The sequence below is a fragment of the Aethalodelphis obliquidens genome, unplaced genomic scaffold, assembly GCF_003676395.1.
Source record: "Aethalodelphis obliquidens isolate GAN/ISIS:26980383/991018 unplaced genomic scaffold, ASM367639v1 scaffold43, whole genome shotgun sequence".
Lineage (NCBI taxonomy): Eukaryota > Metazoa > Chordata > Mammalia > Artiodactyla > Delphinidae > Aethalodelphis > Aethalodelphis obliquidens.
The window spans coordinates 6,039,979-6,168,461 of record NW_020837987.1 but is presented as its reverse complement, the minus strand read 5'-3'; the positions used below and the strand labels follow the sequence as shown (position 1 = coordinate 6,168,461).

Genomic DNA, 128,483 nt, shown 5'->3' with positions numbered 1-128,483 from the left:
CAAGACCCATATATATGCTGTCTACAAGAGACCCACTTCAGACCTAGGGACACATACAAACTGAAAGTGAGGGGACGGAAAAAGATATTCCATGCAAATGGAAATCAAAAGAAAGCTGGAGTAGCAATTCTCATATCAGACAAAATAGACTTTAAAATAAAGACTATTACAAGAGACAAAGAAGGACACTACATAATGATCAAGGGATCGATCCAAGAAGAAGATATAACAATTGTAAATATTTATGCACCCAACATAGGAGCACCTCAATACATAAGGCAAATACTAACAGCCATAAAAGGGGAAATTGACAGTAACACAATCATAGTAGGGGACTTTAACACCCCACTTTTACCAATGGACAGATCATCCAAAATGAAAATAAATAAGGAAACACAAGCTTTAACTGATACATTAAACAAGATGGACTTAATTGATATTTATAGGACATTCCATCCAAAAACAACAGAATACACATTCTTCTCAAGTGCTCATGGAACATACTACAGCATAGATCATACCTTGCGTCACAAATCAAACCTTGGTAAATTTAAGAAAACTGAAATCATATCAAGTACCTTTTCCGACCACAATGGTATGAGACTAGATATCAATTACAGGAAAAAATCTGTAAGAAATACAAATACATGGAGGCTAAACAACACACTACTTAATAACCAAGAGATCACTGAAGAAATCAAAGAGGAAATCGAAAAATACCTAGAAACAAATGACAATGAAAACACAACGACCCAAAACCTATGGGATGCAGCAAAAGCAGTTCTAAGAGGGAAGTTTACACCTATACAAGCCTATCTTAAGAAACAAGAAACATCTCAAATAAACAACCTAACCTTACACCTAAAGCAATTAGAGAAAGAAGAAAAAAAATCCAAAGTTAGCAGAAGGAAAGAAATCATAAAGATCAGATAAGGAGATGGAAGCAACCTAAGGGTCCATCATAGGATGAATGGATAAAGAAGATGTGGCACATATATACAATGGAATATTACTCAGCCATAAAAAGAAATGAAATTGAGTTATTTGTAGTGAGGTGGATGGACCTAGAGTCTGTCATACAGAGTGAAGTAAGTCAGAAAGAGAAAGACAAATACCCTATGCTAACACACATATATGGAATCTAAGAAAAAAAAATACCATGAAGAACCTAGGGGTAAAACAGGAATAAAGACACAGACCTACTAGAGAATGGACTTGAGGATATGGGGAGGGGGAAGGGTAAGCTGTGACAAAGTGAGAGAGTGGCATGGACATATATACACTATCAAACGTAAAATAGACAGCTAGTGGGAAGCAGCCACATAGCACAGAGAGATCAGCTCCGTGCTTTATGACCACCTAGAGAGGTAGGATAGGGAGGGTGGGAGGGAGGGAGACGCAAGAGGGAAGAGATATGGGAACATATGTATACGTATAACTGATTCAGTTTGTTATAAAGCAGAAACTAACACACCATTGTAAAGCAATTATACTCCAATAAAGATGTAAAAAAGAAAGAAGTAAATGAAAGAGTAATGAAGGAAATGATAGCAAAGATCAATAAAACTAAAAGCTGGTTCTTTGAGAAGATAAACAAAATTGACAAACAATTAGCCAGACATATCAAGAAAAAAAGGGAGAAGACTCAAATCAATAGAATTAGAAATGAAAAAGGAGAAATAACAACTGACACTGCAGAAATACAAAGGATCATGAGAGATTATTACAAGCAACTATATGCCAATAAAATTGACAACCTGGAAGAAATGGACAAATTCTTAGAAATGCACAACTTCCGAGACTGAACCAGGAAGAAATAGAAAATATGAACAGACCAATCACAAGTACTGAAATTGAAGCTGTGATGAAAAATCTTCCAACAAACAAAAGCCCAGGACCAGATGGCTTCACAGGTGAATTCTATCAAACATTTAGAGACGAGCTAACACCTATCCTCTCAAACTCTTCCAAAATATAGCAGAGGGAGGAACACTCCCAAACTCATTCTACGAGGCCACCATCACTCTGATACCAAAACCAGACAAACATGTCACAAAGAAAGAAAACTACAGGCCAATATCACTGATGAACATAGATGCAAAAATCCTCAACAAAATACTAGCAAACAGAATCCAACAGCACATTAAACAGACCATACACTATGATCAAATGGGGTTTATTCCAGGAATGTAAGGATTCTTCAATATACGCAAATCAATCAACGTGATACACCATATTAACAAGTTGAAGGAGAACAACCATATGATCATCTGAATATATGCAGAGAAAGCTTTCGACAAAATTCAACACCCATTTATGATAAAAACCCTGCAGAAAGTAGGCACAGAGGGAACTTTCCTCAACATAATAAAAGCCATATATGACAAACCCACAGCCAACAGCATCCTCAATGGTGAAAAACTGAAACCATTTCCACTAAGATCAGGAAAAAGACAAGGTTGCCCACTCTCACCACTATTATTCAACATAGTTTTAGCCACAGCAATCAGAGAAGAAAAAGAAATAAAAGTAATCCAAATTGGAAAAGAAGTAAAGCTGTCACTGTTTGCAGATGACATGATACTATACATAGAGAATCCTAAAGATGCTACCAGAAAACTACTAGAACTAATCAATGAATTTGGTAAAGTAGCAGGATACAAAATTAATGCACAGAAATCTCTTGTATTCCTATACACTAATCATGAAAAATCTGAAAGTGAAATTAAGAAAACACTCCCATTTACCATTGCAACAAAAAGAATAAAATACCTAGGAATAAACCTACCTAAGGAGACAAAAGACCTGTATGCAGAAAATTATAAGACACTGATGAAAGAAATAAAGATGATACAAATAGATGGAGAGATATACCATGTTCTTGGATTGGAAGAATCAACATTGTGAAAATGACTCTACTACCCAAAGCAATCTATAGATTCAATGCAATCCCTATCAAACTACCACTGGCATTTTTCACAGAACTAGAACAAAAAATTTTGCAATTTGTATGGAAACACAAAAGACCCCGAATAGCCAAAGCAATCTTGAGAACGAAAAAAGGAACTGGAAGAATCAGGCTCCCTGACTTCAGACTATACTACAAAGCTACAGTTATCAAGACAGTATGGTACTGGCACAAAAACAGAAAGATACATCAATGGAACAGGATAGAAAGCCCAGAGATAAACCCACGCACATATGGACACCTTATCTTTGATAAAGGTGGCAGGAATGTACAGTGGAGAAAGGACAGCCTCTTCAATAAGTGGTGCTGGGAAAACTGGACAGGTACATGTAAAAGTATGAGATTATATCACTCCCTAACACCATACACAAAAATAAGCTCAAAATGGATTAAAGACCTAAATGTAAGGCCAGAAACTATCAAACTCTTAGAGGAAAACATAGGCAGAACACTCTATGACATAAATCACAGCAAGATCCTTTCTGACCTACCTCCTAGAGTAATGGAAATAAAAACAAAAATAAACAAATGGGACCTAATGAAACTTCAAAGCTTTTGCACAGCAAAGGAAACCATAAACGAGACCAAAAGACAACCCTCAGAATGGGAGAAAATATTTGCAAATGAAGCAACCGACAAAGGATTAATCTCCAAAATTTACAAGCAGCTCATGCAGCTCAATAACAAAAAAACAAACAACCCAATCCAAAAATGGGCAGAAGACCTAAATAGACATTTCTCCAAAGAAGATATACAGACTGACAACAAACACCTGAAAGAATGCTCAACATCATTAATCATTAGAGAAATGCAAATCAAAACTACAATGAGATATCATCTCACACCAGTCAGAATGGCCATCATCAAAAAATCTAGAAACAATAAATGCTGGAGAGGGTGTGGAGAAAAGGGAACACTCTTGCACTGCTGGTGGGAATGTGAATTGGTTCAGCCACTATGGAGAACAGTATGGAGGTTCCTTAAAAAACTAAAAATAGAACTACCATATGACCCAGCAATCCCACTACTGGGCATATACCCTGAGAAAACCAAAATTCAAAAAGAGTCATGTACCAAAATGTTCACTGCAGCTCTATTTACAATAGCCCGGAGATGGAAACAACCTAAGTGCCCGTCATCGGATGAATGGATAAAGAAGATGTGGCACATATATACAATGGAATATTACTCAGCCATAAAAAGAAACGAAATTGAGCTATTTGTAATGAGGTGGATAGACCTAGAGTCTGTCATACAGAGTGAAGTAAGTCAGAAAGAAAAAGACAAATACCGTATGCTAACACATATATATGGAATTTAAGAAAAAAAGGATGTCATGAGGAACCTAGGGGTAAGGCAGGAATAGAGGTGCAGACCTCCTAGAGAGCGGACTTGAGGTTATGGGGAGGGGGAAGGGTGAGCTGTGACAGGGCGAGAGAGGGTCATGGACATGTACACACTAACAAACGTAGTAATGTAGATAGCTAGTGGGAAGCAGCCGCATGGCACAGGGATATTGGCTTGGTGCTTTGTGACAGCCTGGAGGGGTGGGATGGGGAGGGTGGGAGGGAGGGAGACGCAGGAGGGAGGACATATGGGAACATGTGTTTGTGTGTGACTGATTCACTTTGTTGTAAAGCAGAGGCTGGCACACCATTGTAAAGCAATTATACCCCAATAAAGATGTTTAAAAAAAAAAAGCATCAAATTATAAAGGAAGATAGCAAAGAAAGGAAAAAAGGGACACACAAAAAACGAAAACAATGAACAAAATGTCAATAAAAAGACCTTACCTATCAATAATTACTTTAAATGTAAATGAAATAAATTATTTAATCCAAAGATAGTAGAGTAGCTGAATCAATCAGTAGTGTAGTTGAAGGGATTGAAAAAGAGATCCAACTTTTTGCTACCAACAAGAGACTCACTTTAAGGATATCCAAAGGCTGAAAGTGAAAGGATGGAAAGAGATATCCTATGCAAATGGTAACCAAAAGAGAGCTGGGATGGCTATACTTATATCAGACAAAATAGACTTTCAGTTGGAATCTGTCACAGAGAATAAAAAAGGTCACTATTATGATGTGGCCAATTCATAAAGAAGATATAATAATTGTAAATATATATGCACCAAACATCTGGGCACTTAAATATATAAGGCAAATATTAACAGAACTGAACGGAGAAATAAACAGTAATACAGTATTAGTAGGGAACTTCAATACCCCATTATCAACAATGGATAGTTCATCCAGACAGAAAACACTACAGAACAAATGAATATAATGGACATACATAGAACATTCCATCCAACAGCAGCAGAATACATATTTTTTCTCAAGCACACACGGAACATTCTCCAGGATAGATCATATGTTATGGCACAAGTCTTAACACATTTAAGAAGACTGAAATCATATCAAGTATCCTTTTGACCACAATATTATGAAAATAAAAATCATTAACAGGAGGAAAATTGGAAAATTCACAAATACATGAAAATTAAACACACTCTTTAACAAGCAATGGATCAGAAATCAAAAGGGAAATCAAAAAGTATCTTGAGAAAAATGAAAATAGAAGCAAAACATACAAAAGCAGATGGGCTAAAGCAAATGCAGTTTCAAGAGGGAAGTTTATAGAGATAAAAGCCTATATTTTTTTTAAAAAAAGAAAGATCTTAAGTAAACTACCTAACTTAATGCCTTAAGAAACTAGAAAAAAGAAGAATGAAGGCCAAAATCTGCAGGTGGAAAAAAGATAACATTAGAGCAGATATAAATGACACAAAGACTAGAAAGACAATAGAAAAGATCAATAAAACTTTTCCTTTGAAAAGATGAAGTTGAAAAACTTTTAGCTAGTCTAATCAAGTAAAAAAAGAAAGATAGGGCTTCCCTGGTGGCGCAGTGGTTGAGTGTCTGCCTGCTGATGCAGGGGACACGGGTTCGTGCCCAGGTCCGGGAAGATCCCACATGCTGCGGAGCGGCTGGGCCTGTGAGCCTTGGCCACTGAGCCTGTGCTCCGCAACGGGAGAGGCCACAACAATGAGAGGCCCGCATACCGCAAAAAAAATAATAAAAAGATAGGACTCAAATAAATAATGTTATAAACAAGAGAGAAGAGTTCCAATATTGCAGAGCAGGCAATGAAGAATTTGGAGCAGAAAGGCAGTAAATAGTTGGTACAGTATTTATAAATCCCTCTAATACATTAAAATTAAATAAAAGTAGGCTAAAATGTGGACTGATTAGAACATCATGAATCATGGATTATGATTAATCCACTTTTGTCCAAAGAATTTTTAAAATTTAATTCCTGGAAGAATACAAAAGAAGTGACAGCTATAGTTACCCCTGTGTAGGGAAAGCAGATGGTTATAGGACTAGATATTAGGGAAGATTTTATTTTCACGTTATTTTGGGTAATTTTTGAACTTTTATAGTATCTGCTTTTATTTCCCATTTTTTTAAACTACAAAATTAATGTAACAACAGAACAGACACACACTTTCATGGTTGGGAATCTACCAATAGAAACATAAGAATGACAATCTAAGAATGTTTATTGCACGATCATTTCTGGTGAAAAAGAAGTAGAAACAATTTGAATGTCTACAGTAGGGAATGGCTCAAAATACTGGCATACATCCCATAGTAGAAATATTCTGAAACTTTAGAAAGAATGAGTCAGATTTACAGTATTGGCCTGGGAAAATGTCCATGATTATTTAAGTGTAAAGGGCAAAATGCCATGAAATATGTCACTATAGGGGGTAAATCCTTTCACAGACATGCAATAAAGCCTTCATATGTGCAGATATGTTCGAGCACGAAGAAAGAAGCAACACACATACATATTGGTTATTTCAGGGATTTGTGGGAGGGGAAGAAATTGTTTTCATTTTATTTCTGCCCCACTTCACTGGTTTCAGTGAAAACAAATAGTTTTATAAAATTTATTTCCAGTATTGATCATTACAATAATTCAGAAATAGCACTGATACCAGAGCAATTTTTTCCTTTTAATAACTTTTCCATTTTCCCACTTGAAAAAAAAAAGAGTTCAAAGATTACTAAAATAAATTAATACTAATGAAACCCAGTATTTTACCAACATTTTCCTTAAAGAAGAAAAAAGTATATCCCCCAAAATAATTTCATGATACTAGACTAGGATGGGGAGAGAGGAAAACTTACTGAAGTCTCAACAGTATGAAGCGTCTGATGTACATTAAATTGTAAGCCATGGTTAATGGCCTTTCCACATTCATATGGTTTCTTCCCAGAATGAATTTTCTGATGGTGTGAGAAGCTTGAATGATAGCTAAAGGTCTTTCCACATTCCTTACATTCAAACGGCTTCTCACCAGTATGAATTCTCTGATGTTGAATAAGGTGTGAATGAAGTCTAAAGGCCTTACCACATATACATTCATGAGGTTTCTCACCAGTGTGAATTCTCTGATGTCTTTTGAGGTGTGAGCACTGCCTAAAAGCCTTCCCACATTCCTTACACTCATAGGGTTTCTCACCAGTATGAATCCTCCGATGTACAGTAAGTTGTAAGCCATCACAAAAGGCCTTCCCACATTCACTACATTCATAAGGTTTTTTGCCGGAATGAATTTTCTGATGGTGAGAGAAGCTTGAGTGATAGCTAAAGGCCTTTCCACATTCTCTACATTCATAGGGTTTCTCACCAGTGTGAATTCTCTGGTGTATTGTAAGGTGTGATCGATGTCTGAAAGTCTTTCCACATTCTTTACATTCATAGGGTTTCTCACCAGTATGGAGTCGCAGATGTTCAGTAAGTTGAAAGCCACGAATAAAAGCCTTCCCACATTGCTTACATTCATAGGGTTTTTCACCAGTATGAAGTCTCTGATGTTGAGTAAGCTGTGATCGCTGCCTAAATGCCTTCCCACATTCCTTACATTCATAAGGTTTCTCACCAGTGTGAATTCTCTGATGTAGAATAAGTTCTGAGCCATAATTAAAGGTCTTCCCACATTCTTTACACTCATAGGGTTTCTCATGACTATGAAGTCTCTGACTTATGGTAGGGGATGATTGATGCCTGAAAGTCTTTCCACATTCTTTATATTCAAAGGGTTTCTCACCAGTATGGAGGTGCAGATGTTCAGTAAATTGAAAGCCACAAATAAAAGCCTTCCCACATTGCTTAYATTCATAGGGTTTTTCACCAGTATGAAGTCTCTGATGTTGAGTAAATTGTGATAGCTGCATAAAGGCCTTCCCACATTCCTTACATTCATTGGGTTTCTCACCAGTGTGAATTCTCTGATGTAGAATAAGTTCTGAGCCATAATAAAAGGCCTTGCCACATTCTTTACATTCATAGTGTTTTTCACCTTTATGAATTCTCAAATGTTGTTTAAGTTGTGAGCAATGAATAAAGGACTTCCAACATTCCTTACATTCATTGCACTTGTTACTATTTTGAATTCTCTGTTGTTTAGTAAGGTATGATGTATCAACAGTTTCTGCACATACCTTACATTCATAAAGTTTTTCTTTAGAATGAGTTTTGTGAGGACAAAAGAATAAATTGTAACTGAAGTTTTTTCTACATTCTTTACATTCAAAGATTTTCTGTCTATTATAAAATTCCTGAGTGAACAAAGTATGTTGGCTAAAAATGGGCATGTGTTCATGGTTGATAATAAACTGCCTGAAATAGCCCTTCTGTTTTCCCTGTTGTCTCTCAAACTGACTTTTGCATGCCCAAATATCTCTGAAAATTGATTTCTCAGGACTATGGCTTTTAAATGGTCCCATGATAGCCCATTGGGATGATTCTGTCTCATAAATGTTTCTTTTTGGAGATAACTTCTTGGCCTCACACTTGGACACCAAGTCTGAAAGATAAGAAACACATTTTAATTGCTAGTTTTGTGTTACAAGAGAATTGAAATACCTCTGGTAGAAAAGAGAGAGAATTGAAAATAAATACCATCATGCAATTGAATGAAAATAGAGTAAGGAGAATGCAAAGAAATGAAAGCTCATGAAAGAAAAGTGAGGGAGTTAATTAACAAGTCAAGTCAGTGGTTCTGAAATTTTGATCCACATCAGAATCGCCTTGGGAATTTGTTGCAATTATGGATGTTTACAAAACATTCTAGATCACCTGAATCAGAGTCTACGAGAGTCTACGAGAGTCTGTATATTTTAACACTCTCCACCAGGCCAAAGGATTATGTGATATCTGCTAGTTGTCCCCAAACATCTATTATTCCCCTTTTGTACACTGATTGAACCCTTGGTTTTTAGTTGAGAACAGGCTGCCCAATATAAACATTGCACTTCCCAGGACCCTTTGCAGCAGAATATGCCATGTAACTGGATTCTGCCAAAAGAAATGCAGAAGTATTATGTAGTAGCTTCTGAGAAGTTTTTTAATTTTTAAAAAATTTTATTTATTTATTTTTGACTGCCTTGGTCTTCGTTACTGCCATGGGCTTTTTCTAGTTGTGGTGAGCAGGGCCTACTCTTTGTTGCAGTGCACAGACTTCTCATTTCGGTGGCTTCTCTTGTTGCAGAGCACAGGCTCTAGGTGTGTGGGCTTCAGTAGTTGTGGAATGCGGGCTCAGCAGTTGTGGCTCACGGGCTCTAGAGCGCAGGCTCAGTAGCTGTGGCGCACGGGCTTAGCTGCTCTGCGGCATGTGGGATCTTCCCAGACCAGGGATCGAACCCGTGTACCCTGCATCGGCAGGTGGATTCTTAACCACTGCACCACCAGGGAAGTCCTGAGAACTTTAAGAGTAAGCTTGCCCACACCCTATATCTGTTATTCTTCTGATTCCTCAGCAAAGCCAGCTGCAATGTGCATTTGATGTCATGTCTGTCACAGATGATTTTGCAGAACAGAGTTGCCACTCCAGCCTGGACTTTAATGAAAGAGAAAATTAACCCTCTAAATAGTTTAAACTACAATTATTTGGGGGTCTCTGTCACATACAGCCAAATCTATATCCAAACTAATACAGCCTTCCATTGAACTGTTTGAGACCAACAGCTACATAAAGCATTCTATGCTAACGCAATTTATTTTTCCATTTTCCTAATGATGATCATTTGGGTTGTTTCCAGTTGTTGGCTATTATGGTTAGTACTGCTATCAACATCCATGCACATTTCTTTTGGTGGAAACAGGACTCCTTTCTTCTAGGTGTGAAATTACTGCATCAGATGATATGCATTTGTTCAGCTTCAGTTAACACTATGCAACAGTTTTCTAATTTACAATTCCATCACACTCTAAAAGAGTTCCTGTTCTTCATATCCTCAGCAACACTTGTAATTGTCAATCTTCTTTTAAGCATCCTGGCAGATGTGTTGTGATATTGGATTGTGGTTTAATTTGTAATTTTGCAGGCTGAATACTTTGCCATATGTTTATTGGCCAACTGGATATCTTCTTTAATAAATTGCCTATGCAGGTGTTTTGTCCATTTTTATTAATTTTTGGGGAAATAAAATACATACAAAATCCACCATTTTAACCATTTTGAAGCATACAATTCAGTAACTTATAGTACATTCCCACTGTTGTGCAACCATCCGATCCCTAATTCCAGAATATTTTCATCATGCCAGAAAGAAACCTCACACCCATGATCATGTTCTATTCTCCTCTCAGCCCTGCCCCCAGCAACAACCAATCTGCTTTATGTCTCTGAAATTGTCAAGAAATTTCATAAACACGAAATCATACAATATGTGACCTTTTGTGTCTGTTCTCACTCAGTATGTTTTCAAGGTTCAGTGATGCTGTAGCACATATCAGTACTTCATTTCTTTTTATGGCTGAGTTATATTTTATTGTACAGATAACCATATTTTGTTTATCCATTCTCCAGTTGAGGGACATCTGGGTAGTTTCTGGGTTGTATTTTTCTTTTTGATTTGTAGGAATTCTTAACTTATTCTGGATATAACCAACTATATAATGCGAGTATCTTTTCCCACTCTGGGGCTGGCCCTTTCTCTCTCCTAATACTATGTTTTGATAAAAAGAAATTCTTAATTTTAAGATAGTCTAATCCCAAGTTCATAAAAATATACTCATATAATCTTCCAGAAGCTTTTACTATTTTACCTTTCATATTTAGATCTATAATCCACCTAGTGGATTATAGAAATCACTATGAGGTAGAAATCAAGTGAGGTAGAAATCAAGACTCTTATTTTTCAATAGATATCAGCACCACTTACTGAAAAGACCATCCTTTCCCTGACTCTGTGTTATATCAAATGACTTTGTATGTTAGTCATTTTCTCTGTAATCCACTCCAATAAATATTTCAACTCCCATAGCTCTGTTGAAACATTTCTAGCTAAAGTAACTAACAAAATTACTTTACCAAAATCAGTGCTCAAATGCCAGTCAACACTCTATTTGACTCATTAGTAGCGTCTGACACAACTGATCAATCCCTTTGCTTCCTGTATACCATATTCTCCTGGTTATCCTCCTACCTCTCTACTTATATTCAGTTCCCCTTAATGAATTCTCCTCCACTTCCTGACCTCTAAATGTTGGAATGTCCCAGAACTCAGGCTCTGGCCAGCCCTCAATCTACACTCTTTCCCTTAATAGCAGTCTGGCTTAAATACCAATAATATAATGCTAAGTCTTAAATTTATACCTCTAAAAAAATTTTTTTAATTATGATAAAATACACATAACATAAAATTTACTATCTTACCCACTTTTAAGTGTTTAGTGCAGTAGTGTTAATTATGTGCATACTGTTGTGCAACGAATCTCCAGAACTTTTTCACCTTGCAGAACTGAAACTCTGTACCCATTAATAACTCCCCATTCTTCCCTCTTCCAGTTCCTGGCAACCACCATTCTACTTTCTGTTTCTATGGATTTGACTACTCTAGATACCTCATATCACTGGAGTCATACAGTATTTGTTGTTTTTCTGAATGTGACTGACTTATTTCACTTAGCATAATGTCCTCAAGGTTCATTCATGTTGCAGCCTGTGTCAGGATTACACACACACACACACACACACACACACACACACACACACACGACCACCACACCACATTTTGTTTCTTCATTTGTTTGTTGATGAAACCTAGATTGCTTCCACCTTTTGGCTACTGTATGTAATGTTGCTAAGAACATGTGTGTACAAGTATCTGTTTAAGTTGGTAATTCTAGTTATAATTTTTTGAGGAACCACCATACTCTTTTCCCACAGTGGCTGAACTATGTTACACTCCCACCAGCACAAGGGTTTCAGTTTCTCCACTGCCTCACCAATACTTGTTATACTTGTTTTTTGACTGTAACCATCCTAATGGGTGTGAGGTGATATTTCACTGTGGTTTGGATTTGCATTTCCCCAGTGGCTAGTGATGTTGAGCATAGTTTCATGTGTTTGCTGGTCATTTACATATCTTTTTTGAAGAAATATCTATTCAAATCCTTTTCTCATTTTTAAAATTGAGTTGCTTGTTTTTCTTGTTTTTGGTAGGAGTTCTTTATATATTCTGGATATTAACCCCTTATCAGATACGTGACTTACAAAATATTTTTTCCTATTCCATAGGTTGCATTTTCACTTTATTGTGTCCTTTGATGTCTATACTTCTAGCTTTTATCTTACCCCTAAGCTCCATATTTATCACCTAATTGCCTAGTTGAAATCTTCATGTAAATATATAATAAGTACCTCAACCATAACATGTCCAAAGAGAACTTGCAAATCCCTTTTTTAGATTCATTCATACTCCAGCTTAACCCATCTTAGTAAATGCAACCATCTTTTACCAATAGGTTAAGCCAAAAGCCTAGTTTTTTTCTTCTTACTCAACTTACAGTCTATTAGCAAGCATGGTCAACTTGTTCTTTAATATATATATAATGACATAATCATTTATCAGCACCACTTCTATTACAGTCTAAGCTACCATTGCTATACTACTGCAGTAACTCTCAAATTGGTCTCCTGCTCTCTTTCTTGTTCCACTAAACACATCATATCTTAGTGACAACACATAACTTTTGCTCTCAAATGCCTCTAATAGTTTCCCATCACATTTAGGAAAAAAATATAATGCTCTATAAGGTCCCCTCTTACCAAAACGTGTAGGATGCAACTAAAGCCACATTTAGAGGAAAATCTATGGTCTTAAATGCAAATAGAAAAAAGAAATTCTTAAAGTCAATCACCTAAACATCTATTTCAAGAAGTTAGAAGAAGAATAGCAAACTGAGACCTCAAAAAGTAGAATAAAGTAAAAAACAAAGATAGGCAGAATAAATAAAACAGAAACAAATATATAATAGGATTTCTGGCAAGACTGGCCAAGAAAAATAGACTACCTTACAGATTAAATGTTAATTACAAAGAAAAAAAATACAATGGAGTAACCTGGCAAACACCACCCAAACCAAGTGATCAAAGGTAACAACACTAATAATGGGACAGAATGACATTATGTGCCTCCGTAAATAATACACTGAGAAAGATAGGTCACCAATGCAATAATCCTACCAAAAATGTATAGCCTGAGTTTAATCTGGAAGAACCTACAAATATTCTCTAATTGAAGGACATTCTATAAAAGTGGCCAGTATTCTTCAAAAATACCAGCCATAAAATCCAAAGAAAGGCTGAGGAACTTTTCAGATTAAAGTAAAGAGAAATGTAATGTGAGATCCTGAGTCAAGTGAAAAGGACAATATTTGGAAAATTAGTGGAATATAATACAGACAATAAATGAGATAATAGATTTAGATAAATGTAAAATTTCCTGAATTTATGAAATGTAAGAGAATATCCTTGCTCTTAGGGAAGATAACTATTTAGGGTAAAGAGACTTAAATGAAATAATAAGGAAAATATGACAAAAATATTACCAGCTGGTGAATCTAGGTGAACAGCATATGGGAGTTTTTTTAGGTTATTTTGCACCTCTTCCATAAGTTTAAAATTAATCCAAAATAAATTTTTATTTCATAAAAGAGAGAAAAGGTACAAATAACCAATCTTAGGAATGAAAAGGGAAATATCATTACAAACAAATGCATCCTCTTATAGAGTTACATTCTACTGGGATAACATCTAATAAATGACTAGTAAATGAATTAGTAAGTCAGATGGGAAAAAAATGCTATAGAAAAATAAAGAGGAAAAGAGATACAAGGTTATAATGGAAGGTTTGATATATATGGCAACAATTTTCCTCCAAAAAGAATCGAGACTAAAGGTATCAGCTTTACCTTCTGAGGGGCTGGAAACTAAAGGTCAGCCACATGGGTAGCCAACAAGGAGCCCCAATACAAATTCTGGACAGTAAGTCTCAGGTGAGTTTCTCTATTTGGCAATATGCCCAAATGCATATTGTTACACATAGTTGATGGGAAAAGTTAGCACTGTCCATGACTCCACTGGGAGAGGACAATGGGTAGCTCCACACTTGGCACTCTCCTAGGCTCTGCCCTATGTACTTCTTCCTTTGGCTAATTTTAATCTGTATCCTTTTGCTGTAATAAACTGTAACTGTGAGGATGATAGCTTTCAGTGAGTTCTATGAGTCCTTTTAGTGAATTATCAAACACAAGGGTGGTCTCAGAAACCATTGAAATTGCAATTGATGTCAGAAGTGAGGGAAGACTCCTGTAGACAGCTCCCTCTAATTTTCACATGAGACCATAATAAAATCAAATTATAAAAGAAAGACAACAAGAAAATCTCCAAACACCTCCAAATAACACACTTCTAAATAATCTATGGGTGAAATTACAAGTCTCAAAGAAAAAAAATTTTTGAAGGATTATAAGGACATGTATATCCTTTATATACATGGATATATATATATATATAATTATATATAGATAATCCATCATAATGATACTAAGAACACCACATATAACTTTACACTCATAACTTTGACTTAGAAGAAATATACCAATTCCTTGAAAATCACAAACTACCAAAACTCAGCCAAGATGAAGTAGGTAATCTGAATAGTCCTATAACTATTATAGAAATGGAATTTATAATTTAAAATAGATCCTGAAAAAGAAATATCCAGGTCCAGATGGTTTCACTGGTAAATTTTACCAAACATTCACCCCAATTTCTTCCACGAAAGGATGAAAAGGGAACACTTCCCAACTTACTTTATGAGGCCATTATTATTCTTATACCAAAAGCAGGCAAAGGCAGCATGCACACGCACATGTGTGCACACACGCACACACACACACATAGACACACACACACACACACAAAGAGAAAACTACAGGCCAGTATCTCCCGTAAACTTAGATGAAAAAATCCTGAATTAAACTTTACCAATCAAATTCAGAAGTGAATAAAAGGAATAATATATCATGACTAAGTGGAATTTTTACAGGTGTGAAAGGCTGGTTCTGCATTCAAAAATCAATGTAGGGCTTCCCTGGTGGCGCAGTGGTTGAGAGTCCGCCTGCCGATGCAGGGGACACGGGTTCGTGCCCCGGTCCGGGAAGATCCCACATGCCGCGGAGCGGCTGGGCCCGTGAGCCATGGCCGCTGAGCCTGTGCGTCCGGAGCCTGTGCATCAATGTAATCCATCATACCAAAAACTAAGAAGAAAAATCACATGATCATATTAACATTCATTAAAAAAAAAACTCAGGGCATTAAAAAGAGAGGGGACCTTCCTCAACCTCATAAACATCATATACAAAAAATCTACTGCTAACATCATACTTAATGGCAAAAGACCTTACCCCTGAATGCTTTCCCTCTAAAATTAAGAAAAGAGGCAAGGATGTCCACTATTACCACTCTTATCCAACACAGAACATATTTCTAGCTAACAAAAAGGCAAGAAAAAGAAAGGGCATAGGTTGGAAAAGGAAAAAAAAAAAGACTCTGCAGATTATATGATTGTCTACAAGAATGAATCTACAAGGAAAAATTAGTACTAGTTAGTATTAGTACTAACTAGTACTAATAAGTGCATTGAGTAATGTCATAGAATACAAGATTAACATACAAAATTGGCCGAATTTCTGTACACTGACAATGACCAAATAGAAACCAAAATAAAAATGCAATACCACTTACAAATGCTCCAAGATTAAAATAAAGAAATACTTAGGTAAAAAATTAACAAAACATGTACAGAAAATATATGATGAAAATTATAAAATGCTAATAAAAGAAATCAAAGGAAAAAATCTTGGAGAAATGCTGTGTTCATGGATTGGAAGACTCAACAGAGTAAAGATGTTAATTCTCTAATTTCATCTATAGGTTTAACATAATTCCTATTTAAATCTCAGCAAGTTTTTTTGTACATAGATACAAGCTTATTCTAAAATTTATATGCAAAGAAAAAGGCCCCAAGGATAGCCAAAATTTTTTTTGAAAAATAGTATAGTGGGAAGAATCACTCTTTCCAATATTAAGGCTTACTATATAACTGCTGTAATCAAAAGTATGGTACTAGCAGAGGAGTAGTTACAAAGATCAATGGTACAGAACATAGATCTCAGAAATGGAGCCACACAAATGTGCTCAACTAATTTCTGATAACGGTGAAAAAGCAACTCAATGGAGGACGGATAACTTGTTGAAAAAAATGGTGATGGAGAACTAGACATCCATAGGTAAAAAGTTAAACCTTGACCTGAAGTCTCACATCTTCTACAAAAAGGTACTCAAAACGGATTACAGATTTAAATGGAAAATGTAAAACTATAAAAGTTCTAGACAAAAACATAGAAAACCTTTAGGACCTAGGACTAGGTGGTGTTCTTAGACTTAACACCAAAAAACAAAACCAAACAAAAAAACAACAACAAAACCCCCTAACAATTCATAAGATTTAAAAGATGAATAAAGGCTAGACTTCATCAAAATTAAACTTTTCTCTGCAAAAGACAATGTTAAAAGGATTAAAACACAAATTATAGACTTGGAGAAATTATTTCTTTAAGTCACATATCCAACAAAGGCCTATCTATTGGGTTGGCCAAAAAGTTCCTTAGGTTTTTAAGTAAAAATAAAAGACACAGTTTTCATTTTCATCAAGAACTTTATTGAACAACGTATTCACCGTTTTGTTCCACTACCTTCTGCCATTTTCAGGCAACTTCCTAATTCCATCTTCCCAAAACTTTTTATCTTTTTGAGCAAAGAACTGTTCCAAGTACCTTTTACAGTCTTCCAGGCATTGAAATTTTTTCCATTAAGGGAATTTTGTAAAGACTGAAATCAATGGAAATCCGAAGGTGCAATGTCTGGTGAATACGGTGGATGAATCAGAACTTCCCAGCCAAGCTGTAACAGTTTTTGTCTGGTCATCAAAGAAACGTGCAGGGCTTCCCTGATGGCGCAGTGGTTGAGAGTCCGCCTGCCGATGCAGGGGACACGGGTTCATGCCCCGGTCCGGGAAGATCCCACATGCCGCGGAGCGGCTGGGCCCGTGAGCCATGGCCGCTGAGCCTGCGCATCCAGAGCCTGTGCTCTGCAACGGGAGAGGCCACAACAGTGAGAGGCCCGCGTACCGCAAAAAAAAAAAAAGAAAAGAAACATGCAGTCTTGCGTTATCCTGATGAAAGATTATACGTTTTCTGTTGACTAATTCCAGACGGTTTTCATTGAGTGATGCTTTCAGTTGGTCTAATTGGGAGCAGCACTTGTTGGAATTAATCGTTTGGTTTTCCGGAAGGAGCTCATAATAGAGGACTCCCTTCCAATCCCACCATATACACAACATCACCTTTTTGGATAAAGACTGGCCTTTGGTGGTTCACTCTGCTTGCCTCATGATCTCTTCCATTCCACATTATTGTACAGTATATATTTTCCATTGCCCGACACAATTTGTTTTAAAAACAGAACGTTTTCATTACGTTTAAGTAGAGAATCGCATGCGGAAATACGGTCAAGAAGGTTTTTTTCGCTATGTGGAACCCAAATATCAAAATGATTAACATACCAAGCTGGTGCAAATGATTTTCAACGCTTGATTTGGATATTTTGAATATGTCGGCTATCTCCCATGTGGTGTAACATTGATTGTTCTCAATTAATGTCTCGATTTGATTGCTATCAATTTTAACTGATCTACCCGACTGTGGAGCATCATCCAGTGTGAAATCTCCAGCACGAAACTTCGCAAACCACTTTTGTCATGTTCGATCAGTCACAGCACCTTCTCTATACACTGCACAAACCTATTTTTGCATTTCAGCTGTGTTTTTACTTTTCTGGAAATAATAAGGCATAATATGCCGAAAATGTTGCTTCTTTTCTTCCATCTTCAGTATCAAAATAGCTACACAAAAATTCACCAATTTTGATTTTTTTAAAAAATGTACTCTGATATGACAGGTATCACAATACAATCTAACAAAACTGTTTTGAATGAAGTTAAAGACAACTAAGTGCACTAGAACCATCTTACAGAAAAAACCGAACTGTTTGGCCAACCCAAAAGAATACATAAAGAACTTTGAAAACTCAACAGCAAAAAAACCCAAACAATCAAATCATAAAATGGGCAAAAGACATGAACAGACATTCACTGAAGAGGATACACAGATGGCAAATAAACATGATTTTCTATTAAGGAAATTCAAATAAAAACTATAATGAAATATCATTACCCACCTATCAGAATGGTTAAAATGAAAAACTGATAACACCAAGTGCTAACTAGGATTCAGTGAAGTGCATCATTCATACACTGCTAGTGTTTGGCAGTTCCTTTCAAAACTAAAAATGAGCTTACCTTACACCCAGCAATTGCATACTTGAGCTTTATCCCAGACTTATTTTCAAGTACAAACTTCTACATGAATGTAAGGAACACACACACACACACACACATATATATATATACACACATATGTGTGTATATATATATATTCCTTACATTCATGTTATACATATATATATGTATGTATATATATATATAAGAAAAAAACCAATCTCAAAAGGATACATACTTCAGGATTCCATTTATGTAACTTCATGAAATAACATAGTTATATAGATGTAGAATAGATTAATGGTTACCAAGATTTAGGAATAAGGGAGAAAGGGATGGGTGTAGCTATAAAGAGATAATAGGAGGGAGTCTTGTGGTGATGGTACTATCTATTTCGATTGTTGGAATGGTGATACAAGGCTATATGTGATAAAACTACACAGAGCTATACATACGCACAGAAACACACATACAAATAAGTGTGTATATAAGTAGTGAAATCTGAGTAACTTCTATGGATTATACCAATGTCAATTTTTCAGTATGATATTGTACTATAGTTGTGTAAGATGTTAACACTGGGAGAGGCTGGAGGAAGGGTACATGGAACTTCCGTGTACATTTCTTTGCAACCTCCTGTGAATCTATAACTATTTCAAGGTAAAAGACTTTTAAAAAGAAATCACCACACCATACATGCAAAAGGAAAGGCCTGGCCAGGTATCAAAAATTAGTAAAAAGAATAACATCTTACATGAAAGCAAAACATTTAGGAAAGTATATATCATTTTTCCATGTTTCACCTCTGTATTAGTTTCTTAGAGTCAATGTAACAGTGTACCATAAACTAGGTAGCTTAAAACAACAGAAATATACTCTTTTCATAGCTCTGGAGTACTATGAGTTACAGACATCATCAAAGACCTCTAATTCAGCGGTCCCCAAACTTCTTGGCACCAGAGACTGATTTTGTGGAAGACAATTTTTCCCCGGGGGCGGTGGGGGATGGTTCAGGCAGTAATGCAAGCAATGGGGAGCGGCAGATGAAGCTTTGCTCACTCTCCCGCTGCTCACCTCCTGCTGTGCAGCCTGGTTCCTAACAGGCCGTGGACCAGTACCGGTCCATCAAAAGATGCAATCAACAGAGCTCAACCCCCGCAGCCCAGGGGTTGGGGATCCCTGCTCTAACTTGTGGAATGAACCTGCTCTTAGCCTTCAGGACCCTATACTTTCCTAGGGTCCTACTCCTTCCTTTCTAATCATCCCTCTACCATCTCCATCTCCTCAATGTAGTCATTTGCTTTAATTTTCACAATTTCTAATCAATTAATTTTTCCTAAATATTTTATTAGAAAATATATTCATATGTTCTCGATCCACTACTAGATTAAAAACGTCTTTATAACATTTAAAAAATGTATTCTCATCACCTAGCAAAGCAACTTGTATGAATTTTTTTTAAAAATTAATACTCTGGGCTTCCCTGGTGGCGCAGTGGTTGAGAGCCTGCCTGCCAATGCAGGGGACACAGGTTCGTGCCCCGGTCCGGGAAGATCCCACACGCCGCAGAGCGGCTGGGCCCGTGAGCCATGGCCGCTGAGCCTGTGCGTCCAGAGCCCGTGCTCCTCAACAGGAGGTAGTGAGAGGCCTGCGTACCGCAAAAAAAAAAAAAAAAATTAACCCTCTTTTGCCGGCATCTTTTTTTTTTTTTTTTTTGGTTTTGCGGTACGCGGGCCTCTCACTGTTGTGGCCTCTCCGGCTGCGGAGCACAGGCTCCGGACGTGCAGGCTCAGCGGCCATGGCTCAGGAGCCCAGCCGCTCCGCAGCATGTGGGATCTTCCCAGACTGGGGCACGAACCCGTGTCCCCTGCAGGTGGACTCTCAACCACTGCGCCACCAGGGAAGCCCTGATTGCATCTTTTGATGAACAGAAGTTTTTTAAGTTTGATGTACTCCTATTTGTCTATTTTTGCTGTGCCTTGGTATCATAGCCCAGAAATTACTGCCAAATCCAATGTCATGAAGTTTTTCCCCTATATTTTCTTCTAGGCATCTTATAGTTTTGGGTCTTAGATTTAGTTCTTTGATCCACTTTGAGTTAATTTTTGTATATGGCATAAGGAATTTTATTCCTTTGCATGTGGGTATCCAGTTTCCCCAACACCATTTGTTAAGAGTACAGTCCTTTCCCCCATAGAATGGTCTTGGCACTCTTATCTAAAATCATTTTGTCATATATCTGAGGGTTTATTTCTAGACTCTCTATTCTATTCCACTCATCTATATGTCTGTCTTTATGCCAGTACCACATTGTTTGATTACTGTAACACTGCAATAAGTTTTGAATTCAGATTTTCCCTAATTATTCAGTCTAATGCAACCTTACATTAACCTTATAACCTTAATATAACCAACATTCTTACCAGTTGGCCTACTCCTCACAACAACTTTCTGCTTCCTGATTATAGCTCACTCACCTGGGAACTGTTCTCCTATCACTTCCCTCATAACCATCCAGGGCTCCTTCCCTTGCTCCAATGAGGAGATCACAGCTGGCTTAGAAATAGAAAGTCCTGGTTATAAGAGAAGAAATGGAGATGAGGTGGAAATGAATGTATTCAAATACTGTGTTTCAGAATTTATTTTAAAAAACCTATAGGATAAGATGGTACTCGATAAGGTCTAGAGAAGAAAGAAAAGTGAAATTCTCATATACAGGTAAACTCAGGATCATAAGAAACAAAACAAACAAATAGATGGTAAAATGCTATTTAAGTTATATAAGCTTTCACTCCTTATTTTCCTTTGAGAAAAAAAGGAATTTCCTGAAATACTTATTCTCAGATACTTTTCCATGTTAAAGGTAAAGTTCTTAGAATGTAACTTCCAAATGCAAATTGTTTACATTTGTTGCAGTAAATAGAACAGTGTTCATTTGAGCTGTAAATGTCTCAGTCCATTACTACACTAATTGGGAAGGCTAAAGAGCTTTGCACCCAGGACCCATGTGCTTAGTTTTATCTACACTAGTGCATCTGCACATTTAGCACAGTGCGAGTGAAACAAAAGACAAAGCCTGGTTTCTTTGACTATGCTATGCTTTAATGGTACAGAATTTCAATTCTGCTCCTTAATTTTCAAGGAAGAAAGTCAATTATAAGAAAGGACCAGAGTAAGATGTGAGGATAGAGAAAATGAAGGTGCAACTCCACTGGGCTGTGCTCATTTCTACACAAAGAGAAAATCCATCTAGTTATTTGAAAGGTAGCCCTAAAATTCATAGTGGAGAAAGCAGAAATTCCAAGAAACAGATTCTGAATTATTAGAGGCAGATAACTTTACCCAGTGAAACCAAGTTGCTATAGTTCTCCAACATCACATCTTTGTACAAATTCCGCTGTGCAGGGTTCAGGCATTCCCATTCCTCCTGAGAGACATCTATAGCCACATCTTTGAACATCACCAACCCCTAAAATGACAAATCACAGTACTGTTTTTGAAATTATAAGAAACATTTTTCAAAAGGAAGAAGCACTGCTAAAAGAAGGCACTGCAGGAAAGGGATGGTACAGTGAGTATATAGGCTAAGGCTGGAAGCTTGTATGGGTCAAAAATAAATTTAGTGAGACTAAAGCAGAGTGCCCACATACTCTTAAACAATTCAATTTCTGCACACACATCCTCTAGCATAGGGTGGAAAACTTCTGTTAATCACTCATCTAGAAATTTAGAAAATAAATAGAGGTTCCCAACTAAGTTAAATAGTTGTAAATTTTTCCAAAATTTCTTATGAAAGTCTCCAACTTCAGAAAAAGGACCTGATGATTTTTCTTCCTCATTATGACTAAGCATTTTTACTTTTAATGCAAATTCTTTAGTAAACACCCAGTGCAGACTATATTTTCCAAAGATGGACAGAGCACATCTCCCTTTCATAACCTTGATATACCCACTCACTAGCAGGCCAGTAGCAGCGTTCAGCCCTGCAGCAAACCATGTCAGGAACTGGTCCCATCCACCAGCATGCCGACACCAGATATGGGACCCTCAGCCCCACAACCACCCACTCCAGGACCTGGCTCCACCCACCAGTGGACCCCACTGCCAGCAGTCTCGTGATCCAGCTCTGCCAACCAGTGCCCATCAGCCTCTGCATAAGACAGGGCCTGGCAGACAACTGGACCAGGAGCCAGCCACACCAACCAGACTGCCCACAGTAGTCAGCCCACCACAACAGAAGGACCCACGCAGTCCAAATATGGGGCACCCCTAGACTATATAGCTCTAGTGCGCAGAGGGGAGAGTGCTGCTGGGACACAGACGACGTCTCCTACAAAAGGCCACTTCTCCAAGGTTGGGAAAGGTAACCAATCTATCAGAAACACAGAAATAAAAACAGCCAACTGGGCAAAATGAGGTGACAGAGAAACATCTTCCAAATGAAGGAATAAGATAAAACCCCAGAAGAGGAACTAAGTGAAGTGGAGATAGGCAATCTACCCTATAGAGAGTTCAAGGTAACGATTGTAAAGATGTTCAAAGAATTCAGGAGAAGATTGGATAAACAGTGATAAGCAATAAGTTACATACAAGGGAACTCCCATAAGGCTATCAGCTGACTTTTCAGCAGAAACTCTGCAGTCCAGAAGGGAGTGGCATGATATATTTAAAGTGATGAAAGGAAAAATCTTAACCAAGAGTACCCTACCTGGCAAGGCTTTCATTCAGTTTGATGGAGAGATTAAAAGCTTTACAAACAAAAGCTAAAAGAGTTCGGCACCACCAAACCAGCTTTACAAGAAATGTTTCTCCAAGTGAAAAAGAAAAGGCCACAACTAGAAACATGAAAATTACAGAAGGAAAAATCTCATCTGTAAAGGCAAATATACAGTAAAGGTAGTAAATTAACCATGAAGCTAGTAGGAAGGTTAAAAGACAAAAGTAGGAAAATAATCTATATCTGCATTAAGTAGTTAAGGGATATATATGCAAAACAAAAAGATGTAAAATATGATAAAAACAGGAAAAGTTGGGGAGGGTGCAAAATATGCAGAGTTGTTAAAATGCATTTGAACTTGAGAGATGAGTAACCTAAAATAATGAGAGAAAGAGAGAGAGAGAGAGAGAGAGAGAGATGGAGGAAGAAAGAAAGACTGCTATGTACAGTGTGGGGAATATAGTAGATAACTCTGTAATATTCTTCTATGGTGACATACCATAACTAGACTTATCATGGTGATCATTTTGAAATGTATAAAAATATGAAGTCACTATGTTGTGTAACAGAAGCTAACAGTGATGTTAGGTCAGTTATACTTCAAAAACAAACAAATTCATAGAGAAAGAGATCAGATTTGCAGTTAACAGAGGCAGGGGGTGGGGAGGGGGATTGGATAAAGGTGGTTAAAAGATACAAACTTCCAGTTATAAGATAAATAAGTACTAGGGATGTAATGTACAACATGATAAATATAATTAGCACTGCTGAACGTTATTTATGAAAGTTGTTAAGAGAGTGAATCCTAAGAGTTCCCACAAGAAAAAGAATTTTTTTCTATTTCTTTATTTTTGTATCTACATGAGATGAAGGATTTTACTAACTATTGTGATAATCATTTCATGATGTATGTATGTCAAATCATTATGTTGTACACCTTAAACAGTGCTGTATGTAAATTATATCTCAATAAAACTGGAAGAAAAAATGCTGAAAGAAAGCTGTCAGGCTATAATTCTATTTCCAATTAAAATCCCTCAAAATGAAGGTGAAATAAAGCTTGGAGTTTTATTTTTGCTGCTGTTGGGTTTTGTTGTTGTTGTTGTTTTTGCAGTATGCGGGCCTTTCACTGTTGTGGCCTCTCCCGTTGAGGAGCACAGGCTCCGGACGCGCAGGCTCAGCAGCCATGGCTCACAGGCCTAGCTGCTCCGCAGTATGTGGGATCTTCCCGGATGGGGGCACGAACCCGTGTCCCTTGCATCGGCAGGCAGACGCTCAACCACTGCGCCACCAGGGAAGCCCGGTTTGTTTTTTTGAGAGTAACAAATGTTGCTACAAAAAATGTTAAAGGAAGTTTTTCAAGGTGGAAAAAATTTATACTAAGTAAAAACTTCTATCCACAGAGAAATGAAGAGTGCCAGAAATGATAAATTCGGAGGTAAATAAGAAAGATGTTGTTTTCATCTCATAATTTCTTTAAAAGATAATTGACCATTTAAAGAAAAAAAAAAAAACTGGGAATTCCCTGGTTGCCTAGTGGTTAGGATTCTGGGCTTTCACTGCCATGGCCCAGGTTCAATTCCTGGTCAGGGAACTGAGATCCTATAAGCTGAGTGGCACACCACACCCCCACAAAAAAAAGCAAGAAAGAAAAAAAGAAAAAAAGCATGTGTAGTTTAAAAGTATTTAGAAATAAAATATATGATAGCAGTAGTAAAAATGATGGGAAGGGGAAATGGAAATATCCAGTTTTAAGATTTTTGAGTTATGTATGAAGTTGTATAAAATTATTGGAAGATCTAGTAAGATTTTTTTGTTTTTAAAATCACATTGGAAATCTTAGAACAACCCCCAAAACAATAAACAAAACAAAACAAAACAAAAATGGTACAGCTAATAATCCTATAATGGAGATAAATGGAATACAAAAAAATACAGGATCAGTCCAAGAGAAGGCAGGAAAATAGGAAAAAAAAAAAAAGGAAGAAAGGATAGATGATAAGATGATAGATTAAAACATAATCATTACATTTAATTTACATGGTCTATCTAGAAGTCAGCAAAACTTTTCTGAATAGGGTCAGGTAGTAAATATTTTAGGCTCTGTGGATCACATATAGTCCCTATAACATATTCTTTTTTCTTTACTTATTTATAACCCTTCTGAAATGCAAAACCATTCTTAGGTTGAGGGCCAGAGGAAAACAGGTTGTGGGCTGGATTTAGCCAGCATGCCATAGCTTGCTAAACCCTGTGTAGACACTTGAAGGCAGCGACTGTCAGACTGGGTAAAAAAGTAGAACCAAAGTATATGCTGTTATATGAGATACACTTAAAATAGGTTAAAATAAAAGGATGGGGCTTCCCTGGTGGCACAGTGGTTGAGAGTCCGCCTGCCGATGCAGGGGACACGGGTTCGTGCCCCGGTCCGGGAGGACCCCACATGCCATGGAGCGGCTGGCCCCATGAGCCATAGGCGCTGGGGCTGCGCGTCCAGAGCCTGTGCTCTGCAACGGAAGAGGCCACAGCAGTGAGAGGCCCGCGTACCGCAAAAAATTAAAATTAAAATTAAAAAAAATAAAAGGATGGAAAAAAGATATGCCATGAAGAAAACGGTAAAAGAAAGCTGAATCAGTTATGTTAATAAAGAGAACAGAATTCAAGACAAAGAATATTACCAAAAGGAACATTTCATGATCAAGAGGTCAATTTGTCAAGAGGATATAGCAATCCTAAATATGTATGCACCTAATAACACAGCTTCAATACCATAAAGCAAAAACTGACAGAACTGTAACAGATCTACCATTGTATCTGGAACTTTCAACTGTCCTCTCTCAGTAATTGATAGACCAAGTGACAAAAAAAAATTAGTAAAGATATAGAAATGTTGATCACCACTACAAACATTTGACCTAACTGATAAACACTCTACCCAACAGTATAATGCCCTTTTTTTTTAATTGCACATTGAGCATTCACCAAATTGTCCACATTTTGGACCATAAGACAAATCTCAATAAATTTAAAAGGATAGAAATTACAGAGTATGTTCCTCGACCATCACAGAATTAAATTAAAAATGAACTATCAGAAAGATCTGGAAAAGCTCCCAAATATTTGGAAGTTAAAGAGCACTCTTCTAAATAACCCACGGGTGAAAGAAGAAAGGGAATTTTAAGCTAGAAAAATAAGAGAAAATTAAATTTAAAATATACAGAACAAAGGAAAGAATAAATAAGATCAGTAATCAGTGAAACAGCAAGGGCAAACTAGAGAGAAAAACCAGTAAAACTAAAAGCTGGTTCTTTGAAAAGACCAATAAAATTGACAGGCTGCTAGTATACTGATCAAGAAAAGAAGACATAAATTATCAATATCAGGAATTTAAAAGTGTGCATTACTGTAGATCTGACAGGCATTAAAATGATAATAAGGGAATATTATGAACAACTTTCTGCCAATAAATTTGACATCTAAGTTGAAATAAACTAATTCCCTGAAAGGCACAAATTACTAAACTAATTCAAGAAAAAAAAAAAAAACCAAAGCCCTTTATCTATTAAAGAAATTAAAGTCTCCCCATGAAGAAAACTCTAAACTCAGATGGTGTATTAGTTTTATACTGATGCTGCACATATCACCACAAATGCAGTAGCTTAAAACAACAAATTTATGATCTGTTGGTTAGAAGTCCAACAAGGGTTTTACTAGACTAAATCAAGGTGTTGGCTGGGCTGTGCACCTTTCTGGTAGCTCTAGGAAAGAGTCCATTTCCTCACCTTTTCTAGCTTCTAGAGGTTACTTACGTTCCTTGGCTCATGGCCCACTTCCTCCATCTTCAAAGCCAGTAATGTTGCATTTTTTTAACCGAAGTATGCATATTCCATACGCACATCCTCTTTGCGTTATCTTCAGATAACCCAAGATAATCTCCCCATCTCAAAAGCATTAATTTGGGGGACTTCCCTGGTGGCACAGTGGTTAAGAATCCACCTGCCGGATTCAATGCTGGACACAGGTTCAATCCCTGGTCCAGGAAGATCCCACATGCCGCAGAACAGCTAAGCCCGCGTGCCACAACTACTGAACCTGTGCTCTAGAGCCCGCAAGCCACAACTACTGAGCCCACATGCCACAACTACTGAAGCCTGTGTACCTAGAGCCCATGCTCTGCAACGAGAAGCCACCGCAGTGAGCAGCCCGTGCACCGCAACGAAGAGCAGCCACCGCTCACTTGCTGCAACTAGAGAAAGCCTGCATGCAGCAACGAAGACCCAACACAGCCAAAAATAAATAGATAAATAAATAAATTTATTTTTTAAAGCATTAATTTAATCATATTTGCAAAGTCTCTTTTGCCACGTAAGGTAACCTATTCACAGGTTCTAGGATTAGCACGTAGACAGTTTTTTTTTGAGGGGGGCTCATTATTCTGCCTACCACAGATGCTTTTTGCTGGTGAGCTCTATCAGACAATTAAGGAATAAATAATACTAATTCTATAAAAAAAACTCTTCCAGAAAATAGAGGAGGAGGATGCAAGTCCTGACTTATCTTATAAATAAAGAAGGAATAAAGACATTTTCACATAAAGAAAGCTGAGAGGATTTGTCACTAGAAGATACAAACTACAGGAAATGCTAAGGAAATGTCTTCAGGCCAAAAAGAAATGATATCAAACAGAAATTCAGATCTCAAGAAGAGAGAGCAATTGAAAATGGTGTATATGTGAATAAATAAAATGGATTTGCAAAGAATCAAATACAGTATTTTTTTCAAGAGTCTATTGAATTTCCTTTGTTTCTGTGGATTTTCCCCTTTTCATTTTGTATATTTGTGCTTTCTCCCTTTTCATTCATGATTCAAAGGTTAGTGATTTAACTTATTGATTTATCTTATTAGTTATAATTTTTTCCTGTTTTGTAACACATGTAATTTTTATCTTTGTAAATCCCTTCCAGATTTCTTTCTACTTATTTTTAACTTACAAATTTTCATTATTTTTTGTTAGAAGCATTTAAATCTATGACTTTTCCCTTAGAGTCCTGCTTTAACTAAATTCCATGGGTTCCAATATGTAGTGCTATCACTGACATGAGAAATTTTTCACTTTTTAGATTATATTTCTTCTTTGATTCAGCAGTTACTAAGACAGATTTTATAAACTTCTGGTAAGAATAACAATTTTTCTGATTCTGTAATTAAATTCTAGTTGTATTTCACTGTGTTCAGAGAATACTGTCTACCATTTGTATTTTTTGGGCTTTACTACAGCCTAATATTTTGTCATTTTCTTCTGAATGGTCCATGGATACCTAAAAAATGCATATTCACTACTATTAGCATTTCATGTATATCAATAAGATAGATTTGATGGAGTATGTGATTTAGTACTTCAATATCCTTAACTAAATTTTGTCCACTTGTCTTGACTTTGACTAAGATGGTTAACTAATATCCCCTACTGCTGGCAAGTATCTACTTCTTCTTCTATCTGCTTTTCTATTTGTTTTAGGAAAGTTGCTGCTGTAATATTTTATATGTAGGTAATTCATAAGTATTTTAGCTTCACTTTGAAATTTACACTTTAGAATTATGTAGTGTCCTTCTTTGCCATGTTTTTTAAAAAAATATATTTATTTATTTATTTTCAACTGTGTCAGGTCTTAGTTGCAGCATGTGGGATCTTTCCTTGCAGCGGATGGGCTCCAGAGTGCATGGGCTCTGTAGTTGTGGTGTGCAGGCTGCAGAGAGCATGGGCTCTGTAGTTGCAGCACACGAGCTCTCTAGTTGTGGCATGGGCTTAGTTGCCCCACAGCATGTGGGATCTTAGTTCCCCAACCAGGGATGGAACGCGCATCCCCTGCATTGGAAGACGGATTCTTAACCACTGGACCACCAGGGAAGTCCCTCTTTGCCATGTTTAATTGTGTGATGTGGCCTAAAGTTTAGTATGTTTTCCTTTAGTTTTCATTTGCCTGGTATAATTTGTCCATCCTTTTATTAAACTTTCTGAATCACTGAATCACTTAAGCATCTGATGCAGAGTTGAATTTTTCTTTGTGACTCAATCTGAAAGACTTTTTCTCTTAATAGGTATGTTAAAACTCATATCCAGGGACTTCCCTGGTGGTGCAGTGGTTAAGAATCCGCCTGCCAATGAAGGGGACATGGGTTTGAGCCCTGGTCTGGGAAGATCCCACATGCCATGGAGCAACTAAGCCCATGAGCCACAACTACTGAGCCTGCACTCTAGAGCCCATGAGCCACAACTGCTGAGCTCACGTGCCACAACTACTGAAGCCCACGTGCCTAGAGCCCATGTTCCACAACAAGAGAAGCCACTGCAGTGAGAAGCCCGTGCACTGCAATGGAGACTAGCGCCACTTGCTGCAACTAGAGAAAGCCTGAGTGCAGCAACAAAGACCCAACGCACCCAAAAATTAAAATTAAAACAAAACAAACAAACAAAGAGAACTCATATACAGTCACTGATTGATAAGACATATATTTGCTCTTTCATCTTAGTTTTACCATACAATTATTTTGTTCACTACATATACACAGTCATCCCTTGGTATCCACAGGGGATTAGTTCCAGGACCCCCGCAGATACCAAAAGCTGCAGATGCTCAAGTCCCATGTAAAATGGCATAGTATTTGCGTATAACCTACACACATCCTCCCACATGCTTTAACTCATCTCTAGATTACTTATAATACCTAATATAATGGAAATGCTATGTAAATAGTTGCTTGCATGAAGCAAATTCAAGTTTTGCTTTATGGAACTTTCTGGAATTTTTTTTCCTGAAGATTTTCAATCTACAGTTGGTTGAATCCATAGATGTGGGACCCACAGATATGGAGAGTTGACCATATATATATATATAATGTATATACATACATACATATGCACATATGTATGTGTGTCTTAAGTCTTGTACTATATAAGCTGATTATTTACTTTCTGTCTCTTTCATTACAAGTCAAGTTCCACAAGGAATGATTTGTATGTGTCTGATTTTTACCCCCCACTGATTTATTCCTAGTTCTCTAAAAGAATGCCTATCACATAGTAGATATTCAATAAATATTTGTTAAATCAGTTCATCAAACCAAAGTTCTGACAAGAAGAACATCAATATTTCCCTCAAAAGGATACTATTTCTGTTCTTTCCTTATTCTGGCAGAAGACTCAGCATATGGGAAATAAGTAATGATTTACTGAATGAGTATATAAACTGGTTAGAGAGATGAGCAAAAAAGGAAGATCCTATATTTTTGGCACAATCACTTACTCACTCACTGGCAAGTTACTGTGTGATATTCAGTTAGGTAACAATATCAGGATGCAGAATGCAAATATTCACATGACCTATAGGAAAAAAAGAGGACTACTTCAATGAGGAACAAGAAAACAACAACTTACATGGGCCATGGCTTTTTTTTTAGAATTCAATGTATTTATTAGTTGTCTTCTTAGTTCCACTTTAGAAGAAATTCACAGTCCAAAGAAAGTGTTGCTGAATGAGAGGGGTTTAAAAATAAACAAAAACAAACATGAGATGATCTTGCCTCTGAGCTCCCAATGTGCTAACTTAGAATGACATTTCCCCCACTTCACATCTCTTACTCCCAGACCCCATACACACATACATAAAAGATCAGAGAAAAGATGAACCAATCCCAACCTTACTCAAAGCAAGGAGGGAATCCAGCTATGGATTCAAGAAAGACTGGGCCCAGGCTCTTTAGCAGGAGTGATCTAGAGAGGCAAATCAGTGTCCCAACACTATGATAAAATCAAGCCAACTGGCCTGCTCAGACCTACCCTGACCAGATTCTCACTGAATTAAGAGGAAAAAGAAAAGGAAATGGACCTTATGAAAAGGTCAGGGAAAGAGAAAATGACTCAAAAGATGTAACAGATCTTTGGTTATATCTAACATTCTTGTGTAACAGGAACTTCAAAAATAGACACTAAAGCAACACTGAAAAGAAGAAATAGAACAAAGATGTCCGGAGCAAAATAAATACTTGAGTCTGAAGTACCGGTGAGAATTTAAAAAACCACATCCTGGAAAATCTTCTGAAATTCATCCCTAAATACAGGCAAAAAAGACCTAAATATCTTTTAATAAGGAAATACAAAACAATGTGTATTGTGTTCTAATCTTTGGGGAAAAAATACTCATGAACATAAGCATATATGTATGTACACAGAGGGTGAAAACATTTGCAATAAAATGTTCAGAGTGGTTGAAGAATTATAGATAACTTTTACTTTAAATGAAGTAATATAACAAAGGAATTTTGAAGGTTAATGTGAAAATTTCAGGTAAGATGCAGCACCTAATCATCTTAGACACTGTTTTTGGATGTGCAACAGTGCCATTCTTTCCTCCAATTAGAGGTGTTTCTAAGGGGGATGGCAGAAGTAGTGAGGTAGAGAAAAATTATGAGATACTAGGTTTTTCTGGAAGCTCAAATTTTGTGTGACCTTGAGTGTGGTGTGGAGTAGATGTTGTCTGTGACCATGAAGACTATGTTTCTCTGATTCTTGGTGATGTGTGTGAGCTCTTCAGATAACTGTGGAGGACACCGACTAAGTGGGCATACGGTTAGTTGTTTGTTGTTGTTTCCTTTCTTTTTCTTTTTTTTTTTTTTTACTATGTAAGTCACTTTGAGGTTGTATGATGATGATAAACACGGGGGGGATGGTGGGATTATGTGGCTTTGGCTTTATGACGTGTGTATGAATCTATAGGTGCCTACTGGAATGTCTTCCTAACTACCTGATTACGGTGAGCCTGGGTTTAAATGTTTGTGTAAACGTGCTTTTCTTTATATAAGTAAATGGGGCTTACACAAATAGTCACCCGCAATCATGATCATAAACACATACAAACTCCATTTACACACATGGCCAATGCACAAAATTACAACGGTCACAAAAGCACGAATCCAGTTGCTGTCACAACAAACAGCCAAATACCCTTAGTCATGAGACTAATTTCCGTCACGCACGCACAGACTAACCTACTCTCCCTAGGTCTGCTCCCGCACTAAGAGGCCTAACACTCCAGACACTCCTCTTGCCCGGTCCTGGGGCTACAGGATTCCTCACCTTCAGCATCCTCAGGAGGAGCTCTGGTCCAAGTTCTGATTGGACTTCCCGGCGAAGCCGCACGCCGAGCCCTGCCTACTTTACCCGTAAAGGGAAGCCCTCAACTGCCTCTGCGGCCGACCATTCAACCGACGTTCTGACCGGAAGTAGCTTTGGAAAGCCGTGTCCTCTGGGAAACTTAGTCCTAGAGGAAGGAGCCCGGGAGGCTAAAGAGGTAGGTCTTCCGCCCGACTTCCGGCCGCACCTGCGCTGTTTCACTCGGGCTTGGAGTGACGACACAACCACCCAGTTTGCGTGGCTCACACCTGGGTTTGGGGGTCTGAATTCGGAACCTCAGATTTCTCTGAGGACGGATTTCAAACCTGACACGGTGGCTGTCCCGACCCCCCAATGTGCACGTTCGCGGGCTTAAGAGAACTGTTGTCTGGTGCGGAGAGATCCAGCCTCTGGATGGTTCTCTCCGCGGTTGCGATGCGAGATGTATTCTGTGAGTCCGTTACGTATGCGGGGGTGCGTCTCATCGAGAGGCAGATGATTATGTGACACCGACTGTGAGGGTGTCATGCGTGAGGAAATCTGTATGTGAAAGTGGATGTGCTACATATTCGTGTAGGTTCAAGCAGTGAGCTCGGCCACGTGCAGTGATTGTGAGGTGGCATAATGTGATGTGACTTACCTGTGAGTGGTGCTTTGAGACCGTGTGATTGATTACGCATGCTTGCGGGTGGCGTGGCTGGCTATGCTGGCAGTGACCTCACAACGTTCTGTGGAAGGCTGTCTGTGCTGGGTCCACCTATGACTACCGGGAGGGTTTAGGTGTGGCGAGTGTCCGCGGGTTAATTTCACCAGCGAAGGGAGGAAGCTGGTCTGTTGGAACTAGGAGGGACCCAGTGGATGAATCACAGATCCCTGGGGCAGGCGAGCTGGTCCTGGGCCGTTCGTGGGTTGGGGGGGGGGGGCGTGTGTGAGGTGACATTGTGTGTCTAAGTGTGTGTGACAGGCTGGAATTAATCCAGAGGGGTGGAAACTAGTACGATTATCTGCGATAAGGGACACATCTATGGTAAAGCTTTTTAATCTTGCTGAGGCCAGAAGCTCCATCTCTTAAGTGTGAGGAGACATAGTATCTCTGAGAACATGTGGTTTGTGACTGTACCTTAGATGGTTTGCACTTGAGCCTATCACTGGGAGGGGTGTTGAGTGAAATATATAAAGTATGTGAAAGTGGTTTGTGACTGTACCCAAGTCTCTGCATATGGCAGTAAAAGGGCTGGTGATTATAACGTTGTGACTTTGATGTTTTGAGTATGATTGAGTGGGAGGTCATGCAAGAGATTTGGTAGAGGTGTTTTTGTGTGTGTTAGAATGCAATTTATGCAAGTTAAGATCTGGATGGAAGACAGTGTGTGGTTGTGATCTGAATTTAGAAACTGTGAGAGACTGCAATATTATGTGTGTGAGATTGAGCAGAGGTGATACCTACTCTGAACCTCACATATCTCTAAAAAGATAATAATGGCTAAGCTTCCTGAAGCATCAGAGTTACTTGAAAATTTAAATTTCCAATGGAAATTCTTTTAAATCTAAGAAGAGTTAAAACATGACTTTAAAAATATAAAATAATTTATTGTGATGAAGAATGCAAAATGACCATGAAAGGTTTTTTAGTTGGTTTGTTTTTTAATTTCTGTTATGTGGTTACTGGGAGTATGGTTGATATTCTTTGGTGGAAGTGAAATAGATGGGAAGTCTACTAAATTCTTAACTTGATCTGTATAAGTGGAAGAGTTCTAAGTCAAGAGAACAAAAGCTTAACTTGAATAATAAAAACAGAGAGTCATGGCCGTTCAATTCCCAGACTTGACCCAGTGTGCAAACTTAGAACCCCTTTAATGAGAGACGCTGCTCCATTGCCAAAAATGTATACTGTTAATTTTTCCCCTAAGCTTTCCCAAAAGAACCTACAGGCTTTACCAGGATAACTGTATGTTGAGGAAAAGGAAATAATCAGACCTTTCAGGGATTACTGGACGATGGCTCTGAATTGACACTAATTTCAGGAGACCCAAAACATCATTGTTGTCCACCAGTCAGAGTAGGCGCTTATGGAAATCAGGTGATCAATGAAGTTTTAGCTCAAGTCCATCTCACAGTGGACCCTGAACCCATCCTGTGGTTTTTCCCCCAAGTTCTGGAATGGATAATTGAGATAGACATACTCAGGAACTGTAAGAATCCCCTCACTGGCTTTCTGCCCTGTTGAGTGAGGGCTATTATGGTGGGAAAGGACAAATGGACGACACTAGAATTGCCTCTACCTAGAAAAATAGTAAACCAAAAGAAACACTGCACTGCAGAGATTAGTGCCACTATTAAGGGCTTGAAAGATGCAAGGGTGGTGATTCCCACCACATCCACATTAAACTTGCTTATTTGGCCTATGCAGAAGACAGATGGATACTGGAGAATGACAATGGATTATCATAAGCTAAACCAGGTAGTGAATCCAATTGTAGCCGCTGTACCAAATGCGGTTTCATTCCTTGAGGGAATTAGCACATTCCCTGGTACCTGGTATGCAACCATTGATCTGGCAAATTTTTTTCCTCTCCATCCCTGTCAATAAAGACAACCAGAAGCAGTTTGCTTTCAGCAGGCAAGGCCAGCATTACATCTTCAGTGTTCTACCTCAGGGCTATATCAACTCTCCAACCCTATGTCGTAATTTAGTTCATAGGGATCTCGATTACCTTTCCCTTCCACAAGATGTCACGCTGGTCCATTTCATTGACAGCAATATGCTGATTGGACCTAGTAGCAAGAAGTGGCAACTACTCCAGACTTACTGGTAAGACATTTATTTGTGTGTCAGAGGGTAGAAAATAAATCCAACAAAAACTCAGGGGCCTTCTACCTCAGTGAAATTCCTAGGGACCCAGTGGTGTGGGGCATGTCAGATACCCCTTCTAAGGTGAAGAAGGATAAGTTGTTCTTATCCTTATCTGGCCCCTCCCATAACCAAAAAAAGAGGCGCAAAGCCTAGGAAGCCTCTGGATTTTGGAGGCAACATATTCCTCATTTGGATGTGTTACTTCCATCCCTTTACTGAGTGACCTGAAAAGTTGCTAGTTTTGAGTAGGTCCCAGAACAAGAGAAGGCTCTGTGACTCTGCAACAGGTCCAGACTACTGTGCAAGTTGCTTTGCCATTTGGGCCATATACCCCAGCAGACCCAATGGTGCTTGAGGTATCAGTAGCAGATAGGGATGCTGTCTGGGGTCTTTGGCAGGACTCTATAGGTGAATCACAGCATAGGGCCTTAGGGTTTTGAATCAAAGCCCTGCCATCCTCTGCAATTAACTACTCTCCTTTGGCGAAACAGCTTTTGGCCTGTTACTGGGCCTTAGTAGCGACTGAACACTTAACCATGGGCCACCAAGTTAACACGCGATCTGAGCTGCCGATCATGAACTGGTTGTAATCTGACCCACCAAGGCATTAAGTTGGGTGTGCACAGCAGCAATCCATCATGAAATGAAAGTGGTATGTTGATCAGGCCAAGCACACCCTGACAGCACATGTAATCCTCCTACTGGGCAGAATTTCAAGCAGTGCACCTGGTTACTTATTTTTCTTGGAAGAAGAAATGGCCAGGTGTACAATTATATATGGATTCATGGGCTGTGGCCAATGATTTGGCTGGATGGTCAGGGACTTGGAAGGAACATGATTGGAAAATTGGTGACAAGGAAGTCTGGGAAAGAGGTATGGACCTCTCTGAATGGGTAAAAATGAAGATATTTGTGTCCCATGTGAATGCTCACCAGAGAGTAACCTCAGCAGAGGAGGATTTCAATGAAGTGGATAGAATGACCCATTTTGTGGATACCAGTTTCTTTCCTCAGTCATCCTTGTCATCACCCAATGGGCTCATGAACAAAGTGGCCATGGTGGCAGTGATGGAGGTTAGGCATGGGTACAGCAACCTGGTCTTCCATTCACCAAGGCTGACCTGGCTATAGCCACTGCCAAATGACCAATCAGCAGAAGAAACCAACACTGAGTCCCCAGTATGGCACCATTCCCTGGTGGCAGGTTGATTACACTAGACTGTTTCCATCGTGGAAGGGGCAGCATTTTGTTCTTACTGGAAGAGACACTCTGGATACAGACTTGCCTTTATTGCACATAATGCTTCTGCCAAAACTACCATCTGTGGACTTGCAGAATGCCTTATCCACTGTCATGGCATTCCACACAGCATTGCTTCTGGTCAAGAAACTCATGTCACAACAAATAAGTGCAGCAATGGTACCATTCCCATGGAATTCACTGGTCTTACCATGTTCCCCACCATCTTGAAGCAGCTGGCTTGAAAGAACAATGGAATGATGTTTTGAAGACTCAGTTACAATGCCAGCTTGGTGGCAGTATCTTGCAGGGCTGAGGCAAGGTTCTCCTGAAGGCTGTATTTGCTCTGGATCAGTGTCCGATATTTGGTGCTGTTTCTTCCATGGCCAGTATTCACAAGGCCAGGAATCAAGTAATGGGAGTGATACCACTCACTATTATCCCTAGTAACCCAATAGTAAAATTTTTGCTTTCTGTCCCCACAACTTCTGTTCTGCTGCCCAGAGGTCTTAGTTCCAAATGGAGGGATGCTTCCACCAGGAGACACAATGATTCCATTGAACTGGAAGTTAAAGACTGCTACCCAGCCATTTTGGGCTCCTTAACCCTCTGAATCAACAGGCAAATAAGGGAGTTACTGTGTTGACTGGGGTGGTTGATCTTGCCTACCAAGAGGAAGTTGGATTGCTACTCCACAAGGGAGGTAAGGAAAAATATGTCTCAAGTACAGGGGAACCTTTCCAGTATCTCTTAGTATTAACAGGCCCTGTAATTAAAGTGAATGGAAAACTACAACACTACTCAGGCAGGACGACTGATGGGCCACATTCTTCAAGAATGAATATTTGGGTCACTCCACCAAGTAAAGAACCATGACAGGCCGAGGTGCTTGCTGAGGGCAAAGGGAATATGGAATGGGTAGGGGAAGAAGGTAGTTATAAAAATGCCAACTATAACTGTGTGATCACTTTCAGAAATGAGGACTGTAGTTGTCATCAGCATTTCTTCCTTATTTTGTTGTATTTGTGTATGTGTGTATAGTAGATATCTTTGTTTTCTTCCCTTTTTTATCCCTTTATCATTGTAACATAAGATGTACTGACCTTTTATCATTGTATTTAAGTATTATTAACTTTACATCATAATATTTAAGTTATGAGATATCAAAGAGAAGAGTAAATATCAACCAAGGACTTTGCAACCTCTTCTGGGCAGAGGATTAATGTGTTTTTTGGTTATCTGCAAGATATTTCTATGATATTACGTGGAAGTATGACCTTGTTATTGTCTTTATTCGGAGATTAAGTATGGCTTAAGGAGATGCATATACGTGCCAGGTTGTCACAGGGTAGATTTATGATGGCTAATTTTATGTATCAGTTTGGCTGCGCACAATGCGGTCAAACATCATTCTGGATATTTCTGTGAAGATGTTTTTTAGATGAGATTAACATTAAATCAGTGAACTTTGAGTAGAGCAGATTACCCGCCATAATGTGGGTGGGCCTCCTCGAATTAGTTAAAGGTCTCAACAGAACAAAGACTGACCTCTCCCAAAGCAAGAAGGAACTCTGCCAGCAGAGAGATTTCAGATTTGAACTGCAGTTGTTCCCTGGGTGTTCAACCTGCTGGCCTGGCCTGCCGATTTTGGATTTAACAAGCCTCCACAATCTCATGAGCTGATTGCTTAAAATCTCTCTCTCTCACAACCTTATGAGCCAATTCCTTAAAATCTCTCTTAATCCCCCCCCCACACACACACATACACACACATCTTATTGGTTCGGTTTCTCTGGAGAACACTAACTAATACACTAGTCTAAGTATTTTACATATATTGTCTCATTTAATCCTCATGAGAACCCTGTGAAGGAGGTATCCTTATCATTCCCAGTAAACCGATTTTTCAAGTGAGGCACCAAGAGCTGAAATAACTTGTGAAATGTCAGAGTTCCTGAGAGATAGAAGCAGAATTTAAATTCCAAAGTCCTCAGCTTTTAACTGTTTAACTACTAGATTCTACCATTTTCCAACTCTATATCTTCTGCTCTGTATCCTGATTCCATGTCCTAATTATTGTGAATTCACAGGAATTCTGGGTATAAATGAATTTTTTCTAGTCAAGCTTATAGTTTTGAATCTCTTGATATTGGGTCCAAAAGGAAACTAATGGAGCAAGGTGATTTTCTCACAGGATATAGGGAATTATGGCTAATATTTCAGAAGTGAAATAAATCCCCCATCAAGAAAACAAAAAACAAAGCAGCAAGACCAAGCTGTGAGCCTCTTAGCTCTCCTTCTCTAGGCAGAACACCCACAGGCATGCTTAGAAACCACGTTTGTTGGAAGGAAACATAAATCATTCATATCTGACTGTGTTTAGAATACACTGAGCTGTAAATCTAACCTAAAGACTTACAACAGTGAGTTTTTTTCACCTATTTTTGAAGAAGTTCCCTTTAACAAAATCCCTTAAAGCATATATTCTAAAATCAATACATTGTTCTTATAAAGAAATTATACTTAAGTTTAAATTTCTGTAAGTTATCTCATTGTGAGGAAGTTCTGGAATTTATTAAACTAGTATATCCTTGCTGGACTCAGAAAGCTGAACCATGGGAGAGAAATTCCTTGTATATGCTACCTAGCTCTTGTGTCTGATCCAACCTCCCTTTTTTCCCAGGGTCATGTGGGACTAGGCTTTTTAGAGTTGGAGTGTTTTTGTCATTTGCAGGACTGTTGCTTCTGAAGATGTCCATCAAGTTCTCCCAGGTGGAAAGTAAGTGCCTGAACTCTGCTTGGAGGGATGTAACCACAAGGATGTGATGTTGGAGTCTGGTTTTGCCAGTTTAGAGTATTTCCCCTGATTGTTTATAATCTGCCTGCTGGAAGTATTTTCCTTCTGGAGGAAATCTCTGGAGAGCCTTTGAAGAACTGATCTGACATTTGTATAACTGGAAAGAAATAACTGCGTTTTGTTTTTACTGAGGCTTCATTTTCTTGACACCTAAGGTGATCTTATCTTCCTCTGGCCTTTCTCTTCCTCTTCCTTGATTGACATCACCACCACAGACCCAAGTCCCACACCTTTTTCTATATATAGCACTTTATATCGCTAAGCCAGATGTGATTTCCTCATTGGAGAAAAGGAGATAGCCCTGAATGGTAGAGAAAGCAGTGAGTAAACCAGCTCCAGAAAGAGAGATGCCATTGCAGGTAAAAGTTCAGCTGATATGAAGAATCAGAACTTTAAGCTGAATCTAATGTTGAATTCCTAATTCCCAGTACTTTAGAAAGTGACTGTATTTGAAGATGGGGCCTTTAAGGAGGTAATTAAGTTAAAATGAGGCTGATAGGATAGGCCCTAATCCAATCTAACTAGTGTCCTTATAAGAGGAGATTAGGACATATAGAGAGACATACCATGGATGGGTGTGTAGGAGAAAAGGCCATATGAGGACACAGTGAGAAGGTAGCCATGTGCAACCCAAGAAGATACCTCAGGAGAAACCAGAGCTGCCAACTTGTTGATCTTGGCCCTCCATCCTCCAGAACTGTGAGAAAATTAATTTCCGTTGTTTAAGCCACCCAGTCTGTTGTATTCTGTTTATGGCAGTCCTATTAAACTAATACAGGAGTATTAGCCCTTTATCTGTGATAAAGATATTTATTTGTAAGTTGTCTTTTGATTTTATGTGTTTTTAATTATAGTCAAATCTTTGAATATTTCAAAATTTTCAATATTTTCTTTTTTTTTTTTTTTGCGGTACATGGGCTTCTCACTGTTGTGGCCTCTCCCGTTGCGGAGCACAGGCTCCAGGCATGCAGGCTCAGTGGCCATGGCTCACGGGCCCAGCCGCTCCGCGGCATGTGGGATCTTCCTGGACTGGGGCACGAACCCGTGTCCCCTGCATCGGCAGGCGGACTCTCAACCACTGCACCACCAGGGAAGCCCCTCAATATTTTCTTTTACTGCATTTATTTTCTGAGTCATAATGAGAAAGTTCTTCCTTACCCGGAGGTTAAACTGGAATTCATCAATGCTTTCTTCTAGGACCTATATTGTTTCATATTTTTATGTTTACCTCCCTGATCTATTTAGAGTTTATTCTTGTGACAGGATGTGAGGTATGGATATAATTTTTTTTTCCAAATGGCAAACTGCTTGTCCCAGCTATGTATTTATATTTTAACTTTTTATTTTGAGATCATTGTAGATTTATATGTAGTTGTAAGAAATAATATAGAGAGATCCCACATAAACTTCACCCAGTTTCCCTCAATGTTAACTTCTTGTAAAAAAAAAAAAAAAATCATGACCAGGATATTTACATTGATATAATACACAGTACTTCTTCACATTTTGCCAGTTTTACATGCACTCATTTGTATCTGTGTTTCTGTGTATACTTGGTTCTATGCAATTTTATCACATATGTAGAGTCATGCTATTATAGACACTATATTGAGTAAAAGAGGCCAGACACAAAAGAACCTACTGTATGATTCCACTTATACAAAGTTCAAAAACCAGACAAAACAGGGCTTCCCTGGTGGCGCAGTGGTTGAGAGTCCGCCTGCCGATGCAGGGGACACGGGTTCGTGCCCCGGTCCAGGAGGATCCCACATGCCGCGGAGCAGCTGGGCCCGTGAGCCACGGCCGCTGAGCCAGCGCATCCGGAGCCTGTGCTCCGCAACGGGAGAGGCCACAACAGTGAGAGGCCCACATACCGCAAAAAAAAAAAACCCAGACAAAACGAATCTACTGTGATAGACATCAAAATAATGTTAACTTTGAGGTGTACTGATTGGGAAGAGACATGAAGGGAGCCTTCTGGGATGTTGAAAAGTTTCTTTATCTTTATCAAATGGTGGTTGTATGGGCTTATAAAATAAATCACCAGGCTAGGATTTTAAGGTCTGGGCTCTATATTGTGCAAAAGTCTTATTAAAAAGAAAGGAAAAGAAATCATTCCTGGGACTACCCTGGTGGTCCAGTGGTTAAGAATCCTCCTTCCAATGCAGGGTACACAGGTTCGATCCCTGGTTGGGGATCCCTGGTCAATCCCACATGCGGTGGGGCAACTAAGCCTGTGTGCCACAACTACTAAGCCCGCCTGCCACAACTAGAGACCCCGCACACTACTACTGAGCCCACATGCTCTGGAGCCCACGCACCACAACTAGAGCGCCTGCGCACCACAACTACAGAGCGCCACAACTAGAGAGAAGACTGCGCGCTGCAACGAAGAGCCCATGAACCACAACAAAAGATCCCGCGGGCCACAACTAAGACTTGAAACAACCAAAAATGTAACCATGTTTTAAATTAAAAAAGAAAGAAATCATTCATGATCAATAAATGGCAGATCTATGTTTTGAATCCACATTTCTTTAACTACAAAACCAGTTCTCTTTCAATTCTGACTTTTATCCAGAAGCCCAGATTTTATTACATTGAGTGAAACCTGAGCATGCATAATTTATTTAAACAATTTCCACTAGATTGGTAGATTTAAAAGACTGACGATGCCCTATATTAGTAGACTAGACACTCTCATACTGTGTTGTATATTGGTGAAAGTTTAAGCAGGGCAATTAATAAAGATGTATAAGCAGGTTTTAACTACGAAAGCCTCATTGTCAATATTTCTGAGACTGTCAAAAAGATATAATTACACATGTGCACAAAAAGGAGTGTGCAGTAAAACACTGTAAAATAATGAGGAAAAGCTGGAAAGAACTTAAATATCCTACAATAGGGAAACAGTTTAAAAAGTTATAGTATATCCAAACAGCATACTCAAAAAATTATGACACAGTTTGTCATTTGATGACATGAAAAGCTGTTCACTATATTAGGTTAGATGAAGAAGATAGATGACAAAACAGTATTACAGTATAATTCTGTTTTGAATTTCAAAATCCTATATGGCTATATCCATGTGTTAATTCACAGAGGAATAGGTGAGATGATTTGGAACAAATAAGCTGTTTCTAGATGAGCTTTACTTTAAGCTTTTCTGTATTCTTCAAATTTCTGAATTAAGAATCTAATTTTATAATCAGAAAAAAATAATAGAGCTAATCCCTCCCTCTTTGAGAACAAAAGAAATGATAGGAGATATGAATATAATACATGGAGTGTATTGTTGTAGTTGTTTGAATTCTGTCTTAAGAGGCCTGAACTTTCTTCATAGACATGAAGCCTTTCAAATTAGTGACTCAAATACTACCTTAAAGGTCCTAAATCTTGACTCCCAAGATTTTATACACAATGAATTCCTCTTACTGGTTGCCCCTCAACTAGGCTCAGATTTGCTGGCCGACCTCTCCACTAGCCTTAGAAACTAACAAGGAAACCACATTTGCCTTGGAAATAAATTAATTAATTAATAATAAAACCTGCACATAGGAGAAGAAATGGGATTTAGGCCTGATGTGGTTAATTCAGACCATTCCGTTTGTCATCAGGCAGAAAGGAAGTTGAAAAAGTAACCTGAAGTATTAGGAGGATGACACTTTTGAAACAACACAGCAGAGATGCCCATTTCCATCTCCAGGAATCATACCAATCCTTCAAATAGCTAAGCACCCTAGAGAGTCACATTCCCCAATGAGTCATACTGATGAAAGTTAAGATGACTCCAGAATGCAGATTCTGAATTGGAAAATGGAAAAGAGATATTGTAATCAGGGAGACCCTGTTTATTAGTTAAATAAATGTACATTGGTCCTATATCACACCTATATTGAACAAATTCTTCTGAGTGGGGTGAGTCATCTATACACACTCAGCAGAAGTCAATGCCACATTCTTGAGTCTACATACCCCTGAAATGACAGGAACCCATGTTCCCCTTAAGGTCCTGGAAGGGAATGTAAAGTTGGTGAAGATGTGGGAGTTGGACAGGAAGAAGAAGGAGTTGCTCGGGAAAGTTATTGGTTAAATAAATTATAAAATAACCATGTAATAGAACACTTAGATACACAAATGCAAAGTTGTAGAAAATTTAGGATATGGAATATTTTCAAGGTATAACATCAGTAGAGAAATCACTTAACAAAGCAGGTTGACCAATACAATTGTATCAGTATAGGGTGATAGAAAATGTCTAGAAGTTTAAACAGCAGTTTCAGTTATCTATTGCTATGTAACCACCCCCAAAAGTTTGTGGCTTAAAACAAAACCATTAATTAGCTCATCATTCCGGGGGTTGGCAATTCGGGCTTGGCTTGGCTGAGTGGTGCTTCTGCTGATCTCACTCATGTGACAGCAGCCAGCTGGTGGCTTGGTGGGGGCTGGATGGACCAAATGGTCTCAATGAAACATCTGGCAGTTGTTGTTAGCTTGGCCTCTGTCTCCAAGTGATCTTTTGTCTTCAAGCAAGCTAGTCTTAGCCTTTAGTACCTGGTGGTCTCAAGGCAGGAAGAGGGAAAGAGCAAAAGCTGCAAGACCTCCTAAGGCTTTATCTTGAAAGTCTCACTACCACCACATTTTATTAGTCAAAGTACATCACAAGGCCCTGCCTAATTGTAACCTAACCATTTCAGGAGAAGGAGAGCAAATACTTCCCTTTTCTGAAAAACTAAAACAAAGAGAATAACAACAACAAAATCCCTGACCTTGAGCTTGGTTTTCAGATATGCTCTGTAACGTTTTCCTTTCCCCAGGGCTTTTCTTTCAGAGAGCTGCACTGCAGGGGAAGAGTGAACAGAAGGGGAGTAAGGACTCATGAGACACCAGACCTTTCTTAGAGCATGAACTGGCTAAACTGGAAGAAATTCTTCAACACCACCCAAGCTCAGTCATCTACCACACACATACTCAGATGGAAGTAAAGGGGAGATGGGAGTACTACTAACCTTTCTTAGTATCAAAGGGAAAGGCCAGGGTCACTGATAACCAGAGCTGAAACTTTCTCTAAGTTCACAGCAAGTTTCCTGGGGAGACAGCTTTGGAAATGATGTGGTTCTGAAACATGGAACTTGACCTCAGCTCCCAAAAGAGATCCTCTGAGGAAGGAATCCTACTCCTAGGCTCTCTACAGGTCTTCCTAGGACTCTGCCTAAGGGACACTCCCAGCCCCAAAACTCATTCCAAAAACAGGTTTGTGCTTTCTTGCTTGTATATAACCTTTATCCCACCACTCAAATATCTGACTCCCCTTTTTGTGACTGTTTCTCTGCAGCTGGTGTCCTGGCTATAAAGTGGGAGAAAAGAGAAAGCAGTGATAAAAGGATACAGATACTACGAAACAATAGAACCTAAAATTGGCCCCTAGGCAGGCAACACTCACTCCACTGATATCCACTTTTGCGTTAAGCACTGGAGTCTGGGCACTGGAGGTGGAAGTGCTGACAAAAGCAGCTCAGGCCGTGCTTCAGTGCAACTCTGGTTAATACAGGCATCGTCGTCTTGACAGGCACAGATACACTCTCAGGGAGATCTTCAACAGATCGCCTCAGTCCCGACGTTAAACCGGAACTGCAGAAATGAAGCTCTACCCCGTGACACAACCAAACTCCCACCCGGTCACAAAATTAAAAGCCTCTGCCACCATACTAGGTAACAACAGCATCGTCTTCTGAAGGGCAGTCTCAAGCCCCACAGTGTCACCTACCTCAACATCACAGCCGATCACGGTCACCCAAAGGGTCCCGCATCTTGCACCAGACACGGCCTCATCACCGCACACACACCCCGCCTCGTTACTGCCACAAACGCTCACACACTCTTATACACGCCTACACAGGCCTGAGCTCCAGGCTCCACACGCCCTGTGTGCGCCAGAGGGTGGGGGCTTCCTCACCGTGAGTGCCTGCCGTGCCCAGACTCAGGTTACCACTCGGAGCGCGACGACTGAGAGGACCTCAGAAGGGAATCAGAGATGAACCAAATATCAAAGTTCTTTTCAAAAGCAGCCCAGGGGCTGTGGGAAATGTAGTTCAAGGCCGCAAAAACCCGGATGTCGAGAAGGCGCGCCTGAGACGCAGCGGCGAAGAAGGAGCCGCGGAGCCTCTTGGGAGGTGGAGCCCGCGCTGGAGTGCGCAAGCGCAGATGGCTGGCCAGTAGGCGAAGGTGAGCCTGGTGGGTCCTGCTGGCGCTGGGCAGGCTGGTGATTGTGGTACCCGGTGGGGATTGCCGAGCAGGGAGGTGGGAACCAGGACTGGGAAAAGCGAGGAAAGAAGACAGAACCTGGGCTGAGAGAAGGCCGGGGAGGAAAGCGAGGGGGGAAACAAGAACCTAGGCAGGGGAAGGAACTGGGAGCCAGGGCTGGGAACGCCGAGGCGGGTGTGAGCTCGGCCTGGCACACACAGGCGTTCTGTTTGTGTAGCTTTTTGTGCCTGGTCTTGTGTGTGTGTGTGTGTGTGTGTGTGGAACGTGTGTTACTCTGTGTAACGTTATGGAACCTATTGTTTATGAAAGTGAGAGGGTCTCTGCGTGTGTCTAATTTTTAAATTAGGTGCGAGTAGATTTGTGTTTGAGACTGTATGCGACTTTGGAGAGGCAACAGTAAGGGGTTTGTGAGTAAAATTTTGCAGCTTTGTGTAGAATTATGTAATGGGCTCTGAGAGATTATGCATGAATTGTGTCTATGGGATTGGGATTGTGTAGTGGATGATATAACTGTGAATATGTCAAATTTTGAAGTATTTGGGCACACAAGTAATTGCACAATTCACGGTGACTAGGAATGTGTCAGGCTCGTTGTGTGACTGAGATGGAGCATTTGAGATTGAGCATTTGAGAAAGTAGATGCAAGACTAGTTAAGTACTATGTATTGTTTATATTGTCTGAATAGTGTCCATTTTATATGCCTGTAGAATTTGACTCTGGCAATTAGACAAGTAGAAAAAAATAGAGATTTTAAAAACGGAGAGGAGGAGGTAAAATTAAAATAATTTTCAGATGGAACAATTGTATATTGTGAAACCCCATATTGACTAATAACCAGTATGTTGACATAAGTAGAACATCATTAGGAGAACACAAAAAACTTTCTCCCATAACTTCTACTCTCAGAATTTCTATTTGGGTGAATTCCTGGACAGTAAAGTTTCAATAATTTCTTCAGTCATTATGAAGATAAAAAATTTGTTGAACATTTAAACACAAGATCAGTCTCATTTAGCTGAATAAAGTATTCACTGTAGAAATCAATACTTCTAAATTTTTTTTAATTTTATTTTATTTATTTTTAAAAATAAATTTATTTATTTATTTTTGGCTGCATTGGGTCTTCGTCGCTGTGTGTGGGCTTTCTCTAGTTGCGGCGAGCGGGGGCTACTCTTCGTTGCGGTGCGCGGGCTTCTCATTGTGGTGGCTTCTCTGTGGCAGAGCACGGGCTCTAGGCACACGGGCATCAGTAGCTGTGGCACGCCGGCTCAGTCGTGGCACTAGAGCTTAGTAGCTCTGCGGCATGTGGGATCTTCCTGGACCAGGGCTCAAACCTATGTCCCCTGCATTGGCAGGTGGATTCTTAACCACTGTGCCACCACGGAAGTCCCACTAACTTGTTTTGTTTTGTTTTTTTTTTTACATCTTTATTGGAGTATAGTTGCTTTACAATGGTGTGTTAGTTTCTGCTTTATAACAAAGTGAATCAGTTATACATATACATATGTTCCTATATCTCTTCCCTCTTGCGTCTCCCTCCCTCCCACACTAACTTGTTTTAAAAGCAAAAACTCTCCCTCCTGTTGGAAGTCTGCTGCGCTAAAAAAAACATGATCAGTTTCTTCTCTAATTCCTCAACCTCTATTTTGTCCCCTCTTTACTCCCTCTAGATTGATAGTCTGCAGCTGGAATGGATTGGGAGCTGGAAAAGAAAAGTCAGGGACAAGAAGAGGCTAACATGACTGGTACCGTTATAATTTAGTGTAAGTCATATTTACCTTCTGAGAGACCCCACTACTGGGAACTTCCAAATACAGTTCCCTTTTCATGGGCATGGCCACTTCTCTAGATGCCTCCTCTTGGCATGCAGTGGCCCACCTACTCTGGTAGGTCTTGTTCTCTCCCATCAGTCCTCTTGGACAGGATCCAAACCAACCTAGGCATGCTTCATCCGTGGGTTCCATCTGGAGCTCAGGTGATAGCTAGCCACTTTAGTCACCACCACCCTGCTCCCCCCCACCACTGCCCAAATCCTGGAAACATGTACGTTTCCCCCCCAAATTCTCTCACCACTTTGATTTATAGTGGCATCAGTGTCTGAGGAGCCCCTTGTTTATTATAAGGGAGTGAGAAGCACCTACTTTTCTTACCCCTAGAAAACTATGTTCTAAAAATAATTTGCTCTCTTAAAGAGACATTCCCTTTTCTCAGCCTCTCGAAGTAGGAGGTAAATTAATGGTAGCAAAACGTTACAGTCAGCTACTTTACAAGACTTTATCTTAGAATGAGGGACAATTGAAAGATTGTTTTGCCTATCATCTTTGGGACATCTGAGTCTGAAGCAGAAAAATTTCTAAGTTACCGTCCTGTTCGAAACAATGACAACAGTTAGAAAACTCAGAGGTTTGCTAGAAAAGACATTAACAAATCAACAGGTTTCATATATGTGTCTGTGCGTATGTGTATATATGCATCAAAAAACTATGGAAAGTTGCCAGTGGCCATCAAAATACAAGATACAAAAGACAGCATGATGTATAAAAAAATTTTTGATGGGACTCAAAAATTAAAGACTTAAATAAAAGGACCAGGGACACATGATAAATTGTCAAAACTCCCTAACATTTCATGGAGTTTCATTAAAATTTCAGTAAAATTTTTAAACTTTCTGAAGTTCTTAGGAGAAAATGAACAAGACAAAAATTGTTAAAGAAAAATAATGAAGGGGGAAGTAAGCCTACCTGATACTAAAACATGTTTGTTTGTTTGCGGTACGCGGACCTCTCACTGTTTTGGCCTGTCCTGTTGCGGAGGACAGGCTCCAGACGTGTAGGCTCAGCGGCCATGGTTCACAGGCCCAGCCACTCCACGGCATGTGGGATCTTCCCAGACCAGGGCATGAACCCGTGTCCCCTGCATTGGCAGGTGGATTCTCAACCACTGCGCCACCAGGGAAGCCCCTAAAATATGTTTTAAAACTGTAATAACTGCAGAGTAATCCTGGCAATTAAATGAACAGATCAGTGGAACTAAATACAAAGTCCAGATACACTCAAATATATAAAGGAAATAAAGTGTATGATAAAGAAAAACTATAAAAAATATTTTAAGTAATTATAGAATTAATTTCCTTCCTTTAAAAAAGATCTAATATCAATCCAGAAAATAAAATTAAGTTAATAGAAAAGTGAAAAAATTGAGACCTTTCACAGACAAGAAACTAAAGATGGATGGCGGTGGTGGCTGCCGTGGGGAATTTGCTGCCTGGCATGGCCTGGCTTTTATTTAAAAAACAAACAGAAATTAAGGTGCTTTTTAAACATTGTGAATAGAAGCTTATCTTCTCTCATAATAAGAAAAATAAGAACTAGAATCACAGTGTATACCTTGGTAAGCATCAGGAAGTTTGTATCCGTGGTACTCATGAGGGTATGGGGTGACAAGAATTTTCACGTATTGCTGGTCATGATATAAATGGTAGAGCCTTAATGGAGAACAGCTTGGAAGTAGTTAATAATAATAGGCAGGTTAGGAGAGAAAAGATAGTTCTAGAGAGGTGGGGCCTTGCCCAAAATCTAACCCATTACCCCAGGAGCCTGTATCTCTGGCTTTGGGGATAAAATTTTTGTCTAGCTTATTCTCCCCCCATATTGGTGTGGAATATATAGAGTGAACAAGCACCAAAGCAAGGGAAATGGAGTCAATCTTGAGTCGTAAGTCATAAGAGAGCTTAAAAGCATGTGTAGTGGCATGTGGCTTCTTTTCATCTTGCTTTTGCCTTCTTAGGAACCGCCCCTTTTCTAAAGAGGAGCCCAAAGGAAGACTGGTCATCTCTTGCAGATCTCAAAACCATGGCTCAGGTGAGATGATGGTTCCTTTCTCCTTTCTGAAATAGTTTTTTGTTGTTGTTTTTAAGAATATTTGAGCATTTCCCTTTCTTGTACTAAAATCCTCCTGTTTATCTTCCCCTTCCTGAAAGCAGTCCCCACTTGTTCCCATATTGGTCAGATAAGCTTTTACCTTCCACGAGTGCTCCTTCTAATTTTAAGCAGTGTTCACACATTAAGTGGGTATAATCATTCAACATCTTTTCTCAGTGTTCTTCCAGAAGCAGTGCTAGAACAAAAATGCATTTCCTCAAATTAAATGAGAATATATTACTTCATGAACCTGTCTTGCAAAGATAAAAACAGGGGCTTCCCTGGTGGTGCAGTCGTTGGGGGTCCGCCTGCCGATGCAGGGGACGCGGGTTCGTGCCCTGGTGCGGGAGAATCCCACATGGCTCGGAATGGCTGGGACCGTGGGCCATGGCCACTGGGCCTGCGCGTCCGGAGCCTGTGCTCTGCAACGGGAGGGGTCGTGGCGGTGGGAGGCCCTCGTACCGCAAAAAACAAAAAAAAAGATAAAAACAGTCAAGATGGAGATGGAATTGATAGATTGCTATTAGTTAAGTGGCAAGAAGTCCTGTCTTGAGGCTTTGAGACTAGAGCTATGCTTTGGCAGATTATGCAAAAACCAAGAATCCTGTATTTCTCCTCTCGGATCCTTGAGTTCTGCTCATAGCTGCTAATAATTCCTAAAAATCTGTGGTATGTGTTATAGATTTATTCCTATTTTTCAGTTTCTTCTAATTTTATGTTCACATGCAAGGAAGTAAATGAATATACTTAGATCACCATACTGAACTAAAAGTGTAACTCATGAAATAGTCTGCTCTTGATTTCAAAGACATTATTCTGGTTCTTTCTTTCAGAAAATTCATCTTTATGCTTGGACCTCTTTTTTTTTTTTTAATTTTTATTGGAGTATAGTTGGTTTACAATGTTGTGTTAGTTTCAGGTGTACAGCAAAGTGAATCAGTTATACATATACATATATATGTCCACTCTTTTTTTTAGATTCTTTTCCCATATAGGCCATTACAGAGTACTGAGTAGAGTTCCCTGTTCTATACAGTAGGTTTTTTTTTTTTTTTTTTTTTTTTAGCGGTACGCGGGCCTCCCACTGTTGTGGCCTCTCCCGTTGCGGAGCACAGGCTCCGGACGCACAGGCTCAGCAACCATGGCTCACAGGCCCAGCCGCTCCGCGGCATGTGGGATCCTCCCGGACTGGGGCACGAACCCGTGTCCCCTGCATCGGCAGGCGGACTCTCAACCACTGCGCCACCAGGGAAGCCCCAGTAGGTTCTTATTAGTTATTTTATGTATAGTAGTGTGTATATGTCAGTCCTAATCTCCCAATTTATCCCTCCCTGCTTTATCCCCTGGTAACCATAAGTTTATTTTCTGTATCTGTGACTCTACTTCTGTTTTGTAAATAAGTTCATTTGTACCCTTTTTTTTAGGTTCCACATATAAGCGATATCATATGATACTTGTCTTTCTGTGTCTGACTTCTCTCAGTGTGACAATCTTTAGGTTCATCCATGTTGCTACAAATGGCATTATTTTGTTCTTTTTTATGGCTGAGTAATATTCCATTGTATATATTGGACCTCTTAAATACTGGTGTTCTCCAGATTCTGTATTGGTTCTTTTCACTGTATAGTCTCCTGTTCTTATTCACAATCTACCACTGTTATTCTAATGATGCTCAAATAATTTTAATGCTAAATCTCTGTTGTGGGTGTCAAAACTGTATCCAACCTCCAAATAGATACCACCTCCTGTGTCTTCCACAGATACTTCAGGCACATGCCCAAGGTTTACCTCATTATCTCCTACCATTTTAGTCTTTTATTTCTTCCCCTCAACCTGCTTATGGGCCCAGCCCCTACCCACCTGCTAACACAGCTAACTTGAGTTGTGTCTCTTTTCCATTGCACGACCATTTAGTGGTGAATCTTATTCCTTATATTTCAGTTCCCTTTATCTCCACTGATATCATCATGGGTGTCTCTCTCATACTGGTAACTTATCTTCCCGTTTAACACCTTTGCTCCTTTTCCCATCCTCCAAGTGTTCACCCCAGTGCTCCCTTATGGATGTTTGTGTTGCTTACACTTTTCTGTTTAACTCTGTGTGTGTGTGTGTGTGTGTGTGTGTGTTTTAAAATATACATGAAATAGGGCTTCCCTGGTGGCGCAGTGGTTGAGAATCCGCCTGCCAATGCAGGGGACACGGGTTCGTGCCCCAGTCCGGGAAGATCCCACATGCCACAGAGCAGCTGGGCCCGTGAGCCATGGCCACTGAGCCTGCGCGTCCGGAGCCTATGCTCCACAACAGGAGAGGCCACAGCAGTGAGAGGCCTGCATACTGAAAAAAAAAAAAAAATTGTGAGAGCTAAAATATACATGACATAAAATTTTATCATTTTAACCATCATTAAGTATATAATGCAGTTCCATTAAGTATATTCACTATGTTGTATAGCCATCACCAGTATCTATTTCCAGAACTTTTTCACATCCCAAACAGAAACTCTGTACCAATGACATTAAACAATTAACTCTTATCTTACAGTTTTCATAGAATTAGACCCGAAGCACATTTGAAGAATGTTTAAGACAATCTATTAGGGGAGAGGAAAATATTAAAATATGCATTAATAGTTTAATTCAAGAATAGTAATCAATAATGATAATATAGTTTTCTAATTCATGAATATGAGGCACATCTCCTTTTATTTAGATCTTTAAATTCTCTGAGTAATGTTTTTTTGTTATCAGTGTACCAATCTTGCAAATGTTTGTTATATTAATACCTAGGTTTTATGCTATTGTAAATACTATGCATTTTTATTTCAAATTCCCATTGTTCATTGCTAGTATATGAAAATGCAATTGATTTTTTTATATTAACCTGCATTCTCAACTTATTCTAGTAATTTTTTGGTAGATTCTTTGGGATTTTCTACATAGATAATCATGTCATATGTGAATAGTTACTGTTTTCCTTCTTGCTTTCCAATATGTATTCCTTTAATTTCTGTCTTGCTTTATTTACTACATTGTCTAGAACCTTCAGTGCAATGTTGAATATAAGCGGTGAGAACAAACATTTATGCTTTATTCCTGACTGAGGGGAAAAGCATTTAGTCTTTGACAAAGTGTAACATTAGTGACAATTTTTACTTAGATGCTCTTTATCAGATTTATCAGGTTGAAGAAGTTCTAGTTTGCAGATCATTCTTATCACAAATGGCTGTTGAATTTTGTCAAAAGATTTTTTGTGTCTGTTGGTTTTTCTGCATTATATGGTTTTTACCCTTTTTAAGTTAACATGGTGAGTTATATTGATTGATTTTGAAGCGCTAAACCAGCTTATCCCTAGGATAAACCCCACTTGGTCATGATAGATTCTTTTTTCATATATTGCTTGATGAATTTACAAGTTTTTCTTGCAATATCTTTGTCTAGTTTCGGTATCAAGGTAATGCTGTCTTACAGAATGAGTTGGGAAATATTATCTTATTTTCGGAAAGAATTTGTGTAGAGCTGCTATTATTTCTTCCTTCAATGTTTGTTAGAATTCACCAGTGAAGCCATCTGAGCCTGGAGATTTCTTTGTGGGAAGGTGTTTAACTAGCATTTCAATTTCCTTAATACAATTATGGCTATTCATGTTATCAATTTTTTTTCTCTTCAGTGAGCTTTTATAATTTGTGTCTTTCAAGGAATTGTCCATTTCATCCAAGTTATAAAATTTATTCTCACAAAGTTGTTCAAAAATCTACTCTTTTTATCCTCTTGATGTTTGTACAGTTTGTAGCAATGCCATTGATTCATTCCTGTTATTGGTAATTTGTGACTCACCTTTTTCCTTGGTCAGTTGGCTAGAGGTTTATCAATTTCTCTGATTTTTCAAAGTACCAACTTTTGGTTTCATTGATTTCCTCCATTATTTTTCTGTTTCCTGTTTCTTCATTTCTGCTCTTATATTTTTATTTCCTTTCCTTTTCATTACTTTGGGTTTAATTAACTCTTCTTATTTTGTATATGGGAGCTTATATCATTGATATGAGACTTATTTTTTCCAGTAGAACATTTAATGCTATAAATTTCCCTCTAACAAATTTAGACATGTTGTATTTTCATTTTCATTCAGTTGAAAATATTTTCTAATTTCTCTCACGATTTCCTTTTTGACCCATTGGTTGTTTAGAGGAAGTGTGTTTAATTTTCAAATATTTGGGGATTTTCCAGATAGCTTTCTGTCATTGATTTCTAGTTTAATTTTGTTACAATCAGGGAACATGCTGTATATGATTTCATTCTTCTTAAATTTATGGAGACTTTTTTTGTACCACCTGATGGATGTTCTGTGTGCACTTGTAGAGGATGTATATTCTAGTGTTATTGGATGGAGTATTCTCTAAATAATCAGGTCAAATTGGTTGATTAGTATGGTAAAGTCTTCTGTATCCTTATTGATCTTTCAGTCTATTTGTTATAGCAGTGACAGAGAAGAAAGTCAAAATCTTACATTATAATTGTGGATTTGTCTATTTTTCCTTTTCAGTTCTATCAGTTTTTACTTAATATATTTTGAGGTTCTGTTTTTAGGTGTATTCATATTTAGGATTGTTATATCTTCTCATGAATTGACCCCCTCTATCATTATAAAATACCTTACTTGAGACTTCCTTGACGGTCCGGTGGCTAAGACTCCACTCTTCCAGTGCAGGAGACATGGGTTTGATCCCTGATTGGGGAACTAAGATTCCCACGCCCTGCACAGTGCGGCCAAAAATAAATAAGTAAATATAAATAAAATAAAATGCCTTGCGTAATCCCTGATAATATTCTTTGTTCTGAAATCTATTTTGTTTGATACTATTGTAACCATTCTGGCGTTCTTATGATTAGTGTTTATTTTTATTTTTTTGTTGGCTGTGTTGGGTCTTTGTTGCTGCGTGTGGGCTTTCTCTAGTCGCGGCCAGCAGGGGCTACTCTTCATTGCAGTGTGCGGGCTTCTCATTGCAGTGGCTTTGCTTGTTGCAGAGCACAGGCTTTAAGTGTGCATGCTTCAGTAGTTGCAGAACATGGGCTCACTAGTTGCGGCACACAGGCTCTAGAGCTCAGGCTCAATAGTTGTGGCACACGGGCTTAGTTGCTCCATGACATGTGGGATCTTCCCAGACCAGGGATTGAACCTGTGTCCCCTGCATTGGCAGGCAGATGGATTCTAAACCACTGTGCCACCAGAGAAATCCCTATTTTTAATTTTAATTAATGTAAAATGAATTAATTTTAATTAATTTCCAAAAAATGTCTTAAATGTCTTTTAATCTAGAGCATCTCCCTCCTTTTCTTTCTTGTTTTTTTTTAGTTGCAGTGTAGTTGATTTTACAACATTACATACATTTCAGGTGTACAACGTGGTGATTCACAGTTTTAAAAGTTTAAACTCCATTTATAGTTATTACAAGTATTGGCTATATTCTGTGTGCTATACAATATATCCTTATAGCTTATTTATTTTATACCTAGTAGTTTGTACCTCTTAATCCCCTACCCCTAGCTTGTTCCTCCCTCCTTCCATCTCCCCACTGGTATCCACTAGTTCGTTTTCTATGTCTGTGAGTCTTGTTTCTGTTTTGTTGTACACATTCATTTTATTTTTTAGATTCCACGTATACACGATAATGTACAGTGTTTGTCTTTCTCAGTCTGACTTGCTTCACTGAACATAATACTCTCCAAGTCCATCCATATTGTTGCAAATGGAAAAATTTCATTCTTTTTTATGGCTGAGTAATATTCCTGTGTGTGTGTGTGTATGTACACACCACATCTTCCTTATCCATTCATCTGTTGATGGGCACCTAAGTTGCTTCCATATCTTGGTTATTGTAAGTAATGTTGCTGTGAACATTGGGGTGCATGTATCTTTTCAAATTACCATTTTTATTTTTTTCAGACACATACTGAGGAGTGGAATTGCTGGGTCATTTGGTAGTTCTATTGATAGTTTTAGTTTTTGTTTTTCCTAGTGGCTGCACCAATTTACATTCCCACCAACAGTGTATAAGGGTTCCCTTTTCTCCACATCCTTGTCAACATTTGTTGTCTGTGGTCATTTTGATGATAGCCATTCTTACAGGTGTGAGGTGATACCTCATTGTGGTTTTGATTTGCATTTCTCTGATGTTAGTGATGGTGAGTATCTTTTCATGTGCCTGTTGGCCATTTCTGTGTTTTCTTTGGAAAAATGTCCATTTAATCTAATGCCCATTGTTTAATTGGTTTTGTTTTGGGGTTTTTTTGACATTGAGTTGTATGAGCTGCTTATATTTTGGATATTAACCCCTTATTGGTCATATCATTTGCAAATATTTTCTCCCATTCTATAGGTTGCCTTTTCATTTTGTTGATGGTTTCCTTTGCTATGCAAAAGCTTTTAAAGTTTAATTACGTCCTATTTGTTTATTTTTACTTTTGTTTTAAGAGTGTTTTTCTGCCTATGTTTTCTTCCAGGAGTTTTATGGTTTTAGTCTTACATGTAGGTCTTTAATCTATTTTGAGTTTATTTTTATATATGGTATTAGAAAATATTCTAATTTTATTCTTTTACACATCCAATTGTCCCAGCAACCCTTATTGAAGAGACTGTCTTTTCTCCATTGTATATTCTTGCCTCCTTTGTCATAGATTAATTAACCATAAGTGCATGGGTTTATTTCTAGGCTCTCTGTTCTGTTCCATTGATCTGTGTGTCTGTTCTTATGCCTGTAGCATACTGTTTTGCTTACTGTGTTTTTAGTATAGTCTGAGGTCAGGGAGTGTGATACCTCCAGATCTGTTCTTCTTTCTCAAGATTCTTTTGGCTATTCGAGGTATTTGTGTTTCCATACAGTTTTTAAATTATTTATTCTAGTTCTGTGAAAAATGTCATTGGTATTTTTTTTGTTTTCTTTTGGCTGCACCACACAGCATGTGGGATCTTAGTTCCCTGACCAGGGATCAAACCTGCACCCCCCTGCATTGGAAGCACAGAGTCTTAACCACTGGACCACCAGAGAAGTCCCACCATAGATACTTTGATAGGGGATTGCATTGAATATGTAGATTGCCTTGGGTAGTATGGTCATTTTAACAATATTAATTCTCCCAGTCCATGAACCTGGTACACCTTTCAACCTGTTTCTGTTATCTTCGATTTCTTTCATCAGTGTCTTAATACTTTTTCAAATACAGGTCTTTTACCTCAGGTAAGTTTATTCCTAGGTATTTCATTCTTTTTGATGTGATTGTAAGTGGAATTGTTTCCTTAATTTCTCTTTCTGGTAGTTCATTTTTAGTCTATAAAAATGCAACAGATTTCTGTATATTAATTTTATATCCTGCAACTTTACCAAATTCATTGATTAATTCTAGTAGTTTTTTGGTAGCGTGTTCAGGATTTTCTATGTATAGTTATCATGTCATCAGCAGTGACAGTTTTACTTCTTCCTTTCCAATTTGGATTCCTTTTATTTCTTTTTTTGTCTGATTGCTGTGGCTAGGACTTTCAATACCATGTTGAATAAAAGTGGAGAGAGTGGGCACCCTTTTCTTGTTTCTGATCTTAGAGGAAATGCTTTCAACTTTTCACCATTGAGAATGATGTTTGCTGTGGGCTTATCATATATGACTTTATTATGTTGAGACATGTTCCCTTTATACCCACTTTCTTGAGAGTTTTTTTTTATCATAAATGGATATTGAATTTTGTCAAAAGTTTTTTTTGCATCTGTTGAAATTATCGTATGGTTTTTATTCTTCAGTTTGTTAATGTAGTATATCACATTGATTGATTTATGAATATTGAACCATCCTGGCATCCCTGAGTTAAATCCTACTTGGTTATGGTGTATGATGCTTTTAATGTATTGTTGAATTCAGTTTGCTATTATTTTGTTGAGGATCTTTGTATCTGTGTTCATCAGTGTTATCGGCTTGTAATTTTTTTTGTGATGTCTTTGTATAGTTTTGGTATCGGGATGACACTGCCTTATAGAATCAGTTTGGAAGTGTTCATTCCTTTGCAATTTTTTGAATAGTTTGTGGAGGATATGTGTTAACTCTTCTTTAAATGTTAATTAGAATTCAGTTGTGAAGCCATCTAGTCTTGGAATTTTATTTGTTGGGAATTTTCTTATTATTGATTCAGTTTCATTACTGGTAATTGGTCTGTTCATATTTTATATTTCCTGGTTCAGTCTTGGGAGATTGTGCATTTCTAAGAATTTTTCCATTTCTTTTAGGTTGTTCATTTTATTGGCATAGAGTTTTTTGTAGTATTCTCTTATGATTCTTTGTATTTCTGTGATGTCAATTGTAACTTCTTTTTCATTTCTGGTTTTATTGATTTAGACCCCCTCTTTTTTCTTGATGAGTCTGTCTAAAGGTTTATCAATTTTGTTTATCTTTTCAAAGAACCAGATCTTAGTTTCATTGATCTTTTCTATTGTTTTTGTTTGTTTGTTTTTAGTGTCTATTTCATTTATTTCTGCTCTGATCTTTATGGTTTTTTTCCTTCTACTAACTTTGGGTTTTGTTTGTTCTTTTTTAGTTCCTTTAGGTGTAAGTTTAGGTTTTTTATTTGAGATTTTTCTTGTTTCCTGAGATAAGCCTGTATTGCTATATACTTCCCACTTAGAACTGTTTTGCTGTGTCCCATAGACTTTGGATCATTGTGTTTTAATTTGTCTCCAGGTATTTTTTTATTTCCTCTTTGATTTTTTTCACTAATCCATTGGTTGTTTAGTAGTATATTATTTAGTCTTCACGTTTTTGTGTTTTTTGCAGTTTTTTTTCTTGTAGTTGATTCCTAATGTCATAGCATTGTGGTCAGAAAAGATGCTTGACATGATTTCAGTTTTCTTAAAGTTACCATGACTTGTTTTCTGTCCTATGATGTGGTCTACCCTGGAGAAATGTTCCATGTGCATTTGAAAAGAATGTGTATTCTGCTGCTTTTGGATGGAATGTTCTGTGTATATCTATTAAGTCCATGTGGACTAATGTGTCATTTAAAGCCCTTGTTTTCATATTGATTTTCTTTCTTTGTATAGACACATTGATGTATGTTAAAGTACCCTACTATTATTTTGTTACTGTCAGTGTCTCCCTTTATTTATATCTTAATATTTGGTTTATATATTTAGGTCTTCCTATTTGGGTGCATGTATTTTTACAATTATTACATCTTCTTGGATTGATCCCTTGATTATTATGTTTTGTCTCTTATAACACCCGTTGTTTAAAAGTCTATTTTGTCTGATACAAGTATTGCCACCTCAGCTTTCTTTTGATTTCCATTTCCATGAATGCCTTTTTCCATCTCATGTTCAGTCTGTGTCTTTATAACTGAAGTGAGTCTCTTGTAGGCAGCATATACACAGGTCTTGTTTTGTATCCATTCAGCCACTCTGTCTTTTGATTGGAGTATTTAATCCATTTATATTTGAACTAATTATTGATATATTCAGTATATGTTCTTGTTGCCATTTTGTTAATTGTTTTGGGGTTGCTTTTGTAGTTCTTTTTGTGTGTGTGTGTGGTACGCGGGCCTCTCACTGTTGTGACCTCTCCCATTGTGGAGCACAGGCTCCGGATGTGCAGGCTCAGTGGCCATGGCTCATGGGCCCAGCTGCTCCACAGCATGTGGGATCTTCCCAGACCGGGGCATGAACCCATGTCCCCTGCATCGGCAGGCGAACTCTCAACCACTGCACCACCAGGGAAGCCCTGTACTTCTTTTTTGTTCCTTCTTCTTTTGTTATCTTCTCTTGTGACTTGGTGACTATCTTTAATGTTATGTTTGGTTTCCTTCCTCTTTTTTGTGTGTGTATCTATTATGGATTTTTGTTTGTGGTTACCATGAGGTTTCTGTATAGCAATATATGTACGTGTGTGTATATGTATATGTATATATGTATATTGATTGTTTTAAGTTGCTGATCTCTTAATTTCAAATGCATTTTAACAACCTTGTATTTGTTCTCTTCTCCTCTCACAATTACTGGTTTTGACATTATATTTTACATTTTTTTTTGTTTTGGATATCCCTTAATTGCTTATTGTGGATATAGATGATTTTGCTACTTTTGTTTTAATCTATTAGCTTTGTGCATGGACGATTCAATACCTTTACTGTATGAGAGTTTTCCTTTCGTAATTTTCATGTTTCTAGTTGTGGTCTTTTCTTTTTGGCTTAGAGAAGTCCCTTTAAAATTTCTTGTAAAGCTGTTTTGGTGGTACTGAACTCTTTTATCTTTTCCTTGTCTGTAAAACTTTTGCTCTTTTCACTAAATTTGAACAAGAGCCTTGCCAGGTAGAGTATTCTTGGGTTTTTTTCCTAGCTTTTTCCTTTTCATCAGTTTAAATATATCGTGCCACTCCCTTCTGGCCTGTAGAGTTTCTGCTGAAAAGTCAGCTGATAGCCTTATGGGAGTTCCCTTGTGTGTAACTTGTTGCTTTTCCCTTGCTGCTTTTAATATTCTCTCTTTATCTTTAATTTTTGCCATTTTCATTACAGTATGTCTTGGTGTGTTCCTCTTTTGGTTGATCCTGTTTGGGAATCTCTGTGCTTCCTTGACTTGGATGTCTATTTCCTTTCCCAAGTTAGGGTAATCTTCAGCTATTATATCTTCAAATATGTTGTTAGCTCCTTTCTCTATTCTCCTTTTGGGATGCCTGTAATGTGAATATTAGTGTCCTGATGTTGTCTCAGGGGCCTCTTAAACTTTCCTCATTTCTTTTCATTCTTTTTTCTTTTTTCTGTTCAGTGGCACTGATTGCCACTACTCTGCTTATAGCTCACTGATCTGTTCCTCTGTATCATTTAGTTTACTGTTGATTCGTTCTACTGTATTTTAGATTTCATTTATCGTATTCATCATCTCTGTTGGGTTGTTCTTTATATTTTCTAGCACTTTGTTAAAGACTTCTAACTTCTTGCTCTATGCATCCATTCTTCTCCCGAGTTCTTGATCATCTTTATGATCAGTACTTTGAACTCTTTCTCAGGTAAATTGCCTAACTCCCCTTCACTTAATTCTTCTTCTGGGGTTTTATCTTGTTCCTTCATTTGGAACATGTTCCTCTCTCACCTCATTTTACCCAACTTGCTGTTTTTATTTCTGTGTATCTGGTAGTTTGGTTACCTTTTCCCAACCTTGGAGAAGTGGCCTTTTGTAGATGTCCTTTGTGTCCCAGCAGTGCACTCCCATCTTATCACCAGAGCTGTATGCTCTAGGGTGCCCCCTATTGGGTTGCATGGGTCCTTCTGTCATGACAGGTTGACAACTGTGGGCGGTCCTGTAGACTTGGTTGGCCTCCGGTTTGGTTGGTTGCTAGGCTTTGCCTTGTGCAGAGACTGCTGGCCGCTGGTTGGTTGGGCAGGTCTTAAGGCAGCTGGCTGGGAAACCCCAGACGACCCCAGGGCTAGTGCTAGCTCACTGGTGGGCAGAATCCAGGAGACCCTGGGGCTGGTGTCCACTATTGGTGGGTGAAGCCAGGTCCTGGGGTCTGGCAGCTGAGCCCAGGGGTCCCAGAACTGGTGTCTGACCACTGGTGAGAGGGACCATTTTCTGACACTGCAGCATGAGGCATGTTCCAAAGTTTGTGTTGGCCTGCTAATGGGTGGGGTCAGAGCCCATCCAGTCCCAGCGTAGGTGCTGGCCTGCTGGTGGATGGGCTGAGTCTACAGGCTACAGGCTGTGGTTGTCTGACTGGTGTCCACCTGCTGGTGGTTGAGACTGGTCCCAACTCTAGAACAGGCTCGCTGGTGTGTGGGACCATGGATTCTGGGGCTGGTTCCTGCCCACTGGTGAGTGGAGCAGGGTCTGGTTGCAGGGCCCTGGGGGCCCTGATTCTAGTGCCTACACACTGGTGTGTGGAGCCAGGTCCTGGGACTTGTGGTGGGCAGGACCATGTTCAGGGTCGACTGTGGGGTTAGGAGGTCTTGAGGCAGCCTGTCTGCCAGTGGGTGGGGCTTTGTCCCTACCAAGTTAGTTGCTTGTCTTGAGGCATCTATGTACTAGGACCTTTGGGCTGTTGGGTGGAGGATGGGTCCTGAGGCTGATAAGCTAGAGGGAGGAATCCAAAATGGAGGTTGCTAGCACAGTGTCTACATTGTAGAACAAGCTCCCCAAAATGGCTGCCACCAGTGTCTTGTCCCTAGAGTGAGCTGTAATTGCCTCTGGCCTTTTTGGGAGACTCTCCAAGATGAGAAGATAGGTCTGACCCAGGCTCCTTTCAAATTACCACTTCTGCCCTGGTTCCTGGAGCATGTGAGATTTTTGTCTGTGCCTTTAAGAGTGGAGTCTCTATTTCCCCTAGCCCTCTGGTTCTCCTGAAAGTAAGCCCCACTGGCCTTCAAACCCAAATGTTCTAGGAGCTTGTCTTCCTGGCACAAGACCACTGGGGTGGGGGAGTCTGATAATGGGGCTCAGATCCCTCACTCCTTGGGGAGAGCTTCTGCAATTATAATTAGTCTCCCATTCATGGGTTGCCTACCTGGGGGGCTGGAACTTAACTACATCACAACCTCACTCCTACACATCTTGTCATACCTTCTTTATCTGTAGATCTTTTCTTGTAGGTGCCAGTCATTTTCACTGATCATTGTTCTGTAAATAGTTGTAATTTTGGTGTGCTTGTGAGAGGAGGTGAGCTCAATCAGGGTCTTTCTATTCTGCCATATTGGCTGATCTCTTTCAATTAGTTTTTACATAGTATACCTGTTATCCATTCTTTATACTTTAACCTACCTATGTTTTAATATTTATAATGAGTCTGTTACAGAGAGTATATATTTTGGTATTACTTTTGTCTCCAGTCTGATACTCTCCCTTTTCTGGGGTGGGGGGGGCGGGGCTGTGCCGCATGGCTTGTGGGATCTCAGTTCCCCGACCAGGGATTGAACTCAGGCCATGGCAGTGAAAGCCCAGGATCCTAACCAGGTAACTCCTGATACTGTACCTTTTGATTAGAGTTTTTAGTCCATTTTCATTTAATGAGTTATCAATAAGTTGTTTAAATATACCATCTTGCTATTTTTTTGTTTTCCCATTTGTTTTTTGATTGTTGTCCCTGTTTTTCTTTTGTTTGTTTGTTTTTTGGCTGCATTGGGTCTTAGTTGTGGCACGCGGGATCTTTGAGGCATGCGGGATCTTTTCTTGTTGTTGTGGCATGTGGGCTCTTTGTTGTGGCGCGTGGGCTCCAGGGTGTGTGGGCTCTCTAGTTGTGGTGCACAGGCTCCAGAGTATGTAGGCTCTGTAGTTTGCAGCATGCAGGCTCTCTCATTGATGTGTGCAAGCTCAATAGTTGTGGCACACACAGGCTTCGTTGCCCCGCAGCATGTGGGATCTTAGTTCCCCAATCAGGGATCAAACTCATGCCCCCTGCATTGGAAATGGACTTCACTGGACCACCAGGGAAGTCCCTCAGTATCTTTAATAGTTCAGGGTTTTCAGATTTTTTTTCTTTTGGTAACATGTTTTTTAAGTTAAAATATTTGTCCATTTCATCTACATTGTCTAATTTATTGCCTTTAATTTGTTTATAATTCTCTTATCCATTTAATATCTGTAGGATCTGATAATGGCCATGTGTAACATCCCTCTTTATTTCTTAATCCATCTAACTAGAGGTTTTACAGTTTATTGATATTTTCAAGGATTTGGCTTTAGGTTTCATTGATTTTCCCCTATTGCTTATTTATTTTCTATTTTACTGATTTTTCCTTTTTTCCTAACTATTTCCTTTACTTGCTTTGGGGTTAGTTTAACTTATTCTTTTTTAAAGCTTCTTAAGATAAAAGTTTAAATTATTGATATTAAATCTTTCTTGTTTTCTAATATAAGCATTTAAACTTATAACTTTCTCTTTTAGCCTATTCTAATTACATCTTCAAAATTTGATCTATTTGTATTTAGTTTAATATATTTTATGAAAAACAATTTTTTAATCTTCTTTGACCCTAAATTGGTTACTTGGAAGTGTATTGTTTAATTTCCAAACATTTGGGGCTTTTCTAGATATGCCATTTTTATTGATATCTAATTTAGTTCATGTGTGGTCAGAAAACATACTTTGTATGATTTGTCTTAAATCTGTTGAGACTTGTTTGTGTTCTATCTTGGTGCATAGTCCATTTACTCTTGAATAAAATGTGTTGTGAAATTATTGAAAGTGGTGGTCTATAAATATCAAATGCGTTAGGTGTCAGTATTCTTTAGAGATTCTAAATCTAAAGGTTTTCCCCCTTTTGTCTAGTTCTCTCAGTTACTGACAAACATTAACACCAACCATGATTTTAGACTTTTTAAAATCTCATTTTACTTTTGTCAATTTTTGCCTCATGTTTTGAAACTGTTATATAAGTACATATACATTTGTAGTTGTTATATTTTTCTCATGTGTTTACTCTTTTATTATCAGGAAATGTTCTTTTTTGTCTGTAGTGGTAATACTCCTCAGCATCTTTTACTATAGCCCCATCAGCTTTCCCATGTTTAATGTTTTTATGTTTTTTTCCCATCCTTTTATTTTAAACCTATTTGTGTCTATGGTATTTAAAGTATGTCTCTTGAAGACAATATATTTTGAGTCTTGGTTTTTTACACACTTTAATAATCTCAGTCTTTTTGTTGGAGTGTTTAGTCCTTTTGGAGTTAGGGCTGCCATTTCACTCTTTGTTTTCTGATTACCTAGCCTGTTTTATTTTAATCTTTTAACCATACTTTATATTTTAGTGCAGTTTTAGGTTCAGACAAAATTAAGCAGAAAGTACAGAGAGTTTCCATTTATGCCCTTACCCCCTGACACATGCATAGCTTTCCGTACTATCAATATCTTACACCAGAGTGGTATGTTGTTGAAATCAATGAACCTACAATGATACATCATTATCATCCAAAGTCCATAGTTTACATTAGGGTTCATTCTTGGTGTTATATATTCTATGGATTTTGACAAATATATAGTGACATGTATCTACCATTATAGTATTATACAGACTAATTTCACTGCTCTAAAAATCCTCTGTGCTCTGCCTATTCATCTCTCCCTCTCCTCTATAATATGTGGCAATGGCAACCACTGATTTAAAAAAAATTTTTTTTTTTATTTTATTTTAATTTTTGGCTGCATTGGGTCTTCGTTGCTGAGCTCAGGCTTTCTCTAGTTGCAGCAAGCAGGGGCAACTCTTTGTTGCGGTGCATGGGCTTCTCATTGCGGTGGCTTCTCTTGTTGCAGAGCACAGGCTCTAGGTGCGTGGGCTTCAGTAGTTGTGGTGCACGGGCTCAGTAGTTGTGGTGCACGGGCTTAGTTGCTGCACGGCATGTGTGATCTTCCCAGACCAGGGCTCGAACCCATGTCCCCTGCATTGGCAGGCAGATTCTTAACCACTGCACCACCAGGGAAGTCCCACCACTGATCTATCATCTCCATAGTTTTGCCTTTTCCAGAATGTTATATAGTTAAAATCATATATTATGTAGCCTTTTCAGATTGGGCTTCTTACATTTAATAATATGCATTTAAAATTACTCCTGGGCTTCCCTGGTGGCGCAGTGGTTGAGAGTCCGCCTGCCGATGCAGGGGACATGGGTTTGTGTCCCGGTCCGGGAAGATCCCACATGCCATGGAGCAGCTGGGCCCGTGAGTCATGGCCACTGAGCCTGTGCGTCCGGAGCCTGTGCTCCGCAATGGGAGAGGCCACAACAGTGAGAGACCTGCGTACCAAAAAGAAAAAAAAAAAATTACTCCTAACCTGTTTTTGTGCATCTGTTCCTATATCCTGTTTTATTTTGTGTCAAGCAGTACATTTTCATAATTAATTTTTATTTCTCTTTTGAGTCTGTAGTTATATCAGTTTGCATTATTTTTTTTGGTTGCTTTAGGGATTACAGTGTGCATCTTTAACTTAATCATGTTTTACTTAGAGATAGTACTGAATTACTTAAGGTAAAATATGTCAACTTGCAACACTGTATTTTCATTTATTGGCTTCCCCATGGTTTGTTTTTTTGTTCACCATGTGTGTGATATTTATATTTGTAATAAATGGTGTTAGAATGCCTACTTTAAACCAAGGGTCTACAGCCCAGAGGCTAAAAACAGTCTGCTATGCGTTTTTGTACAGATTGTGAGTTTAAAATAGTTATACTTTAAATGTTTGAAAAAGTGCAAAATCAAAATATTTCTGACCTACATAATCAAAATATTTCTCACCTACATAACTTATGAAATTTAAATCTCAGTGTCCATACATGAAGTTTTATTGAAACCCAACTTTGCTCATTCATTTTATATACTGTCCATGGTTGCGTTCATACTAAAACAGCAGAAAGTGTTCACCAACCCCTGCTTGAAACACTCATGTTTTTTAAATAAGGAAGGAAATGAGTATTTATAGTCTTTATATACAATTTTTCTCAACCTCTTCATTCTTTCCTAAAGACCTTGTTTACCATCTGATGTCATTTTTACCTTCAGCCTGAAAACCTTTCTTTACCATTTTTGATAGTACAGTTTTGCTATTGATGAATTCTCTCAGATTTCTTCTGAAAGTAGCTTTATGTTGACTTTATTTTCAATAAGTAATTTTGCTCAGTATGGGATTCTTGGTTGATGTTCTCTTTGGCTTTTAGCAGTTTGATTAGGATTTACTGAGTGTGGTTTTCTTTTGTTTTTATCCTTTTGGGGTTCATTAAGCTTTTTCAGTATGTAAGTTAAGTTTTTCTTACTTTGAATGTGTTAGGCCATTATTTCCTTAAAAATTATTCAGACCCTTTTTTTTCCCCCTATTTTTCTGGGACTGCAATTACACCTCTGTTGGATTACTTTGAAATTGACCCACTGCTCTCTGTGGGTCTATTCATTTTTTTCTTTTTCTTTCCTTTTCTATTCAGATTGATTAATTTCTGTTGATCTAGTTATATATAGGCATACCTAATTTGATTATGCTTTTATTTCACTTTGCAGATATTTCATCTTTTACAAATTGAAGGTTTGTGGCAATGCTGAGTTTAACGCAAGTCTATTGGTGCCATTTTTCCAACAGCATTTGCTCACTTCATTTCTGTCACATTGTCTATTCTTCAGTATTTCAAACTTTTTCGTTATATTTGTTATCGTCTGTGATCAGTGATCTTTGATGTTAGTATTGCAAAAAGATTACAACTCACTAAAAGCTCTGGTGATGATTAGCACATTTTAGCCATAAAGTATTTTTTAATTAAGGCATATTCATTGTTTTTTAGACATAATGTCATTGCATTTAATAGACTACAGTAGAATGTAAATGTAACTTTTATATGCACTGGGTAACCAAAAAATTCGTGCAACTCACTTTATTGCAATAATCGTTTTATTACAGTGGTCTAGAACTGAATCTGCAATATCTCTGAGGTATGCCTGTATTTACAAGGTTACTGATTGCTCCTTTTTCTATTTCTAGTCTGCTACCTACATAGTGAAATTTTCATTTCAGTTACTGTACTGTAGAATTTTCACTTCGTGCTTTTTTAGCAGTTTATGTTTCAAGATTCCATGCCAGGTTTTTCATTACTTCTTTAGATACATTTAGAACAGCTGTTTTGAAGGCTTTGGGGCAAAATCCAATACCTGGGTCCACTAGGAATTAGTTTCCATGAACTTTTTCTGAATATGGGTCATATTCCCTCTCTTCTTTTTCTGTTTTGTTTTGTTTACATGTCTAATTTTTGCTAGAAACCAGAACGTCATGAGTAATATATTATAGTAATCTGAATCCTGTATGTCTGTTTTTCTGAGGATTATTGTTTTTTGTTGTTGTTCTAGCAGACAATTAACTTGCTTGGAATCAAACTTCAAACTCTGCCCTCCCTGCCCCTCCACCTCCACCCCAAGTGTGAAGCAGCTGATAGCTAGGTCCCTTAAGCTCCCACCTGCTGCTTTTTACCCTGGTCCCATGATGGGAGGTAGATTCCCACTGTGTTCATGTACTTTAGCTCTCAAAGAATTTGGTATATATTTATACTTAGATTTGGGGCCTGACTTTCTACATTCTCTTTCTTTCAGTGTTTCACCCCTTATACTTCCTGCTGCTTTTTGTTAACTCCAGCTTCTGACACCTCAGTCCATTAAGGCTTCAGTTTTCTTCTGCTTAAGCTATGAGCAGGTTGTGGAATGCTGTTAATCAAAAATGCAGAAATCTCCAAATCTCACTAGGTACACTTCTGTTTTTCAAAACTCTTTGCTGGTGTCTTTCTGTTTGCTCTTTGCTAAGCCTCCTGTTATCTCTCTAACAATTGCTTAGTTTAACTATCAACCTGGAGTTATGGCAGAGTTTATACTCAGATTTGGGGTCTCATTTTTCCTGTAGTTCTCTCACTTCCAGAATTTATCGCTAAATCTCCAGCTCATCTGCCAGCCCTCAATTCTGTCCCCTGTCACCTTTGAGGAAGCTCTTCACCTGAAGAGCTATGGGCTTTGGGGTACCTTCATGCAAAAAAGCCACAAACCGGGCTTCCCTGGTGGCGCAGTGGTTGAGAGTCCACCTGCCGATGCAGGGGACACGGGTTCCTGCCCCAATTCGGGAAGATCCCACATGCCGCGGAGTGGCTGGGCCCGTGAGCCATGGCCGCTGAGCCTGCGCGTCCGGAGCCTGTGCTCTGCAACAGGAGAGGCCACAACAGTGAGAGGCCCACATAATGCAGAAGGAAAAAAAAAAAAGCCACAAACCTAACAATTCTTACTCATTGCTTGCCTTTTAAGGATTAAACTCTCCTCCAATTTTTGCTTGACCAATTCACTCTATTATTACTGGATGCCCAAAGTCACTCCCATGCATTTTAAAACTATATTTTTCCTGCATAACACATTAATCTTGAAGAGGAAAAAATTTACCTCCTCAGTGAAGCCTGAAAAATTGTTCTGCCCTTGTAATACATTGTTATCTTGTACATACTTCTGTTACAGTACCCATAACACCTTCTTGTAGATTTGTGTTGACACATACTTTCTTGAAGGTATGTGTTACATGCTTTGAGGTTGTAACTTCTTGTGAACAGGGACAGCATTTTGTATATCTTGGCACCCTAGTAAACGAGTCCAATTTGGGGTTACAAAGTGACTTCACAATAAACATTTTTAGAATGAGTTATTAAATAAATTTGGTGGCAAGTACTTCTACCTTGATTTTTGTTTCCCTATTTAAATCACAAAACAAGAAAAATGGTAGGCATTCTTTACAAGTTTTCATAAGAATGCCACAAAGGAACAGGATCAAAACTAGTCTCCAATTTCTCGTCAATTTGTTCTGATCACAGTCCCAAACCATTACAGGGATCAGTGTCATTCAAAGATGTGACTGTGGACTTTAGTCAGGAGGAGTGGCAGCACCTGGATCCTGCTCAGAAGATGCTATACATGGATGTGATGTTGGAAAACTATTGCCACCTCGTTTCTGTGGGTAAGAAAAACTCTCTTTGAAACTTTCAGTAGCGTGCATTTCCTTTCAAGATGCCTAAAATATGTGTGATCTTGATTTCAGGGATAAGAGGTGATGCATTCTTTTTGGTTGACAGAAAGGGTTATTGTGTCTTCACTTGCATAGTGCAAGGTGTTAAATTTACTGTTACACAAAGGAGTATCTTAATTTGCAGTACTGAAAATTCACCTTATTGATTTTTCAAAGGTATTGACGCCTAAGCAACTTAATCCAAATCTTCCCTTAATCAGGGTGTCACATGACCAAGCCTGACGTGATCCTCAAGTTGGAACGAGGAGAAGAGCCATGGACATCATTTACAGGTCATACCTGTTTAGGTGAGTTTCTGACTTGCAGGCAGATGAAATCTGTGGAAAATAAATTTAAAGTGGTCTTGTGTTGGGTGACACCTTTGAAATATTTTGGTAGTGTCTTTTTAAAGGTTCCTAACCATTGAAATGACTATTGTGCCTGCAAAAAAATTAAATCACTTTCAAATGTCACTCTCCCTATATAATAGACTTCCTTAGTTTGCTTGGTATTATCAAAGATAGTTGCCACTCTTAATCAAAATTAAGCCTTCCTTCTTTTAGATCTTTTTCCTTCCTTCTTATAGATCTTTTTTCTTGATTTGTATCCTTTTTTAGCTTTCTCGGTCCCTTATCTTTTAGCCATTGAATAGATTTCTTTTAGGCATTTTTAAATCTATCTTTAAGAAAGAAAAAATTCTTGGCTAATATTTCTCTTCTTAGTTGCTTTTTCTTTCCCCTTCTTTTATAGTATTTCAGATTTGTTTGCTATGCTAACTCTAAGTTCCCATTCTCACCAAGAGTCTAGCTATTAATTTTAAAGCTCACTCACCTTGGCCCAGACTGATAATTCCATAGTTACCATTTTCTTCCATTAAACTTTCATTGTTATATGGCTGATCATCTTTCCTGAAATCATCCCTTGGTTTGGGTAAAACACTGAATCCTTCTTATCCTGATTCTCTAAGTGATTTTTTATTTCCAACTTACTTTGTTTTTTTTTTTTTACCACTCTGGCCATATTGACTGGAACAGTGCCTCATACATAATAGTCACAGAACTTTTTTTTTTAAGGTATATTATTTCATTGGACTCTCAGTCTTATTTCTCTAATTTGTCCTCAAGAGATCTACCTTTCAATTATATTAGTCTCATCCACGCTCAGAACTTAAGCTCCTTGTTTTATGTGGAGAACCTCTAATACCAACATACTCGGCACAGTCCTCCCACCTTCACTCCAGTCCTTCACAAGTTCTGCACTATGATGCCTCACCCCTTTTGTGACAATAAGTTGAAAATGAAAATCACCAACTTTCCTAGCTCTTAAATTCATTCCCATTTAACTATTTCCAAATTATTTTATTACTGCCATGATACCAGCTTGATTGTCTCTGTCATAATCTCTTGTGGATCTCTTCACAATTTGTGTTTATCAGCCCGTGAAATATATTTATATCCTCCCATATTTTCATTTTTTACTCACATACAAAATGACGACTACCTTATTTAATGTCTTGCATATGGTAATTACAATTTGTTTTTGCTATAATTTTTGTCCTAATTTTTTCAATTTATATTGTTAACTTTCCTGACAAGCTATATCATCACTTGTTCCCCACTACTTATTATTATAGGAAATTGAAATTCTCGTTCATGCAAGGACTACTATAATAAGCCCTCATCTGGTCTTTTCAACTTTATTTCTCTCTTTTGTGGAAAATGCTTGCTAATTTCCACTTTATCTAGTCTCCTAAATGTTCTCTATACATGTAGGGTCTGTCATGATGTCTGTACTCTTCATTGTGCTCACCCTTCTGTATAGTGTATATCTTTGAAGTCTTGAGATTTCTTCTCCTTTCTATTCCTTGACTACTCCCCAACATATCCACCTTTCCTTTTCCTGAATTTCCATGCTGCTTACTAACTGTAACACACACAGCTCTTGGATGTTATATAATTTGATACTTGATTGTACATTGTTTATGCTTAAGGATTCTTTCTTTCAAAGATAAGATCCTCTGTATCTTCTTTGCCATAGTATACAACATTTTAAGTAGTCAGTAGTTGCTTCATTTTCTGTTTATGGAGCTGTACAGGGGAGATCTCTTTTTCCTCCATTCATAAAGTATGTACTGATAAGTCCTTTCAGAAGTACTTGCTCAGGCCATGGTTCTGTACATTCTGATTCAAATGGTTGGATTCTAACAAACACTACCTATCTATGATATGCAGTGTTAATGTAAACTCAGAAGAGTACAAAGGCGATAACCAATAAAGTATTCCTTTATGAGAAAGGATTACTGTCAAAGTCTGCATTTTTCATGAAATATTTATGACACAGTGTAAGCTTGTAAAAAGATTTGTTAAAAATTTTTTTTTCTAGACCATAATTATTTTCAAGTTATAAAGAAGTAATGAATAAAGTGGTGGTGGGATATATGTGAAGGGTTTTGATATCATGGAGTAGTAACATTTTCTTGAAGATTATCTAAATATGATTAGAAATAAGACGAAGGCAAGTCAACTGATTAAAAGAACATGAGCAAAAGCATGTGATTAGGGATAAGGGAGGTATTTATAGGGCAGTAAATATTAGGCTTTGATTGTTATGGGTGAAATTTTTCAGATATGTGGACAACCCTGAAAACTTGTTTGAATATAAAAAGTAAGTCTAGGTAATGTAAAGTTTTGTTTACAGGAGAAATTCGTTGTATGTTAGTATTGTGGGTAATGGACTCAAGGAAGAAATAGATTTTCAACCTAGATTTAACATTGTTTCACTAGATGTGGATGATTGCAAAGCAAAAGAGTCAAATATAGTTCTAAATTTATAAGAGAAATAAAGGTTAAGATTAATGAGTGATTTAGAACCAGAGTGAACAATCTTTCTGTCCCCCATATGGAAAACTGGAGTTAAGAATGTTACTGTATTGGGGAAAGACTTGAATCTTTCTTTAAACCTCTAAGTTAGCACTTAAAAAGAAGAATAGTTATAATTAACGATCATGAGAGTTTTGTTATTGAACAATTCTGAAAGAAAATAATAACAACAGCAACCTGAATACACTAGTGAACATACCCCTAGTCTGTTTTAAAGTTCCTGTTGTAAGTGTTTTCCTAGTATTTCCCTCACAATAAAAAATGATCCCCAGCTATATAGAGGATTATAAACACTAGGAAAATAGTTGATGCTTAGAAAGATTCATTGGTGGGTGTGTGGAAAGAGGGTGGTGGAACAACTGGAAGTATTTTACCTTACAGTCTAGGGATGAATATTTAAAAGCATAGGCTCAGGGGGATTCCCTTGGTGATCCAGTGGTTAGGAATCCACACTTCTGCTGCAGGGGGCATGGGTTCAGTCCCTGGTCAGGGAACTAAGATCCCACATGCCACGTGGTGCGGCATAAAGAAATAAAGAAATAAAAGTATAGGCTCTGATCTGTGTCCTCCAAATGCCTTCCTCTAAAATTTTCCCTGAACAAACTTTTCTGCTAATTTTTCTTGTTCATCCTACTTAAATCTTAATGCTCTTGAAAGGTTCACTTCATTGCCTCTGAATCCACCTATCCAAGCATGAATTCCTCTTCCACTATTCTTTTGTCTCTTCTCCTTACTGCTTCGTGTGTTTGTTTCACTTTCTGTATGAAGTTCTGGTGCAAAATGCAAATGTTACTAGTGTTCATTACTTATTTTTCATCTTTTTCCACACTGAGGCAGAGTTTTTAATTTAGGTTCCATGTCTTTTCCCAGGCAAGGAATAATTTGTCCTTGGTCTTTTTTGGCCTCATGTACTAGACCCTATTACAATTCCTTTCAATAGCAAATATGTGAAAATTCACAAATTGTTATTAATTATATTCTTTCCTAGAAGAAAAGTGGAAAGCTGAAGACTTTTTAGTGAAATTCAAGGAACAACAAGATAAATTTTCTAGATCAGTTGTATTAATCAACCACAATAAACTGATTAAGGAGAACAGTAGTGCATATGAAAAGACATTTACTTTAAGCAAAAACCCTATTAATTCAAAAAACCTACCTCCTGAATATGACACTCATGGAAAGATTTTAAAAAATGTTTCAGAATTAATCATCAGTAATCTAAGTCCTACAAGAAAGAGACTTAGTGAGCATAATAGATATGGGAAATCACTCCTCAATACTAAGCCAGAGACAGCTCACTCTGGAGGCAAATCCCATAATCAGTGTGGTAGGACTTTCAGTCATAATGAAATGATTATGCAATATCATGAGATAGAAACTTCAGCACAGTCATTTGGATATAATGACTGTGAGAAATCCTTCCTTAAAAAAGGAGGCCTAATTACACATAATAGAGCTTACAGAAGGGAAAAACCATCTGAATATAATAAAAGGAGAACAACCAATATTGAAAAAAAGCATATATGCACTGAATGTGGGAAGTCCTTCTGCAGGAAATCAGTATTGATTCTGCATCAGGGAATTCACACAGAGGAAAAACCCTACCAATGTCATCAATGTGGAAATTCATTTAGAAGGAAATCATATCTCATTGATCATCAGAGAACTCACACTGGAGAGAAACCCTTTGTTTGTAATGAATGTGGTAAGTCCTTCCGCCTAAAGACAGCCCTCACTGATCATCAGAGAACACATACAGGGGAGAAATCATATGAATGTCCACAATGTAGGAATGCCTTCAGATTGAAGTCACACCTCATTCGTCATCAGAGAACTCACACAGGAGAGAAACCATATGAGTGTAATGACTGTGGGAAGTCTTTCCGCCAGAAGACAACACTCTCCCTACATCAGAGAATTCATACAGGAGAGAAACCCTATATTTGTAAAGAATGTGGGAAGTCCTTTCACCAGAAGGCAAATCTTACTGTACATCAGAGAACTCATACAGGGGAAAAGCCCTATATTTGTAATGAATGTGGGAAATCCTTCTCTCAGAAGACAACCCTCGCTCTTCATGAGAAGACTCATAATGAAGAGAAACCTTATATTTGTAATGAGTGTGGAAAATCCTTCCGCCAGAAGACAACCCTTGTGGCACATCAGAGAACACATACAGGGGAAAAATCCTATGAATGTCCTCACTGTGGGAAGGCTTTTAGAATGAAGTCATACCTCATTGATCATCACAGAACTCACACAGGAGAGAAACCATATGAATGTAATGAATGTGGGAAATCCTTCAGTCAGAAGACAAATCTCAATCTACATCAGAGAATTCATACAGGAGAGAAACCCTATATTTGTAATGAGTGTGGGAAGTCTTTTCGCCAGAAAGCAACCCTCACTGTACATCAGAAAATACATACAGGGCAGAAATCCTATGAATGCCCTCAGTGTGGGAAAGCCTTTAGCAGGAAGTCATATCTCATTCATCATCAAAGAACTCATACAGGAGAGAAACCATACAAGTGTAATGAATGTGGGAAGTGCTTCCGCCAGAAGACAAACCTCATTGTACATCAGAGAACTCATACAGGGGAGAAGCCTTATATTTGTAATGAGTGTGGTAAGTCCTTCAGTTATAAGAGAAACCTTATTGTCCATCAAAGAACTCACAAGGGAGAAAACATGGTAATGCAGTAATAAATGATGTGATTTCTTTGTGAAGCCTTTCTAAGTTATTGTAAAACTTTAGTTTTTTAAAAAAGCATGCTTAACATGTGAATACGGTAATTTTAATCACAAATGTAATAATAATTATTAACTTAATATACTATACCACATAACTATTTATCTACTGTTTACTAGCATATGAAATGGATATGATCATTGATATTGAACTCTTATCAGCAATGAAGCTAATTTTTTACGTTTTCAAGTTCTCCTGCTGACTCAGTTTATTTTTTTTAATTCTTATATAATACATGCAGAAGCAAGATACAAAGTGGTTTTAAGTATCAGTCTCCATAAGAGGAAGAAATTATGAAGTATATTTCTCATTGCACTCTGCGGAATAAAAGTTAGTTGTTACTTCCCCAAAGATTACCACTTCCCTGGCTTTTAACATGAAATAGTTTTTGCATGTCTTTCAACTTTATATTTTATTATACATTACAAATTTTTTGTCTTGTTTCACTCAACATTTTAAAGATTCATACATTATTGCATGTGGCAGTAGTGTATTCATTTTCATTCTATATACTCTTCCATTTTAAGAATATACTGCTATTTATCTATCCTCTTGATGGATATTTGTATTTTTTATAATTTTGTGTTGTAATAAAAATACTACTATAAATATTCTTGTATATGTGTGTGTGTGTATTTCTGTTGATTTTATACGAAGACTGGGATTACTCAGTCCCAGGGTGTACGTAAAGTTTTTTCAGTTATATTAGATACTGCCAAACATCTCTCAGACCTTTCTCAATGTGAGATGATTCAATTTGGAGAGTAACAGCTCTGTAATTCAAGTGGAGAAGTGTCATTCAACTGGAGAATTCCTACTGAAAAGAAATCCTTATAATGTTATAATTGTGAGAAGGCTGTTAGTCATGAATATATGAATGTAATAAATGTAGAAAGACCTTAGCTGTGGCTTAAACCTTACACAAAATCAGAGAATTCATATTGGAGGGCATCCTACAGTTGTTGTGATTATAGGGGTACTTTTAGCAATAGCTTATGTCTTATTCACCATCAAAGAATTTATACTAAAGAAAGGTTAAGAAGGAACATAGATGAATAAAATTTGGGAGTATAAGAGTCTATTCCCTTTAATAGAATTATGAAAAATATATATAAGTAAGCCTATATATAATATAATAAGCCTATGTAAAGTAAGCCTTTTATACCTTGGTTTATTTCACAGGAAATGTGGGTCTCGAAAATCCCAAATGAGAAATCACTGGAGATTTTGATGTGTGAGAGTTGGAAATCTAAGATAATACCATCTATAGCATCTTTTCTGTGAAAATAGTAAGCTCAACAGCAATTTGAACAGTGTTACTAAAGGCCCTTCTTGAGGGGGATTATTCATAAGCAATATTCACAACCATACATGAAGTTATTGTAATAAAATTCAGTAGAAATTTAAATAAGCTGTTTTTCCCCCCAATTCAGTAGAACTGTAAACTGTATCTAAGTAAGTAGGAAAATAATTGATAGTTCAAGTATCTGACATTAAAAATGTACAACAGGCCGTCTGGCCTATAGAAAGGGGCACCAACTGCCAGTGGATTGTAAATGGAAACGTGCTTGTCATTCCTGGTCTTGCAGATGATTTCAGAGCAGAAAAAGAACAGTGGGTGATGAAGCAAATCAAACATGAAAAAAATTTAGACTTGAAAGGGACGTACGATAAAAGATAAAATGCCATGTCTGAATGGACAGAACTTTGAGAAATATAGCCTTAACTAATAGTTATTATTTATGTTTAGAGGTTTTTTTTCTAGTGTGTAGGCAGGATGAACATATTAGAATGAAATAGTTACAAAAGGTAAGATTACAGGATCTATATTCAGAGTTATGAGAACCTAGAAATTATTTCATTTGAATAAATCTGTGTTTGTAGATGAGTAAAAATATATGACGACTACCAAAAGAACTGCATTCACAACCAAGGATGCAAGCCTACCTCTTTTTCCTGAGTATGTAGTGAGTTGGAAGCAAAACCCTCCACCAACAAAAAGATTTTTGACTCACTGAAGGCTAGGATGATGGTTAGCATTTTTTAGAAATAAAGTATTTTAAAATTAAGGTATGTACATTGCTTTTTTAGACAATGCTATTGCACACTTACTGTAGACTACAGTATAGTATGAACATAACTTTTATAGTATAAACATGACATACTGGGAAACCACAAAATGCATGTGACTCACTTTATTGTAATATTTGCTTTACTGTGGTGGTCTGGAGCCAAACCCACAATATATATGTGTATTATATATGTATATTAAGGCCACGTTATGACGGACAACATATAGTTGGGGTTTTTAAGAAATTCCAGTTGGACAATGTCTTATTACTGGTTTTAAACCATTTGCATTTAATGTATATATACTGATATTGTTGGGCTTTAGCTCTAACATTCTTTCCTGTGTCTCCCTTCTATTTTTAATTCCTCTGTTTCCCTTTCTTGCTTTCTTTTTCATTTGAATATATTTTATTATTCCATTTTAATCTATCTATTTAGCTTTTTACTATTTCTTTGTTTATTTTCTTTAGTGGTTCCTCCGGGGATTATAATACACATAATATATATAATTCACAATATACTTTTAACATTTTAGTACTGCATGTTGAATATGGAAACATTACCACCATATTTGTCCCTTTCAGCCTCCCCTCTTTATATTATGATTATCATATTTACTATATCTACATCCATTACAAACTTCATCAGAAAGTGTTATACTCCTTGCTTTTTATCACAGTAAATATTTAAATTATTTTTTAAAACCAATAATTTTATTATTTATTTAGCAATTTGCCATTTCTGTTGCTCTTTACTTATTTCTGAAGTTTCAGGTTTTTCTTTGATATCATTTCCCTTGCATCTAAAGAGCTTCATGTAGCATTTCTTTTACAGCAAGCCTGCAAGTAACAAATCCTCTTTGTTTCCCTTTACCTAAGAATATCTTTTTTTTTTTTTAACATCTTTATTGGGGTACAATTGCTTTACAATGGTGTGTTAGTTTCTGCTTTATAACAAAGTGAATCAGTTATACATATACATATGTTCCCATATCTCTTCCCTCTTGCGTCTCCCTCCCTCCCACCCTCCCTATCCCACCCCTCCAGGCTGTCACAAAGCACCGAGCCAATATCCCTGTGCCATGCGGCTGCTTCCCACTAGCTATCTACCTTACTACGTTCGTTAGTGTGTATATGTCCATGACTCTCTCTCGCCCTGTCACAGCTAAGAATATCTTTTATTTACCCTTCATTCCTGATAATTTTCACTGGATAAAGTTTGGGGTTGACATGTCTTTCCTTAAAGCACTTAAAAAATGTTGTTGCACTATCCTTTGGCCTTCATACTTTCTGATGGGAATTAAGGGATTGTTCTCCTATATGTAATGCATCAATGTTCTCTGGAAGCTTTTGAGATTTTTTTCTTTGATTTTCAGCAGTTTGGTTATGATGTGTCTCAGCAAAGGTTTCTTTTAGTTTATCCTTTTTGTGGTATGCTATATTTCTTGAATCTGTAATTTTAAGGTCTTTTACCAAACTTGGTAGGTTTTCAACCATTGATTCTTTAAATATTTTTTTCTTCATGGCACTCCATTTTGTTGCTGAGCCCATCAAGTAAGTTCTAATTTTCACTTTTTCAGTTCTAAAATTTCCTTTTATACATCTGAAAATTATATAATAAAAATTTTATATGTTTAATTTCCTTTTGGTTCTTTTTTTATAGCTTCTGTTTCTCTGCTTAGATATTCACTCAAGAGTTCACCTTTACTTCTTGGAACATGATTCTAATTCTAATGTGGATCATGTCAGTATTGGTGTCTTTTTCTTTTCCATTGTGAGTTTTAAAATTGTCCTGTTTGTTTGTATGTGGAGTACATTTTTATTGTTTCCTAGACATTTTGAATAATTTGATTCTCTGAGTCTAGTTTAAATCCTATGAGAAACATAATTTAGGTTTGTTTGTCTTAGCAGGCAGTTTATTTAGATTCAATATGCAAGTTCCAAACTACTTTCTGTGCCCTGGGGTTCCAATGTCAATTCAGTTTTCAAAGCATTTGAAAATTGGAATTCAGTGTGCATTATCTTTTATGTGCTTCACCCAGTACCCACTCTGAGACCTGGTTGATGGTCCACCTGGTTCAGTTCTCAAGGCCTTTGGTATGCTGCCTAGTGTCAGATCTACACATGTGCACCCTCGAGTTCAATAATACTTTAAGGGATCCCTAACTTGAGTTGCTCCTCTCCCCTATCTCAGGAGAACTCTTTAGTTCCCAGAGGCCCACTTCCTGGATCTAGTTAGAGCAACAGGGCTTTATTTAGCCTTCCCATTCTGCTGTGGCCTTCCCACAGCTAGGTCTTCTTCCAGTGCCAATGAGTGAGAGAATAAAGAGGAAAAAAGCAATGGGATTTCCTCCACCTGCTTCAGAACAGACTTCCACTAGTAAGATAGGATTCCCTTTCCTCAGGGTTTAAGTATTTGCTGGCAGCTGCTGCTACCACCACCTACCCAATCCAGGACTGCAGCTTTCAGGACTAGTGTTTGCCTGCAGTGAGACCAGAAAGAAAAGAAAAACAACATGGATTTCTTCCACCTTCTCTGCTCCACAAAAACCCCTTCTCCCACTCTTCCAACTATAGAGAGTTTCTTATGGAGCTCTTTCCATCCAAGTTTGGCTCACAGTTTTGGGATTCAGGTTGTTTCAGTCCAGACCAGCACACCACCAGATCAAACTTCCAACTTCTGGTTTCCTTCTCAGTCTGTCTGCTAACATTTACTTTTCAGTTTTCTCAGCTGCCTCGTCCATTCTGTCTATGATTTTAGTTGTGTTCAGTGGGAGAGGCAGGGTGGAATATGCTAACTATCTTAACTGGTACTGCTTTTTTTTTTTTTTTTTTTTCCTTTTAAATTCTTGAGTTTGGATGCATCTTGCTTAAAGAGCTGGAAATAGAGTGCAATCATGTGGTACGATTATGTCAATTTCTGAATGGTGACTGATAGGCAAAACAAAAGTTCTGCCTCTCAAGTCATGATTTCCTCCATGTTTGGTTTCATTTTGTTAATATTTTCCTTAGAATATTTGCATTAATATTCCTAAGCTCATCTAGATCTTTTAGAAACTATCTTGATCCAGTGTTCAGACTTCTAGTATGAGCTTGTAAAATTCTTTTAGAGATTATCCTTAGTTTTTACCTGATATTTAAGTATTGTTTTGTGGGGGGGGGGGGTACGTGGGCCTCTCACTGTTGTGGCCTCTCCTGTTGCGGAGCACAGGCTCCAGACGTGCAGGCTTAGCAGCCATGGCTCACGGGCCCAGCTGCTCCGCGGCATATGGGATCTTCCCGGATCTTCCACGGACAAACCCGTGTCCCCTGCATTGGCAGGCAGACTCTCAACCACTGCGCCACCAGGGAAGCCCTAAGTATTGTTTTAAAGAGAGGTTTTGGACCAGATTTTCATTTTCCTGCTATGTGTATTGGACTATGCAGATTTCTACCTCATCTTGAGTCAATTTTAAAGAAAATACTTTCTGCATATAATATTACTGATATTTTTAAACTCTCCATAAATATATGTGTGCTACCTTATTAGTGCTGTCATATTTCTCACCTTTACATTGATCAAATTTATAAGTCTAGTTTAGATCAGTGTTTTTTCCACAAAAATAAATTAAAGAGGTTTTATTGCTTCTTCCATTGATTTCCAATTTTAACTGTACGAACTGTTTTCTTCTGTAGTTAGGTTAATTTGTTCTTTTTCTGGTTTCTTAGGTTTGATTACATCATCAGTTTTATCAAGTGTCCACTGTGTGACAGACACTGTTTCAGAACTAGGATTATAATAGTGTAGTCACGTGGGGCAATGATGTTAATCGTTGAATGATGATGCAAAAACAGTTCTGGCCCTATGTCTTGATTTCCCACATTTGTTAAAGGGTATTAGTGTTCTTCTAAGATGACTTTGGTCACCTCATACAGGTTTTGTTATGTAGCAACTCATTATCACTCATATCTGAGTGGTATCCTGTTTTAATACTGGTTTTCTCTTTGAATCAAACAAATAAAATATAAATTTCCAAGAGGAGATTAGAATCACTCCACAGATACTTTCTAATTGTAAGAATAAAAAAGAACCTTTAAAATGGAGAGAGTTGACAGTCACCACCTTAACCATATGATCAAATTTAGCCTCATGTTATCAATATGTACCTTGATATACAATACAAAATACTTTACATCATTTATGAAATAGTCTTGCAGAATTGTTTGATCCAAACTTAATCTTCTCTCTATACTTAGTTTCCAATGTAAATGGCAGAATTAATTAAATGACATTAGGAAACGAGAACAACAATTGAAAATATGGAACATCCTACAAGACAACCGCATGGACTCTAAGAAGAAAAAGTCATGGAAAAAAAAAAAGTGAAGAACTAAACTAGCCTAAAACAGACATATCAACTAAATGCAATTTCTGAACCTAGAGTTGACTCTAGATAAAAAACGAAGGCAAACAACTGTAAAGTCAATCTTGGGACAGCTGGGAAAACCTGAATGTGTGTCACGTGATATATTTTAGAAGATGTGGTTATAGTATGGTTATATGGAAAATTATAGGAAGATAAACCAATATGACAAACTTTTAGCTATTAAACTAGGTGGTGGGGGGTAGGGTGGTAAATACATGTCCATTGTACTTTTCTAACTTTCCTGTTTGTTTGAAAGTTTTCATAATGGCAACTTGGAAGGTTTACTAATGGACGGTTTTCTCTTTGTTATCCTTTTGATAATTTCTAATAAACTTTGAATTGTGAGAGGAGAGTGTAGATTATGGGGTATCTGTTATTAGGAATTTATTAACAGAAAACTGCTTCATACCCTTTTCTACTTAAGCAACTAGCTATATTCTCAGTATATATTTACAGCCACTAGTTCCAGAGTATTTATTCCAGCATTAGTTTCCTGATGCAGCTCAGCAGGAATGAAATTGTCTCACATGTTCTCTGTATTTTACTGGACTTTATTCAAAATCAGTCATCTGAGGTTGAATAGGAGAATGGGGGTGATTGGAGGCTCTTCTAAGTTCATTACCAACATAGTGTCTTTCTCTAAGAATTTGCTAATGATAATGCTATTAATTATCATCAGAACAACAATAGTTAATATATTTGTCAAATAGTCTTATAAGGGTTTACACGTATTAATCCTCACAAAAACACAGGTATTGTCTTCACCATTTTACAACTGAGGCACAGAAGTAATATATTGGTATATTGCTGAATATCTTGAAGATGATGATAGGCTAGGTATGTGATGTGACCAAAGGCTTTCTTTCAGTTCCACAACTGATAGATTAAGAGATTCTCCTCTAGTATAAGTTTTCTGGTATCCAACAGGAATTGAGTGGTTTTGATCTCAGGTGACCTCAGCCTGCAGCAGCTTGAAGCAGGATCTCAGTTCCCCAGCCAGAGACTGAAGTCAGGCCGTGGCAGTGAGAGTGTTGAATCCTAGCCACTAGACCATGAGGACCAGTGGCCAGTGACAAGACCCTGGCTTGTCTGCTTTGTAGAAATGAATTTCAACAAAGAGACGGAAAGTAGTGAAACAAAGTATTTATTCGGGGTGAAAAAAAGTACGTGTGAATAGACACACAGGAGGCCTCAGAAAGAGAGCTGCGCCTTCGTGGTAGTTTAAATCACTTAGGTGGGGCATCTCTTTCGGGTTTCCTCTGGCCAATCATCTTGCTTTGCCAGGTTCTGAGTCCGTATTTGGTATAATTCAGGGTCCTCCCCTGAGGTGCACATGCAACTCTTAGCCAAGATGGATTCCAGCCCAGAGGTCTATGGATAGGTTGACATCACCTACTGTGGGGTGGCGCCCCCCCCCCCTTTTGGCCTCCACAGAGGCCAAATGTGCACATGTAGTCAGGAAGTTCTTCTTGACCTCAGAATGGAAATATGTGGTCTCTTTATATTTTATTTGGACAGGACTCAGCTCCTCTTCACTTCTGCCATTATCTCTATCTTGGAGTATCTACTCCACAGGGGACAGACTCCAGCTGCTCAGCCTGGGGCCCGTCTATCTCCTGCCTCAGGTTTGGAAGTATTTTATATATTCATTAGATTAAGATACCTGGCAAGAAATCTTTTACGCTAAATAAGTGTAAGAATGACCAAAAAAAAAAAAAAGGTTTCCTAAACATTTCCCCTAGTGTTAATATTCTATAAAGAGTTGAGTCAAAGAAAAAGTACCTTTGAGTTAACACTATAAGGTTATGAATTCTCAGGTGTTCATAGAGACATGAATATTTGGTCTTCATACATTTCTTACATTTTTAGAGTCTTTTGCCATTATTAATTCTCTGGTGTTCAGTAAAACATGAACAAAATATAAAAGCATTCCCACATTCCTCACATTCAGGGTTTCTACTTAATGTACATTCACTGATGTTCATTCTGTCTAAAGGCCTTCCCACATCATCGTGCACATTCATAGGTTTGGTTTCTCACCATTATGAATTATCTAATGATCTGTAAGGATTAAATGAAATTCAAAGGCCCTTCCATGAATCTTAAATTCACACAGTTTCTCCTTAGTGTGCATTTTTTGATGTTGAATAAGTGTTGAACTCCATCTATAGGCCTTCCCACATTCCCTGCATTCATAGGGTTTCTCACCAATATGAATTCTTTAATGTTGAATCAGATGTGTCCTCTGCCTAAAGGCCTTCCTACATTCTTGACATTCATAGGTTTCTCATTAGTATGAATACTCTGATGACCTATAAGGTGTGAATGAAGTCTAAAGGTTTTCCCACATTCCTGACATTCATAAGATTTCTCATCTGTATGAATTTTTTTATGTTGACCAACTTGTGCACGTAATCTAAAGGATTTTTCGCATTCCTTACATTCATAGGGTTTTTCATCAGTATGAATTTTCTGGTGTACTCTAAAGTATCTGGAAGAACTGAAAGTCTTCCCACAGGCCTGACAGTCATAGGGTTTCTCCCCAGAATGGATATTCTGGTGTACTTTAAGGTTTTTGCCAAAACAACAGCTTTCCCACATTCTTTACATGTATAGGGTTTCACGCCACTATGAATTTTTAGAGTTGTTGACATATTCTAAATGCCTTCCCACATTCCTTACATTCTTAGGGTTTCTCCCCTGAGTGAATATTTTGGTGTACTCCAAGGTCTCTGCCAAAAAACTAAAAGCCTTCCCACATACAAGACCTTTACACGGTTTCACTCCATTATGAATTTTCAAATGTCAAGTTGGTTGTTCACGAATTCTAAAGGCCTTCGCACATCCCTTACATGCATAAGACTTCTCAGCAGTATGAATTCTCTCATGTTTGATTAGATCTGAGCTATAATTAAAGGTCTTCCCACATTCTTTACATTCATAAATGTTTACTAGGAATTCTGTGATGTAGGGTAAGAGATGTATCTTTTCTGGGAATAGATATATTTTCATAGATGATTTTCATTGGGCTAAAATATTCTTTTTGAGGTTCTTGTTTCTTAATCTTGACTTTGTTCTGCCAGCTATTTTGGATAATGGAACCCTCAAGGTCAAGCATTTCACTTCTTTATCTTACATTTAGATAAATTTATTTCAAAAATGTTTTTGAAATAAATAAAGTCTTTGTATCATATCTGGCCTCCAAACGTGGAAAAATAAAGCAAGAAAACTAACAAATGTTGTTTTCCTCTACTGGGGTACAGAAGGGGGGCACAGGGGGACAGCAGAGATAAGTGATAAACTGAAAATACATTAGCAATGAATTTCGATAGTTATTATGCAGTTTGAAGAAGGCAAACAGTTTAGAGAATAATGAAAGCATATGTTGTGAGATCTGTAACAATGAAAATAGATTAAATAATTGATTCTAAAATGTAAATGTTCAATTAGAATCACCTCAGGAGCCTGTTGCAAGTATTAATTTCAGAGACCAACCCAGACCAAGTGAATCAGAATCTATAAGGGTAGGTCTTAGGCATCTATACTTTTAACCACTCCCTCAGATGTATCAGAAGCAGATCAATGTTTGACATTCTCTGTTTTTTGTTTGTTTTGGTTTTCTTGGCCACGCTGTGTGACTTATGGGATCTCAGTTCCCCTGACCAGGGATTGAACACAGGCCACGGCAGTGAAGGCCCAGAATCCTAACCACTAGGCCACATTCTCTACTTACAGATTTTTTTCCAGTGGTTTCTCACTGCAGTTAGAACATTATATGACAAGTTAAAGATGGAAAACAAGGCCGTTCTTATAAGAACTCATCTCAACCACTGCCCTTTTAACCTACCTTAAAAATTCCTTGAAGGCACTAAATCTGACACATTATTTCCCATCTTTTGGAACTTCGCATTATGTTGTTTCATCCCCATGAATTCCCCTGACACAGCTCTTTATAGGCCTGACTCCTCATTCTTCAGGCCCCAGATTAAAAGTCGTTTCTTCAGAGAGGCTGTATGATCAGGACCTACCAATTCCATGTTCATTATTCTCTATTCTAATATCTTGTGTTTTGATCTACTTTCACTGTTTTCAATTACATATTCTTTAATTTCTCATTTCTTAATTTATTTCCAGGTATTTCTATAGCCCTAAAACTCATGATGGGTAGATCTAATTCTACTTTATTTACTATTAAGAAACAAGAACTAGGATACAGTAGTTTTTAAATAATTAATTTTAGAATAACGGAACCACTGAATTTAAGAAAGAAAAATAAGAATAAAGGTAAATAATACAAAGATAAGCCATTGGGAAAGATATTTTGATGCCTATCAAAATACACTTTACCATAATTACACAATAGTTACTATATATGACTCATTGCCTATAATCTCTCACATCTTCCATATACTTGTCTCACACTTTTCCTACAGTGATCAAATATATGTTTTCCTTCATCACTTTCCTTTCTGATGGGTGGAAATGAATTTGATCCAAACAAGCTCAGTTAAATGCACAAACAGAAAAGGTGACTGTATTCTTCTATCATCTTTACCCTTAAATATACAGGTATCTCACCACAGTCGACCATTCTGCCAGTGGCTACTCTTCTTTGTCCCCCATTTCAGTAAGGCAATAGGATGTTTAACTTACGATTCATTTTTAGTATTACACATCTATCCAAAGGTGATTACTAATCTCTCTTGTTCATTGAAGCTTTCTGTCAGGTCCTCCAATCTATTCCTTCATCATCAAGGCTAACCAGTAGCATACTTCCCAGCAAAGTATCTCAATGATTATTCAGGTATTATAATAGGTAATATATTATAGTAGGTATATCCAAAATTGGATACTGTGCTAAGATCAAAGTGTTGACAAGGCTGTCTTCCTTCTGGAAGCTGTAGGGGAGAATCTATTTCCGTGTCTTTTCTAGCTTTTAGTGCCTGCCTTCATTTCCTGGCTCATGGCCCCTTCCTATGTCTTCAAAGCCAGAGCATAGCATCTTCAAATCTCCTTCTATGACTCTCCTGCTTCCCTCTTTCTTTTATAGGAACCCTTTGATTACACTGGGCCCACGAGGGTAATGATCTAGGATAATTTCCCCATCTCAGGGTCCTTAATTTAGTCATACCTGCAGAGTCTCTTTTGCATATAAGTTAACATATTCACAGGTTCTGGGGATTAGGACGTGGATATTTTGGGGACATTAGTGTGTCCAGTTGGATTTATTTGAAATGAAGGGATGGTCAATACTAGATAATCTGTTAATATGACTGGTTGTAATATTAGATCTAATGGGGAAATTCACATAATTCTCTCCTTAGAAGCTCAAAAAGCATGTGATAATTCAAAACCCAATCTTGTTTTTCAAAGTTCCATAAAATAAGAATTGATATATAGATATATTGCAGCTTAAAAGCCAGGGACTTAAGGAGGAAACACTGGAGGCATTCCTGCTACATTCAGAAAAAAACAAAGGTACTCACCATCAACCCTACTATTCACTGACACAGAAGGAAATTAGATATGTAAAATTTGGGGAAAAGGGCTAAAAAACTAACAATGTACAGATATGATTGTATCTCTGGGAAACTCAAAAAAATCAAGTAAAAATCTGCCGCAAACAACCAGAGAATTCAGTTTGGTAGTGGGATATAAAATTAATATACTGAAATTACTAGTCTTCATATATAAAAATAATAGTTTCATATTAGAATTAGGGAATGTATTTTTAAAGCAAAAACCTTAAGGTGAAATTAGCAAAATTTATGAAGGACACAGTAAACACTCCTAAATGACAAATGCATTTTAACCTTGGGAAACATATCCTATTCTTGGATGAGAACATTCAACAGCATAAAAAGACATCGATAATTCTCTTAATTCAGTACAAACTTCATGTGATCCCCCATAAAAAAGCCAGCATGTTTTTTCTCTCAAGAACTAGACATGTTAAATTTAAAGTTCAGTGCTCGCTTCGGCAGCACATATACTAAAATTGGCATGATACAGAGAAGATTAGCATGGCCCCTGCACAAGGATGACACACAAATTCGTGAAGCATTCCATATTTTTTTAAATTTAAAGTTCATATGGAGGGACATCCCTGGTGGCACAGTGATTAAGAATCCACCTGCCAATGCAGAGGACATGGGTTCGAGCCCTGGTCTGGGAAGATCCCACATGCCACAGGGCAACTAAGCCCATGCGCTACCTACTGACCCTGCGCTCAGAGCCCATGAGCCACAACTACTGAGCCCACATGCCACAACTACTGAAACTCGTGTACCCTAGAGCCCACGCACCGCAACTACTGAAGCCCACGCTCTCTAGGGCCCACGTGCCACAACTACTGAGCCCACGTACTGCAATTACTGAAGCCCACATGCCTATAGCCCATGCTCCACAACAAGTGAAGCCACCACAATGAGAAGCCCGCGCACCACAACGAAGAGTAACCCCCACTCACCACAACTAGAGAAAGCCTGTGCACAGCGACGAAGACCCAATGCAGCCAAAAATAAAATAAAACAAAAAATAAAGTTCATTTGGAAAAATAAGGAAGAATAACATGAAAATGTTTGAAAAAGAACAACAATGGAAGAATAATCATACCAGATGTTGTTTGTGTTATGTTAAAGACTGAATAATGAAAACATTGTAGTACTGGTGAATAATTATACAGGCAATATGAATGGAACAGAATGCAAAGTTCAGAAGCATTGCAGATATTTTACAAAGTGTAGTGTATATTAAAGTGAACTTCAACTCAGTAGGACAAAGAGATTTTTACATATATGGTAAACTGAAACTATTTTACATACACACATGAACGAAAAAAACAGTTATTACCTAAGGAAACCACAAGCCAAAACACAAAACAGCACTGCTACAAAAGGTGAGAGTGACTCACCAATGGTGTTCCAAGCTCAACATTTGTCAGAATAAGAAGTAGGAAGGAAGACATAATAAACAACTGGTGTTTATTTGTTGGGGGAAGGGTACTAAGCCAAAAGCAGCAAATAGACTGAACCTGCACAGCATGTCTACATGACTACAACTGTTTGTCTTCAGAAGAAAGCAATAGGTGTGGGAACTTGGACATGATTCATAGGCCAGTTGCTGGTAATGCCCAAGAAGGAAAGGAAAGCACCCACATTCACAGTACTAACCAGTAAGGTAACCTGATACCCCATAACACGAAAATATATCTCCCCTTTATCTGTTTCTCTCTCTTTTTTTTTTTTTTTTTTTTTTTTGGCTACAGTGGGTCTTCATTGCTGCACCTGGGCTTTCTCTAATTGTGGCGAGCTGGGGCCAGGTTCAGTAGTTGTGATGCATGGGCTCTAGGGTGCATGGGCTTCAGGAATTGTGGCTCGTGGGCTCTAGAGCACAGGCTCAGGTGTTGTGGTGCATGGGCTTAGTCGCTCCACAGCATGTGGGATCTTCTCAGACCAGGGACTGAACCTGTGTCCCCTGCATTGGCAGGCAGATTTTAACTACTGTGCCACCAGGGAAGCCCTCTCCCCTTTATCTCACAAAAGCAGGTCAGCTGCAAATCCATTTTTCCACTCAAGCTGACTACAAAGAAATCAAGCTGAATGAATGGAAGACTGCCTCCAAAAAATGGTTAGAGAACAAAGAAAACCAGAATTTTAGAATAAGTTTAAATAGCATCCTTAATAGATATAAGGAACTAAAAAAATCTAGAAAGTGGAATCACTTAGATTATACAAAATTTTAATTTGTACTCATTGAATTAAAAGTTCAGTAGTTGGCTTGAATAGCAATAAGTACATAGTGAAAAAGTAAATCAGGACACAAAAAATAGAGAAATGAGCACCAGAATGCAGCAGAAAGGAATATAGACGTATAATGTGTATATAAACTTGACATTCAGCAATTTAAAAATTTTTGGAGTGATAGGTCACATATCTATTTGAAGATCATATTCACTATGACCCTTTACTCAGAAAAACGTACACATCTACATATACTCATGTGCTGTTATGGGTAATAGCAGGGACTTACTTAACCTCCATCAGGACTTACTTAATCTCCAAAATTCACAAATCGACCACACCTCCTGAATGACAATAGCCATCTAACAGAATGTCCAGGAGACAAGAACAGAGAGAATTGTGGGGAGGTCATGTTCTTCACAGGAAGATGGAGATTTCCAAAAATAAAGATGGATAAGAATGCTCAGATTAAATTAGAACCATCATGTGGTTAGCAGGAAAACATCTATATCCCAAGTTTTGAGTTGCACATTTCTTCACATTTTAACATCTCTGAAATTGAGTTTAACAAACTATGTAGTCTAGTTTAATTAGTAGTGATTTTTAAGTGATAAATAAAATAAGTGGAATTACAACCCATGGCTTCTTAAATTCAATCACATGCATTAAATACAAATACAAAAAATAAATAATACCAAGAAAGCTCTTAGAAAAAATTCAGAAACTGAATGATTAACATAAAAATTCTGAATGTTTCAAAGAGAGAAAAAACTGTGTATTTACAAAAGAACAAGAATCATATTAATATCAGACTTTAATCAGTGACAAATATTTCAGGAAAACTGTCTAAATATTTAAATTAAAAGGAAAATAATTTTGTATTTAGAATGCCATACTCTGCAAAACAGAGAAGGAGAGTCTAAGCAGAACAAAGAAATCTCTGTGCTGACAGCAAATGAATATCCAACTTCCAATCAAGAATTATAGACATTTGAAGAAGCAGAAAAACATCAGTTCATAGAAACAGATGCAGAAATGACAGAGACAATAAAAACAGCAAGGATGTTAAAACAGTTATTATAAATAAGATCCAATGCACAGGAAAATATGGACATGATAAGGAGAGAAATTTAAGATAAAAAAAAAAGTGGCCTTTCTGGAGGTGAAACTATAACATCTGAAATGATATTATATGAAATTAACAGCAGGTTAGACATTAGAAAAAGTCTAATGAACTTACGCACATAGCAAAAGAAAGTATCTAGAAAAAAGCTCAGAGGGAAAACAAAATCTGGGGGGAAAAAAACCGAAACACAGCAATAGTGACCTGTGGGATAATACTAAGAGGTCCAACATATGTATAATTGTAGTTCTAAACTACAAGAAGCAAAACCAGATACAACTGAAAAAGAAATAAAGAAATCTATAATTACAGTTGGAGATTTCCATACTTCTCTTTCATTGATAGGACAAGTAGACACAAAATAAAAATAAAGACTTGACCAACTGTTTGTATCAATCAACTTTACATTTATAGAGCACTTCATTCAACAACAGCAGAATACATATTCTTTTCAACTGCATATAAAATATTCATCATAATAGACCATATTTGGGGCCATAAAATAAGTCCCTGTAAATTTGAAAGGCTTGAAATATATGATGTGACCACAATAGAATTAAGCTAGAAATCAAAAGTAAAGATACTTGGAAAATCTGCAAAATAATTAATATTTAAACAGCATATTTCTAAAGAATCCATAAGTCAAGAAGAAATCATGTGGAAAATGTAAAACTTTTAACCTGGTGATAAAGAAAATATACTGAAATTTGTGAGAGGAAGCTGAATAAAACTACACAGAGAGGAGGGAAATTTCTACCTCCAAATACTTGTATTACAAAAGAAAAAAGTTATCAAAATCAATGATCTAAGAAACTATTAAAATGTGTAAATTAAACCCAAAGCAAACAAAATAATAAAGAATGGAAATCAATGACAGAGAAAAAGAAAGATATAGAGAAAATTAAAATTTAATAGGTTCTGTGAAAAGATCAATAAAATTGACAAACTTATACCAGAGGTGATCAAGAGAAAAGAGAGAACACACACGTTATCAATACCAGAAATTAAAATTGTGGACATCAAAATCTCAAATAAACAACCTAACCTTACACCTAAAGGAACTAGAAAAAGAACAAACAAAATGAAAAGTTAGTAGAAGGAAAGAAATCATAAAAATCAGACCAGAAATAAAATAGACACTAAAAAAAAAAAAACAGAAAAGATCAATGAAACTAAGAGCTGGTTCTTTGAAAATGTAAGCAAAATTCATAAACCTTTAACCAGACTCATCAAAGAAAAAAGAGAGAGACTAAATTAATAAAATCAGAAATAAAAAAGTTAAAACTGACAACACAAAAATATAAAAAAGGATCATAAGAGATTACTACAAACAAATATGCAATAAAATGGACAACCTAGAAAAAAATGGGCAAATTCCTAGAAATGAACACTCTCCCAGGACTGAACCAGGAAGAAACAGAAAATATGAACAGACCAATTATCAATACTGAAATTGAATCAGTTATTTTTAAAAGCTCCCAACAAACAAAAGTCCAGAACCAGACGGCTTCACAGGTAAATTCTAACAAACTTTTAGAGAACAACTAACACCAATCCTTCACAAATTATTCCCAAAAAATTGCAGAGGAAGAAATGCCCCAGACTCCAGGGCCGTCAAGCCTGCAGGAGCACGCACGCACAGCCAGGTGCAGCCTATTGAGCGAGGACGCCAGAGCCTGACCCAGAGCTGCAAAAGCCCAGGAGGAAGCTGGGAGCTTCAGACCTACGTGTGTTGAGCACCTTACTTTTGTTCTGGGTAGGAATGCTGATGTCCACCATGGGTGTGACCTGGAACGATGTCTGGCGGGGGCGGGGGGGGGCGTGGCGGATTTTGTGTTTTGTCCCTGGGGAAGCCCAAGCGCCTGGAGCCGGGCCTGGCACATAGCAAGTGTGACGTGTGTTTGTGTGTAGGTGTATGTCCCGAATTGGGATGGCCCTCTTTACCTGACCTGATGCTGGTCACCTCGAGCTACTCTGCAGCCGGTTGTGGAAGTGGGTGGAGTCGTGTTGCCGTGTGGTGTTTCCTCTGGTGTATCTATTTTTGGATTAAGTGTGAGTCGTGTTTGAGCTTGTAAGTGACTGGAAGAGACATTAACAGGAAGTGGTTTGTGAGTGTGATTTTTCTGTGTAGAATTACTTATATGAGGTAGAGAATGATGTGATGCCTCAGGATTTTGGTTTTGTTGAGTGGATGAGATAGTAGGTAACTGAATGTGTCTGTTTTTATAGATGTGTTAGTATTTATATGATGGTTACAGAAGGGATGTTGTTCTCTTGCATATGTTCTATGGTGGCAGACTGCTGAGCGACTCATAAACAGTGCCTGACTGTGACTAGCTGGATATCTGATACCTGCTTTTATTTGAGCCTACAGAATTGTGCTGGCAGTTAGGTAAGTGAAATAATTATAGTTGTAAGAATTGAAAAGGAGATTTGGACTATCATAATTTCCAGATATCATTGTATATCTGGAAACTCAATGTCAACTAATAACAATATATTGAATTGAGTAAGACTCCACGCATTGCTTGCAAACAAAATATTTTATTAACTACTACTTTAAACACTTCTGTGTGTTTTTTCATGCTCCTAAATGAAGTGTTGGCTGATTCAATAGATTCTTCAGTCACTGTAAGATGATAAAACTGAGGTCACTCTCAATAAGTATAATCATTTTTGCTAATTAAAATATTCTCTGGAAAAATCATTACTTCAAACTTCATTTAAAGCAAAAACTTTCCACCTCCTGCAACTTGGAATTTCTTCTCTAATATCCCAGTCTGTAATTTGACTACTTTACTTTATCTCTCTCTGTACGTGGTCTCTGGCTCTTCTGGGATTGAACCAGGGGACAAGAGAAATAAGGAGCAAGAAAAATATCACTTGATTGGTATTGCAGTAATCTAACTAAGGTTATGTCTTGCCTTGGTGGCATTCAAAGCTGACTTTTAAAAATCTCTTTATTTTACAATATTTTAATTATGAAAAACTTCAAACATACAGCCAACTTGAGGGAGTTTTACACTGAATATTTATATACTCACCACCTAGATTCTATCCTTAACATTTTATTATACTAGCTTTGTCATGTATCTATTCATCTCTCTATACATCCAGTAATCCATCTAATTATTATATGCGCTTCAAAGTAAACATCAGTACACTACCTCCTAAATACTTCAGGAAGCATATTAATAAGAGTTCAATCTTTGTTTGCCTTTCTGTTTTGATGTACATACAGGAAAAAATGCAGAAATTTTGAGTGTACTTTCTTGGTTTTGACCAATGTGTATATGTAATCCAAACCCTTATCAAGATATAGAACTTTACAATCACCCGAAGAAGTGCCTTTATGCCTCATGGTGTCAAAACTCACAACCAACCATCCAGAGGCAAATATTGTTCTTTTTGGGGGTAGGGAGCTACAGGTTAACTTTGCCTCTTTCAGAATTTCATATAAATGAAATCTTACAAAATATACTTGTTTGTGTAAGTGTTCTTTCAATGAGAATGTTTTTGAGATTTTGTATATATATTATATATAACATATATATAATATTGTTGGGTCTATCAGTAATTCATTCCTTTTTATTGCTAAGCAGTGTTTTATTGTATGAATAATGTATGGTTTATCAGTTCTTACAGAGATGTACACTTGGGTTGTTTTGGCTAAAAGCTTCTAATAACATTCTTTTACAAGTCTTTCTGTGATTATAGTTTTCATCCTCTTGGGTAAATAGCCAGGAGTGGAATTGTTGAGTCATAGGGTGGGTATATGTTTAGTTTTATAAGAAACTTTCCAGATCTTTCTCCATTGTCAAGCCCCACCAACAATGTCTGAGAGTTCCAGTTGTTCCACAAAATCCAGGTTTAGGAGTTATTAACCTTTTTCACTTTAACCATTCTGGTGAGCGTGCAGTGGTATCTTAGTGGTTTTAATTTGCATTTCCCTGATAATTAATGATGTTGAGTTCCCTTACATAAGATTTTTGGCTATTTGTATATTTTTATAAAATGTCCAAAAATTATTGATTTGCAGAGTTCTCTATGTATCCTGGATACCAGTCCTTTGTCAGATATATGTTTTATGAATATTTTCTCCTACTCTGTTCCTTGCCTGTTTGTTTTTGTAAAGATGTCTTTTGGTGAGAAGTTTTTAATTTTGATGAACTCTGAATTTATCACTTTAACCTTTAATGGTTTTTGTCTTCTGTGACCTAAAAAACATTTGCCTGTCCCTAAATCACAAAATCTTATGTTTTCCAATAATCACTCTTTTGTTTTAGCTTTTATGTTTAGGTGTATGACCAAACTCATTATTATTAATTATTATTATTATTTGGTATGATAGTTAGATAGGGTAAGTAATCATGTCCTTTGCAAAAAGATAGTTTTACTTATTTCTGATCTATACGCCTTTTAAAAAACAAATAACTCAATCCAAAAATGAGCAGAAGACCTTAATAGACTTTTCTCCAAAGAAGACATACAGATGACCAGTAGGCACATAAAAAGATGCTCAGCATCACTTATTATTAGAGAAATGCAAATCAAAACCACAATGAGACATCACTCCACACCTGTCAGAACGGCCATCATTAAAAAGTCTACAAATAACAAATGTTGGAGAGGATGTGCAGAAAAGGGAACCCTCGTACACTGTTGGTGGGAATGTAAGTTGGTACAGCCACTATGCAAAACAGTATGAAGGTTCCTCAGAAAACTAAAAATAGAATTACCATATGATCCAGCAATCCCACTCCTGGGAATATACCCAGACAAAACTATAATTCAGAAAGATACATGCACCCCTATGTTCATAGCAGCACTGTTCACAATATCCAAAACATGGAAACAACCTAAATGTCCATTGACAGATGAATGGATAAAGAAGATGTGGTACATATATACAATGGACTACTACTCAGCCATAAAAAAGAATGAAATAATGCCATTTGCAGCAACATGGATGCAACTAGAAATTATCATACTAAGTGAAATAAGTCAGAAAGAGAAAGACAAATACCATATGATATCACTTATATGTGGAATCTAAAATATGGCACAAGTGAACTTATCTATGAAACAGAAACAGACTCATAGACATAGAGAATAGACTTGTGGTTGCCAAGCAGGGAGGGAGAGAGAGGGAGGACTGGAAGTTTGGGGTTAGTAGCTCCAAACTATTACGTTTAGAATGGATAAATAACAAGGTCCTAATGTATAGCGCAGGGAACTATATTTAATAACCTGTGATAAACCATAATAGAAAAGAATATTTAAAAAAAGAATGCATATATGTGTATAACTGAGTCACTTTGCTGTACAGCAGAGATTGGGCACAACATTGTAAACCAACTATACTTCAATTTTTTAAAAAATTTTAAAAAAGAACATAAGGACACAAATGTGATATGGTTAGACCATCTATTAAATATGCACTTGAAGTCCCAGAAAGAGGACTGAGACAATAGGACAGATGTAATATCTGAAAAGAAAGTAGCTGTTAATTTTCCAAAACTGATTTTTTTTAGAAAATAAAGAAGCCCTACAAATCCCAAACAGGAAAAATCACATATATGCCAAAAAACAAAACAAAATCTAAAAACACTGAGAGAAGAAAGGCTATATTGCTTTCAAAGAAACAAACATAACATAATGGAAGTCAGAAGTAAGGTAACAGAAGTGCTAACCAAAAATAACTGCCTTCCTAGAATTCAAAATCCAGTGAAAATCCTTCAGAAATTAAGATGAAACAATGGTATTTTCATATAAAAGTATTGAGAGAATTTGTCACCAGTGGACCAACACTAAAGGAAACTCTAAAGGATGTTTTTTTAAAAAAAGATTTTTTTTATGTGGTCCATTTTTATAACTCTTTATTGAATTTGTTACAATATTGCTTCTGTTTTATGCTTTGGGTTTTTGGCCATGAGGCATGTGGGATCTTAACTCCCCAACCAGGGATTGAACCCACACCCCCTGCATTGGAAGGCAAAGTCTTAACCACTGGGCCACCAGGGAAGTCCCAGTGTTTTTTAATAGATAGAAGAAAAACAATCTCAGATGGCAGCTTGGAGATGCAGGAAGTAATAAATAGCAACATCAGTGTGTAAAATGGTGTTGAAATTCCAAAATCCATAAAAGCAGTCAGACATATTGGGTCAAATAAGGTGACACCCGCTCCAATAAAAAAAAGTAAATGCCATGAATAACTTGTGGTAGGGAAATTTTTCATAAACAAGACATTAAAAGCACAAAACATAAATAGTTGAAAATGCCATTACATCAAAATTAAGAAATTTTATCAAAAGACTTCATAAAAATAAAAAAACAAGTCATAAACTAGGAAAAATAATTACAACATATCATATAGCGAACAAATGACTAGTATCCAGAATATATTAAAGCTCCTATGAATCAATAACACAAGGAGCAATACCTGAGGAGTGCAGATCTTGGTTAAAAACCTGTGAGTGAATTTTCAGGCCTGACTATAGGCTGTTAAAATGGCTTTATGTGTCGCAAAAAAAAAAAAAAAAAAAATGGCTTTATGTGGCAGGCCTACAGGGGTGAGCTGCCCTCCCCATACCAGACTTGTTACACTGCCAGTGCACTGCAGTTTCTGAAGGGAGTTGCAGTGAAGGACTCAGGCCCCCCTGGACAGTTATGTTCTTCACATATTTGCATTCCTACCCTTGGTGCCTTCTTTCCCAAGTCTCTGTATCTGAGACCTTGAGCAGAGGTCTTCTTCAGATATCTCTGCTGATAATTCCTTGTTAGGAGAAAGCTTGAAAATACTTTTCCCCACTCTGACTTAGTACCCAGTACTTTCCCATTCCTAGGGGAATCCAAGGGGGATCCCTTGTCCGCTCTCTGATCCCAAGGTCCATAAAAGTGCCAGAGCCTTTTGTTCAGGACTCCCTCAACAGTGAGAAGATTCCCACATCTGCACTGATCCACCTGACCCTCAACTGGTGCAACTGATCTCTTCCTGGATCCTAGAAAAGACAGCCCATAGATATTCAGACACCTTCCTAGGCTGGGCTTATTCTCATGGACTGCCACAAGTCATCATAAGATGCCAAAACCACATGGAAAAACTGTCCTGCCTGCCAGACCCTGCCCAAGACTAAGAACACTGCCCAGGGATAGATTTCCCAGCCAGTGGGCCAGGATATTCTTGGCAGAGAAACCAAATTGGGCCTCTTCCTATCCAGAGTTTTGCTGGATCCTGACTGCAATTGACACTCTCTGGGTTTGGCCTAGCCATCTACGTGAATTCCACTGACTCAGACCACATAACCCAGGCCCTACAAGACCACATTTGCTTCTTTGGATTTCCTGAACATATTGCTTCTGATGACGGCCCCTGATTTGTGGCCCAAGGCACACATCAGTGTGCCCAATCACAGGGTGTATGGACTCTCCATGCTCCATATCACCCCCAAGCTGAAGGGATGATTGAGCATTTGGACGGACAATTAAAGGACAGGATTAGGGACTTCCCTGGTGGCACAGTGGTTAAGAATCTGCCGGCCAATGCAGGGGACACATGTTCGATCCCTGGTCCAGGAAGATCCCACATGCCACGGAGCAACTAAGCCTGTGTGCCACAAATACAGAGCCTGCGCTCTAGAGCCTGTGAGCCACAACTGCTGAGCCTGCATGCTGCAACTACTGAAGCCCACGCACCTACAGCCCATGCTCTGCAACAGGAGAAACCACAGCAATAAGGCACTGCAATGAAGAGTAGCCCCTGCCCACCACAACTAGAGAAAGCTCGCACACAGCAACTAAGACCCAATGCAGCCAAAAATCAATCAATCAATTAAAAATTTTAATAAATAAATAAAGTATACAATTTAAAAAAAAAAAAAAGGACAGTATTAAGTGGCTAATGGGAGGAGACAAGATAACCCCAACATGGACTACACATCTCAGGTAAGCAGTCTGGGGGTCATGCAGCAATTTCCCCATAAGGACACTTCTCATTTGTGCCATATATTTGGTCAGAATGTTGTTACTGAACAACATTCTGCATTTTGGGGAAAATATAACCTTTCGGTCTGTCCCTAAACAAACCTTAAGGGTCCCCTTATCTGCACACAGTAAAGCCAATCTACTGACACCTGGTTGCGGTGAAGGAAAGTGCAGCATTTATTGCAGGGTGCCAAGCAAGGAGCCCATGTAGCTAGTGCCTGAAAGACCCGAACTCCCTGAAGGCTTTCAGGGAAAGGTTTATAAAGACAGGGTGAGGGAGAGGGGTTGTGAGTTATATGATCAGCTTGTGGACATTCTTCTGATTGGTTGGTAGTGAGGTAATCGAGAGACAGCATCATCAACCTTCTAGATCCAACCAGCCTGGGGTCTGTGTGCTTGTAGGCAGCATATAGTTAACTTCTTCCACATGGTAGGGGTTTCAGTATCTACAAAATAGCTCTAAAGGATATGGTTCAGAATATTATCTGTAGCCCTTGACTTTCTTAAGTGACTAAACTGTTATTGTCCTGCTTGACTGTTTTCCTTTCTGCATTTTCTCACTTCTCTGATTACTATTCAGAACTCAGGGAAGGGCTAGAAGGCTAAAGTTTTTCTATAGACAAGAGGCAGGCAGAGGACACTGGGGCGGGGCGAGGGGGTGGAATCTGTCTTGGGAAGACCCCATAGGGTCCTGCTCGGTTACCTGGTCTGCTCCCTTCCTTCAATTGTACATCCTTCTTTTATAGTTATTGACACCTTAGTCTCCGTTGGGGACCCTGCAAGGAGCTTCCGTCTCCTTTGACCACTTTCTGGAAAGTCAGATAGATGGAAAATTAAGATGGCTATTAAACTGTAAGGGATGGGGGATTATATAAACCCGTTTTGGGGTATTTTAAAAATTCAAATTTTTGTGCTAACCAATTTTTAAACATAATGTGTCGTTCTGGTTAAATTATAAATTCTTTCTATGAAAATGCTTTTGTCCCTCTTGCATGCAACTCTTCCAGAAGAAAGATCTATTGGTATTAAACAAGAAGGCAGAAAGACAGTAACCTGTGTGCAGGGCATAGATTTTTGCCTACAAGGACTTTGAAGATAATAACCATCAATCTGAGGTTTCTAGGTCAATATTTTCCTTAAGGTGACCCTGCTGTTTTGTCCCAGGTAGCTTCCTGGGATGGATATCAATATATAGAATAGAAATTTTCTTGAGCCACAAGAGAATCTAAGCCCAAAGATTTGGATTCATTTTTCTGGCAGGGGCGGGGGGTGTGGTGGTGGTGGTGGATGAAAGGTGCTATGCTTGCTCATGGTATAGAACACATCACAGTTGATGGGGAAAAATTCTCCTGGTAGGACAGGAGCACCTTTGGCCCAGTGAGCCCAGGAACGGGGGACGGAGGGAATGGAGATCTAACATCTCTCCTCTCTCTCTTACAGAGTACCCTGTGTGACCTCTACCTGGAAGTGGAGGCCTGTTTGTTTATCCCCATAAAGCAAGAAGTACCATTAAGGGAAAAAATGTCTATTTGGCTGGCCAGTAGATAGCCCAACACTAGGTGGTGGTTTGCAACCATGGCTGCCAGAGAGCACCGCCCTTCTTTTAGGGCTTTGAGGGCTGTTAAGTTTTAATTATATATTTGGTTATTGTCTTGGACATTTCCTGATTGGCATCAATTATTTTGTTTTGTTGTATAGTATTGTGGGCTTCTAAGGCAGCACCAGTGACTCCCAAAGTGGTCAGCTGAATAGGGCAGTTGGCAAGAATACAGTACGCTTGGTGCATGGGCGTAAGACTGATGCGGTTTGTTTAGGGACAGACCAAAAGGTTATATTTTCCCCAAAATGCAGATAGCACAAGTCAAATTATTTTGTAATGTTATATTAGGGAGTGGGGCTAGAAGAGCTGAGTTCTGGGAAGCAGAAAGCAAAAGGGTTAAAGGAGAAGGGAGGATAGTTTGTTGTGGCTGCGGCTGAATTGGGAAAGTAAGAGAAGTGGAGAGAGCAGCAAGGGGTCTTGGGGTAGAGGAGACCTTTGACAGCAAGGTATAATGAGGGCTTGGTGTCAGGGAAGATTCCATCTAGGATGAGTCCAGCTGCGGGGCTGAGGTTATCTGATGGTCCATCAGGCTGTCACAGAGTTGATTAAGGGTGAGGCCATGGCCTTAACTAAGTTTGTAATAATCTTTAGCCAAATTCAGGACCTTACAGCATAAACTTTGTTGGTTGGGAGCCACAGAAATTTATGTGGTTGGATAATGAGAGGCACAATGAATAGAAAAGAGGTTACTATCTTGGCATCATATTGGGGATATAAAAATCCCCAAGAAGGGACTTCCCTGGTGGCACAGTGATTAAGAATCCACCTGCCAATGCAGGGGACACTGGTTTGAGCCCTGGTCCGGGAAGATCCCACATGCCACAGACCAACTAAGCCCGTGCGCCACAACTACTGAGCCTGCACTCTACAGCCCGTGAGCCGCAACTACTGAGCCCATGCACCACAACTGCAGAAGCCCACGCACCTAGAGCCCCTGCTCCACAACGAGAAGACTCCGCAGTGGAAAGCCTGTGCACCACAACAAAGAGTAGCCCCCTCTCGTCGCAACTAGAGAAAGCCCGCGCACAGCAACGAAGACCCAACGCAGCCAAAAAAAGAAAAAAAAAAATCCCAAAGAAGCCTCATTGCATACATCCCCATGTGAAGCTTTCTGTTGCCCTTTCAGTAACAGTCTGACTTGTATTTTGAGAGGCCAGGCCTGGGCATAGGGATATTAATTCAAGAGCCTTAACAGTGGGGGTATGGAACAAGTATAAACCCTGCCTCCTATGTGACTCCCTTGTAAATTCAAAATAGCCAATAGGGGCTGCTTAAAACTAAACTTTTGCCAGCAAGGTGGAAATGGAATTATGGTGCCATCTAGTGGTTGGCTGTGGCAGTGCTGAAGAGCTCTAGTGAGTATGGGTGACAGTATGGGCAGCTCCAAAACCCACTGGCTGTCACATTGCCAGCTGGGGCCTGCTTAATGGCCTGCAGTGTCCCAGGCCCACGTCATTACCCAAAGTATGAATGCTATGATGTCAGGCAAGTTCTGAGCTGCGGATAAAGGCTTTCCCACATTCTTTGCAATTATAGGGCTTCTTGGCAGTATGAATTCACTGATGTAGAGTAAGTTGTGAGGCACAAATAAAGGTCTTCCCACATTCTTTACATAGTGTTTCACAGCAGGATGAATTCTCTGTTGTTCAGTAAGTTGTGAGCCACGAAGAAAGGCCTTCCCACATTCCCTACATTGATAAGGTTTCTCACCAGTATGAAGTTGCTGATGTTGATCAAGTTGGGAATGCAGTCTAAAGGCCTTCCACATTCCTTATAACCATAGGGTTTCTCACCAGTATGAACTCTCTGACGTCAAGTGAGTTCTGAGCCACAAATAAAAGCTTTCCCACATTCCTTACATTTATAAAAGGTTTATCACCAGTATGAATTCTCTGATGTCGAGTAAGGTGTGCAGATTGTCTGAAGGCCTTCCCACATTCCTAACATTCATAGGGTTTCTCATCTATATGAATTCTCTGATGTTGAATAAGATGTGAGCCATGAATAAAGGCTTTTCCACGTTCCTTACATTCATATTGTTTCTCACCAGTATGAGTTCTCTGATGTTCAGTAAGATAGGAAAAATGACTAAAGACCTTCCCACATTCCTTACATTTATAGGGTTTCTCACCAATATGAATTCCATGCCATCCCGTAAGTCCTGAGCCATAAATAAAGGCTTTCCCACATTCTTTGAATTTATAGAATTTCTCTCCAGGATAAATTTGCTGATGTAGGATAAGAGATGTTTGTAGGCTGAAAGTTGGCTTTTTTTTTGTAAGTCATTAATGCTTGCCCCAAATATGCCTCCTGATTTATCTGTCACCTTTCAAATTGGCCTTTGCATTCCCAGACATCTCTGATACTGGAGCCCACAAGTCTATGACTTGTTTCCATTATCATCCATTGGGATGATGTTACTTCATAAATTTCTTTCTGCAGACACAATTCCTTGGTTTTGCATCTGAACTCCAAGTCTGAAAGATAATCAGAAAGTAAACATACAGTGTTTCCTCCTTGGGGGGAAATAAAATTTCTGTGGTAGAAATGGGGGAAAAACTGAAAATAATTTCCTTAAGAAGTGAAGATGGTATACAAGGCCTTCAATTTGAAAAAGAAGTCAAAAGAATAAACACTTAAGAAAGATGAAAGAGGCTGTTAGGAAAACAGGGTTAAGTCAGTACTTTCCAAATTCAGGTGTAGATTAGAATCACATAAATAGTCTATTAAAAGATTGGATATCAGTGTACCACCTCAAATCAAGTAAATAAGAATTTACACCAATAGGTCTTAGGTTTCCTATGTTTAATACATTCAACCAGCCAATTCTGATGTTGCACAAAATTTAACAATCCCACCTAGAATTTTTCAATGGTTTCCAACTGCACTTAGAATAAAATCCAAATTCCCTTACCACAGCTTATGAGATCCTCCATAATCTTATCTTTGACATATCTCAACCAAAATCCTATCCAACACCTTCTCAACCCACTTTTCCCCAGTGTTCATTATGTACCAAATATGCATCACTTCTGAGCATCTGAAATAAGTACTTTACCTTCTCAAAATTTTCCACAGACTGTTCAATTTGTTAGAAATTCTCTAAACGTAGCTCTTTTCACAGCTGACTTCAAGTCTCAGGTGAAAAGTCACTTCCTTAGAAAGTTTGAGCTAGACAACCCTATTTAAATTCACTTCTTCATTCTTTATCTCATCATAGTATTTTCTCACTGCAGTGTTCTGGATTTTATAATTATACAATCGCTTACTTATTCATATGTAATCTTTTATTTTCTTTATGTTAAAGCTCTTAAGGGGCAGGAACAATGGCTGTTTCACCCAACACAGAATAACCAACATTTTAGTCATAAAAGGTGTTCCATAGATAATTGTTTAATGAATGAATCACTGGATGAATGAAAGGGGATTATTGTAGGGATAAAAGGAAATACTGTGCAGATATGGAAGTAGGGAAGAATTTAAGGATTATAACAATCATTTGTACTTATACTTAATTACAGAATAGTTCTAAACATCTGTCCCTGATTTTAATCTCTTTCACATCACTGAAAGGATAATATAAGCTCTTTACTTCATAAGCTCTTTACTTCACTACTTCCCTCAGAAACTAAAACAAAATCACAACCCAAACTAGGTTATTAAATGATGCAAATAGAAAAATGATATTATATATACCTAACCACCTATCTATCCAATTGTTTCTCCCTTTACTTCTACCAGTGCTCATTGCCATTTATGTGTAGTTATGACTATCTATACCATACTATACTGAGGTGCCTTTTCTTTTACCCTTCACTTGAATTTGTAGTATTACTCAACCTTCCATCCAATATACAATCTATTTTGTTCCTCCAGGCCATTTCTCTGGGCTTCCCTTCCCTCCTTTATGTCCAAAACCACTATATTTGTACTTCCCAGAAAACTATTTCTTCCCAGGCATTATAACAGGTTTGAAGCATATTAAGCAAAGGGACTTGAGAATTTTGGGAGACTAGGATCACTATTTGGTAGAATGAGGTGGGTAGACTGGACGACTAGAAACTCTATAACAAAGGGTATGCTGAATGTAAACTGAAGGAAATAATGGAGAATGGAAATCTAGATAATGGAACAGACAGAATATTCTAAAATGCTGAGTGAGTATAGAAAGTTTACAACACAAATATTCCTCTGACTACAGTATGGTATGTTTTGTGACTCTAATAAAACTATTATTTGGTGCTAATGCTATAAAGATTGCCCTTGAAATAATATAGAAGAGAACTCAGGCAGTCTCTAGCAATGAGTGATTTGACAGTAAAAGCTGAGAAATAGTTCAGAGTAAAAGAAAGAGTAATAATGAGATTTAGTGAGGATTTAGTGAGAACACAGGATTCAGACAGACCAGGATCTCAGACCCTAGCTCTGCTGGTGATTACCTTTCTGTGTAGACAAAGTACTTTTACCTATCTCAGTCACCATTTCTTCATATAACAATAGATATAGAAATATCTATTCCGTGGGCTTGTAAAGATTAGGAATAATGCATGTAAAGTGCCTGGCATAAAGAGTTCAAGATGTGGTTCTAAGATGAACTGGTTTGCAGGGCAAAAATTGAGACACAGATGTAGGGAACAAACGTATGGACACCAAGGGGAGAAAGTGGCGGGGGTAGGGTGGTGGTGGTGGTGGGATGAATTGGGAGATTGGGATTGACATATATACACGAATATGTATAAAATGGATAACTAATAAGAACCTGCTGTATAAAAAAATAATTTTTTAAAAGTGGTTCTATCATTCTTATTACTATGGAAGAAGATTCAGGGGAAAAAAAGGCGGGGGGGGGGGGCAAGGACTGAGCAAGGAAAATGATATTAAGTTTTCCTGCACCTGAACTATATGCTTTTCATAAAATCAATGTAAATTTCATAATGTGAATGTGGAAAATTTCATTAAAACTTTCTGTCATAAAGGAGACGAATGTGAAAGGGGTGAGGCATGAAGACAAACAAAAAGACTTCCAAAACTCAAGCAGTAGGGTGGAAATTATTCTAGATTCACCCTCTTGTTCATGCCCTCAATCATCTGCAATGTTAATTTTCACTATTATATCCCTGATGGCCTTACCTAGCTTAAATTCCACAGTCCATCATTGTAACTATTGTCTTGCATTTATGTCCCCAACCTGATTAAATCCAATTCTGCCTATTGTTCTTCTCTACCTGAGTAGCTGAACATGGCTGGTAAGGAACACACAACCACATTGACTATTCTCACTATACATTTATAACCACACAACTCAAATGGACCCTCAGCATTTCCCCTCACCTCTGCTACATTTCTCATTTTCTCACTCTCTGAGAAAATTCCCCCACCTCTTTTCTCTCCTAAGATCTCAGAACTATCTCCTGGCTGATGTCCAGATTAATAATTTCACAAAGAAGGCGGGGAAAAAAGTAAGAATGAGAGAATTTTCTCTCATGCAATCAAATCAACCAACCTGTACATAAACTCCAATAATCTGTTTCCCCTGCTGATAAAATGCTTCTGTCCAAGGCCAATACCTTAACTGGATCCTGAAGACTATCTTCTCTGACATAACCTTTTCTTGCATATGCTTCTGCAATCCCCATCCTCTCTCCTTCACAAATAGTTTTCCTGCTCTCATGTTTTGGTCCTATCAGCACAAAAGACACTCCTTAAAATCTCCTTTAAAGTATGTACACACAAACAACTTCCTTGACTCTAGGACCCCCGGCAGCTACCAATCATTTCCTTGTCCTCTGTTTTACAAAATTTCACACTATCTACACATTGTCTCACCATCCACATATTGTCTCACTTCCTATTTTTTTTGTGTTAAAATAGTTTGCCATAGAAAAATGTAAGCTTTTGAAAGTGGAAAAAACCCAATATAACAATCACTCAGCTTCAACAACTGTCAACTTATAGACACTCTTATTTATCCATCCACTTCTCACAGCCAATCCATAAATTAATTTGAAGCAAATTCCAGGCATCTTATTATTTCATCTGTAAATATTTCAGCATGAATGTCTAAGACAAGAACATTTTTGCAAAAGCATATTAATATAGTAATCAAACCTAAAGTTTACAGTAATTCTTTAAGATCAAATATCCAGTTAGTCTTCCTATTTCCCCAGTTGTCTAATTATAAATGTGTATTTTTCAGTTTGTTTGAATCAAGAGCCATGTGAGGTCTGTAAGTGAGACTGGTTGCTATCTCTAAGTGTCTTTTAGTCTTTAAGATATATAATTAAAGATAAAATATAGCCTGAGTTCAAAATAATCCTTCCAATTCATATTCAGGACTACAGGGTTTCTATTTAATGTTATCAATCTTACATCTGTATTTCCTTTCTCCTGTACTGACAGTCTCAGTTTTCAAAGACTCCAACTAAATTGCTCATTTATTTTATTCCACAGAACCTAACAATATCAGCACTGCTACCACTAGTATGAGTACTAAAAACATTATGGTGGGGTTTTTAGATAGTGTCTTTTCTTCTTAGGGTATATAACAAATGGATACACATTTAGATTGAATTGTTTCCTTTCTCTTTTGGTTTCAGGGGTTTTTCTAAAGTTAATTTTGTTTTATAATTATGTAAGATGTTTATTATAGTTCCCAACTCAAATCTACAAAATAAAGTATAATGAAAGAAGTCCTCTTCATCCCATTATTTTCCCTCCCCTTGTATAAAGTAACAACTAAAAAACACTTTATTTTTTTCCTCTTTGATCTTTATTATTTCCTTCCTTCTGTTGACTTTAAGTTTTGTTTGTTCTTCTTTTTCTATTCTTTTAGGTGGTAGGTTAGGTTGTTTATTTGAGATTTTTCTTGGGTTTTTTTTTTTTTTTTTTTTCTTTGAGGAAGGCCTGTTTCACTTTGAACTTCCTTCTTAGGACTGCTTTTGCTGCATCCCATAGATTTTTGTATGGTTGTATCTTCATTGTCATTTGTCTTGAGGTATTTTTTGATTTCCTCATTGAGTTTCTCATTGACCCATTGGTTTTTTTAGTAGCATGTTGTTTAGTCTCCCTCTAATAGGTGTTTGTTGTTTTTCATTTTTCTTTCTGTAGTTGATTTCTACTTTCATGACATTGTGGTCAGAAAAGATGCTTGAAATAAGTTATACTCTCAATTTGTTGAGGCTTGTTTTGTGTCGTACTAGTGGTCTATCCTAGAGAATGTTCCATGCACGCTTGAAAAGAATGTGTATTCTGGAGGCGGGGGTGGTTTGGATGTAGTGTTCTGTATATATCAATTAAGTCCAACTGTTCTATTGTGTCGTTTGGGATCTCTGTTGTCTTATTCTAAAAAACACTTTAAAAAATACAATATCCTTCCTGTTTTAGATAAATAACAGCATGTTTTAGTATAATCACTGTTTGGCCTTAGTTCTATCATTTTGATTTATGATATACATAAACACTCGAACATGCACACATACATATCTTTTATCTATACAGTCTTTCTCTATGTATACCATTTTACTTATTCTCTATTTTGGGGCATATCTTTTCATATTTAGTCAAGTTTACATTTTTTATACAAAACTTATTTTTATCCTGATAAATTTATATAATAACTGTTGTCCTCCTACTCTCTCTGCTATTACCTACTGGTTTCCTAATACGAGACATATTGAAAATAATTATTAACTTCTTATCCCTTCCCTAGGCTCTGATTTGAAATACTTACTTCCTCTGTTAATATCTATAAGGTAATTTACAAGCTTGTTTTACTTTTCATATACCCCTCACATTCTCACCCTACTTCTTAATTATAAGGATATATATCTACTATACCTAAGCAATAATGCTATACTCTCTCCCTTAATACCACCACTTAGTATTACATATACAGGTTATTATATACTTAATGCTCAACCCAGTCCTTAGGTTGATGTCTCTCTATTTCTGTTTTCTGAAGTTCATTTTTGGCTTGATCCCTTGGGAAGGGTTTAGAGGAATAATACTCCTTGAGCTTCTGCATATATATATATAACAATTTGGCTAGGTAAAAAATTCTTAGCTCAAAATTTATGTCTTTGTATAACTTAAATAGAAAAATAGACGTTGTCTTCTGGAATAAAGCTTTGCTGTAGAAAGGCCAGATGATAATCTGATTTTCCTTTCCTTTTAAGTGACTTGGTCTTTTTGTCTGGATGCCAAAGTTATGATCTTCCTGGATACATGGTGTACTTTTTCAAAACATGGCTTCAGTCCTTCTGTTCTTAATTTTAGTTATCTTGAGTCATTTTTGGCAATTGTTTGTTCCATTAAACTCTTATTGGAACTCTTAATGAAGATGTTAGATTCTCACTGCCTATCTTCTATATCATTTTCTCTCTAATCCTTTTTCTCTCCTTCTTAATTTTTTTTTTAGGAGTTAATTAATTAATTGATTGATTTTTGCTGTGTTGGGTCTTCATTTCTGTGCAAGGGCTTCCTCTAGTTGTGGCGAGTGGGGGCCACTCTTCATTGCAGTGCATGGGTCTCTCACTATCGTGGCCTCTCTTGTTATGGAGCACAGGCTCCAGACATGCAGGCTCAGTAGTTGTGGCTCATGGGCCCAGTTGCTCCGTGGCATGTGGGATCCTCCCAGACCAGGACTCAAACCCGTGTCCCCTGCATTAGCAGGCAGATTCTCAACCACTGCACCACCAGGGAAGCCCTTAATTTCTTCTTGATTTAGAAATTTTTTCTCCTTTCCATCTCCTGTTTCTCCCAAGGCATTATTTGTTGCACATTTTCATTTTTATTTCCCTTCTAGTTTGGTCTTCACCTCTGAAATGATTTTTTATTTTATTTCTAATTCTTTCCTGAGTCTGTCACCATCTTTAATTTTTTTTTCTCCAGTTGCCTCATATCTGAGTTTTTCTAATTCTGTTTTATTGTTCTTTCAGAGTGTCTATCATTTTCTGACATTTTTAGCTAGTTTTGAAACATTATGACTGTTTTTACATATGACGTGCTGGTGTGCCTCTCATTGTCTATAGGAATGTTCTTTTATCCTTTAATCCCTTTTATAGCAATTTTATGCAAGGTTAAACCAGAATCTTTTCCTATTGCTTTTATTTAAATTTTTAAAATTTAAATTAACAGAGCAAAGCTTTCTTGTGTATAGTTCTATGAATTTTAATACATGTAGAGATTCATATAACCACAATAATTATACAGAATAGTTCGATCACCCCTAAAACTCCCTCAAGCTATCACTTTATACTCCCTCCCTCCCCTAGTCCCTAATCTCTGGCAAACACTGATCTGTTCTCCATCTCTACAATTTTTTTTCATTTCCAGATTGTTATATAAATGGAATCATACAGTATGTAACGTTTAGAGATTTTTTTCCCATTCAGCATAATGCTGTTGAGATCCATGCAAGTACCTTTATGTACTTAGAGCTCATTCCTTTTTACTGCTGAGTACTATTCCATTGTATGGATGTGTCATTCACATGCTGAAGGACATTTAGGCTGTTTTCAGTTTGGAGCAATTATGAACAGAGCTACTACAAATAACCCTGTATAGGCTTTTGTGTGAATGCAAGTTTCCATTTCTCTAGGGTAAATACTCAGGAGTAGAATTGCTGGGTTGTGTATGTGTAAATTCATAAGAAATTGCTAAACTCTTTTCCAAAGTTACTGTACCATTTTGCATCCCTTCCAGCAAAGTATGAGAGTTCCAGTTGCTCAGTATCCTTGCCAGTACCTAGTAATGGCAATATATTTTATTTTAGCCATTCTAATAGGTGTTTAGTTTCTCATCATGGTTTTAATATGCATTTTCCCAATGGCTAATGGTGTTGAACATCTTTTCGTGTGTTTATTTGCTATCCATATATCCTCTTTGATGAAGTGTCTGTTCAAGTCTTCCTCTTTGATTCATAGGCTATTTAGAGGTGTCTTGTTTCATTTCTAAGTGTTTGGAGGTTTGCCTCTTATCTTTGTTATTGATTTCTCATTTAATCCCATTATGTCAAAGGACATAAGATGTATGGTTTCAATTCTTTTAAAGTTTGCTTTATGATCCAAGATATGTTCTATGCACACTTGAAAAGAGTGTGTATGCTAACATTGTTGGGTAAAGTATACTATATTCATTTGCATGATTATATTCATTTGCATGATTGCATTATTTAGTTTTTCCATATACTTGCTGATTGTCTACTAGTTCTATCAATTACTTAGAAAGGCATGTTGGAGTCTATATAAAATTGTGGATTTAATTATTTCTCCTTTCAGTTCTGTCAGTTTTTATTTCATATATTTTGGGGCTCTCTTGTTAGGTATACACATTGAGAATTATTATGTCTTCTCAGTGAATTGACCCTTTTATCATTATGTAATGTCCCTCTTTATCCCTGGTGATTTTCTTTGCTCTCTAGTCTTTGTTTCCTGTTAATATTACCATTCCAATTCTTTTTTATTAGTGTTTGCTTAATGTATCTTTTTCTATCCTTTTAATCTACCTATATTTGAAGTGAGTTTCTCAAAAATAGCACACACTTCAGTCATGAATTTTTATCCATTTGGACATTCTCTTTTAATTGGTGTATTTAGCCCATTGGCATTTAATGTAAATATTGATGTGTTTGGATTCAGGTCTACTATTTTATTATTTGTCTTCTATGTGCATCCTGTTTTTCATTCCTCTGTTTCCAATTTTATGCCTTCATTTCTACTGACACTTTTTTTGGCCCATCATCCTTTTCTTTTTAATGGTGATAAAATATACATAACATAAAATTTACCATCTTAACCATTAAGTGTACAGCTCACTAGTGTTAAGTATATTCACATTGTTGTGCAACCAATCTTGAGAATTTTTTTATCTTGCAAAACTGAAACTCTCACATTGTTGTGCAACCAATCTTGAGAAATTTTTTATCTTGCAAAACTGAAACTCTGTGCCCACTAAACAAAGTCTCTCTCCAAGTCTGTACTCTAGATACCTTAGAAAATTAAATCAGTTTGTCTTTTTGTTACTGGCTTATTTCATTTAGCATAATGTCCTCAAGCTTCATCCATGTTGTGGTATGTGTCAGTATTCCTTCCTTTTTAAGACTGAATAATATTTCATTGTCTGTTTATACTACAGTTTTGTTTATCCATTCATTTGTTGATGGACATCTTGGTTGCTCCCTCATGTTAGCTATTGTGAATAATGCTGCTATGAACATAGGTGTACAAATATCTGTTTGGGCCCCTCCTCTCAATTCTTTTGGGTATATGCCCAGAAATGGTATTGCTGGATAATATGGTAACTGAATACTTTTTAATATTCCATTTTATTTCTTACTCATTTTTAATTGAGATGGGTGTTATTCTACATTTAGGAGGAAAAATTGGACCAGGGTAGAGTTTATAGCTTTGTAGCATTGAAGGTCCCTCTTCATGGTTTTCTATGAGTGCTCAAAACTGTAGTCTTAAACACTTCCTGAAATATGCCTCCTCTGCTCCCCTCCCCCACTTTTATCTAGACCACCTTCTTCCTTTGCCACTATCATCCCTGTCCTGTTGTTCAATTTGGATTCTACTACCAGAAATGTCTCCTGAGTAGTAGATGTTGTCCTGAAAGGCATCTGTAGTTTGGATTCTAGAGTTTAAGAGGCCCAGACTTTAGCTGTGCTGTATTTACCTTTCACTTACCTGCCTATAGAAGGATGACTTCCAGTTTCAGCAGCTGCTGTACTTTCTAGTGAGTAAATTTATGATTTGAGGGTTCTCTTCTTCTCAGAGCTGTCAGATATTCCCTTGCTTTTATTTCTACTTCATCCCATAAAAACTGCAGACACCAAAAGGGTCTTAGGCCTGTCAGTTTATTCCCAGTTAATCTTCTTATAGGGTTTGAGGGGGTGACTTGTCACTTAGCTTTGATGTAGATGTTACCTGTGGATTTGTATTTTGCTCTTTTAGTTTCTCTCTTATTTGGTTTGTTTGTTTTGTTTGGTGGGAGATGGGGAGGATTCAAGGAAAGCAAAAACATTACACATTCACAGCCACCATTTTCCCAGAATTCTCTTCCACTTTTTTTAAAGCCATTTCAATCAGGAATGATTTTTGTTTCATAACTCCACTGAAAAAACACTCTTTCTAAGACCACCAAAACCCTCCCTTTTGTTAACTCTAGTGGTCAGTTACTGTTCTTCCAGTAATGTGTGACAGTTTATCTACTGGTACATCCATACTTACCTTGGTCATTTTCTACTTTGCTCACCAGTCTTTCTCATTCTCCTTTTAGATACCATCTAGGGTAATCAACCATCTCAGTTTGCCTGGGATTGTCCTGGTTTTAGCACTGAAAAGTCCCACATTCTGGAAAACTCCATAATTGGGAAAACCAGGACCATCCTCCTTTCCTGACTTCTAAGTGGAAGAATGGCTCAGAGAACAGTCTTTGACACTCTTCTCTCAATATTTCACTCATTTATCAAGTGATCGATCTCTTTCAGTCTTATTGCTTAATAAATTATCCATCTGCTGGTGATTCCCAGCTCTACCCTCTCCACTCTGCCAGAAGCTCACATAGCCAGCTACTATTGATCCTTCTGGCTTAACCTTAAAAAAAAATCCTGAATCTAATCATTTTCTCAACATTCTACTGTTAACATCATAAGCATCAGCAAATTTTCTCTTTAAGGGCCAGAGAGTAAATATTTTAGGCCTGCAAGCCACAGTCCCCATTGCAACTACTCAACTTGGCCACTGTAGTGCAAAAATAGCCAAAGACAACACATAAGTGAATAGCTGTGGCTATGTTCTGATAAAACTTTATTTACAAAAAATAGGCAGCTGGCTCACTGGCCATACATAGTTTGCTGACCCCTAGTCTAACCTATCATCATCTTATGTGTGAATTACTAACACAGCATCCCAATTAGTCACCTTATTCCTCTCCTTTTAGCTTCATTAGTCAGAAAGTATTTTTTGTTAAGAAATACATACAAATGAGAGTGTTTTGTGCATTTGTATATACACATATTTAAAAGGTATGAAGAATAATGAAATGAATACTATGTATCCATTACTAAGCTTAAAAAATAAAACATTACAAATATTATTGATGCTTCTTGAATATCCCTCCCAAAGCAAATTGTTCTCGCTTTCCTGTACCCTACAGGTAACCACTATTTCGAAATTTGTATTTCTCATTCTCTTTCCTTTTATTATTGTTTTACTATATATATGTGAATTCTTATTAAAATACTGTGCAGTATGACAACATTTGAACACTATATATAAATAGCCTCATACTTCTGGTATTCTGTGACTGTTTTTATGATTAACCTGATATATTAGCTATAATTCATTCATTTCATGGCAGTATGGTTTTATTTAGCATACAATAGAAACAGGATGATTTACTGATCTATTCTGATGCTGAGAGACATTTAGATTGTTTCTAGTATTTTGCAAACACTGCGGGTACTGACATTCTTCCTCATCTCTCCCACTGCAACCTCTGCTTTTAGCAGTATGGTACACTTTATCTATCGTGAAAAGTAGTCTTATGTTGCAAAACTGCTAAATGCTGGATATATCAAAATAAAGGTATCTTTAAACTTGCCACTGAGTGCTCAAGAAAGTAAAGGAAATTCCTAAAAGCAAAAACAATATAAACATACTAAACACAGAAAAGAAAACTGAAACTGGAGCGGCAAAGCAAACCCGAGAACTGAAACCACCTTGCTGTGGGGCATCCCAACAGAAACCAAGAGCTTTTGTGGATTGATGTCCATGTGAAGGAACAAGGTTAAGTCTCAAACTACGCAAAGTGAAGAACGAAACCTGAGACTACAGCATAAAATCCAGGTCTTCAAAGAAGCCACACCCAGAGTTAAAGGGTGGGCTAGGAAAAAGTCTCCTGCCAGTTAAAGGACTAACAGGTAAATCTGCTCTTCTCCGCTGTGGTTCTAGATTTCACCACCACTACCACCATCAAAAAAAAAAAAAGAGGGCTTCCCTGGTGGCGCAGTGTTTGAGAGTCCGCCTGCCGATGCAGGGGACACGGGTTCGTGCCCCGGTCTGGGAAGATCCCACATGCCGCGGAGCGGCTGGGCCCATGAGCCATGGCCGCTGAGCCTGCGCGTCCGGAGCCTGTGCTCCGGAACGGGAGAGGCCACAGCGGTGAGAGGCCCGCGTACCGCAAAAGAAAAAAAAAGAGTCTCACCTGAGAATTAATCATTAACATCCATCCTCACATAAGATTGGAGTTCAAATTTACACTACCTGTCATGGACACCTCAAGCTGAGAAATTAATTAAAGAATAGACCTGGTCTCTGGTATAAACGAGTAAATAATCTCCTAGAGTAATGCTTTGAACCCAGATCCTTCAAGATTCCCACCTTTCAAACTGAGGCGCGTAGAAAGTCACAATCAAAAGTAAGACTAGGGCGGGCTTCCCTGGTGGCGCAGCGGTTGAGAGTCCGCCTGCCGATGCAGGGGACACTGGTTTGTGCCCTGGTCCGGGAAGATCCCACATGGCGCGGAGCGGCTAGGTCCGTGGGCCATGGCTACTGAGCCTGCGCGTCCGGAGCCTGTGCTCTACAACGGGAGAGGCCACAACAGTGAGAGGACCGCGTACCGCAAAAAAAAAAAAAAAAAAAACTAGTCAGAGGGAAAAAAATTCAAAGATCAGTAGGAAAAATGAACAGTAGGGCTTAAAAATGCATTTCAGAAGACTTTTTTAAAAAACACATGAGTTTAAAAAAGGGAAAGAAGTGGATCTAAGTTATATGATATAAAATGGCTCTTAAAGAAAAACGGCTTTAAAATTGGAGGGAATTATGACAGATGAATAGCACAGAGAGCACAGGTGGGGGTAAAAGGGAAGGACTTTACATTTTTCCACGTGTTTTAGGGCTTTTCTTCACAACCCTTGGATAGGCCTTCAAGGAAGAGATTCCTCAATCTATACCTTTAAGGTGCTGCCTCCCTCACCAGCTGGGTTCTTCTTTTTTTTTTTTAATATTTATTTATTTATTTTGGCTGCGCCGGGTCTTAGTGGCACCATGTAGGATCTTCTTGGTGGCATGCGGGATCTTTAGTTGCAGCATGCAAGATTTTTAGTTGTGGCATGCAGACTTCTTAGCTGCGGCATGCATGTGGGATCTAACTCCCCAACCAGGGATCGAACCCGGGCCCCATGCATTGGGAGAGCGGAGTCTTACCCAATGGACCACCAAGGAAGTCCCACCAGCTGGGTTCCTAACTGCAGTGCCTTTCCCTACCTGTTCAATCTAATCACCTGGGCACCATCCTCCCACCATGTTCCTTGAAACCATCCAGGGCTCCTTCCCTTCCTCTAATAAGAAAATCACATCAAGCTTAGGAATAGAGAGTCCTGTTTGTAAGAAAAAATAAGAAGACATAATCATGCTGTTCCTGAATTCAAACCCAGTCCTCAAGAAAACAGGCAACAACATGAAGGACAAGAGGAAGGTGTAAAGCAAGGAGAAAATAAAGGTACCACAAAGTGCTGCTCATCTCCGAAGCTACAATGTACAAAATAATTCCCAAGGAAATAGGTAGAAACCCACCCAGACAATTGAAAATACACCCAAAATTCACAAGTTATTTGGGAATAGAAATCCTTGCCTAGGACTTCCCTGGTGGCACAGTGGTTGAGAATCCACCTGCCAATGCAGGGGACACGGGTTCGATCCCTGGTCCGGGAAGATCCCACATGCCGCGGGACAGCTAAGCCCGTGCACCATAAATACTGAGCCTGTGCTCTAGAGCCCGTGCGCCACAACTACTGCTACTGAAGACCGCGCACCTAGAACCCATGCTCCGCAACAAGGGAAGCCACCGCAATGAGAAGCCGTGCACCACAACGAAGAGTAGCCCCCGCTCGCCACTAGAGAGAGCCCACAACACAGCAACGAAGACCCAGGGCAGCCAAAAGTAAAGTAAATTAAATAAATAAATAAATAAATAAATAAATAAATAAATAAATAAATAAATAAATAAAAGAAATCCTTACCTAGTAAGACCAGGTTGCTGTAATTCTCCATCATTACATCTCTATATAAATCCCTCTGCATAGAGTCCAGGCATTCCCACTCCTCCTGAGAGAAGTCTACAGCCACATCCCTGAACATGACCAACCCCTAAAATGACAAAACCATGTAGTACTGTTAAAATTAAAGGAAATGTCTTTCAGATCAAAGAAGAGATGGAAAAGGACACTGAGGGATGGAGAAAATACACTGAGCAAATGGGTTAAGCCAAAGATAGGGCAGAGTAAAAAAATTAGTGTAATTAGAACAAAGTGCCTCCATCTTCTTGAATATTCCTATTGCTGTAGACACACCTCCTTCATACAGTGAGACATTCCCATTATCCCACGGCTAGGGCTAGGAATGAACAAAACACACATTTATTTACAGTTTCCCAAATAATGAAATAGAGTAGAAAAACACACAGCAACCTGTAGGCCTGGAAAATTACTATTTATTTTAATGATCATCCCTGACTTACCAATATTTTTATTGTGGAAACTTTCAAACATACAGAAAGTTGAAAGAACTGTATAGTGAACATCTGACATGCTAATTACTACTTACAATAAACTCTTAAATACGAGCTCCTCCTTTCCCTTTTTTTTTTCTTACTTCTTAAAGGAAAAAGTCAGAATCTTTCTAAAATATTTACCAAACAAACAAGAAAAACCTCTGTTGCACATAATAGGACTTTGATCTAATTAAAGTGTACACCAAATATTAAGAATCATCATTTTCAGAAAGTATCATAAGTATTTTTCTTTATAATGCAAGTTCTTTAATAAACTCTTTTTAACTGGATATATCTTTCATCTTAGGAAGGCAAGACATACCATTCCATTATTTTGGGTATTGAGATCGAACAAGATCTCTAAGTTCGTTTACAGCTTTGAAAGTCTAAAATTCTCAAAAACTTATGCATCTGGCTAGTCTTACTTGTTAAAAAGTTCAAAACTATAGAAAAGCTAACAGTATATTGTTTAGGGATAAATAGTAAAACAATTGTGAAAAGCAAGAGAATGATGACTACAAAATTTTCTTTACAGGTTACACGTTGAGAGGGAGGGCAGGGTAAAAAAGGGTCTTCAATAGGCCTTCCTATTCTATGTGTTAAGTACATGAGTGTTCTATTATTCTTTTGTAGTAAGAAATACTTCATATTTTTTTAAAGGGGAACTCAAAAATTAACGAAAAATAAACAGGCCTGTAAAGATGAGTTACCCCATTCAACAATCATTTCCACTTCATTAAACCACAATTCTGAATCTGAAAAAAAAAAAAAAGCACAATTCTGATATGGGAGGCCCAGTGGAATGTATTTAGGCTCCATCACAGAGCACTGCACACAAATGGGAACACTGTTAGAAAAGAATGGGATGCTAGAACAGAAAAAAGAGTGCACACATTTATGGTCAATTAATCTATGACAAAAGAGGCAAGAATATACAATGGAGAAAAGACAGTCTCTTCAATAAACGGTGATGGGAAAACTGGACAGCTCCATGTAAAAGAATGAATTTAGAACATTCTCCTATACTATTTACAAATATAAACTCAAAATGGATTAAGAACTAAATGTAAGACCAGAAACCATAAAACTCCTAGAGGAAAACATAGGCAGAACGCTCTTTGACATAAATCACAGCAGTATTTTTTTGGATCTGTCTCCTAAAGCAAAGGAAATAAAAGCAAAAATAAACAAATGTGACCTAATTAAATTTAAAAGCTTTTGCACAGCAAAGGAAACCATCAACAAAAGGAAAAGACAACCTACGGAATGGGAGAAAATATTTGCAAATGATATGAGCAATAAGGAGTAAATATCCAAAATATATAGACAGCTCATAGAACTCAACGTTTAAAAAAAAAAAAGCCGATTAAAAAATGAGCAGAACTGAATAGACGTTTATCCAAAGACGTGAAGATGACCAACAGGCACATGAAAAGATGCTCAACATCGGCTAACCATAGGGGAAATGCAAATCAAAACCACAATGAGATAGAAAATGGCTAAGTCTTAAATATAAGACGGGACACCATAAAACTCCTAGAAGAGAACACAGGCAAAACATTCTCTGACATAAATTGTACCAATGTTTTCTTAGGTCAATCTCCCAAGGCAATAAAAATAAAAGCAAGAACAAATAAATGGGACCTAATCAAACTTACAAGTTTTTGTACGGTAGAGGAAACCACAAACTAAATGAAAAAACCAGCATACAGACTGTGAGAAAATATTTGCAAATGATACAACCAACAAGGGCTTAATTTCCAAAATACACAAACAGCTCACACAACTCAACAACAACAACAACAACAAAAACCCAGTCAAAAAATGGATAGAAGACCTAAATAGACATTTTTCCAAAGAAGACATACAGATGGCCAACAGGCACATGAAAAGATGCTCAACATTGCTAATTATTAGAGAAATGCAAATCAAAACTACAATGAGGAATCACCTCACACCATAATTTTAAAAATCTACAAATAACAAATGCTGGAAAGGGTGTGGAGAAAAGGGAACCCTCCTACATTGTTGGTGGGAATGTAAACTGGTGCAGCCACTATGGAAAACAGTATGGAGGTTCCTCAAAAAACTAAAAATAGAATGGCCATATGATCCAGCAGTCCCACTCCTGGGCATATATCTGGAAAAGATGAAAACTCTAATTCGAAAATATACATGTACCCCAGTGTTCATAGCAACACTATTATATACATATATACACATACCTCATCTTCTTTATCCATTCATCTGTCGTGGACATACACACACACACACACACACACACACACACACACACACACACACACACACACAATGGAATACTACTCAGCCATAAAAAAGAGTGAAATCTTACCATTTGCAACAACATGGATGAACTTGGAGGGTATTATGCTAAGTGAAATAAGTTGGACAGAGAAAGACAAATACTGTAGGATATCACTCATATGTGGAATCTAAAAAATACAACAAACTAGTGAATATAATTTTTAAAAAAAGCAGCAGACTTACAGATATAGAGAACAAATTAGTGGTTATCAGTGGGGGAGAGGGAAGGGAGGAAGGATAATATAGGGGTAGGGTATTAAGAGGTACAAACTATTATGTGTAAAATGAGCTACAAGGCTATATTGTACAACACAGAAAATATAGCCAATATTAATAACTATAAATGGAGTATAACCTTTAAAAATTGTGAATCATGTTGTACACCTGTAACTTATATTGTATATCAACTATACTTCAATAAAGAAAAAAAAAGAAAAGAGTGGGATACTAAGGGACAAGACCCTGCTGCTGGGTGCCATCACTTGCTCCCTGACAGAATGGGAGGACCTGAGATGGGTTCATAGATGAAGCTCAGTTGGGCAAGGAAGTTTCTAGATAAAGAAATGTTGGGACTTCCCTGGTGGTGCAGTGGTTAAGAATCCGCCTGCCAAAGCAGGGGACACGGCTTTGAGCCCTCGTCCGGGAAGATCCCACGTGCCACAGAGCGACTAAGCCCATGCCCCACAACTGCTGAAGCCTACATGCCTAGAGCCTGTGCTCCGTAACAAGAGAAGCCACTGCAATGAGAAGCCCGCACACCGCAACGAAGAGTAGCCCCCGCTCGCCGCAACTAGAGAAAGTCCGTGCGCAGCAACGAAGACCCAGCACAGCCAAAATAAATAAATAAATTTAAATGCTTTATTTAAAAAAATGAGATTTCACCTCACATACCTATTAGAATGGCTACTGTTAAAAAAACAAAAAATGTTGGTGGATGGATGTGGATGTGGAGAAAAGGGAGCCCTTGTGCATCATTGATGAGAATGTAAATTGGCACAGCCATTATGGAAAACAGTATGGAGGTTCCTCAAAAAAAAATTTTTTTTAATACCATATGATCAAGCAATTCCACTTCTGGGTATTTATTTGAAGAAAACAGAAACACTAACTTGAAAAAATACATGCATCCACATGTTCATAGCAGCATTACTTAGAATAGCCAAGATATGGAAGCAACCTAAGTGTCCATCAGTGAATCAATGGATAAAGAAATTGTGATATATATATATATATATATATATACACACACACACACACACACACAATGGAATGTTATTCAGCCATAAAAAAGAATGAAATTTCGCCATTTGCAACAACATGGATGGACCTTGAGGGCATTACGTTAAGTGAAATAAGAGAAAGACAAATACCATATGATCTCACTTATATGTGGAATCTAAAAACAAAACAAAAAACCAAATTCATAGATGCAGAGACTAGACTGGTGGTTGCCAGAGGTGGGGGGGGGGGGGAAGCAAAAATGGGTGAAAGTGGTCAGAAAGTACAAACTTCCAGTTATAAAGTAAGTCCTGGGGATGTAATGTACAACATGGTGACTATAGTTACTAGTATTATATTATATATTGAAAGTTGCTAAGAGATTAGATATTAAAAGTTCCCATCACAAGAAAAACGTTTGTAACTATCTGCAGTGATGGATGTTAACTAGACTTTTTGAGGTGATCATTTCATAATATATACATATATTGAATCATTATGTTTTACACCTGAAACTAATATGTTTTACGTCAATTATATCTCAGTTAAAAAATGGTAATAAGAGCTATGAAAAAATAAAACAGTATAAGGGAGATAGGAAGTGCACTTGTTGAGATGCTATTTTATGTAGGGTGGTCAAAGAAGGGTTCTCCAATTTGGTGACAGGTGAGCAAAGTCTTGAAGAAGTGAAAGAGTAATGATGCAGATATCAGGAGCAAGAAAATGCCAGGCAGGGGAATCAGCAAGTTCAAAAGCAGAGGGGGCAGAATTAAGTTACCTAAAAATGTATAGAAAATCAAGTCAGAGAGGCAGCCGAGAGCCAGATTACATTGGGCTGTGTAAGCCATTGTAGAAACTTTGGTTTTTACTCTGAGTGAGATGGGCAGCCACGGAAAGTTTTAAGCCAGGGAGTGATGACTTACATTTTGGAAGAATCACCCTGGCCATTGTGTTAAGAAGGAATGTTAGGCAGGCAATGAAAGAAGTAGGGGGATCAGTTAATAGGCTGTTGCAACATCAAAGGAGAGATGCCTGTGGCCTAGATGAGGACCAGCTGAACTTGTACATGCAAGGCTTTCAAGTTCCGAGTTGCCCTCACTCAGCTGGGCACAGGCCTATCACCTTTCTCTCCACTATGTGGAACTGCCCCCCTTGCTCCCAAGAATAAATTAATTCTAGCTAGAATTCCAAACTGTGGATGTTTGATAATCTAATTAAGTGCTACGTGAAGTTTAAAATGTCCAGCATTGCCTAAGCAATTTGATACATGCTGTCCACCTACAATGTTTTGATCATCTTATATCCCCTCTTTGCCCCTTCATGGCCACCCCCACCAGGGCACTACGGGGGCACAGGCCTCTGGAGAAGAAAAAAGTTTTTGTCATTTCAGAAGAAGGAAGTATTCATGGATGTGGTCAAATCCATGAGTGGCTGTGGAGGACAAATGGATAAATCCTGTCCAGAGGAACTTCTTCAAGGATGTGATAATAGAGAAGTAAGGAAACATAGTTCTACTAATTGAGAAGTTTCCCCTATTATTCATAATCTTCCCTTTAAGACATCTATTTTCCTTCATGTGTATCTCCAGGGAGCTTCTGAAGAGCTTGACTCTAGCTAAGAATTGGTTTGGTATTTACTGAGCTTCAACTGACAGCTCTAAAGCTTCTTCATTTTGAGGACCTCACATTCCTTTGGCCCTTTTACAAATAACTTCTGTTCCTAAAAAAATAGGGAGGAGATTTAACTATACAATTTCTTGAGTACTTTCTATTTATTTTATTTTTAAATTTTATTTATTTATTTTTGGCTGTGTGGGGTCTTCGTTGCTGTGCGCAGGCTCTCTCTAGTTGCAGCGAGTGGGGGCTACTCTTCGTTGCGGTGCGCAGCCTTCTCACTGCGTTGGCTTCTCTTGTTGCGGAGCACGGGCTCTAGGCATGCGGGCTTCAGTAGTTGTGGCTTGCAGGCTCTAGAGTGCAGGCTCAGTAGTTGTGGCACATGGACTTAGTTGCTCCGCGGCATGTGGGATCTTCCCAGACCAGGGCTCGAACCCGTGTCCCCTGCATTGGCAGGCAGATTCTTAACCACTGTGCCACCAGGGAAGCCCTTCTATTTATTTTAAATTGCTTAATGTTAGTCATAATAATGAAAATGGATATGTTCTATCTCAAACATATTTTTACTTAGCTGCATAAAATGCCACCTTATATTGGGATTTACTTAAAATTTCCCTATTTGTGAAAAGTAATTTTGGATTTTATTATCTCAAAGGTTGTCCCAAAGTGTTGTAGTCTCTGCTTTTAGATCTATCCGTGGTTCTACCATTTTTGTAACCCTTAGTGAATTTCATTCCAGTCCTCCTTCCCTTTAGATATCTGGTGATGGAGTCCATGGATTCCAGATTGAGAACTCCAACGAGGACCATTTGAGAATTTAATTCAAAATAGACCTGGAAACTGGTCCAAGTATTTACTCACAAATTACCTGGCAAATCCCTTGTCCTATTGGTATAGAACTCTTTGATCAAGCCCCCATGTCATTCCTACTCCAAAAATATTGGCAAAGTGAAAGATCTTATCACCTGTTTGGACTGAGACTAACCAAAACCAACCCATAAGCTGCATGGCTTTTGCTTGGTGTGTGGTATGGTGTGTGCCACATATGCACTCATCTGATTTTCAACAATTCAGTTGTTATGATGAAGCCTCTGTATTTGCCTCACTAGGCCAGCAGAGATCTTAGAGGAGATATGGCACACAGGAGAAACTGCCGAATTAATACTAAGACGGAGGGGACATATAGGAAACTGGGTCTCTGGGTCTAACCCCAAGGCCTCCATTATGTATCCAAATGGGAAGTACTAAGGACAAGGTCTCTTGAATGGGCTTTTGGTAGTCAGGAATTGTCAGAAGAGGAAAAAATATATATACCTTGAAAAACAAAGATTTCAGGGAAGAAAGAAAAAATCACAAAGCACTTTGATCTTGACTTTTGGATGTTCAGAAACCATTCTTTCCTCTTAGTGAGGTAACTGAGGAAAAAAGAAGAAACTGATGAGACACTTAGCTTTTCTTGGGATCCCACACTTTCTCCAGCTTTTCTTGGGATCCCACACTTTCTCCAGCCCCTCTCCACCCACACACACATACAGAGGAAGGTCAGGGAAGACTGAAGAATCCAGCCCAATGCAGTTACAGGAAAAGAGCTACAATCTATCATGGGCCCACAAATGACTCCTAGGTATGGAGTGGTGAAGCCACACTTGCACCATCACAACCCACTCACCATGGCACACATAGTGCTATACAAGGTCACCTGGTTACATATAATCCCACATACATACCTAAGGGACACACAAGGTCTCTATCGCACAGCCACAGGACTCCCCGCACCCACACACTAAGGTCATATTAGTTGCACCTGCACAGTCACAGGCGCCTGACACCACAGTCTCAGACCTCCAAATCCTAGGCACACGGTGCTGCACACATTCAAACAATCACACACCCATTACCGGGACACACAGTTCCAAATGCACAGTCACCTGCCCTCTACATACCCCACAGTGGCGCACAATGCAGTAACAATCACATACCCTTTCTGGGAACACGTACAGTCACAAGCACCCCACTCCATCACCCAGAGTGATCACCACATACTGTCACCATCACACACTGCGAAGACACACTGTAACAATTATACACACACACACACACACGATCTCCTCTCTTCTGCTCGCTCCAGACACGAAAGGCCGGGGGCCCAACTCCTCACCCTAGTCCTTCCCTAGTTCCGGTCTGGTCCAAAGTAGCTAAGTTGCACCGGGTTCCAAACGCCCCTCAGCAGCTAACTCCGCGGAGCCAACGGCCCCACCACTGTGCAAAACTCAGCTGCGAAATACCGCGGGACATAGCGTGGGCCTGCGGATTTCTCTGGGAAATGTAGTCCAGAGGCTGAAAACGGGCCCCCGATTCCTCTCAGCGCGGAAGCTAGGTTTGCGCTCATCCACCGCCTCTCTGCACCAATCAGAACCGCAAGCCCCGGACGCCAAGCAGTTCGCAGATGGAGCCGGCATACCTGCTGGAGTTGCCAGTCCTACCCATCTCTGTCAGCTCAGTTATCGCCCGTAAGCAAAAGGCGAGACCGCAAATTCGCCTCTTAAGCAGCTCCGAGTCGCAGAGCCTCTGGGAAACGTAGTTCACGCCAGAAAAGCAGCCAATCGGCCAGGGTGCAAGCGAACTGATTCTTTTCAGCTGGTCCTGACCCCCGTGACCCAACCCGCCGGGCCCGGGAGATTTCTTGAGGTTCTAGTTCGCCCTCGGAATGCAGAGGGGATGACACACTTTTCATCTTTGTCCGTCGGGTGAGTCCAGGCCTCGGTCCGCGCAGCGCTCAGGGTAAGAGTGAAGGTGGGACCTAATCTTCTCTTTCTGGACTGTATTGAAGAGGCGACAGAGAAGAAATCACGATCTTGACGAGTGTGTGTGAGCGCGTGCGTCTCTGCACTCAGGTGAGGAAGAGGGCGGGGCAGAGCTTGCTGAAGATGCTGAGTTGTGACCGCAGGTGTGACTGGGTGTTGTGTATATGTGAATGTGTATCACCTGTTTGGGAGACCAGGCTTGTATCTGCGTAACAGAAATTAACCTCTGTTAGGCTTTTGTAAAATGATAAAAGAGGGTATCTTTATGGGGCATCAATTTTATTTGAAGGTTGACAGAATTTTTTTTAATCTACTATATGCTAAACAACATTAACGGGTTATGTTAAAATAGGCACTTTTACTATGGTTTAGAATGCAAGTTCAACATGTTTTTAAAGCAAGAAGGAAGATTGCAAAGTAATTTATTACGAGATGCTTGGTTTTATCTGTCCCAGACCCTCAAGTATAGACACTCTCCTCTACAGTGAAACTACTAAAATATTTGGGTTTAAATCTGCCACCTTACTATTTGTTTTCTGTTTATTCCACCTGTTCACAATCTTAACATTTTCAAAGAGTACAGATTAGTTATTTTGTATAATGTTCTTCAATTTGGGTTTACCTGATGTGTCCTGATCATTTATACATTTTGGGGAGGAAAATCCCATAAATGATGCTACGCTCTTCTTGGTTTATTTTATCAGGAGACACGCAATGTCAATATGTTCCATTACTGGTAATGTTAACTTCCTCTCCCCACCCCACGCCCGCCAGATCTTAGTTCCCGGACCAGGGATGGAACCAGTGCCCCCTGCATTGGGAGCGCAGAGTCTTAAACACTGGACCACCAGGAAAGTCCCAGGTTTTATTACTTATAGTTTAAATGGTGTCCATAAGATTTCTCCACTGTAGAGTTAATTAATGAGTATGTTCGACTTATCAGTGAATAAATAAAAAGAAGCCAGCTGACAAAGGAGCCTGGGAATTGTAGTGTGCAGAGTCCCAATCCCAGCATTACAGAGAACCATATAGAAGGTTCAGTGTGGGACTGAAACACAGTAAATGAATAACCAGCACATGACCATCTTGGGAATTTCCTTCACCTCTTATGTTGGATTACGGGTTTCCTGGAGCTTATGTCTTCTTTTTTTCTTTATTTAGTCTCACATTTTAATTTTTAAAAAAATCCTCCATTAGCACCTTGAGAGAGATTAATTTGGAATAAAATTTGGGGGCCCTTACAAGTCTAAAACGTCTTTATTCTAACCTCTTTGGGATGATAGCTTAACTAGGTTTGGAATTTTAGGTTGGATATAATTTTCCCTTAGAATTTTGAGAGAATTATACCATTGTCTTCTAGCTTACAGTTTTTATCTTCAAGTATGATGACAATTTGATTTGTATATTGTTGTTCTTTCTCTTTAGAAGCATTCTTAAATGGTTCTCTTCACACCTAGTTTTCTGAAACTTCACAAAGGTGTGCTCTGGTATGAGTCTTTTTGGTTCATTGTATGGGGTATTCAGTGGACCCCTTTATGTCGAAGAATCGTGACCTATATTTCTAGAAATCTTAAATTTTCTGAAATTTTCCTCCATTCAGTTTTCTACTCTCTTTCTGGAACCCTTCTCTTTCTGGATGTTGAAATCCCTGATTTTATCTGTTATCTTTCTCATCCTTTATTACCTTATTTTTTAACTTTTTTTCCCCCTACAACTGAGTGATTTCCACAGCTCTTTCCCATATCTGCTATTAAATCTTTAATAATAGGTATTTTATTTTTAATTTCCAAGAGCAGTTTTTATATACATGTTAATTGTTTCCTGGATATAAGATCTCCTCTTACCTCTTGGTGCTATTGTAGGGGGATTTTGGGTGGCTTTTTCCTGTGTGTGTATTTTTCTGTTCCTTAACTGTATTCATTTCCTTACTTCTTTTTTTTTATTGTTTTCATCTGTCTTTCATATTACTAGGTTTACATTTACATAGTGCTAGGCTTTCCCTAGTTTGTTGATTAATACTGTCCATTCATCATTTATTAATAATGCGCTAAAAAGATGACTGTTGCTGGGCCTCAAAACAGGCCACCCCAAGAAATGCCACAATGGCATGTTGATTGTTTTGAATTAAAGTTACTTGAGAAACAGCTAGTGGGGAAAAATGATATAGAAAACACTCTGACCCCCTTCTTTCCCCAGAAAGCAGGAAATAAATCTCCCATGTAAAACTATCCTCCCTATACCAAGAGAATAAAAACCATCTTTATCACCAGAGTTAGGGAATTCAAGGCTAAGAAAGCTGTATAAACGAACTTTTTTACTGCTTCGTTAGTCTGCTCCGCCAAGCACAAGGCCCTTTGTTAAATCTTCACAAATAATTGTTCCTTTGTCAGGGGTTCCATTTCTATGAGACCTTCATGCATATAAATTAAATTGGGTTTTTTTCTCCTGTTAACCTGTCTTGAGTCAATTAAATTATTAGACCAGCCAAAAGAATTCAAGAGGGGTGTGGGGGGATTTAATGTAGTAACAATAGGTAGATAGATAGGGCTTGTCAACTTGTGAACTTCAGTATAGATTTCAGACATTTCTTTGTCAGCCCCAAAATGTTAGCATTATAGCTTTTCTCCTAGGCTATTCCATTTCTCCAGAGAAGAGCCTTCTCACCTCTTGACTGCCAGAATTTTGAGGGTCCAATAGTGATGAGGTCCCACCATTTATTTTTTATTTATTTATTTTTAAAATTTTATTTATTTTTGGCTGCATTGGGTCTTTGTTGCTTCGCGTGGGCATTCTCTAGTTGCGGCGAGTGGGGGCTACTCTTCGTTGCAGTGCTGATGGCTTCTCTTGTTGCGGAGCACGGGCTCTAGGTGCGTAGGCTTCAGTAGTTGTGGCACACGGGCTCAGTAGTTGTGGCTCGCAGGCTCTAGAGTGCAGGCTCAGTAGTTGTGGTGCACCGGCTTAGTTGCTCTGTGAGATCTTCCTGGACCAGGACTCGAACCCGTGTCCCCTGCATTGGCAGGCGGATTCTTAACCATTGTGCCACCAGGGAAGTCCCCCGTTTATTTTTTATTATGATTTTTTATTAAAGTATAGTTGATTTACATTCCACTATTTTTTTAATCCCCTGATTTCAGCATGGTGCCACTGCCATCTGCTTTTCTTCATAGCCTTGTGTCTAAAGCTTCCCTGATTCACTTTCTCTAGGGAATAAATATTCTATTCTTTGCCAGGATGGTGTGGTAGTGTATTATCTATTTCTGCATAACAAATTGCCTTACAATGTAGCAGCTTAAAACAACAGACATCTATTCTCTGAAACAGTTTCTGAGGGTCACAAATCTGGAAATAGCTTAGCTGGGTGATTCCAGCTCAGGGTCTCTTGTGAGGTTGCAGTCAACCTGCTGGCCAGACTTGACTGGGACTGGGACATTTGCTTCCAAGGTAGATGGCTCATTCACATGGTTTCTAGTAGTTCCTTGCTGGCTATTGTCAGAAAGCTTCAGTTCCTTGTTACCTGGGCCTCACAGGGCTGCCTGAGTGCCCTAACGACTGGCTTAATAGATTACCCCAACGACTGGCTTAATAGATTACCCTAAGAGCAAGTGATACAAGAAAGACCACAGTGCCTTTTATGATCTGGGTTCAGAGGTCTCATCCCATCACTTCCACCATAATCTGTTCATTACAAATCCAAAGTCATGAAGATTTACCCTTATGTTTTCTTCTGGATTTTATAGTTTTAGCTCTTATGTTTAGGTCTTTGATCCATTATGAGCTAATTTTTGTATATGGTGTGAGGCAAAGGTCTGACATCATTCTTTTGCATTGATTTTCCCAGCACAGCACCATTTGTTTAAGAGACTGTTCTTTCCCCATTGAATGGCCTTGGCACTCTGGTTGAAAATCAATTGACCATAGATGTATGGGTTTATTTGGGGACTCATTCTATTCCATTGATCTATCTCTATCATTATTCTAGTAACACACTGTTTTGCTTTGTAGTAAATATTGAAATGTATCTCTTCCCCAGTCTCTTGCTTCCTAGGCTTTTCAGTCTGTCTGCTGCTTGCTCTATTATTTTTTTTTCATGGATAGCTGTGTGTAGTATATGCCTTTGAATACTTTTGACAAAAGCCTCCCAGGGGGCCA

The 128,483-nt window shown here is 38.2% G+C and overlaps 2 protein-coding genes, 1 long non-coding RNA gene and 1 other non-coding gene across 9 annotated transcripts; 2 read left to right on the top strand and 2 right to left on the bottom strand.

The window, feature by feature from the left end:
* Nucleotides 1–6,827: 6,827 nt before the first annotated feature.
* On the bottom strand, nt 6,828–45,790 carry ZNF461 (zinc finger protein 461). Of its 4 annotated transcripts, none has more exons than XM_027078915.1 (5): nt 45,526–45,789; nt 30,885–30,978; nt 22,075–22,201; nt 21,210–21,305; nt 6,828–8,849 (listed from the first exon to the last, which is right to left on the bottom strand). In XM_027078915.1, exons 2-5 carry the CDS (start codon nt 30,891–30,893, stop codon nt 7,141–7,143), a joined length of 1,941 nt encoding a protein of 646 aa, XP_026934716.1. In that variant the 5' UTR covers nt 30,894–30,978; nt 45,526–45,789; the 3' UTR covers nt 6,828–7,140. The 4 variants fall into 4 exon arrangements, with proteins under 4 accessions (XP_026934716.1, XP_026934715.1, XP_026934718.1 ...); XM_027078914.1 differs by lacking the exon at nt 45,526–45,789 and adding an exon at nt 32,583–33,610; XM_027078917.1 differs by lacking the exon at nt 30,885–30,978 and having other exon boundaries at nt 45,526–45,790.
* Nucleotides 45,791–47,346: 1,556 nt separating this feature from the next.
* Nucleotides 47,347–75,519, top strand: ZNF567 (zinc finger protein 567). 2 transcript variants are annotated; one of them, XM_027078907.1, is made up of 5 exons: nt 47,347–47,597; nt 49,621–49,694; nt 69,095–69,221; nt 69,491–69,577; nt 73,140–75,519. In XM_027078907.1, exons 2-5 carry the CDS (start codon nt 49,686–49,688, stop codon nt 74,852–74,854), a joined length of 1,938 nt encoding a protein of 645 aa, XP_026934708.1. In that variant the 5' UTR covers nt 47,347–47,597; nt 49,621–49,685; the 3' UTR covers nt 74,855–75,519. The 2 variants fall into 2 exon arrangements, with proteins under 2 accessions (XP_026934708.1, XP_026934707.1); XM_027078906.1 differs by having other exon boundaries at nt 47,348–47,597; nt 73,137–75,519.
* An 11,824-nt stretch (nt 75,520–87,343) lies between these two features.
* On the top strand, nt 87,344–87,450 carry LOC113606308 (U6 spliceosomal RNA). Its single transcript, XR_003427495.1, has one exon. It is a non-coding gene; the product is annotated as a U6 spliceosomal RNA (small nuclear RNA).
* A 4,465-nt stretch (nt 87,451–91,915) lies between these two features.
* On the bottom strand, nt 91,916–123,787 carry LOC113605615 (uncharacterized). Of its 2 annotated transcripts, none has more exons than XR_003427276.1 (4): nt 123,689–123,787; nt 122,845–122,945; nt 115,845–115,971; nt 91,916–92,869 (listed from the first exon to the last, which is right to left on the bottom strand). It is a non-coding gene; the product is annotated as an uncharacterized LOC113605615 (long non-coding RNA). The 2 variants fall into 2 exon arrangements; XR_003427277.1 differs by lacking the exon at nt 91,916–92,869 and adding an exon at nt 101,442–102,300.
* Between the last annotated feature and the right edge of the window lie 4,696 nt (nt 123,788–128,483).

Excerpts from the sequence above, each read along its gene's own strand:
- ZNF567 (XM_027078906.1), top strand. Across the intron at positions 69,222-69,490 it reads TTGCCACCTCGTTTCTGTGG|GGTGTCACATGACCAAGCCT; the intron begins GTAAGAAAAACT and ends TCCCTTAATCAG. Across the intron at positions 69,578-73,136 it reads TACAGGTCATACCTGTTTAG|AAGAAAAGTGGAAAGCTGAA; the intron begins GTGAGTTTCTGA and ends ATTCTTTCCTAG.